Genomic DNA, 144,179 nt, shown 5'->3' with positions numbered 1-144,179 from the left:
AAAATGTCTCAAAAATAAGTCCCTGTTCTAAGTGAAACAGTTCTCTGCTATGGCTTAAAAAGGAAAAAACCTTTCAAGAAAGAAATCAAAACACCTACTTTTTGAGAACAATAATATAACAAATCAGTAGCAGCCTTCTGATGACACCTGGTGGCCACTTCTCACAGGAAGTTTCTTTAAGCACTTAAAGAAAGCATTTCAGGAAGTATTAGAGAAACTTAACTATTCAACCATCTCATATGCTAGCTGCACTACAGGCAGTATGCATGAAATTTCTCCCTTCACGTTCATCTTTTTTGCTCTACTTTTCACTCACTGAATCTCATCTTCACTTTTCTCTTTGTGCCTCTTCTCCTCTCTCAGGAGCACACGTGAAGTAAGTGCAGCTATGGCTCTTCCTATGACTCACACATACCCACAGATGCACACTCTCACTGGTGTGAGGAGGCCACACAAGAACCCATCTCATCCCTGTCTCCTGTACCAACTAATCTCATCCTTCAGCCTTCCTAGACTTACCCAAACTAGTGGTGCAGGCAGTGGGAACTTAGGAACTGTTGTTACCAGGCCCACAGTAATATTAACAGGGGCACACGTGTGCACCATGGCAGGTGTGCACACACACAAATAAAAATGCCTAACATCTTTGCCCTTTCCCTTTGGGGAATTCAAAAAGAATGAACTCCAGAAGTTACTGCGATTCTACAACAGGGATTCTCGCCTCCTAGAAGGAGAAAGCAGGACAGGGAGAACACCTCCAAGTCTACTGTGGGCCGAGCAAGAGCAAGACAAGAACACAGGGAAGTTAGCAGACTACTCATATCCCTCTCCTAATCTACCATTTTCAACTGCACTTTCTACTGAAAATATATGTCTTACCATTGTACTATTACCTAATTTAATAAAGTGCCACCAAGTCCATACATAAAGACACTGCAATATCAGTTGTAGTTACAAAACACCATGCGAATAATCTAAGGGTTACCCAAAGGTGCTGTACTCCACCTTCCCCCACCAGTCTTCTCCCATCAGAAGCATCAATTTGCAACAGAGACCACAAAACAAACTATCTGATCCTACAAAAAAAAAATTACTCTTCCCTAAAAATGTTTACAATTGCAAGGTGAATAAACTCTTCCATGACAAGAGTACATTTAACATCCTTACCTTAAAAAAACCATTTAGATAACACCAGAGGCAATTTTGCCATAAATGGATATGTAAGTGTCTGGTTTATTCACAACAGGACTGGCTCATGAACACTAAAGTCCATTAAACCCATCTCCTCACTGTCCTGAGAACAGGCTGTAACGCATTCCTAAATTATAAGTTTGTAAAGTTGTTTATTTCTCTACCAGGAAAATGCCTGTGGTTGTTTAAAATGAGTATACAAATTATTTGACATTCCCTTCAAAGGGTGGAACTTAATTCCCATCCTCTTGAGTGTGGGCTAGACTTAGTGACCTGCTTACCAAGGACAGGAAATAGTGGAAGTGAGGATGTTCCACTCGGGAGCCCAAGTCCTGAGAGGCACTGTGCTTCCTGCTCACCTTTCCCTAGGACCACTCCACCCATGGGTAGCCAGCACCACGAAGGGAGGGCACTGAGGCAGCCTGTGGGGAAGCATGTGGGGTGGGGAACTGAGGCCTCCTGCCCAGAGCCAGAGAGGAACCAGGGGCTCCTGCCAACCGCCAGGGAGTGAGCAGTCTCAATATCAGATCCTCCAGCCCTGAGTTAAGCCTTTAGATGACAGCAGCCCCTACAAGATCCAGACCGTAGCTCCCACAAGATCCAGACCTGCAGCCAGAACCATGCAAGTAAGCCACTCCCAAATTCCTAACCCACAGAAACTGTAAGATAATAAAGCATGTAGCTTTAAGCCACTACGTTTTGACATAATTTGTTATGTAGCAACAGATAAATAATATAATGCCCTTCTCTCTTCTTTCCACCTTGTCAAGGATATGCCTCAAGTTCACACTTCCTTTATATATACTTCATATGTATTTTCCTTTTCTCTATGTCCCAACCCGTGACAAGAACCTTCTGTACTAGCACGATAATATTAAAGCACACAGGAGGTCAAGAAATGTTAGCTGAAGTACACTGTCTATATGAAATGCATATCAGGGACAGGATTCCTATCAAACTTCTTACATTAGAACTTTAATAAAATGACATATACATTTATATGTCTTCCACTACCAATACCAGTTCTAATACAGCTTACAATGAAAAACGGATATAAGTAAATCAAGGGTTATGAAAGAACTAACAAATAACATGAGGTGGAGCAAGTTTTAAATTGAGATCTGTATGGAATAAAATAAACATCTTAACGTTTCCTGAAAAAATCTGCTCGTTTTGGATGAAAGCATTCAGTCGTATACACCCCTAGAATATTTAGCAAGGGGCTTGCCTGAGACGTAACAGTAGTCATGTGTTCTTTCCCAGTGAGGCTGGGAAATTTTAGCAGCCTGCATTTATAATATCCCCAAACCTGATGAGGAAGCCCATGCAGTAAACACATGTAGAGCCACAGCTCATTGGGACTGAACAAGTAACAACTCTTCGGCCACTTATGCTACATACCTCACTTGCCTTCACCTAGCAGGAGGTCATTCAAGCTTAGGAGATGTAGGGGCCTGTGGTCACAGAATCTGGACCTGAGCAAGTCCCACCTCCAAAGCATCCCACATGCCAGGTCTAGCTTGGTCCCCAAAAAAAGAACCTTCTCCAGCCAGAGTCCAAGGACATCTTGAGGACAAGCAAGCTAGAACTATGTACTCTCAAGCCCAAGAAGTCAGAGTAAAGTAAAATTCTCACTCAAGTCATAATAGAATATTGTTTCTATTCCAGAGGGCACCTATTTTATATTTCAAATATCCAATTCAATTTTGCCTACAAGTTAAAAATTAAAATATTTGCTTAGTGCTTAAATGAGAGCTAAAACAATCACTATAACACCATACCAACAGGGATCAAGCCAAGATGACCAAAAACAAATAAGTAGACCATCATGCCCTTCATTATCAAAGATTCCCGCCTTTCCAACACTATTTATGAAGATGTGTTAATAGCAACATGTAGCAACAAATCATATGACAAAAATAAACTATAAAATTACCTCAGCCATCTTACTTGGCAATTTCTTTTTTTAAAACCTTCTTCCACTTCAAGTACTGTTTTCCAAATACATTAAATTGATAATTTTATGACAACCTTATATCAACCTTCTCTGATATATCTTTTGTAGTCAGAAAGATTAACATGAAAAGTTAAAATTTAATATATATCCTTTCAAAAAGTATTTTTAAAACAAATGCTTTTTTAGTATTTCCTTTAAAAAGGAAGTTCCTATTGCAATAAGAAAAAAGGAAACAAGAGAAAGGACTGAAGACTCTGAGTAAAGTAGAAAATGAAAAAATTCAATGTCATTAAAAGCAGACACCTATGATCGTTTGTATCTTATGCCATTTGAAAAGGTTGTTTTATTATCAGTGTAACTAATCGGAATGAAACCATCTCTTACAACTAAAGACATTATAATGAATTTTCTTTACAGCTACAGAGAAATGGGATTTGCTGTTTCACATCAAATAGAACAGGCTGTATAAATTCTTCTATTTATTGTAAAATATAATTTCATCTATAAAATCAGTCATGAAATATTAAAACTGAAACAACAGAATTTACATCCTTTACTTAATTTAGTTTAAACGGTCTATTCACTAAAAAAAGAGGGAGGAAGGTTATATGTGATAGAGCTCCTCCTTTCTCATTAAGTGTTTCCATTAGACCCTTTATTTTCAAGAATTTATAATGCAGCCATAAAAAAAGCATTCCATGATAAAGTTACTATATGTTCCTTAAATTTTCCTTTCATCTTTTTCAAAAGGCAGGAGAATGAAGCATATAACGTATGAATGCCGAGGCAAGCAAAGAGAAGAATTAGGAGAATAAAATTAAAGAAACACATAATATATTTACACTGAAAACTTCAAACATTAGTGAAAAAGAACAATAAGCTGCAAGTAAGGAGGCCGTGGCTTCCATCCCGATTGTACCAAGAACAAGCTGTAGGACACATGGCAACTCGTCACTTTTCTGAGCCTCAGTTTTCTTGTTTGTAAAGCGAGAAGGAAGGACTAAGATTCCTAAATTCCGTAAGAAAATCCCTCACTGATATAAAGGAGCTGTTGAACACTCAAAGAGTAGAAAAGGTATTCTTAATTATTTATTTGTTTTTAGTTCCAGCAGGAAGAATAGGAAGAAAAAGAGTATTTCCAAAATGTAAATGGGGGGGAAATATAACTTTACAAAAAAGCTAACGACATGTTCCACACTGTTCTTGCTTAGGTGGATTCGTCAGGTCCACTTAGGAGAGATGGAACACAAGGGCTAATCAAAGAACTGCAGGGATAAAAAGACTAAAACTACTAATTTTAGAAGAAATCTGGAAAACACTGTAATTCCAATGTCAATAAGCTAACACGCTATATAAAACTATCAAGCCTCAAGACATCTGTAATATACATTATTAGGTATCGAAGATCTGAGTGTTAAGAAAGTATATTTAAAAAGGAGAAAAACTTCGCTATTAAATTTTAAAAATGGATATAGTTCTACCCAAGTCCATTTATATAATAAGGTTAACAGTATTTTTTCCCTTGAGTGGTGAAATTATAGGTAATTTTTTTCTCCTCTTCCTGGCACTTTTCTATACTTTCCAAAATCTATTACTTGTAGGGAAAGGTGACTGAGTGGGAAACTTAAAAAAAAAAATCTCTATACACTGTTGAAGTAATGGAAAATGACAGCTACTCTCAAGAAAAAAAAGACAAAGTCCTTAAATGAAAATACATTTATGATTTAAGTCCTGGGACTAAACTCAGAATCAAAGTACCACAAATAAAAGGAAAGCCAGAAGGTGACTCATTACTATGACAGTCAGAGATGCTTGGAGTCTAATTTTGGGCAAACGCAGGGACACTAAGTTACCTGTGGCTGACTGAACCTCACATTAAATACTCAATCAAGCATGAGGGAAGGAGGACCAGTAACAATGAGCACACCCCGCATGCAGATCTTGGTCTTTAATTCTGAAAGGAAGGAACCTGAGGTCCTTGAGAAATAGTTGATTCTAGGGCTGGGGCAAGGTAGGTACAAGATGAGGCTGGAGCACCGAATTACATCAGAAAGAATGGAAATGCTAAAAACAAACAAAAAAAAAGAAAAGAAAAAGTCCCAAAGACACAGCAGCCAGCTTAAAGGGGCTTCCACCAGCCAAATCTGGAACAATCTGAACACCAAAATAATTTGTACCATTAAACCATTAAAAGTAGGAGTGAATAAGCTAATTCAATGATTAAATGACAGATTAGACAGACAGAAAGACAGACAGATGGCAAGGAGGGGCAAAGGGATGGCTCTGTTTACAGCAGAATGCTATGCTGAGGGCCAAGTGGGAAATATGGAGAGAGTGTTGGAGATAGAAAATCATATTGGCGATGATTACACTGCCAAGAATCACCAATGGATGCTAAATCTAGGGGGCATATTTTTGATATGGAGCAGAATGTCTGTATGGTATTAAAACATCTCCCCACAAACTGCTTATTAGTAGCAATGGAAGAAAAAACAACTCAGTAATTGTACAGTGGATAAACTGGCAACACCTTGCCTGGGCCTGGGTGATCAAAACCAAAATCCTCGATGAAGGGCTGACAGACGTGGTGTGCCCCCAGGTGACAGACGTGGTGAAACCCTGAGAAGGACACAACATCACCTATGCATTTATTGCAGCTGAGAATGCAACACCTCCAGCTAATCAAGAGCAAACAGCAAACAAACACAAAATGAGGAATGTTTTATTTGAAGAAAGAAAAGAAAAAGGTGGGGAAGACTGCATTCTTCAAAAATGTCAGTGTCATAAAAGACAAAGAAAGGCTATGGAAATGCTTCAGATTTAAGGAGGCTAAAGAGACATGACAACTAAATGCAATACCTGTTCTCAGACTGGATCCTATGCTGGCAGGCAAAAAAAAAAAAAAAAAAAATGCTTTTAATGACATTTTAGGTCAACTGACAAAAAGTACCAATGTAAATTTATAAAACAGTACTACTGTCATGTGAGAGAATATCCCTGTTCTTAGAAGATATAAGCTGAGTGCTCATGGGTAAAGGGTAATGGTGTATTTAACTTACTCTCAAATGGTTCAGGAAAAAATGAAAAGTGGGTATGTGTGCATGGATGTATGTGTACATGTAGACGTGTGCATGGATGTGTGTATGCGTGCGGGTGTGTGTGTGCACACAGACATGCACATGGATGTGTGTGAGTGCATAGACGTGTGCATGGATGTGTGTGTGTGCGTAGACATGCACATGGTGTGTGTGTGTGTAGATATGTGCATGGATGTGTGTGTGTACACGTAGACATGCACATGGATGTGTGTGTACGTGTAGACATGCGCATGGATGTGTGTGTACATGTAGATGTGTGTGTGTGTGCGCAATAGTGTGTGTACATGAGAGAGCAAGAGTGAGAGGAAATGATAAAGCGAATGGGGGAGAATGATAATAGATGAATTAGCATAAAGATTAGACAGATATTCTAGAAAATTTTTCTAGTTTTATTTTCACATTTTTTAATAAGTTTAAAATCATATCCAAATAAAAAGTAAAAAATAAAGGAATGGGGGTGTAGGCGGGTGTTGTGCATATGGCTTACAAAGACCTCTGCAACAACTCTGGAATGGTCAAAAGACTATAAAATTCCTGAAAAATGACAAAGGCTTTCTCAGACCTGACAAAAACCCTTACTCCACAAAATTGTTACTGGTCTTCATGACTTCCAAGAATCCAAAAGGCTTTAACTCCAATGAAGGTCTACTGCAAATTATATCCTCCCTAGCACAGCTGTGTCTCTGACTAAGAAGTTTCAAACTACTCTGCCATTTCAAAATAACTGTTTGGAATCTCTCTGTTAATTCCTGTCATTGTGGTTCCCACACCAGCCTTAAAACAGAGTCTGAGGAGACACCAATGCAAACAGAATGTTGCACACGAAAGGACTGTGAGGGGTTTTTTCCTATTACTGGCAAAGCTGACTAATGTGTGCTGAATTTGATAAAAATTCAATGCTATCAATTAGCCATCTACAAAAGATATACATTCCTCCTGTCCAAAGCAAGAGGATACAAGACAGCACACGGGATTTACCAGCAAAGGCATGAGATGCTAACATGTCATTACAAAAGCACTGTTCCATCTTCTGTACTCCTCGCACCCACACTTCACTAAAGGCTGTCAGTATCCAGTCGAACTCTCAGTACTCAGAGCAGTCCTGCAACCACACACATCTCCAGATTCTTTGCTCACCTCAATGTTTGCTCTATAACCATCATGCTGTTCATTACCGAATGCTATCATTTTTCTGAAACTTTTCTCAATCCTCTTTCCCTTAGTTTTTGCCCAGCAAAACTACATTTCCATTTTCATTTTTCCCTCTGAATTTCCCTTCTGAACTCCCTTTTCCTGCTGTTCACTAAGCCTATGTCTGTTTCTCACATCTCACTCTCAATTAATACAAATGAGACGAGAGCAGATAATGCCAAACTTTAGTCATCACTCTATTTTAACACACTTCTATTTTACTTCACCTGGTACAAATTACTAAAATAAACTCTGAAATTCTACCACCTTTCCTTTATTTACCTTGCCTGCTTTTATTTATCCTGCCTGCTGGTATAGGATGTTAATGAATTCAAAAAAAAAAAACAAATTAGATATGAGTAAAAGTAGTCAAGAGAGGAAACGAGACTAAATATGAGGTAGAGTCTTCCAAAGAAAAACCAAAAGTCCTAAGTTTCAATGTACTCAATGTCTACAATATATAAGACTCTTCTATAAAATTCTGAAACACTTGAAAAAAGAAGCTCCCTTTTTTAAAAAAAAAAAAGAAGAAGAAGCTCCCTTTTCATCTAAAAACACAGATGTTTTAGTACACATTTAAAGTATTAATCTATACCTGAAGAGGCAAACTTATCAAAATGACTGAAGAGGTTAAAACCAAAATTATATGTAAGTCCAATGTTTGGGTACATTACAAAACTTTTAAAGTATGTGAGAGGGAGGAAGGGCTTGAGTATTTTCTCAGCTCTCAAGGACGGCTATGGCATCCCCTCCAGTACAGCTTTTCTGCTAACACTGATAAGGGAGGTCCCCAGCATGGCATCTTCCATATTCTTATGAGACAAAAGAAGATAGTCAGAAGGAAAAGAAGAAGGAGATGCTCATACTACTGAGCCTTAGTCCTCAAATACTCCTCTAGCCCATAACCTAATAGTGCTTTTTGGTCCCTTTCAAGCCTTTTTTCCCTGGGAATTACCATCAAGCTCTTTTCCTACCAACAGCAACAGAGGTTTACAAGATTTTCATTCTAATTTTACTGAATTCCATGTTCACTGGCACTTCTTTAGGCCCAGTACTCACTAACTTTACAGAACCTACATAATCCATTTGCAAATTTTTTTAGATACTGTTTTTGTTGTCCCTCAATAACAAACATCAACCAAACAGAATATTAATCACTACAATAGGCAAAGGCTATACCCAAAGCCGCATTAGACATAGCATGTTTGCTAGCTTCCATGTGACTGCATTTATTTCTATTAAATTTTATGGATTAAGCACTGAAGACATAAAACAAAAAAAAAAGGATTCATCACATGAACAGTATTACTCAAAGTGTGACAGAAACACCACTAACAGCACTTAAAGCTAGGTATCACACATAAGGAGTTTTAAATAAGCATGTGTTCTTCAAATGTGTATTATGAAAAAAATAACACAACAACCAATAACTTCACATATATTAATTCTTATGACAAGGCAAAGTTAAAAAAAATATATATGGTGGTATTATACAGCAAAAACAATGAAAGAGTAGGCAAATGACTACAGTTTGGAAAACTGCATTACACTACACCATATCTTATTCATTTACTAATTTCTAAATCACATAAATTCTAAGAAATCAATAAAAATAAAGAATTCTCAGTTCATTAGTAAACAAGAGTCTTCTGGAAATCAGCCCCTTCCCCATAGCTGGCAACCTTTCACAGGTGGCATCAAAAGTCTTCGTTTGCTTATTATTCATTACTTTATAGCTACACATGAGTATTGGACACCTTCAGATTATGCCTCTAAGAAAATATCACAGTCTAATAAAAGGCCCTAACTCTGTAATATTACTTTTCTACATTCTAAAGAACAGATATCAGAATTTTTATATGGAGGAGGAAAACTGCAGAATACTAATTTTCTACATATTCATAAACTGCCATTCCTTTTAGATTTGGATACAGTGGCTAGAACCAACCTAACAAGACCTTAATGCCCTCACACCATAACTGCTATAATAAATTGACTTAAAAGTGGCTCAAACACAAGATAAGTCTGTATCTCACTGTTGTAAATCTCCAAGGCAGGTGTTCTAGTCAGCAAGCATTCTGCTACAGGCTCAGGGACCCTGGCACCTTGATGCTCTGCCTCGGAGAGTCCTCATTCCCTGCATCTAGCTGACAGAAGAAAGCAAGTATGACAGGGACAGCTGGTTCATTGCTTCTGAAAAGTCTTGACTCAAAAGCAGCATCTACCACTTCCACTTATACCTGCTTAGCAGCAAGGGAACCTGAAAAAATGTAACCTGTTGTGCAACTGTATCTTATGAAAGAGAACTGATCTGGGTAGACAGCTAGCCATATCTCCACACACCAGTCCAAAAAATATGATATTGCTTGTCATTCTGCCATAAATTAAGGTTTTCAGCCTTTACCAGACTTACAAAAACCTTTTTTTCAGAAATGTAACTATCTCTGGAAGAGCACACCTAGAGCTATCAATTCCACATTTGTAAAACAAGAGAATTATAGACAATACCAATCATTTACAAACTTAGCTAATTACCAAAAACATGAATCCCTGATCTTACCCATGGAGAGAATATGATTAAGAAGGTCGGTAGGGGACAAAAACCTGTACTTTATTTTTTTTTTTTTTGGCAGCTGGCTGGTATGGGGATCTGAACCCATAACCTTGGTGTTATAAGACTGCACACTAACCAACTGAGCTAACCGGCCAGCCCAAAAATCTGCCCTATTAAAGGGTTACCTGGTAATTCTCATGAGCAAGATTTGAGAGCCACTGAACTAAAGTCCCTTGTAACTCTTCAAAAAAACTAAAACACACTTAATGTATATTTATCAGACATAGAGGTGTGATGGGCAGGAGGAGAGGGGAAAAAAGGTGGGGGGGGGTTGTGGAAAGAATCAAGAAAAAGAAATGTACTGTATTAAGCAGAGCTATCACACAGGGATTCCGAAAACATTTGCCAACATCGTAATTTGCCATACAAAATTATTCTGAATGCCACTTTTAGCAAACATTGCCCCAATCTACCATCTTGAAATCCTATGGTGTTAGAGTGAAATATAACAAAACACTGCCCATATATAAAACCAGATTTTGTTCCCTGAAGACTCTTATTGAAAACCCCTTGGTCTCATTTTCTGAAAGACTATCATTTCTACTCCCTTTCCTTCAGTGATCTAAATTTTCTAAGCTATTTTTAAAAGTACATTACCACCTTATTTTAAATTATAATCGTTTTTTATAATTATATTTTAAATTAACATGCACTCCTATAACTGGTATTTCTCATTCTAAAATAATTGATCCAATAATTGTATATCAAATTCTGATCCATAATTCACAATCAGAGATCATAAGTGAATTGTACACCTCCAAAGAAGTAGTTTGTTGCTTGTTCTATGTTTAAAAGTTTCCATTATACTTAATAACTGAAAGGCATGCTGGGCTCTAGCTACATTTGATGATTAGACTGGTATTACTCGCACTGTGTTAAACAATGTCTTTTCCCTACTAGGCTTCTTATTACCTTACTTGTTTTTATTTAAAACAACTATTTGGGGTTTTTTTATTGGAAGAAAAAAGCACAGCAGATAAAGGGAAGCAGAAGTATGAGCATCAAATACACTGAAAAGCTCTGAGAATTAAGACTGAGATTACCTCGCAAAATGTAGCTGAAACTAAAAGAGCTAAAGTACCTAAAATCTGTTTTAAGAAGCTCATGTTCTGCATTTGCCCGTAAGGGATCTCCTACAATCACTCCATGTGTCTGCAATGCAGACATCCCTTCCCTGGAAGGACTCTCACCAGCTGTCAACTTCTCAGTAGGGGCTGATTCTGCTAGAAAGTATATTACATAATTACAAATGCTTGACAGTTCTCCTGGTGTAGACAATTCTAGCACTCTGTATATCAAACTAAAATAATAGTGCTATTTTGCTCATAGGACATGTAATTTGACTTCTAGAATCATATTTTTACTTTTCCTATACTCATTCAATTCAATGACTGGGTATAATACCATGATGGCTTAAGATAAGGTTTACAGTGTAAGCAATGTTTATTTAAGAAAAAGTCCCCATAATATGGAATAAATACAATAAAAGAAAACAAAGTTATTAAAGGCTAGAAAAAAATAGGCAAATATTGATTTCTCAAAAGTTCCCTTTTTAGCAGTAAATTGCCTAAGCAAAGAAGTATGATTTCCCAAATCCTATGGCATGACGCTACACTTTCTAACTAACTGGAAAACGCACTCCTTAGAAGTCATTTAGACTCAAAATTCAATCAAAATCAAAACTAAAATCACAATGCAATTAATTACATTTCTGTTTAGGGGCTTGTCATCTGCTAGAATGATAGTCACATACGCTGGTTTAAAAACAAACCTACAAAGATAAAGCGCAGCTTTGAGAAGGAGAGTAAATACACCTTTACCAGTCTTCCTCCATACTCCCATTCCTATCTTGACTTCTGTTTTCTTCTCTCCAGCTCTCTCACAGTTTTGTCTATGCTTGTCTTCTTCCTCTGACCCTGTGTAACACTAAGAGTTACACTGCCTCTGCCCCTAATATCTGTGTGCCAGTGGGCAAGGGCCTCTTCTGTAAAGCAGTGGTGTAATAATGCCTACCCCACAGGGTCACTGCAAGGTGCAAACATCATCTATTCAACAGCTTATAAACTCTGTGTGTGATGTGCTCAAACCAGTGCCTGGCACATAGTAAGCACTCAGTAAGTACTAATGATCATTGTCATCGAAACCAAGCTTCTTTTTGATATCCCCACTCCAGAAAATACTTATAAGAGGATCAGCAGAAGAAAAAGTTCTACCACACTATCCCAAACTTATCTTCACCACCATCAAATCTTTTTCATACAAACTGAACAGTCCCTTATGTAGACAGACTTTGCAAAATAAAAAAAATAAATAAATATTTACTTTTTAAATATTTGGTAAATATAAAAAATAACTTCTAATGAATGTAAGGTATTAGGCATAATATAACAAAACCCTGAGTACAGATTACAGTTTAGGGAAAACAATTACATTATTATCTTTGAATCACTGTGTCCCTCCCTGTCACCATCCCTCTTCTTACACAGCTATCCACTAACGTGAATCTTGTTGTTTGTCATCTGCCTGCTTTTTTTGATTACTTTCTTATCTATATTCCTAACAATATTCAATTTTGGTTTGCATGTTGCTATGGTCTGAACGTGTGTTCCCGCCAAAGCTCACAGGGGAGCTTGATTCGCAATGCAGCAGTGTTGCAAGATGGGGTATTTAAGAGGTGATTAAATCATGAGGATCATGCTTCTTAATGAATTAATCCATTCATGGAGTAAGGGGTTAATGGTTTAATGGGTTATCACGGGTGTGGGACTAGTGGCTTTATGAAAAGAGCAAATGAGCACGTTAACAAGTGCCCTCACCATTCTTGCCATCTGATTGCCTATGTTGCCACAGGACTCGGTAGAGAGTCCTCACCAAGAAGGCCCCCACCAGATGAGTCCCCTGGACCGTGAACTTCCCAGTCTGCAAAACTGTAAGAAATAAACCTCTTTTCTTTACATATTACCAGGTAGTCTGTTCTAAGCAACAGAAAACTGACTAATATACACGATTCTAAACTTTTTTTTTTTTTAAAGAAAATACTACATTAATTCTTTTACAAGTAGCCTTTTTCCCCTTGGTGATGCACGTCACTAACATTCATCTATCTCACTATTGCTGGGTACTTCTCTCTAGGAATATATACAGTGCGTTCATCCACTCTCCTGGGATGGACACTGCTTCCAGACTTTCCTTTTATAAAATGTGACTGTCAGCATCCTTGTGCATATCTCCAGGCACTCATATATAGGAGTTTCCCTTGGGCAGTGTTTTCAAATTTTAGCACCAAATCACCTCGAGGGCTTGATAAATCAGAAATCTGGCCCATCCCCAAAGTTTCTAACCCAGTAGGTCTAGAGGGGGGGCCAAAAATCTGCATTTCATACAAGTTCCAAGTGATGCTGGGAAACAATTTAGAAGCAATGCTCTAAGATAAAGACTAAGTGGAATAATGCGCTGAAGGGAACATACATCTCAGCCTTACTAGATAATTCCAAAGCTCTTGAACCAATTTACACTCCCACCAGTAGTACACAGCATCCTCCCAGAGGATATTGTCAGACTTTTTACATTGCTGCCAACCTAATGTGTATGAAACTCTATACCACTTTGGTCCTAATTTGCATTTCCCTAACTGCTAATGAAGTTGATCATTTTTTGCATTTGGGTTTCCGCTTCTGTGAGGTGCCTATTTGGGCCATTTGTCTGTTTTTCAATTGTTCTTACTGATTTATAGTTGCTTACTTCTCTGGACACTAATCTTTTATCTGTAATATGTACTGAATATATCTATTCTCTCTTGAGACTTGTCTGTTCACTTTCTTGATGATTTTTCTTAATAAACACAAGTTGTCAATATTAATGTTGTCAAAAGTATTGATCTTTTCCTTTATGGTTTGCACCTTCTGTGATCTGTTTAAGAACCTCTTCCCCATACCAGAGTCATAGAGCTATTGTCCTAGATTGCCTTCTAAAAGTTTCATAGTTTTGCCTTTTGTATTTAAGCCTTTAATTGACCTGTAGTTGGTTTCTGTGAGTAATGTGAACTAAAATATATCCCAGCCTTAGGAAGTTTCCTGTTTGATAAGAACTACATATATAACCAACTATAACTTTACAAAAGACACAAAAAGTATCCCAAGTGAAAACTGATAAGGTGTTAACCATTACTTTATTGAGGTTTATTCTGCTCTCTCATTGAAGCAAACAAAAAAATGGAAAATTTTTACATGAAAATTTGGAAGGTTATTAACAAGTTAGTCAGACCCCACCACACTCCAGGAAAAATCCTTAAAAATGTCCCCCCCAAAATATCATTTAAGTCTTCTTCTAAAAAAAAAAAAGAGTTAAGCATTGAAAAAGTTTGGGAAATGGGCATTCTCAAATAGTATGGGTTGGGTAATTACCCCTTCTAGAGGGTAACTTTGCTATACAGATTTAAGAAAAGTCTTCAAATATCCACGTTCTTCGAATCATTCATTACTCTTTACAGACTATATTTTAAGGAAATAACTGGACAAAATATGTTTCAGAATGTTCACCATGGAACTCTTTTCACCAGAGGAAAACTGGAAATAACCTACTGTCCAACAAAAGAGGACAGGTCAAGGATAAAGCTCTTACAGCACATCCACATACTTGAATACTGTGCAGATTACACAGCTCTGTGTTCATGTGGAAAGATGGTCACAATATTCTAGTAATTTACAAAAAAGCAGCTAACAAAATGTTTCTGTAATATTCACTTATTCATCAAATATTTATTGAGTGCTTTGTGTGTGCCAGGTACCAGGCAAATCATGGTAAACAAAGAGAGATCTGTTCCCTGCCTGCAAGGAGCATACAAGTTTTGAGGGAGACAGATAGATTTCTTCCAATTTACTCTGGTTGAGATATTAAAGGCATATGCATTTTGAGAATAGAGACAATTTATATGTAGGTATATGTAATAAATCAATCAATGTCATTGGCATGATCTTCAAAGAGCTCTCTGAACTACCAAATCTATAAGCAACAGGATATTAAAGCAACTATTTTGTGATGAACTGAAGTACATCCATCTTCTACAAAATGCTCTAGGGAGAGTTGTAAGGAATGCAACGCATTACAGAAAGTAGCACACTGGAAGACAGATGTGAGACAGATCCCAGAACCACAGCAAAAGAATTGGGACAAACAGCTCCCACACCTGCCAATTCAAGACTAACTGATATTAATTAACTACAACTCTTGAGCAAATAACTGTTCTTCCAACAGTCTACACCTTTACCTTTCCCTGCTGTTTGATTCTAACAAGTAATAATAAAGCTTTCCAAGACAAGAAATATCTCAAAGTTATAGTCAAACTCAAAAGATTCTGACATATGTTCATTTCTTTTAAAACTTCCGCACCAAAATCAGAAAAGTTATGAGTCATTAATTACAAAGGAAAAATTTTAACCTTAGAATGCAAAAATCTGATAGACAACACCTCAACCAAGAGATTGAAGTTCACATTCACCAGTAACAACACTTATCTTTATCACATACCTCCTGATGCAATGCAAAGAGAAGGGCATGAGTTCACCTCTGGGGTATTCTTGCAAAAATGCTGAACCCTCAATTTAATCATTAAAGAACATCAGACAAATCCAAACTGAAGAACATTCTATAAAACAACTGCCCAGTACTCTTCAAAAGTATCAAGATCAAGAAAGACAAAGAAATCTAAAAGGAACTACCACAGATTGGAAGACACTAAAGAGACATAACTAAATGCAACACGGGATACTGGATTGTACCCTGGACCAGAAAAAGGACATTAGTGGGACAACTGATGAAATTCTAATAAAGTCTTTATTAGGTTAGTTGTATCAAGGCCTGGTTTGAACATTGTATTATAGATACACAAGATGTTAACAAGAGGGGATGCAAGGCAAAAAAGTACATACACAGGAACCCTCTAGACTATTTCTGCAATTTTTTTATAATCTAAAATTATTTCAAAATAAAGTTTTAAAAAGTTATTCCAGTTGAAAGGTAAAAAGTTATGGGGGGATCACTCATTGACTCTAACATAAAAATATGTTACCACCTCCAATAATTGAGCTAAAAAAACCTCAATAATTGTAAGTAAGGATTAAAATGGAATAAATAAGTTGTAATTGTTCAATAAAAGCCTGTAATTAGATACTCTAAAGAACAGTAACTTTCTCTAGGGCACTAAAGCCTATCCAGATAAGTGAACTATCTTATTTTCCCCTTTATTCTTTTCTAATTCATCTCAACTCACGTTTATTTAACATCTACTATGGGCATGTAACTGTGCTAGGGCTCGATGAGATTTTTACATATAATAAGGGAACATTTAAACATACAAAATGACAGATAAAAACACAGAGTAACAAAACTGGAAATAATTTTTCACTCTTGTACACTGTAGCAGTCAATCGGGACACCCTTTTTAGAGCAAATGTTGGTAAGACTGGGGGCCTTCACAGCTCAAGCTTATCCCCTTCAATGGCCAGTTGTTCTGGCAAACAGAATTAGCTCCAAAAATTATGGTTGAAAATGCCACAATGACTCTTTGAGAAATATTCCACATCTACTCCTTTTTTTCTCCATCTAATCACACATGCATTACTTTTCTTGACACAAAATTAAAGAACTTGATTCTCTGAATATCAGGGCAAAGGTTAGGCTGGTGTAAACACATGTAAGTTTACTCACTATCCTCTTACAAGAGACCTGAGAGATCAAAGGTAATGCCAAGGTTAGAAAAAATAAGGTTAGAAAAGTAAGGTCTCAGAACCAGCAGCTTCAACATCACCTGGAACTTGTCAAAAATGCAAATTCCCAAGCCCCACCCCTGATCTGCTGAATTGGAATCTCTGGATGATGCTCAGCAATCTGTTTTCACAAGCCCTCCAGGTGACGCTGAGCCACATTTGAGCCACCATTGGAAGAGCAAAAAGACTGGCCTGTAAATCAAGAGTCCTGACTTCTAATCCTTTTTCTGAGACTCTCAGACTGACTACCCACTTACCTTCTGTGGGGCTTGGCTTCCTTATCAGACAAGGAAGGAGTTGGAAAAGGTAATTGCCACAATCCTTATCCTCTCTAAAAGTTGTAACTCTATAAGGCCATTCATCCCTCTAAGGCCTGAATGTGAAAAGAAAACCACTAGTATTCACCAGATGTTTACTCTCTTTCATCAAAGTGAAATGAGCAAAATTTCTTCTTTTCATCAACTGGTCTCTGAATCATATTTCATATATCTAAAATAATTTCTAATTATTTTAAATAAAATTGTGTTTGCTTTAGCTAAACCCATTAAACTCTAAATTTACAGTTTCTCCTATTTAATTCTATATTAAGTCTATTTTAGAGGAATTCCATATAATAACATATAAAAAAAATTCCCAGAAACCCATCACTCAAATTGTCTCCTCAGGGGTGGTGACCTAATACAGTCAGGTGATAGTTCAGAAGGACTGTGCTGCGTGTCATCACATAAGGAACATGTGTGATTAGATGACAAGTTTTTAACCAGTGGGAAAAACAAAATTTAAAAATGTATAGACCTATCAGCCTTTTGGCTAAGATCAAGTGTAAAAACCTATAGATCTAAATATTTCCCTTACTTCTTAAGAAACTGGTTCTCTACAAGTTTTCTTCATTAATAGTTCTAAAAGCACCTTTCCAGCTCCAATTCAGAATTACCAGCACATGATGCCAGGCCAAAACAACCTTAAACTCATTACAGGCCAAGTTAATTACTGTATTTTTCTCACAAAGTAGACTTCCAAATTTTATTTTTAAAATCACAATCTAGCTATTAAAAACAAAAATGATCTCCCAGGAATTCCTTAAACTCCATTTTATACTTTTCTTCACTCATTAACCTGAAACTCACTGCTCACATACTCTCCCGTATCACTCTTCACCAGTGATCCTTAACAATCTGAAGGGTGGTGGATGCTTTTCTCATGAAACTATGGCATCTCTCCTCACCAAAAATTTATAGAAACATATTATTCTGCATATAATTTCAGGGGGTTCATAGAGCTTAGAAGTCCATGAGTGTCTGATTAAGAACCTGCAGCCTACATTCTCCCCTACACTACACGGACTAGCATCGTCTTTCTTATCATGATAGTTCTAACTTAGCCCTATATACAGACAAGGGTTGGGGTTTATGCTTGGTTAATTACATAACAATCTAGCGTGCTAATATGTGTCCCAGAATAATATCTTATTCAGTATTATAATAATAAAGCTTGTACTTAAAATTTTTTTAAAAATTAGGGTTTCTTTTCATGGAAATTTTACACAGGTATCATATAATTCTCTACTTTCATAACATGTATATAGAATATAACTTAATGTTTTCTTAATGATTCAGTGTAATCAATTGCTGTGCTGGGTAGAAAAACTTTACTGTTACGTATTAGAAAACAAACTCCTTATTACATGTGCTTAATTCGTGGCATGGGCAGTACTGTTATTACTGCTGTCTCATAATGGCTTTAATATAGGAAGGATTGGCTTTGTGCCAGCCTCTTTACTAAGCACTTACCCACATTCTACCAATTACCACTCACACAAACTATGCAAGTTATGTGCATTTCACAGATGAAGCTTCTGAGGTTCAGAGAGGTCAAGAGACTTATCTGAAGTCACATAGCTAGTAGCCACAGAGATCAGATTCTAACTCAGGTTGTTGGATCCAAAGTCCATGCTTCCCAGACCTTATAAGATTAGGAAATGCTTATACTGGAGACCTCCCTCCAAATACTGGGGGCAAAGGAGGTGCTCAAGAATGAGATCATTGCTGGAATGGCTCTTACCCTAGAAGTGGTACTAGGAAGGCAGACCCTAAATATAAAAGAATGTACCCTATTTCTTTCATGGGTAGCCAATGGTGGGTGAAAGGTTAACAAAACCCTTTCCCTTGAGAGATGAAAACTGGACCTTTAGTTAAACTGTCTGGCTCTGTTTTCCCTGGTTACCTAATAAGGGTAAGAATGTCAACTATGTCACTAAACAAAATTGCGTATCACAAGAATGGCCCAAATTGGCAAACTGCATCTGGACTTTGAGGAACTATGCATGAACTATAAATATCCAATGGGGGTGCCATGCTTTGGGCTTCCTCTGTGGTGCAATTACTCTTGTAACTAGTGTGTCTTTCCAAGGACCCTAAAAGTTATGCCTATGAAGTATTCAAAGATACCGGCTCCCTATGGGCGACAAGGCTTCAAAGAGAGGACTGACCCTACACCTACTGATGTGGGTCCCATGTCCCTGCACCAAAACAATCAGCTGGGGATAAATCAGCTTCTGTACAGCTGTGCAGACTGCTGCAAGGACCCCCCTGAGAGAACATCTGTCACTGCGAGGCTGGCAAGCTGTAGCTCCCATTCTATACCCTTCTCAGTAGATTGTGCAAGTGTGGCCTACGACAGTCTTGTGAGTATAAGTTAAGCCTAGGACCCCCGGTTGCATAGCAGACTAGCAAAAGATCTAATGCATATGAGGAAGTGTCTAGGAATAAACAGAATGGCACCCACCACAAGAAAGCAAACCAAGAGCTAACAAGAAGAGCTATGCAGGTACCCATCTAGAAAACTTCACTCCACAGTTCTCTTCTGGAATCCCCTGCATCCCAGGGAGCAAAGTAAGAGATGGTAGAACCAGAACTCTGTGCTTTGCGAAGAGGCAGCCTCTCTTCTCTCTTCATTTCCTCTTCCTTGGTGACCAAGTCAACTTATACGGTTTTAATTCCCATTCATGTACTGATGACCCAAACTTTTATCACTAGCCAACAGCTCCCTAAGCACTAGACCCATAAGTCTATTTGGATGTTTCACACACTCACCAATTTCCCCCACAATCTTACTCCTTCTCCCTTGTTCTTTATGGCACTAAACAGCTTTACAACCTACCAAATCACTCAAGCCAGAAACTCTTAACGTCCTTTAATAGGAAAATGGATAAATAAGCTAATCTATCCATAATACAAAACTACATAGTACTTACAAAGACCTAGATGAAGTTAACATGGGAAGCTCACCAAGGCATCTTGTTGTTAAGTCTGAAATTACTTAACACTGTGAAATGGATTGTGTCCCACAAATATTATATATTAGAAGCTTGATCCCCACTGTGACTGTTAAGAGGGTGAAAAATCCTATTATGGTAATTGATAGGTGGGGCCTTGAGGAGGTGATTAGATTCTGAGGTCCATGCCTACTGAATGGATTAAAAATGGTGGTCATGGGCATGGTTCAGAGGGCTTTAAGAGAGCACATGAGAGGTTGGTCTTTCTTTCTGCTCCTCCATTTTCTGCCATGTGAGACTCCTGCACTGCTGTACAGCCACCACCAAAGAGACCCTTACCAGATGTGTTTCCTGGACTTTGGACTTCCCAGCCTCTGAAACTGTGAGCAATAAATTTCATTTTCTTATAAATCATCCAATTCCAGGTATTCTGTTATAAGCAACAGAAACAATAATACTGTGGGAAAGACACTGGGATCAGAGAGCACTTAGCTTTATCTCCAGTGCTTGAATGTTTAAAAAAAATGCTTAAGAATAAAGAAAGAAATGGATTCACTGTTTCACAGGCATTAATAGTGTCTCACCAACTAGATTAAAGCACCAGGGGACCCAAGCCTACACTATTTCCTCCTCAGGTATACAGGTTTTAAAAGGGACCTTTCAGGTACTGATTGCCTGGCCTGCCTTACTCCTGCTTTACCGTCAGAATTGCTTCATGGAAAGATATAACAATGTTGGTATTTGCTTTGTTTACATCAAAATAATGGATATGTCTAGATGAAGACACAAGAAACTTCACAGTGGCTGTCTCTAGGGCCGGCCTTGTGGTGCACTCAGGAGAGTGCGGCGCTGGTAGCGCCGAGGCCACGGGTTCAGATCCTATATAGGGATGGCTAACGCGCTCACTGGCTGAGCACGGTGCGGATGACACCGAGCCAAGGGTTGCAAACCCCTTACTGGCCAGAGGGGGGAAAAAAAAGATAGTGGCTGTCTCTGAAGAGTGGACCTGGGAGTCTGAGGCACTACTGTACTAATTAAACAAACGTTGGTTTGTTTAACTGTGCACATGCATTTGTTTTTCAATTGCAAACAAATACCTGAAGGGGGAAAAAACTGCCTTCCCCCTCAGAAGTCTCCCTAAACCTTCTTCCAAATCATACCAAATCTCCTTATTATCAGCTTTCATAGCATCCATGTAGCACAGTGAGTGTACAGGACTCACTTCTTGAATAAATGCTAAGACAAGAACGAATGCATGAACTTATCACTGGCACCCACTGCCCTTATATCAAGGTCTGAATGCCTTACCTTGGCCTTCAAGGCCTTCAATATTCAGGCCAAAGGCCACACTTGCCAATGTTCTTCAGGGCTGCCTAGAAGCCTTCCCTCTCCCTCTGCATGCCCTGCCCCACATACCTGGCATCCTCCAGGGCCAGTGCAGGGATCGCTCTTGAGAAGTCTCCACCATCCCTAATTCCTGTCACAGACTGTGCCTATCTTGTCCTGGGCTCCATGATACATGGCAATGTGGGTTTCCCAACAAGACTGTAAGCTCAATGGGAGCAATGTGTTTACCTAATCCTTAACTGTACCCCTGATAACTCACAAAATATATCAGACACGGGAAGAACTTAAAAAAAAAAAAAAGCTTAATTGTGGAATGAATGAATGCCAAAATACTGTGGAAGGTAGTACAGCTTAGTGAACAAAAACATTGGCTCTGAAGACAGATTGCCTTGGTTCAAATCCTGGCTCTAACATTTAGTAGCTGTACAACTTTGTACAAGTTACTTATCCTAAGTTTGAATTTCCCATAAATGAATAAAATGTAGTACATACCTTAAAGGATCTTTGGGGATTAAATAAGATCATGTACAACGGCATCTGGACTATAATTTAGAGTTCAAAAACATTATATTACTGTTATTTCCATTGAATTCTGTTTATTTGTCTTTTACTATTCCTTAGTACTGAGGACTTAGTATTTCGGAAACTTCTAGTTTTCTTGGCTATCCTCAAGAGAACCAATTTTTTAAAGAGAGAACATTTTATCTAGAAACTAATCATGTGAATAAAAGCAATGAAGCTCAAAAGGAAAAATGAAACTTACAGAAAACAGCATTGGAAACTATGTCATCAATCTCCATCTTCTCCCCCAAAAGGCTCTCCTTCCAGAGCTAAAGTTTGCAAGTTCTGGATTTTACTTTATTAAGGAAGGCTGCAATTCCTTTTAATTCCTACACTGCCATCAACTGTTAGCCTCTTGCAGGGCTATTTCTGGGTTATATTCCAGGTGGCTAGAATTGCTAGATAATCAAGTAAGCAGAGAATTATTATAATCAAGATGTACCTACATAATTACCATAAAGAGATGTTCTAGTCACAATAAGAGAATACTGATAAGAATAGAAGACTTTCTACTTCCTACAAAAAACATATACAGGAGATTTGGACTCATCACCAGTGCTACAATAAAGTCAAGACACGTACGTACATACATAGATATATATAAATACACAGATATACATATAAACATACGAGAGCACTTCAAAAAGTTCATGGAAAAATATAATTAAAAGATAGTACCAATCTTCCACAAACCCTTTGAAGACCCCTCAGACGTATGCATATATGTTTGCATATATTGTATACAGAGAGACATAATTTTTATATACACATAATTGTACTTTCCTCCTCTCCAAACTGCTCATACTCACTCTCACTCCCAAAGCCAACACCCTGTAAATTAAATTCCACAAATATTTATTGACTATCTTCCTGGTGCAAGATGCCATGTTAGAGACCTGTGATGCATAAACATGAAAGCCAGTCTTGCTATAACCTAGTGAAGGAGACTGACACACACACACACACACACACACACACACACACACACACACACGAAGGAACTGAGGTTGTGGTGAGATGCTGATGGTCCTCTCGGATTTAACACTCATCTATACAACTGCCTACTCAACATCTCTACTGAAATGAGCCCATACCGAAATCATCTTACCCAAACACCTGCTCATCTTCCATTGCTGCCCATCATAGAGCTGAGCACCATGATCCACCCAGTCACCCAAAGCAGATACCTCAGTGTCCACCTCAACTCCTCCAGCTCACTAACCTCTCTTACCCATTCAGTCCAAGTTAAGTGGTTATGCTGAACACTTTTGCTTTCAGGGCTATCTAGACCCTGAGCTACCTTCTAATTTTGTAGGAATCCTTTATTGTGTATGTCTTTGTGAGTGGTAAACCAGAGAACAGCTACTCCATTTTCCTGTTCCCTGGCAACTAGATTGGCTTGGCCAATCTCATGTTCCCATTCAGAACTTCAAATGCTAGAAAAATGTCACAAAGATGCAGGGGCAGTAGATTATTCGGAGGCAGAAGAAAGTCAACAGTCCAGCAACAAAGGTAGCAGTGTCTCCAGTGGCAATGTCGACAGCAGCAACATTCTAACCAGACTATTTATGTGTTGACCTTGGCGGTGGCTTCACCCACCAGCCTCTTCTGGTTCCTATCTGTTTTTTGAACCCAGTTCTCCAGCCTTCCCATCAATTCTGAAAGCTATCTATAACCTTCCAATAAATTTATTTTCTGCTTAAGTCGGCCAAAGTCCATTTCTGTGGTCGACAACCAAGAATCATGACTGCTACTATGGTACTCTGTGTCGCCACAGAATACTGCACTAATGTTAGATTGTACTATCGAGGCCCATTTACTTATCTGTATTCCCCACCACCCCATTCATCATTTTACTCCAGTGCAATGGCTGGTGCAAAACAAGCATGCAACAAATGTTTCCTGAATGAATTACTTAATTCCACTAATAATCAGAGCTGGAAAGAAAGAAAAAGAAAACTCTCAGGGGAGGACCACATTGTACTCCTAAAAAAATCCAATGTCAGCTGTGGTCAAGGGTGTCACAGTTATCAATTAGAACTACACAGCTTAATTCATTCTCCTATTCATGGATGTACAAACTAGGATTCTGCTTACCACCTGGGATACACACCACCTTCTTAAAAGGGGACGAGAGGGAGAATAATCAAATTAGGAGAGTCTACTTTATTAAGATTAGAGAGTTCTCCTCTAATAAAACAAACCTAATTAGAATGAACGATGGGGAAAAATGTTCTCTCACCCAAGTGAATATCCACTAATCCTTGAGACCTAATTTAAACACTAATTTAAACTTCCTGCAAGAAGCTTTTACCACCCCCTGCCAGGCAGGCAGCCATAACTTCCTCTGTGCTCCTGTATCTCTATGTCAGCACTTAGAAAAATGTATTACATCTATTTTTACATCTATTTCCTCAACCAGATCTCAAAATCCTCTAGAGAAATATGTTACTACGTCCAGCACCTATGTTGGTGTTTGGCATAAAGCAGAAACCAACGTTTTTGAAGTGCAACCGCTTTGCTTTGATTAAAAGGTATCAGTGGAACTCTGTCCTATCTTGCAACTTTTCCGTAAATCTGAAATTACTCCAAAATAAAGTTAAAAGAAAGAGGGGATAAAAGTCACCAGTAGCAACTGTGTTATCACTTATCACACCTGTCTTACATGTCATGCAAGAATATACCAGCTATTTGCCTTGTACTAAGAGGAGTTAATAATTCCACATGTAACAAACTCAAAAAAGAATGAGTAACAAACACTTGACATTTGAACCTCGACACTAATTTTGGTCAAGTAATTTAATCTGAGTCTCAGTTTGAAAAAAGGGAATTACAATTCCTACTCTACAAGGCTGCTGCGCTAAATGAAGTATACAGGGTATGTCAAATGACATATGAGCTCTTCTTATGATGTGCCCACCAATATGTTAGTGCTTGTCCCTTATACAGTGTTCCAATTCGATTAACACCTCACCACAAAACAGGTACATACTGTAACTGGTTCTACCAGGCACAGACTGTAAAATTATAATTCAAATCACCATTAGGATTATAACTGCCTATAAAATAGGAACCCTACATGTGCATCCACAGATGCTAAAATGTCCTATTCCAAAACTCCCAAATGAAACAAATGGGCTACTTAAAACCCAACGCAACCGACAGGGGTCAGCAGCTATTATCACCCACCTCCACCAGACCACTCCAGAAAAAGGACAAGCACACCCAGGGTGTGCCAGAAGGCTGGGAGGAGGTGAGTGTCTATGGACAAAAATCCACTGCTGCAAACAGTGCTGTCAGGCAGCCTAGGGTCTCCCTGCAGGGGGGCAGAGATTGAAATCGTCAGTGGCTAAGACCCTTCACTTCCAGGCGTGGTGTTCGGGACCACCGGCCCTGAGCGGCCGCCCGCCCACGCCAGCGTCACTTAACGGAAGGAGGAGCGAGTGGCCGCGGTAGGGTCAGGGCACCCAGGGCGTGACACGAGTGGGCCCTGGAAGCTACTGCTGGAACTACAAGCTGAAACCTCCTCAGCTGCTGTAGTTGACGGAGTGCTCGTTTCTCACTTGGGAGAGACGGGGGCGAGCCAGAACGCCCAGGATTTCGGTGCAGGGGCACGCGCGGAGCGCGCAGGGGGCTGTTTCTGCGCTGACGGGCGGACGGGGTGGGGGACAGCGAGGCCTCGCTGGGTCCGCGTGAGCTCCAGCCCGCGGGACCGGTCTGCGGGGCGAGCGGGCGAAGGGACGACGCGGGGGCGGGAGCACCGGGGAGGGGGTCGGCGGCGGCGCTTGCGAGCGAGCGAGGAGGGTGTGTGTCCCGGCGTGAGCCTGGGCGGGCGTCTGGAGGGAAAGGAGAGCAGGGAGGGGCGGAGGCGGGGGGAGGAGGGAGGAGAGAGCGCGAAGGGCCCTGACGGGGCTCCGGGCGCCGAGCCGCCCGGCTCCGGGCCTCAAGCCACCGCCCCCAGGCCCCGCGCTGACGCTGGACCGTCCCCGCCTCCAAACCCCCCGCCCCGGCCAAAGAATAACTTACCTGTTTGCCGACGGAATCGCTCCTGCTCGCCCCTCTGACTGACTCCTCCGGCTCACCGTCTTCCCTTTGGGAGGAAAAGGTGGGACTTCCTGCCTCTCCGTTGAGCCACTTCCGGCGGTTCCCAGGACGACTTCGACGTGGAAGGAGCGCCGGATACCACAACCAAACAACCGTATCTTGGAACTTGGTTTAGTAAGATCCAGGTCGAATTCCTTCTTTTCGACCCGCGTGGCTGTAGGCCCCGTGTGCCGTCTTGTTTTTAGCCCATCAGTTCTTGCCGGAAGTCACTCGGAGATGAAACAGGAAGTCCGACCCCTTCCCAAGAGAAGGAAAACGGAAAGCCGCAGGAGTCAATCTAAAGGGGGCGAGACGCGTCGGGCTTGAAGGCCTGAGGCGTCTTGCCGGGAAGGCCGCCTGGGGTTTCCAGAGGCTACCAGCGCGGCCTCCTTCCGGGCTGATTACGCCTTTTTCTTGCTCCCGTCCCACCTCTCCTCCACCCTCTCGCCCGCCCTCCGTAAAGGATCCGAGGGCGACGCCTCAAACACGGAGAAGGCCCGAGCGGGAGCCGTCGAGGCCTGCGCTGGGGAGGGTGGCCCGGGCCCCGAGTTATTCTTGTCGCTTCTTTGGGGCTCTCATGTAAAGGGACGAGATTTTCAACTGTGCGAGGCACGTGTGCTACTCTAGTTTATGAGAAAAATGTCTCGAGTGACTCTGAAATGTTCGGAGGAAGCCACGAGCCGAGTTCTCATACTAACGAGGAGGTTAAGCCGAATGTGGCTTGTTGAACTGTTTGGCAATAAAAACTGAAAAGGCTTTGGGTGTTTGAAACGTTCCTCTATGGGCTTTTTAAGTGCAAGTTAACGCACAGTAGAAGGATTGTCAAGAAGAAAACAAGGCACGTCTGAGAGATGGTCGCACAGCCCCCCACCCCCCGCGCGAGCCCATCCATAGAACCCTTTCTTGTGGAACGCAGTCTGGAAGGGAAAGCCTACGCAGACGAGCAAATACATCACAGCTTGATAAGTGCGCGACAAAGACCTACATACAGATGGGCAGTGATACCGACTTGGGGTCAGACTGAAGAAAGGCCTTGCTAAGGAGTTTTGACTTATTTTCACAGGCGTAGGGCAACACTGTAACGGGCTGTTATATGATCAGATGTATATGCAGAAAGATAACTAAATAAATTGGATTAAAAAATGTCCTGGGCCGGCCCGTGACTGACTCGGGAGAGTGCGGCGCTGGTGGCGCCAAGGCCGCGGGTTCGGATCCTATGTAGGGATGGCCGGTGTGCTCACTGGCTGAGCGTGGTGGAGACCACACCGTGCCGAGGGTTGCAATCCCCTTACCTGTCGGAAAAATAATAATAATGTCCTGAAGATAGGCATATCTCAAGGCCAATTCCAGCACAATTCATTTTAAATCAGGATACATTCTAGCAATAATCCCTTACTTCTTAACACACAGTTTATAGAGATCTTTAATACGTATTATCTGGTTGAAATCTCATTGTAAACCACATGAATTCTAATATCCACAATAGGGAACTGCAGTTTAGAAGAGTCAAGTAACTGTTCCAAGATCAGGCAGCTAGTAAAAGTGGAACTCAGCTTTAAACTCAAGTCAACCTTTTCCACTCTAGTATGCTGACTCAGTTTTGTGATTGTTAATTAAAAGTTCAAGAGAAAGATGTAGAAAACAATTTCCTCAGAATAGGTGACCAGCCTGTCAATGTTATATTTATTCTATTAACTGACATTTATTGGCTACCTGTCATGTAGAAGATAAAACTAGATTCTGTCTTTAAAAAGTTTATTTGAAGTTTACCTAAATTTTATTAGAACTTAATACAATTTTTAATACTTATTTCAACAGTGTTAGTCTTGTATGACAAGGTGTTAAGTTTCTTCACAATAACAATAGCTAGGCAATTCCCCACACAGATTAGACATTCTGTTGGTTTTTGGGTGATATATCTTACTACCTTTCTTACCTTGGGGGTTTAGTTAACATTTTATCTTTTCCTTTAAGTGGGAAAGTTTATTTTTCAGTTCCATTTTGAGTTTTTTGTGTATTTGGAGTTGCTGAGACAGGCTCTTTGCATTGTAATGTGATGTTAAGGAAGTCAATTTGACTTCATTTCCAATTGAGAAGTTCCATTGGTCTAATTAAAGACTGATTTTCTGATTCTAATGATGAAATTCATACCAAGTTCTCGTGTTCTCTCTCTCTCTCTCTCTCTCTCTCTCTCTCTCTCTCTCTCTCTCTCTCTCTCGACTAACTTATGCTTGACATGGACGATACAGACACATGGTGAAGGCAGAGAGCACTGGTGACCAAGAGCCCTGTGTAAAGCCTTGCTCAAAGCCAGCCCTGCTGTGGACTTCCACTTACAGTAGCCAGAAAAAAATTCATTGTTTTAAGTAAGTTTAAGTCAGGTTTTCTTTTTACTTGTACCATGAAGCAACCTAAATGAAACAGAAGTGTTACTTCCTAATCTACCACAGTTGCAGTCTAAGAAAGTTGTAAAGGAAAAACTCGGAGCAAAGATTTTCAAACTTGATAAGTAAAAAATGTATGTACTATCACATTTGAGAAAATAAGGCAGTCAATAGATTTACATCTTTTCTAGTTATATGTGATTTTTTTTCCCCATTGGATTATGAATTCTAAACACTGTTTACAATAGCAGATTGAAAAATTAAAAGGAAAACATACAAAAGAAATTAAAATATATCAACTACTAAATAAATGCCAGGCAGTATTCTACAAACCTTAAATACATTACCTCAAAGAATTCTTTCGGTTTTTTGGTAATGGTGTGTTTTTTTGTTTGTTTGTTTGTTTGTTTTTGTGGCTGGCTGGTACGAGAATCTGAACCCTTGACTGTGGTGTTACAATACCACACTGTAAGTAACTGAGCTAACTGACCAGACCTATCTCAAAGAATTCTTATAAACAAACTAAATACAGATATTATTTCCATTTTATAAATGAGAAAAATGAGGCTCAAAGAAATGATGTCATGTTCTCTGATTCCATCTCTAATGTGTAGCTCTGGTGACTATTTCTCTCTTTCTGACATCTGAAAGTTACTCTCACACACGTGCTGCTCCTGCTGTTCTGGTGCTGTGGCCTGGGTGTAGTCCCAACAGAGGCTCCAGGGAGGAGTGAGATGCTTCACAAATAAGACACTAGAACTTCACCCTCATGTCATCTTTTCCATATCAAGACAATGTTTTAGAACCTACAGAGAATGTCTGGCTAGTTAGCTCAGTTGGTTAGAGTGTGGCCTTATAACACCAAGGTCAAGGATGCAGATCCCTGAACCGGACAGCTGCCAAAAAATAATAAAAAACAGAATGTCTAGGATTCAAGCCACTGAGAAACATTGATGTACATTTGTCTTGTATCATATAGGGCTCTCAGGAGTTATGGTTCTGTTAGCCTGAATATAAAACCTGTTTTAATGAGAACTATAGAAATTGTATGTCTAATTAGCTAACTATATTTCTGGACAAAATTTACAAAAGTTCTTCAGAAAAAAATTCAGAAAGGAGGTATCTAATGGAAAACTAAATTAAATTCTTGTAACTTAAAAACACAGAAAGCGGTATAGCCACTTTATGAACGTGTCAGTTAGGGAAGGCTAAGTTATGTATGCTGTTAGCAAACATCTGAAATCTTAGTGGTTTATAACAACAAATGTTCATCCTTGATTCCCACTATAGGTTCACCACAATGTTGCTGGATGCTACACTCTACATCTCCTGTCTAAGGAACCCAGGCTCACAGAACCCCTGCTGTCTGGACTAGAGGGGGAGAGAAGACAACAAACATGTACTGATTCTTACTAAAGCTTTGGCCCAGAAGTACAATACATCTCATCTGTTCATATTTCATGGGGACAGGCAACCCACATGGCCACAACTGACTTCAAAATGATGGGGAGGTGCCATCCTGGCACGTGTCAGGGGAGAAATGAAAACAGTTGGTGAAGAGCATTAATGACTATCTCTATAGAAAAAAATACCAGGCTGGGAATCAAATAGACATGATTTGTTTCAGTTTCATCCTTTACTGCCGTGTCACCTAAACTTTCTGAGCCTCAGTTTCTTAGTAAAAATGGGAATGATGATGATGATGACAATATCCACTTCAAAGACTTTGAGTGTTAACATGATCACTAATGTAAAAACATTTGAAAACTCTAGAAAGTTATGCAAATTAAAAATATATCTTGTTTGAAAATGATGTTGCAACATGGAATAGTTGAAAACATACCACAAGGCACTTATTATGCCCCAGGAAGAAAAGAGAAAGAAAATTCTTACGATTTTCTCTTGAGAGAGAGAAAATTTCCCAAAAGCCCCCCACAGGCATCCAGAATAGGCTGCTGACATGTCCATCTTGAGCCAGGCACTGGATTGCCTTTAGACCTCGAAAGCCCAACTGGATCTTGGGAAAGTGTCAACATTGCCTATGATACTGAGCTGAGTACTTGGCATGAACGGTGTAAGAATTGGGAAGGAAGGGAGGAAATGGATGCAGGGTAGGAATCCAATAGCTTAATTAAGTTATCTCAACAGAATATGATTGAATTCATCTTTATAAATTTGATTACATAATTTTAATACATCCAATCAATGAGGTAAAAGGAACTGCAGGGACAATATGACATCTGCCATTCTCTGTGGAGATTTAAGATGTAATAGTACCAACCAAGGCTGTGTTGTGACCTCTGCCTTCACTGCCAGGAGGTTCCATCTTCCTGTAACTGGACTTTTCCTCCTAGAGAGGAATAGAGGAGGGACCTCAACCTCAGAACAACGAGGATCCCAACTTGGGACTGCATTATACATACCTCAGCAGCACAAATAAGTTGATTCCTAATGATTCCTCTTTAAGAAATGATTTGTAGAATATTTCTTATCTATTTATAAATGAAGAAAAAAAGTTAACAGAAAATTAAAGTAACATAAATATTGCCATATATTGTCTACTATGTGCTAGGCACTGTGCTAAGTGCTCTGTATATATTGTCATTTTGCTGCCGACAACTCTGTGATAATGATGTTCTCATTCCTACCTGAGAGCTAAGGAAATTAAGGCCCAAGGAGATGACATATTTTGCCCAGTTTATTCAAGTGGTAAGATCTGGAGTCTGGATTTGAAGTAGAATTCATTCAGCATGCTGGTATCTCTACACCAGTGGTTTCCAAGTTGCTGCACATTAGAATCACCTCAGGAACTTTTAAAAATCCCAACACCCAGGTAACGGCAGAAGGAGAGGAACCCATACATCAGTGTTTTTAATGATCCTCAGGTGATTCCAATGTGGAGGAAAGTCTGGAAACCACTGCTCTATGTTATGTTGCCTCTTCAGGCAGGAATTTAAAACAGTCTTTCTCTTCCAATGCCAAGAGCAGTGAATGATATCTTGTAGTGTATTCTCTCATTCCCAAGTAATCCTCTTGTCCTGTCTTAGAGTAACTAATTTTGAATTTTCCTTTACCACTTCTCTCACCCATTTCAAGCTAAAAATCTTGCAGGAGCTCCATTCCAACAGGAAAGATGGGCACTGGACCATCTCAGAACTTTTGAATTTGTGATCAATGATGTGTTTTCCCTAATTAGGAAAAAAATGCAAGAAGAATACTAGGTTTAATTTCCTTCTTACAGTCTAGTCATTCAAAGTCAACTAGAATTTAGAGAGCATTTAATTTCTGACCTCTCTTTTTGCTTTATAACTTCTTATTTTGAAATAATTTTAGACTTACAATAAAATTAAAAGTACAAAAAACTTCAGTGTATCCTGCACCCAGATTCTATAATTGTCCACATTTTTCCATATTTTCATTATGGTTTTATGTATATTTTTTTCTGAGCCATTTGAAATAATTACAAATGTGAAGCCATTTTACCCCTAAGTACATCACTGTACATGTCCAAACAATATAGATATTCTCTTAGCCACAATACAATTATCAAAATCAGGAATTTAACACCAATATAACATGTTTATCTAATAATCAGATCTTACTCATATTTTTGCAATTATTTTTTATCTTGCTCTCCTATATTTTTTATATAAAGAATTTCCAAAAGGGGTTATAGATGAAAGTTATAAATGAAGCATAGAGGAAACAAATAGTAAAATGGGAGGCCTTAATCCGACTATATTAATAATTACATTAAATGTTCATAACTGAACACTCTTCTTTAAAAAGAAGAGATTGCCAGAATGGATTAAAAAGCAAGTCTTAGCCATCTACTGTCTACAAGAGATGTTTGTTAAATACACAATTTTATTTTATTTGGGACAGCTGGCCAGTATGAGGATCCGAAACTGTGACCTTGGTGTTACCAGCACCATGCTCTCCCAAGTGAGCTAACTGGCCAGCCCCCAAGATATTTGTTATGTAAAAAGTTGTCTTTACATGTCTTCATTTGTTTGTGATGAGCAGTCAGAGGTCTTTCAAATTTTTGCTCCCCTTTATATTTTCCTATATGTCATTTGCCATTTTTCTCTGCTTTAAAGAATTTCTCTTTGTTTTTGGTTTTCAGCAGATTATGATGTTACTAGACATGATCTTCTTCATCTTTATCCTGCTAGGATTTTTTGAGCTTTTATAATCTGTTTTCACCAGGAAAATTTGGGGCCATTATTTCTCCAAATATTTTTCTTCCCATTCTCTCTGTTTCTCTTGTTCTCTCATTAAATACGTATTAGACCTTTTGATATTAAACACAGTTCACTAAAACTTTGTCCTTTTATTATTATTTTTTCTCTTTGACCTTCAGATTGAATAAATTCTATTGATCTATCTTCCATATTCCCTGATTCTTTCTTCTGTCACCTCCAACCTTCTGTTAAAACCATCCAGTGATTTTTTTTTTTTTTTTTTTTTGGACAGCTGACCAGTATGGGGATCCAATCCCCTGACCTTGGTATTATAATACCGTGTTCTAACCAAATGCACTAATCCAGTGATTTCTTTATTTCATAATTTTCTAAGTTCTCAAATTTCTATTTGTTTTTTACTAATAATTTTTATTTCTCTAATCAAATTTCCTGTTTCTTTGTGACAGGCATGTTTTCCTTTATATTTTGAGCAACAGTTATGAGAGCTGCCTTGAAACTAGGCTGATTCCAACATCTGGATCATCTTGGAGTTGCTCTTCATTGACTTTCTCTTTTCTTTTGATTATGACTCCCATTTTCCTATTTCTTAAATGTCTGGTAATTTTGTCTCATATCCTAGACATTCAAAAAATACAATGTAGAGATACTTGATCCTGTGATATTCTTCTGAGGAGCTTTGGAGTTCTTTGCTTGCTTGTTTTAACAGGAAGTTGTTTTGACTGTATCCTCTATACTTTGTCTCTTCTGTCATGGGGAGTATCTAAAATCTCATTTAGTTCCTTTAGCCTTAGCTGGAAGGATTGAATCTGCCTCACACATGCATAGTTCAGAGATCACCCAGTGGCTTAGGCAGAGTATCAGAATGTGGAGCTTCTGCTCTGTGGCTCTCTTCTCTCCAGAACTCCTCCCTTACTCTTACCTGCCGAAGTAACCCTGAACTCTGCCTTCTGGTTCTGCAAGTAAGGTTTTAAATAAACTTTAGATGGCCTCCTTCATTTGATTATAATTATTTAAAATTGGAAAGAATGCATTGGTCATTTCTGGTGACTAGTCATTCTTGATGATTACTTTAAAAGTGTCATTTTAAAGTTCTAATTTCCTTTAAATTAACATTTTTTGTCATTACATTCAAATGCCGACTTACAATAACAGTGAGAATGTGCTATGAACGCTTAACCACCCACACTAGAATTTTAAGTCTAAGTTCTTTTTGAATGCTGTTTTGGTGAATTTCAACGTGGGAGGTGAGATGATTCAAAGCTTCATATTTTCTATTATAGTTAAAGGCATAATTTCTCTGACATCTTTCATTGTGAATAAGGAATTACACTGGAATAATGTTTTTAAATAAAATTTGTCCACATAATGACAATTTTTTCTTTTCAATTCTGCCCAAACTAAAATAGCTCAAAAGCATTTATTTACTTATCATAGCTGATGAAATTATAGTCATTACACCTACCATCACTTCTCTTCTACATTATGCTGGAAAAAAAAGAATGTATCATTTTGTTCCTTCAGAAAATTTCCTGTATTCCTGTCTTTGTACTTTGTCAATTGATTGAGCCTTTGGACAGCTGAGCAAAGGACAGAACATACCCAACCCAGCCTCTGCCTCCTAACAGCTTACTTCTAAAAAAGAAAGTTCTTTTCAACATCATTTTTACTATGCAGGATTATCTTTGTTACTTGTTAAGTGCTCTGCAATATAGAATGTAGATGTCACAGAGTTGGTCAGTGGAAGAACAGAAGGAATATGTGCTAGTATTAGGCCTTGGTTTAAGTTTTGCTTCTAGTTATGAAAGGCCGTGGAATTACAGATAGAAAACATAATTATGCTATATCTGTCTATAGGTATATTATCACAGAAATAAGTATTTTACTTTGCCTTACATAATCGAGACCTCAAATCACCGTTTAATTTATTAGCCATTATATGTGCAATTAATATTCAAACTAGAATTAAAAAATAACATTAAAAACAGATAACATTGAATATATTAAAAACTAGACATTTACATTAGCATAGTATTTTATCTTCTAAAATAGTATTTAAAAGTCATTTGGCCTTGCCATATAAACAGGGTTTGTGGATTTGTTTTTAAATGAAAGTAGCTATCAATAGAGGTGAGAAGCCACAGAATAGCATTTGTTTCCTCTTGTGAGCTTCCTAATTCAACTTGTAAGAAATTCATTGAGCTCATATTCTAGGTCAGGCACCAGGCTTAGTGCTTAAAGGGGCAAATTCTCTTTGGCTTAGCTCATCGTCACCCTGCAAGCATAGCAGATCCGTGTTATCCAATATTCTGATGGCTAAAGAGAAATCTTTTTTCCTGAAATCTGCCAATTTTGGAATATTGGCATCCCATTCAAAAGTATTTAGGATATTGTGAAGGCCAAATCAGACAGGGGTAAAGGGGGCTGTGGGGGCCCACAGGCTGCTGGTCTGTGGCCTCTGAACTAAGGCACAGCCCCCTTTAAGAAACAAGTACTGCCTGGGAGGATAACACGTTGAGCAGTTATCAGCCAGACTTGTTTTCTGTGCTTTTTCCCAGTACTAGCTGCTCCCCAGAAGGTTTCAACTAGCCATGATGTGAAACAAAGAGTATAGAGCTAGAAGTCCATGAAGGGCATAGAAGGCCTGGTGGGGGAGACTTCCAAAATTACAGCTGCAGAATCAAAAGGAAGATTTTAGCAATCAATATTGAGCACCTACTGTGTGCAGCACACTGTGCTGGATGCCTGAAGTACAGAGATTCTTTAGACATGGTCTCTGATGTTACAGAGCTCAAAGTTTAGTAGGCGATAGACAGATGCACAAAAATTACAACAGTGCACGGCAGCATGTAGATGGATCATACAAGTATTAAAATCTTCACTCGTTTCATTCCTGAAGATATACAACATATAAGCCTGGAACTCTGGAGACATCACGATGAATAAAACAGACATGGTTCTCTGTCCTCAAGGTTTTTACAACATAGCAGGAGAGTTGTCTGTTTTTAATTGTACAAATATGTACTTAACCATAATGCTAATAAATGCTACAAAGGAACTATGAAGACTACGATAGAACAATAGGGACACCTAACTCACTCAGGGAAAATCAGAAACAGCTTCCCTGAAAAATTACAACAGCAAGATCTAAAAAATAATGTGGAGAGTGGTGGGGCTGGGGCAGAAGAGTAGGCATTAGCCAGACTACGGGGGCAGTAAGGGTGTTCCAAGGGGGAGGAGAGAACCCAGGAAGGCTCTGAGGCAGGCAAGCTCTCAGTTGTTTGAGAAACTGGAAGGATTGGAAGGATAGGGTCATTGGAGCATACCTGGGAAAGGCAGAGTGAAGACAAGAATAAGCAGAGAATGGATTGTGCAGGACCTGTAGACCTTCCTGTGATGTCACACTGCATCTTAAGACCAGATTGCCACTCCAGGTTTTTAAGCAGGAGTGGGAGGGACACACAGCCTGCAGTGTGACACAGAGTGTGGAGAAAGGCTGCCATGTAAGCAAAGAGACTGGATAGGAAGGCGCCTTTGCAAAAACCCAACAAAATGATAGAGGTTTAGGGCTTTGAGAGGTGACAGAGGAAATGGAAAGTAATAGGGCTGGCCGTTAGCTGGTTAGAGCGCAGCCTTATAACACCAATGTCATTCAGATCCCCATACCAGCCAGCTGCCAAAAAAAAAAAAAAAAAATAGAAGTGGTGGCTTTTGAGAAATGGAGTCGACTGGTCTTGATATTGAATTGGATTTGAAAGAGAGAGAAGTGTTGAAGAACACTCAGGGCTCTGTTATCATCTGGCCAGTAGTCCATTTACCAAAGCAGGGAACACCATAGGTGAAACAGGTTTAGGGAATGGATGAAAGTTTCCATTGTGGATGAGTAGCGTTCAGATATGAAATAGGCAGGAGGCTCTCAGAAGAGGGAAACTGACTGGGCAGGGAGTCGTGGGCACTTGGCTAATACAAAGGCCATGGGAGTGAGGAATGTGCCAGAATGAGTGTGCACAGTGAGGAGAGACCCCAAACAAGTCCCCTGTGTGTCCCTGACTCAGTCCCCTCTCCCAAATGCAAGTGCAGAGACACTGTGTCACTGCCCAGGGCTCACGCGAGGTTTCCAAGCCAGTACATTTTATCTTTATATATATGGCATAAAACCAAAAACATTCCCTACCGTCATTATTTTCCATAAGAGCATATACCACACCCGATCAATATTCATAATCCCTAAATCTCATCACGATAATTATATTTTTGTATTAGTCCATTTCTGTTGCTTATAACAAAAATACTTGAAACTGGGTGATTTATAAAGAAAACAAAACTTACTGGTTACTGTTTCTGAGGCTGGGAAGTCCAAAGTCTTTCTAGTGGTGGCAACAGTGACCCAAGGGTCTCACATTGCAAGACAGTGGAAGTAGAGAGAGCAGAGAGAGAGAGAGACAGACTCTCCTCCTCTTTTAAAGTCCTCAGAACCACGCCCCTGGCCACTGTTTTTAATCCATTCACTGTGGCATGGTCCTACAATCCAATCACCTCTTCAAGGCCCCACCTTCCAATTACCATAGTAGGATTTCCCACCCTCTTAACAGTCACAGTGAGGTCCAAGTTTCTAATACATAAAACTTGGGGGACACAATTCAAGCTTCAGGGAGTTTTGGAGGGACATAATTCAATTCACTACATTCCGCCCCTGGCCCCCCCAAACTCAGGTCTTTTTAATATACAAATACTTTCATTTCATCCCCAAAGTCTTAACTTGTTTCAACTCAAAAGTCCAAAGTTTGAAGTCCAATCTGTGAAATTTTAAACAAGTTTTCTACTTCCAAGATACAATGTTGGGACAAGCATAGGGTACATATTCCTATTCAAAAAGGGAGATATAGGGCAAAAGAAAGGGGTAACAGGTCCCAAACAAGTCCAAAACCCAGCAGGACAGGCATTAAACCTCAAAGCTGGCTAATCAGGTACCTTAACTCCACGTTCAATATCCTCTGCACGCTGGTGTGGGGTTTGGGTCCTCATGTCTTTGGGCAGCTCTGCTCCTATGGCTTTCCTGGTCTCAAGCCACACTAGCTCTCCCAGGCTGGCATTCCACTCTGGTAACTTGGGTCCCCATGGTGGTCCCACTCTCACAGCTCCACTAGGCATGGCACTGTTGGGGTTTCTCTGCTGCAACTCTGACCCCACGTTTCCACTTGGTATTGCTTTAGTGAAGGCTGTCTGTGGTGACTCTGCCCCTATGACAGATCTCTTCCTGGACACCCAGACTTTTCCATACATCCTTTGAAATGGGGGTGGAGGCTCCCAAGCCTTCCCAGCTCTGGCAGTGTGCAAGTCTGCAGACCTAATACCACGTGGAGGCCACCAACATTTCTGGCTTATATCTTCCAAAGCTGTGCATCCAGCCACACCTGGGCCCAATCTAGCCATAGCTGGAGCAGCCAAAGAAGCCAAAGCAGCCAAAGCATCTGGGGTGTTGATGTGGGGAGCAGCTTCCTGAGGTGGTCCTGGGCAGCAAGCCCGTGGAGGGCATCTCAGGCCTGTTCCCCAAGACCATTCTGTCTCCCCAGGCATGTGGGCCTGAAATGGAAGAGTTGGCCCCAGAGGCTTCTGCCATCCCTTCAGGACCTTTTCCCCCTTCTCTTGATAATTCCTTTCCTTTGTACTAGTCTTCTCAGCACCATTAGATTTTTCTTCTGAAAATGCTCTCTGCTTCTCAACCACATGGCCAGGCTGCAAATTTTCCAAATCTTTGCGCTCTGCTTCCCTTTTAAATTCTGGCTTTATGTCATGCATTTGCTGCCATAACTCAGTGTAGGCTGTTACAAGTAGCCATGCAGCTTCCTTAATGCTTTGCTGCTTAGAAATTTCTTCCACCAAATACTGTGGTTCACAATTCTCAAGTTCTGACTTCCACAAAGTCCTAGGGCATGGACAGAATGCAGCGACATTTCTTGCCAATTCAGAGCAAGGGTGATCTTTGCCCCAGTTTTCAATAAACTTCTTATTTCTATCAGAAACCTCCTTAGAATGGTCTTTACAGTCCATTTTTCTATCAGCATTCTGCTCGCCACCACATAATCAGTCTCTAACACATTCCAAACTTTCCCTTGTCTTTTTTTCTTCTTCTGAGTCCTCCAAACACCTCCAACATTTGCTTAACACTCAGTTCCAAAGCCACTTCCACATTTTCAAGTATCTGTTATAAGCAACACCCCACTTCCTGGTGCCCATTTTCTGTATTAGTCCATTTCTGTTGCTTATAACTAAAATACCTGCAAATGGGTGATTTATAAAGAAAACATAATTTATTGCTTACAGTTTCTGAGGCTGGGAAGTCCAAAATCTTTCTAGTGGTGGCAACAGTGACCCAGGGGTCTCACATTGCAAGACGGTAGAAGCAGAGAGCAGAGAGAGAGAAAGACTCTCCTCTTCTTTTAAAGCCCTCAGAACCACACCCATGACCACCATTTTTAATCCATTCACTACTGCACGGTCCTACAATCCAATTACCTCTTTAAGTCTCCACCTTTCAATTACCATAATAGGATTTCCCACTTTCCTAACAGTCACAGTGGGTACCAAGTTTCTAATACATAAAACTTGGGGGACACAATTCAAGCTTCAAGGAGTTTGGGGGGACATAATTCAATCTACGTCAAATTTAATCCATTATATCTACTAACTAAATCAGATATATTGTCCTCAATACAATAAAGTCCCCTCCAGATTGATATGTCACAACGTACCCCTGAGTACACTGAGTGATAATTGTTATCCATGTGCATATACTTCACTAAAATTTTTTTGAATTTTAAAAATTTTAAATATTTTAATCTCTCTCCCCCCCCAGCTTTTTTGCCTCCTTTTAACTAGTTAATTGGTCTGACCAAAAACTGGGTAGCATTCTCTTACATTCTGAATGGAAAGAACTTGGAAAACACTTTCCTTCTGGTTTCCACATCACAGCAGGATCCCTGTAGCCACATGGCTTAGAGTTGGATGGAAAACCTGGAGGGCAGAGCTGGGGAGACCCATCCTGACCCTGAGTAACAGAAAAACACTGACATCCCAGGGTTGGAATCTCCCGGGTTCCCCAACCTTAATAACTACTCATCCTCCCCCTTTCCTGGTGGCAGTTGAATAATTAACTGGTCTCAGAGAGATTCAGAGGAATAAAGATCAGTGAATACATCTTATTGTTTAGTGACCTCCTAAAACTAATGTTACATTGCTCAGAAATCGTTACAATATATTTTATAGTAAACTTTTGTTAACTGGCTAATATGAACACCCTTTTTAAAATATAAAATGGCAACCTAAATCTTTTGCACTTTTAGTCCTTGGGAACAATGCCAAATACATCAGGTAGGTTCAAAAGAATCTAAAAACTCCACAACAACCAGCATCATCCAGTGAGCACAAACTATGGTTAATAGCACAGAATATCAAACACCTGCCAATATTCAACAAAGAAGACTTGGAATTCTCTAGCACTGGAGGACACATGGAGTGTGATATCTCCTGCTTTCAGAGTAAATGCTACATGGAATCTTTCATGAGTGCCCCCACTGGGCTGATTCCTCAGTTGGGTCCATCTCTGTGACTAGAGTCAAAGTAAACTGAGTCACTGACTGCACGATCCAGTCATTTTAGATGTGGTACAGAAAGATTTTTAAACTGACGTTTCAAGAACCAAGGGAGAGAAAAGAAAGTGTTGAAGGTGAATGTGCTATGCTTTGTTTTTATTTGGAATCAAGAGAAACATTTTTAATAAACACTTAAATCCTTCTCCATTAATGTGATTTAAATAATGAATTTTTAAAGACTGAATTGATTTGTTTACATACACTGAACTGCAGAAAAATGACATTCCTTTTTTCGTTTACACCATCAAATCCAATCAAGCCAAACAAGATGGTTAACTAAAATGATTAATGAATGCAGCATTAGCTGATGGGTTTAAATTTAGAATGTGTGACTGATGTCAGAGTTGATTAGTTTTGTATCTAAAACTGATGCTATTAAAAGCTTTGAGCAATTTAGATGTAGTCATTGAGTAAAATTCCAACAGGGTGAAAATTCTATCAGGATTGATTCTGTTGTGGTAGATTTGCAAGTGCACAGATGTTGGGGGGTGGGTGCTTACTGACAGGACAGGAAAAAGGGACAGAGGCAGAGAGGCTGATCAGGTGGCATCAGTCACAACAAAGATAAAGAAGCCTGGAATAAAAAAAAACACACAAAAAAAACCCCACTCACTATGCACAGGAATCCCCAATAGCATAAGAGTACGAATATTGATCATGTCGGCTTCAGAACTTTTCAAGAAGTGGGAAAAAATAAATAGGGGGAGACAGGAGTTGAATCCAGCACCATACTTTAGTAACTCCTCTAGAAATGAACCCACAGGGAAATCGTTGTAGTCAGTGGTGGAGACCAACGTTTTTATTAATAAGATGAAAGGAAAGTGAGGTATTAATAAGATGAAAGGAAAGTGAGGTAAAAGCAAAGGTGATGTAAATGCTGACAGTCGTTGCACGGAGAGATTATGTGTCATCGCACTTCGGGAGCTAGAACACAACTGGAGTGATTATGTAATAAAATTGCAGGTCAGGATCTAACTAGGTGAAGCACTGTCCTGCTTGCGCTCCAAGGTTACAATGAATCCAGCCCTGCGGCTGTTGCACAGGACTTGGGGAATCGAGTTGCAAAGGTAGCCCTGACTTTAGGAAGGTGTACAATAGAGGGTGATATACCACATCTCATGTCTATACCTTTAAAATATTTTATCATCGGTCCAAATGTCCCAAGACATTTTAAAAGGAAGGGAAAATGTACTTTACTTGACTCAAATTCGCTGAATATTTAGATTCTGTCCCTGTCCGGGGATGTGGGAGAGGGGGTCTGTCAGTGAGTCAGAGCAGACTGGAAGGTACCTGTAGTTATTAATGCAGCTTAGCCATCTCTAGGAAAAAGGCAGCAAATAGTTTGGATTCCTCTATGTAGTTCCATCTAATGAAAGGAAAAACAAAGAGAAGCTTTGTTACAGTTTTCATTCAAATGAAGGAGAAAAAAGTATTTTACTATTTAGACAGGAAGATTTGATGTTATAAATTCAACCTAAAGTATTTCACATATTTCTGAGATTCCAGTATGAAAGGCACTTAGTAACTTCGACGTGAAAATTGCATTACTATTAAGGAGATGGGAATCGGTCCTGTACTCAAATCCCAAAACAATCTGTTTTCTTTGTTTTCTTATCACTGACATTAAATGGATATCAGAGTCAAACATTTTCTTGTTTCTCACTAGTCTGGGAGGCTTAGGAGATTTGTATAATCTGCCAATAAGCGTACATATCAAACACTCCTAAATATCCTTTATTTTCAACTGAATATTTATGTCCCCCTCCCCCAAATTCACATGTTGCAGCCCTATCCCCCAATGTGACTGTATTTGGAGATTGGGTCTGTGAGGAGATGGCAAAGGTTAAATAAGGTCAGGGGATAGGTCCTAATTTGATAGGACTGGTGCCTTTGTAAAAAAAGGAAGAGACACCAGGGCCCTTTCTCTCTGCCATGTGAGGACACAGGGAGAAGGCAGCTGCCTGAAGCCAGGAAGAGGGCCCTCACCAGGAACAGAATCAACAAACACCTTGATCTTGGATTTCCCAGCCAGAACTGTGAGCGATAAAGGCCTGTTGGTTAAGTCACAGTCTGAAGTACTTTCCATTCTTACATAAATTGAATGGGAGATCACCTATGTGGAGACCCTGGGTTTTTGCAGTGAGGAACTAGCCCCACAGAGGAACCAGCTGACTGTTGATTTTCTCATTCTGACAGTGTTCTCCATCGTCAACAGCTCCTAGGGGAAGCATCAACACACTCTTTTGGAGAGTCTCCTGGAATATACTGGCAACTGGAATGGTTTATCCACCCCAGATCATATCTGGTTCTGTTCCAAACACTGAAACACATGAAAAGAAGGCATTTGAATATAACAAGACTCTCCCCAATAATCTCTTCAAAGGTAGTGCTTGCTTTATCTTTCTCATCTTTCTTTCTTTTTTCTTTTTCTTTTTTACCATTACATTTGGTGCCTCTGGTAAGCTCGCTCCATGGCATCATGCAATTTATATTTTAAAATAGATAATATCATCAAGAAGAAAACTATGGATGCCTTCTTTACAATTTCCTACTTTAGAAAATGTTTTTAGGGGCTGGCCAGTTAGCTCAGTTGGTTAGAGGATGGTGCTGATAACACCAAGGTCCAGGGTTCGATCCCGGTACCAGCCAGCTGCCAATATATATATAAATTATATATACATATATATATATTTGGTAATAAAATTTTTATTTTGAACTAATTTTAGAAAAACCTAGAATTTAGAAAAGTTGTAAAAATAGTACAGAGAGAATTCCCATATATCCTTTACTCTATTTTCCCTAATGTTAAATTCTTATATAACTCTTGTATAATGATCAAGAATAGGAAATTAACATCAGTTCAATAGTATTAACTACACTCCAGAACTCATTCTCCAGTCTTTCCCTTTTTCCATTCCTGGATCCAATCCATAATCTCACACTGCACGTTATTACTGCTTCTCCTGAGACTTTTCTAGTCTGTTTCAGTTTCTCAGTATTTCTTTGTCTGTCATGACTTCGACCCCCTTGAATAGTACTGATCAGCTCTTTTGTAAAATGTCCCTTGATTGGGTTTGTCTGATGTTTTCTCGGATTGGAAGAGGTCATGCATTTTGGCAAAACCCAAACACTGTGCCTACTTTTATGGTTCCTGCATGAATTAAATACTGTAGAAGTGGAACTTTTGAGGGGTTCCTGGTAACACACATGCAGGTAAACAGCTGTACTCGATTATCACCTGAATGTTCAATGTTTCCCCAACTTTCAAGATATCCCACGAAACAGTTTTAATTGCTATCCAGGTTCCAGAGGAGATGTGTTCAAACCTTCTAGCTTAGAGGACAACTTGCCAGTGACGGGGTGGGAGTGGACAATAAAAGAAATGGAGGAGGACATTTCACCTCTTCTTAATTCACAAGCAGGGCGTGAATGTTAATAAGGTGAAGTGTCTTGGTAGAAGAGCTGGATTAGCTCACAAATAGTCTGAAGCGTGTCTGATGCATTCCTGCAAGAGCATTTCAGACTCCTTTATCATTGTTAACCTTGACATTTCAAACATACAACTGTCCTTCCCAACTCCTCTTCCTCTCTTCTTTACTCCAAAATTTTACCTGCAAAATACCTGCTAAAATTGGGGGCACTGGGAATGACGATGTAGAAAAGCATGGCTCTGAGTCTTGGGCTTGTTCTCTAATTTTTCATGTCTGCATCCTTTGTACTGACAGCCCTGGTAATGAGTCATACTTCAAGGAGGTCTAGGCTTCCAGTTCCAGCTCTGACACTATTAGCAGTGTGGCCCCCGGCCTCAGCTGTCATCTAATGTTGTAGATCCATATAAACACACGTCAGTATTTTCCCACCTAGCTTTTGGGGAGACCGAAATGTCCCCCTTCTTCTGGAGGGGCTTCCATTTTGCTGTTGTTGTCAGGGTCCCCCTCCTGTTGCAGAAACCAAAGAGACTAGACCTCCTTTCTCCCTTCCCCCACCAGTGCCCCAGCATGTGCCCACTGCTCTTCCCACCACAAGAACCTGCCCAGGACTTGGAAATGCAGGGTGGACAATAGGCGCCACTGAGAGAGTTGCGAGCAAAGCAACGCTGCCTTCTGGAGAGCAACATGCATCGTGCAAAGATCACTGGCCACACTGTCGGACAGATGGAAGTGGGTTTCTCCTGTGTTTTGTAATTGTACATGGCAAGCTCATCTCCAGGGGCCTTTCTGTGAAAGTCTCCCGCAACCTGACATGGGGCTGTGTCCCGCAGGGCACTCTGGAGTCTGCATCGGCCTGGCAGTCCAGCCCGGGACTGGGAAGAACTGGATCACACACAAAGCGGAGTTAAAGACCCAAACCCGTGTGAGGATGGGTCCATCCGTGGTCAAAAATTCTCAGGGGGCCTGTGTTCATCCAAATCCCAAGCAAAGATGGGCAAGCTTACACTTACCCCCCCACACACACACACGTGTGTACACGGAGTGCCCTGCCTTTGTGTCGTGGGTCTCATGTTCAATTCCCTACTCCATGCTGGGCCGAGGCCGTCCGAGCCCCGGATTCTTTGTGACCCGGAAGAGCAGGTCCCCACAGGCAGCCCAGGATCCACTTGTCCCCTCCACTAGATTTCAGCTTCTCCATTTGTAACCCCAAAGTATTTCCCTTATTTCCATACAAGTTAAGCTGTATTTTTGAGAGGATGTTTTTGTATGTTGGCCGACAGGTCCATGAGTTTTGCCTCAGGAGGGTCTAGAGGTTTTCTAGTTTATCATTTTCCCCAAAATTCAGGTCTCCAGACTTGAATTTGAACCCTGGCTTTGCCACTGATTACCTGGGTTCCCTTCAGCAAATTACTCTGTCTCTTTAAGCCTTAATCTCTTCCTCTGCAAAGTGGACGATTACATGAGGTAGCCCTGTACATAGTGTGTGTTCAGTAACACACCCTTTATAGAAAGGAGGGCCAATATTTGAGTTTTAAAAGTAACTGCTTTATCCACTGTCCCACCAGTGCCACCCTTGGGCCCAGTGTAAACTGGCCAATCAAAATATCTTAAGGTCCCACCTGTTCTGATCGCTCTTTTTGCTGCAAGATACTGAGTATCATTAATATTTGTGATCCACAGGTGTAGTCCTAATGCCATAGAAACAGTCATCTGGTTGGAACTATTTCTTTCAGAGAATACATCTTCAAGATGCCGGGTCACCTAAAAGGTGACATTTTCAATAGTAAGAGAGAATTTCAAGTCACTTGCTAATACAGTCTTTCATCTATAGATTCTAATATAGTCTTTCATGGAGAAATTGATTGAAATCCCAATCTAACAAATTTGAGTGTTGTGATTTACCTTAGTTTTGCCAGAGGGCATGGCACAGAGAGAGATCTTCTTTAGGGCTGGGAGCAGGAAGCCCTGGGGTGCCCCCAGCAGGAGGAGCACTTGCTCTTGCTTGCCTTCTGTCCCTGTACCCTACAACCTCCAGTCCTGTCCTCCAAGCGGTTCTCGCCAGCATCTGACTCAGAGAGGTGTCTGAGTAATGTTGTTCATTGAAAATTATAAAACATAATACAAGCATGAAATTAAGCATTCTTCATTTGAATATCCCACTTTTTGGACTTTCAATACCCTAATTAATATTCTGGGAACAGTAAGCATTTGGGAAATTTCTAAAAAGTGGGAGTAATTCCAGACTAAACTATAAAGGAGACTCATTTCAGCATCCCTCCCTTCCTCTTGCTCTTTTTCAGTCGCTGCTATGAACTCCTCCTGGGGAAAACCCTATACTCAGAAATATTTCTTCTATTAATTCCTTCAACAAACATTTACTGAACATCTGTCATGTGCCAGGGACTGTTCTATGTGCTGCAGATGTAGCCATGAACAAATCAAAGAAGGTCCTGCCTTCGTGGACTTTACACGGTGTAAGAAAGAGGCATAATACGTCCAGAAAAGAGGGAAGGAAGGAGGGAGGAAGGAAAGAGGAGGAGGAAGGAAGAAGAGAGAAAGAGTAGAAAGAGAAAGGGAGGGAGGCAGTGGGCAGGGAAAGCAGGAATGGGAGGGACACTCGTGTGGAATGTAATTAACAAAAGACAATGGAATCGCGTGGCTGAGGGCTGGGATGAGCTATTTCTTTAGCTCACTTATTCAAGACTCTACTTTCTGTTAAACTAACTTGAGGTAAATTGATGATAGTTTGGTAATTTAGACGTATAACTCCTTCCAGACAACATTTTCTTTAAAGTTGGCTGCTTTCAAAGTGCTGATTTCAGACATCATGAAACACCAAATGATCGGGGCCCGAGATTTCCCAGCTCTGTCCAGGCACAGGCAGCCGCCTGCACCATCTGTGTGTGAAACCAATATTGCCTTCATGCCTCCCATCGAATTTTTAAAAATTTTTCACCACTCCAACTCCTGATGGTTATTTGTCTGACTTCTGTAATTGCATGTAACTGAAGAAAGAGATATTTACTGAACGAAATGTTATTGGCTTCTTGACATTCGTTCCAGCCCTTTTGTGTTGGTAACAATGATACTTCACAGTGGTGAAAACTGAACTGCTCACTGAAGTGCAACATGCAGTGCTCAGGAATGGTGCTGCTGGGCAGGTGACAACGAACATGCCTTACCTGTTTTTCCACCATGGACATGTTCATGTGAGGGACTAGACAGATTGAAAACTTTCCCGTCACTCAGCCAGGTATGACAGTTTTAGCTCCAGGTGAATCAAATGTGCCCTTAATCCCATGAATGGAAAGACATGGGTACCTCCACAGGTGCATCAGCCATTCCTCCTAAATGAAAAGTGTCCAAAGAATGTTTAATTAAAACTCATTGCATTGCTTGTATCACCAACTTCTATACACCTGAGACACCATTAGTGACAAATTCATTATCACCTGAGAAATGTCTGAACCATAGTACAAGGTGTGCTTGCGCCTCAGGGCAGGAGCCTTCTCCCTGTGCCCTGCTGCCTTCACCTGCCCAAGCCACTCCCAACTGATGGGTGCCCCTCGTTGCCCGATCTCTGTCGTCTGCAGTTAATAGCAAAGGGGCTCTTGAAGAAATTTGGACTCAATCATAAATTTCTATCCCCCATTGTCACAATGACAACTTGTGTGCTAAATGCATTTTATTTTTCAGGCTTCAAAGAACTTCAAAGAATTCTTCAGCTGTGTGAGCAGTTCTCTTTCTTGCTGTTGCCATCATAGAGCTAGTCCGAGAGAAGAAACATCGTAAAAATACACTCTACCTCTTCTTCCCAGCGTGATTTTTCCCTCTCTTGGCAGCTCCCCCAAGAATCAGCAATAGCTACCACACACCTTAGCAGGCAAGCATTTTAAAAAGGAGGAGGAGGAAAAAGAAAAAAAATCTAAAGTTGCCAGCAATGAATGCTTTTGGCTTATGGGTTTTATTAACTTACAGATTCACCCCTAAAGCTTGTGGTTTTATTTGGGAAAATGGATAATTAAAAGTCTTGGAGCTGGGATAATCTCAGACTCTTCTCAATCTTTGAACAGTTAAGAAAACCAGCTCACTGACTGAAGGCGGGTGTAGGATTTAAGATAACATACTGCTTTGGAAAAGCATGGCTGTGAGATGAGTAACTGCTTACAGTTAGGTGCCAGAAGCCAGTGCTAACTGGACCCTAGAAAAAGGACTGGTTGATCTAGACCATGGAAAAGTGGCTGTGAAAGTCAAAATCTGCACAGGAATCAACACCTGCTTTGTATTCTAAAATGCTCAGATTAACACCAGCCAATAAATTACACATTGGGAAAATATGGTTGATTATCATCATTCCTCTTTCAGATTATCCATCAATTCATGGCCCTACCTTGCTATCAAACAGAAATTTCTCAACCTGGCTGCTATTCCGGTATTCTTCCAGGTCCAGATCAATGGCTTTGTACATTTTTTCTTCCTCTTCTGTAAGAGGAGCCACCTGGTCATAGATTTCAGGAATCAGGATATGACCAGACGAATCTACCAGGCTACCTACAAGACACACATAGAAAACAAAGGCCAGGTAGAAATCACGAGTGTGCTGACATTGTAGCCCTGGAGCTGAGCCATGGGAGGACTCTCCTGGGCTGCAGTGGGTTTCATGACTGTCCCTGGTCCCTGTGGCCAGAGCCACAGGCAGCAAGTACATCCAAGAGGTGATCGTCAGAGGAAAGAGCTGGTCACCAGGTAGACTGCCTGAGTCCAACCCGCCTTAACATCTTCCTCATCAAGAGTAGGGCTGAAAACACATGGATCTGCAATAAATTAAATCAGCATCTTATCTGTATCATGTTCAAGTTCTCAACTATACTTTTTGCATCATAAACAAGGTTCACTTTTTAGTTTTAGCTTATTCCTGAGTTAAAAGGTAATATGTATTCACTATAAAAAATTTAAAATATCTGTATATGTGTGTGTGTATATATACCTGAGAAACTAAAAATTTCCATCATTCCTTTTCAACTTCTTTCTTCCTACACACAAACACACCATAATAATCTAATAAATACTCCTTTTTAATCATAATATCTTTGAGGTCTAGTCTAGGATATACGTTATGACCACAAAATTCTTTATAGTGAATAAGCATATACACCAGTCTGCTCTTTATGAAAGAGTTTTGGGATCAAAAAGAAAAGAAAAAGTTATCAACAAATATCTACAAAAAAAGCAGGTGTTGAGATTTGGCAAACACTGCTCACTATCTGGAGAAAATACTTACCAAAGATAAAATGCAACCAGTAGACTGATATAAATGACACAAAAATATCTCCAGGGCAGCTAACTTAATCCTCAATCCATTTAGGGACTTTTATTCAAGTAAAGCCGCTTTATAAATATATGGTCCATATTCTTACCATGACTATAATTTGACAATGTCAGGCGAATTACTGTGAAGCACTATGTTTTCAAATCTTAAGGTTAATGTCAACAATTACAAAGCACAGAGTTGAAGACTCTAGACCAGCAATGCATTCACCACCTCATTATTTGACACTCCTGTGTTCTGGGCACTGGGTTGATGTTGGGATGTGAAGATAAACCAGACCCACCTTCCAAAAACAAGTGCACTTTCTCCTGCCACAAAGTGGTGACACACATGATGTCACAGGAGCAGATCAACAGGTTGTTTGTCTCTGTGTAAACATGCCACCAAAATCTCCAGTGACAGCAGTAGTGCAATATGTAATGGGATTCCCAGCACTTTGAGAACGACGAGAGGAGGCAAAGCTGCCAGGCTTGAGCATGTCAAGGCAGCAAAATGTGACAGGAGGCATCACTGTCAACGAGCTCCTCCTTCAGCCCCCACTCCTGGTCCCCAGGGCACTTCTCCCAGACTTCCATTCCTTCTATCACCACACCGTGGGTCATTGTGCACGTGAGTCCTGAGTTGCAGGATCCCTCATTTAGCCCAGTGAAATATGAGTATTGTATATTAAATAAAAGATACAAACCCATTAGTCTGAGTCAAGTCTAAAAACAAGTTGGCACTGAATGATTGGGACTGGCTGTCCCAGGTCTGCAGCCCACCCTCTCTCGCCCTCACCAAAATCAAAACAAAATCATACTTCTGCTGACAGTCTTCAATGTAAGGACAGAGCTGCAATGAGGAACAGGAAGACGTGCTCGTGCCCTGGCTGGAGAGCCATGGTGTCAAGCAGTATGTGCGGATGACTGGGGAGGACTGAGCACGAGACCCTGAGGAGCAGCCAGCAGCCAGCGAGGGCACAGCAGGCACAGCCCTCCTGTTCAGAATTTGTATGTAGCTCGGCAAAACATTCGGTGTTTGTGACACACAGATTTGAACAGAGTCTCCAGGATGCTCATGTTTAGATTATAAAGTCGAACGTGACATCTTCCCTGCCATTTCACCTGGTGTTGCTGGACCTTGCCAGTGGTAGGGGTGGGGGCAATCCAGACATCCTTAGCCAGTTAGGCTGTGACTTTAGTGGGACTGGCTTTCTTGGCATCATTTTAAATCATGATGCCGTTTTCCCAGGAGGCAAGGCAGCCTTCCTTACCATTGGCTTGGGAGAAGTACTGGTGGACACACATCTCGATGGGAAAGAAATAGGATTTCCTCATTTTCCTACCCCTTTTAATTCACTCACAGAGAGAGCTTTGGAGCGCTGCTGGGTCACTTCTGCCCACCTGAAGCATATTGCCAGGAACAGAATGGGAAATGTTGCCCGTGCTGTTCAGAAATAATTCTGCCTTACATATTCTGTTTTCCAGATTTCTTTGCCCTAGTTCTTTAACACTGAGGACATTCACCTGAAAACAGGATGCTTGAGAGTTTATCCCCTCCACCCGCTCATTTTCCACTTGAAACCACGATCCTTTGAACGGAGCGTGATGTCATTTCTGCAGCCACCCCAGCTGTCTGTCTGGGGAAATGCATAGGAGGAAGAGGGGGCCGCCTTTGAAAAGTGCCCACAAGAGACATCATCCTTGATCCCAGGATCACCTTGGAATTTTAACATTTTAAATAACACTGGGGAGGGCTGCAGTCCCCTCCACCTGGAAGCAGGCAAGAGAGCATGCTGAAAACACCAATTCTGCGCAGATGGCCCACCACAGCCACTGCCACAGCCATGGCTGCCAAAAGAGTGGCCTGATGCAATGGCAACAGTCACAGCCACCATGCAGGCAGGTCACCAGACATTCAACTACACTGACACAAGGAGAGTCACCAGTGGAGAATGGGAAAAAAAGAGGACATCTCTGTCCTCAAAGCCCACTCCAGAGTAATAGAAGCAACTGCTCTATTAGATAACCAGACATGAATGCAGAGATACCAGAAATACAAAAACTCAAGAAAATATGACACCACCAAAGAATTCAGTAATTCTCAAACACCAGACCCCATAGAGCAGGAACCCTTGAAATGACTGAAAAGGAATTCCAAGCAACAATCTTAAGGTAACTCATGAAATATGAGAAGATTCAGTTAGACAGCATAAAGAAACAAGAAAAAAAATACAGGATATGAAGGAGAAAGTTTACAAAGAGATTAATACCTTAAAAAGGAATGTAGCAGAACCCATAGAACTGAAAGATTCACTCAGTGAAATAAAAAACACAACTGATGTTAAGCTTAAGCAGCAGGCTAGAACAAGCAGACAAAAGAATTTCTGATCTCAAAGATAACGTTTTCAAAATAACCCAGGTGGACAAAAAAAAAAAAAAAAAAAAAAAAAGAAGGAAAATAGAATTTTAAAAAATGAAGAAAATCTATGAGAACTAGCAAACAACCTTATGTGCACAAACATTTGAATCATGGGTGTTCCAGAAGGGAAGGAGAAAGGAAAAGGTATGGAAAACCTATTCAATGAAATAATGGAAAACTTCCAGATATGAGGAGAAACACAGACCTTCAGATCCAGGAGGCTCAAATATCCTCAAACAGAGTCAACCCAAAGAGATCCTCTCCAAGACACATTATAGTCAAACTGGCAAAACTCAAAGACAAAGAGAGAATCTTAAAAGAAGTAAGAGGAAAGCATCAAGTCACCTATAAGGGGGCCCCTATCAGACTAGCAGCAGGCTTCTCAAAAGAAACTCTACAGGCCACAAGAAAATGAGGTGATATATTCAAAATACTAAAAGAGAAAAACTGCCAGCCAAGAATACTATACCCAGCAAGGCTATCTTTCAGAAATGGGGAAAAATAGTGTATTTTTTGGACAAACAAAAGCTGCAGGAGTTCACCACCACATGACTATCCCTCAAAGAAGAAATCCTCAGGGACGTCCTGCACCTGGAATCTGAAAAACGATAAGCACTACCAAGAATACACAAGAAAGAACAAAACCTACTTGTAGAACAAAAATGCACATGAGAAAGAGGAAGAAACTAAATCTTACCACCACAAAAAGCCATAATGACAATGTAATAATGCCCCTACTTTATTTCCAATTTTAGTAATTCTAGTCTTCTCTCTTTTTTCTTGGTCAGTCTAGATAAAAGTTTGCAAATTTTGTTGATCTTTTTAAAGAATCAAATTTGGTTTTGTTGATTTTCTCTATTGTTTTTTAATTCCCTGTTTCATGTATTTCTGTTGTAATTTCTGTTATTTCCTACTTATACTTGCTTTTGGTTTAGTTTGTACTACCTTTTCTATTTTCTTAAGGTAGACATTTACATTACTGATTTGATATTTTTCTTATTTTTAATATAGGTGTTTACAAGTATAAATTTTCCTCTAAGCACTGTAAAAGGATAAAAGCGAAAAAAAGAATTTGAAAGTAATTTAGCCTAATAAATTGACAAATTATCTTTGAATTTCCACCTGTATCTCTAACACTTTTTAATTTTCATTATATGTTTATATTCCTTGTCTGTTTAGTAGAAGCCAATCTAAAATAGATGTATTTATATTGGCAAAAAAAATTAGTTAAAAAAAATTTTAAAATATTATTGGATATTTGGTGCTTATAAAAACACCCTTGGTTCAGTGGTCTTTTCATTTTTATGGCTTTTAGGAAAATGTAGGGTATAGGAAAATGTCTGTAAAAGGAAAACCATGGGAGGTTAGATCTCTACATGCAAACATGAATCTCCCCCTACCCATCTCCTGCCTCCCCAGCACGCTTAGTTGTAAGCCTCTTCAAAGACAGGGAACTTACCTGATTTCACTTTGTGTCCCCCAGTGGAGAATATCACACGTTTTATACAGCTGGCACTCGATAAACATTTATTACCTGTTAGTAATCTTGATGGTCCTCAGGATCATATTGATGAGGACTTTGAAGGACAGAGAGGTTAGGGACTCCTGACTACTATCACCTGCTAGCCTGCAGGGGACAACAGACCCAACCAGCTGTCCCTTAACATTGTGATCTGTGGTAGCCCCAGGTGAGGGAGTGAGGTCAGGATACTGGGAGAGGAGGTGGGGTGGGGAAGTTCTCCACAACAGCCTAGCATGACAGCAAGCAAAATTCCTGCTTGCCATCTGAAAGTGCTGAAGCTGAACCCTAGGTCCTTATGTTTTTGTACAAAGCATATACAAACCACATAAATGGCACAATCCGGAAATCACTTTGTTATGGATTATTTGATCTGTATCAAAAACTGAAGAAAGTAAAACCATGTGTTTCTCATTCCATTTGTTATCCTGATCTGACTTCTTAGCAGAGCAAACTGCATTTGTGGGTCTGGATGGAATTCTATGCTTGGCCAAAGCCTACAGTCTAAAAAGATGTCATGCAGCAACCATGCAGCAGGGAGGGGAGGGGTGGGAATAAAATTGTACTGCTAGAGATGTGATGATGCATTTTCCAGGGAAGAGAAAACTAGTTCTGGTAAAATAGAAAATTAATGCTTTTTTCCTGAAAAACATTAAGTTGCATACTATCTGAATTCTTCAAGAAACCATTTAAACTCTTTAAAAGGAAAGAGCTTGTTGTATTCTGTCTGAAATTGTCAAGCATGGGAAATATCATCAAAGAGTTATATTCTAGGAAACTAGAAGGCCATAGAAGAATAGATAGATAAAGGAATAGATAAATAGATGATAGAAATACAGATAAATTTCATTATTTAATTTGGGACAGTGAGGGAGGAAGAAATTCTACAGCTAAAGATTATGCCAAAAACCTTGAGGAGACCCCCAATAGTTTGGCCACATGGGCTGATTGCACCCTGCTCAGGATGGCCAAAGCCAAGGGGGTGCAAGCTTTTTGGCAACTTATCTGTGCAAAAGGGGCACATTGTAAAATTTGCATAATTGAGCCATATGTGCCCGGTGGGGCAGATCAAGCTACCCTGGTGTCTGAAGCTTATGTAATCTGTGAACCTTTTTTTAAAAAAGATGACCAATTACAAACACAAAATTGCAAGTGTCACTGCCAGTACAGTGATGGGGCTCCCGCAGGTGAGGCCCCTGAGGTTTAAGCTTATTTGGCTCCCCAGGGCATCCACCCTGGGCAGCTCAGGTGAATCAAGCCTGGGAAAACCAGCTCTCAGAGAAAGACAAAGAACTTCCACTTGGCTACCCCAGACAATGCTCAGGAAGTCAAGGGCAATGATTTGATGTTGGGCAAAAGCAGCAAACTCACTGGAGTCTCTCTGCCACTTGGAGTCACAGCAACATTGAAAAATGAAGCCAGTTTCTTTACTCCGGTCTCTGAGCTCGGGATCCTGCCTCTGCTGTTCCCGGAGGCCCCAGGTAGCTGGACTGCAGCCTCTGTCATACTGTGACCAGCACTGACTGTGGGAGCCATGGGGAGGATATGGTGGCACCCTGGAACCTGGGAAATGGGTGGAGAATTTGTGACAGTAGATAACTGTTCTGTTTCCCGTTATCTGGACATTAAGATTAATGCTAAATCCTATGGAATGGGACTTGGCAACACTTAGAAGTATTCAAGTATGATTGTTTACTAAATGATTTGTCATGTAAATAGCAATTAAATGTCATCTTTATTGCCTGAAAAAAAAAAGAAAGAAAGAAAGAAAAAGAAAAAGAAAAATGAAGCCAAGCGGCACTGACATTTGGCTCCATCTCTGGAGTTCTTGATAAGATAAGCACCTCTCAGGCCAGGACAGACCATTAGTTGTGGAAGGACACACTGTGTTCCAGCCACTGTGGTAAGTGACCCACATCCATCATCTTACTGGATCCACAAAACAATTCTTACTAGGTAAATATGTAATCACGCCCCATTTACAAGAGAGAAGACAGAGGACTAATGAACATACGTAACTTGCTACCGTCACGCAGCTAGTCTGTGGCAGTGCAAGGACACATGCTGGTCACTGTCTCTGAACCCACGTGCTGGGAAGCTCGCCCCATGAGCCCAGGGCTTGGCTGCTGCAGGGCTCCAACCGCAGCGTGATGCAGGTTGCTTGGGGGAGTGTGTGAAGTGTCCCACTCACTATGACCCTTGGTTCCTTTCCCGTTCGGTCATCACTTTGTTGATTTATCTTCAGTCAAAAAGTCCTGCCAGGTCTACTGAAGTTGAACTTGTGGTTCAGCTTGCTTGGGAATGCCACCCCTCCCCCACCTCACCCCACGTTCTAGAAGCAGCAGGAAAAGAGTCAGGGATTGTCCCTCCTTCTTTTGAATCCTTTGGGTCTCTACCCTCTTTTCCTTGAGTTTGGCCAGATGTGTCACAATATCCATTAAAAGAAAAGGGGGTGAATCAAAGAAGAATTTCAGTACATGAAAAGAAATAACACGGACTTAATTATAGGCCTAGGGAACATTTATCCAGGGGAGAAAAAGCTGGGAATATAGTCTTTCTTCAACTACCTTCTTATTCAGAGCTGGTTCAGAAACCAGAGGAGGAGAGACACACAGTACACACTCCAATACAACAGTACCCTAGCAAATCATGTGATGCTTACAAAGTGACATGAAATAAAGCATTACCTAGAAGAGCAACCAAATCAGCCATTGGTTCATTAAGGATCCCACCAAAGGTTCCTGAATGAAAATCTTGATCTCTGCATTTCACCTGTAAAATAGTTAAAAGAGAAGAGGCGTACTTACTGCCTTGGTTCCTTAGCAATAGCTCTTTCATAGTGGAAGATAAGTGGTGACTCTCGGGACTCCGGTAGGTGGCCTCCAGACCTGACCTCACTTTTCATATTCCTCAGTCACGTGACACGGAGTCTCTGCCCCTCTGCATTCCTCATTTCCCATTGTCTCCCAAGTCTCCTAAAACTGGCTTCATTCCCCAACAATTCCCTTAACACTATTCCTTCCAAGATCACCAGGCCATCCTTGGCCACGTTACTGATGTTTATACAGTTGTCTTTCTCTTGGTTTCATCTCATACTGTTGATCATGCCTCTTCTCGGACACATGCTTCTTCCTTGGTTGCTGATCAACTTTCTCCTCTTTATTCTTCTCTTGCCTGCAGGACAACTCTATTGAAGTCTCCTCCAATAACTTCTTTTCTTCCTCCCACCTCTACAGCTTAAGCCTTGGCTCATTCTTCCTCTATCCACAAAGCTTCAAGAACTTGAGAACACGATTCATTTGCTACCTCCATATCCTTTAGTGTTCAGCCCTGCGGGTCTGACCTTGTACCTGAACACCAGACCTAAACATTTTGGTTGCTTACAACGTATTCCACTTGGATGTGCTTTCAGTTTCTGAAATTCAGTAGATCTAGAATAGAGCTCAGTATCTCCATCAATTACTTCCTACCAACCTGATTTCTTCTATGTACACTACATCCATTTAGTTACCAATTTCTAATGAGGTGAGTGTTTTTTAAATTTTCTCTTCAGTTCATTCCCTCCTATCTTTCCTGCCCAGCTGGTCCTTCCCTGCTCCAATCCATCTTTAATGTACTGCCAGGTCAATCTTCCTTTTAGTCACTTCAGCTTAAGACTTTTATCTTAGTAGGCAATAATACTAAGAAAAGCTCTCGAGTTTATATAGAGTCTCACTTCTAAAATCTTACGCTGCCTGATCCCACCTTCTGATCACGGCTTCCCCCCTCTCCTGTCTCTATACTGCATTCCCTGTTCTTGGTCCTCATCACAACATCCAGTCCCTCGACCTTCCAAGAATTCCCAACCTATTGTTATCCCATCTTTATTTTCTCCCTTATTCAACCTAAATACCACGGTTCATGGCTCAACCTCCCTGTGGCCAGCATCTTTGTTTGCTTTTCCCTACTCTCTCCATCACACCCGTCTGAAATGACCTCAGCCCTGGGTCAGCCTTACCTGCTTGGGCCTTCTCTGTCCCTGGCTAGTGAGCACAGCTGCAAAAAGTTATCCATCCACACGGACAGGTGACTCTCTACCTTACTACTGCCTGACACTGCTTCATGCTCTAGTTTGTTCTCTACCCCATTCCCCATAGCAACTGCTTCAAGCCATTGCTTCTCGGCAGAGAAACTTACTTCCTATTCAAAAGAAAAAAATAGAGGCCAATAGCAGGGGAGAGATTTCACACCTCTCATCTCTCTACCTCCCTGATGCCCTTGCAGAAGAGCTTAACTCCTTCTCTTGACTCAGGATCTCATCCCTTCCCCCTCCTCAGCTCCTTTGTTCTCATAAATTTTCCCCCATCCCCCCCACCTGGTCTCTCACTGCTCCCCCTAATACTGCCTGCTAAAGGCTCTGGAGTCTCTGCTCCCTCTAGCTATATCCTGTCTTGCTCTTCTTTTCACAGCCATGGTTCTTGAAAGCGGTTTCTACAGGATGGTCGCTGCTTCCTCTCTTCCCTTACACTCTCACATCGTCTAAGTGTCTGTATCTCACTAGGAGTGAGCTCCTTGAGGGCAGACTGTTTTATTCTGTCCTGTACCCCTGGGACTTAGCAACATCATTACTGGCAAATAGAATGCACCTGTTTTTCAAATGCACGTGAAAGCATGTGTGTTTTCATCTTGTCTGGTGAGTCTCTCAAGTGCCCAGGGATTGGATAGGGCATGTAGACTAATTGGGAGAAAACAGATTAAAGCTTCTAAATAACTAATTATTTGCCCAGAGGGACTTTCTGATTCTCAGTTGCATGCGTTAGCATAAGTTGCCTATATTCATAGAAAAAGAGAAAAGGAGAAGGAAACTATGCACCAGCCCTGAACTAAATATCACATGTAGTAATCACAACATTCCTGGGAGGGGACATCATTGTGCCAACTTTCGAGGTGGGTAACTAAGGCTCAGGGATTAAGACACCTGCCCAAGGCTGTACCTGTAGGAGCCAGAATTCAGATGCAGGCCTTGGCGATGTCAGTGCCCCTTCTCTTTCCCCTGCACCACCGCACTTGGGTCTCCTGCCACTGAGACCCCAGGCACACACCGTGGAGCAGGTAATGTTATGACATCCCAGCATCTGATCAGGCAGTTGCCTTATCTCTCCGTGGGCTGCTATTTCTGCCACCAAATTCCACAGCCACAGTTTCTTAACCTTTTGGTTTGTGAGTCCCAGCCCCCTATGAATTCTCTTTCCGTAAAAATGCCCATATAAGCACATCCATTCCATGTTTTGGAGCATTTGTGAACTCCCAAATTGCAAGACTTCTGTGACCCCCCCCCCCCCCCGCCCAGGCTGAATGTCCCAGGTAAGAACTTTCTCTGGGAAGAGCTTCCTCCCTTCCTCTCCAAGCACACAGGATGGATTCCTCACTCCTGCTCATGGCCCCAGAACGCCTCCCTCCATGCTCTTGTCTGAGAAGACCTCCACCATGAAGTAGCTTGTTCCCTCCGGGTTCCGAAAATGAGTGCCAGCTTCCTATGGCTGATCCACAGATTATCTGAAATTACGATGTAGTCCACGCTGGAGAAGGATCGGTCCTTCTCTTTTTTGACAAGTTCCTCTAGGGCAACAAACCAGCTTCTTCCATCCCTTCAATGATGAATTTGATATTCACGGGGAGATCCTGAATTAACAACAGAACAAAAAAATGCACAACTTGCCCATTTACCTTTTAAGATCCAGGATTTGTTTGGTTTTAAAACACATACATTAAGTTAGTATTTACGTTCAATGTATGGATGACTGTTCCCAAAAGCTCTGTTTGCAGCAATGGAGTTTTAACTGAGATTGTGAAGATTCAAGGTGATGCCCAGTGCACACACTCCAGCGCGGCTCATCAGGATAATGTTTGGTAATGAATTTGGGGAAGGAATTCCTAAAGAAAAAGCAACATCTACCCCACAGAGCTTTACTGTGCTGCTGCAGAGCAAGGTGCTTTCCTCGTTCTCCCCAAAAGAAATTTTTCAAGAAAGGTTACTCAATTACAAATCATTTTTCTGTCCTCATAATTCTGAACATGATAAATGAGAACTCGTTCCTTTGAAAGATTGTTAAGCCTCAGGATAATTTTTATTTCAAGTATCTGTTATTTTTCAGCTGTGATTTCAATCTGCCTTTTAACTTATTCAGAGGCTTTGATCTTGAAGCAAAATGAAACTTGAGTTTTTCTCTAGTTAATATTAGGGCACAGAATAGCTCCTTTAAAACTTTTACAACATGCCTCTTCCCCATTTAGCTTTGATCTTTTCGTATCTTTATAATTTATAACTTCATATTTTTGAGAGCCACATTAAGGGGAGAGGTCAAAATCTTTTCCTAGAGCACAGAACATATATGCAAGGGAACTCTCCAAGTAATTACATGATGATAAACGGCACAGCATAAACATGCTGATCAGTTCTAAGGAGGGGGCTCGACTCCCCTCTGATAAACAGAGGATTACGTGTTAGAAAACAAGTCGGAAAGAAAAAGGAAAGAAGTTGAATGCCTAGCTCAGCTGTACACCAAAAGACCTTATTTTCCATTAATAATGATTTACTGTATGTTATCAAATGTCTAGAAGAGAGATCAAATGTTCACATCACAAAGAAATGATTGTTTTGCAATGATGAATATGCTAATTACCCTGATTTGATCACCACACATTGTATACATGTATTAAAATATAACTCTGTACCCATAAAAATGTATAATCAATGTTTCAATAAAAAAATAAACTTTATTCTGAATTGGATTATAAAAGATTTTCTTAAAACATAGCTGAGTAATATTTCATTTTATGAATGCACTGTATGTTCAGAAACGAATGTCCCACATAAAACATTTTGGTTATTTCCAGTGTCTCATCATTTTAACTAATTCTCAATAAAGAGTATCATTACTTTTTAAAAAAAACAGAAAGAAAAGCAGTTGGATAAAGGCGTTTGGGGATAATGATTCATTCAAATGCGTCACTTGTGTTTCTGTGTATCTCAGGAAGTCAACCTAAAGTTCTGAAATCTTAATATTCCTAAGTTCTTTATTAACGTTAAAGTAGCAAACAATTGCTGAGAAGTAGTTGGAAATCCTAAGAGTTTTCTGGCAAATCATGTTTAATAAAATACAAACCAATAGCTGCTACGTGTTGGAGGGCCAGCAGGCAGATCTGCAGGTTGCCGTCCACACTCACCTCTGCACTGTGAAGTGTGCACTTGAACCCCTCACCCCCTCAGTGAGAGCGTGTGTTGTGCTGCTGTGTGGTCCAGCGCTCTGCAGGCAGGACGAGAGAGGGGAGCAGAGAGGATCTAACCCACCGAAGGCCGGGTGCCATGAGAGCACCTCTGCAGACGTCTCTTCATTTAACCTTCTCACACACCCAAGAGGTAGAAATTATCATTCCTAGTTCACAGATGAGGAAAATGAGGCTTAGAGAGATTAACCGACTTGTCCACAGGCACTGAATATTTCTTATGTTTTGTTTTTGAGTAGGTAACTTTGAGAGTTGAAATTTTAAAAATAAAGCAGTGCTGGCCGGCTAGCTCAGTTGGTTAGAGCGTGGTGCTGATGACACCAAGGTTCAGGGTTCCATTCCTGTACCAGCGGCCACCAAAAAAAAAAAAAAAAAAAAAATGAGCAAAACAGATTTTGGCCTTTATACATAGGAACTTTCTTACAAATATTGCTTATTCCTTAGAAAAAAGAAAAATAAAAGAAAAGAGAGGAAGAAAGGAAAGAAGAAAGGAGGGAAGGAAGGAAGGGAGAGAGAGAGAGGGGAAAAAGAAAGAAAGGAAAGAGAGAAAGAGAGAGAGGGAAGGAGAGCGAGAGAAGCCAAGGCCGCATGCAATGTTTGGGGCTTATTTAGTGCAAGCATCATGGATAAGAAGGTGGCTTTGTAGTGGTCAGCAGGACCCAGCCAGAAATAGGTTCTGATTTATTGAGTTTGTCTTTCTCAGCCAAATAATGGAGTTGAGTCCAGAGTAGTTAACTCCTCTCTCATCTGCCTATGTCTCAAGAGAAGATAAACTCCTGAAAGAGAAGGCCCTGGCATCTGATGAACAGCCTCCAAGACAGGCCCCCTAGAAGGACATCTGCTGTGATGGATGGCACTTGGGAGCAGCACTGTCAGTATCTAAGCCTGAAGCCTCAAGCTGGGCAGGGCTGCTCCACCGGCGCGTTTATCCTGTGCAGACGGTGCCCTGAGGTGGCTCTGCCCAGCACAGGTGATACGCAGAAACTTAGGCCTCAAACCTCCTCTGTCTCCAAAGGGGACCACTCCCCAGAGCCTTCTGCCTGGGGCAGAGGGAGGATGGGCACGAGGTTTGTGCTGTGAGTCATGCCATTTTCTTCTTTGTCTGTAAACCCCACAAATGGGCCCTGTTTTCTTCTTCAATTTCCAGTGTTCAAAAGTGCTCAGTGCAATGAAGCCATGTAAGTAAGAGGAGGAAAAGGTTGAAAGGCTGTCTGTTTTTAAGGTTACTCCACGAAATCCTTCTGCACACAGGTTCCAGAGCTGATGACTTGTGAGGATGAGTTTGGAAGCAGCTCTAATTCCCATGCATGTCCCACCACTTGCAAAGCTAGCACATAGCCTCCTTGCGGTTGTAACACTGCAAGGAATAATGTTTCTAGGAGCTGCTTCTGAATATTTCTGTATGATTGCAAAATTGCCGACATCAGACTTCCTATTCCAAACTGTACTTCGAGGAATGTTGAACAATGGACACCCAGTAAGTTGGATCTGAGCAGAAGAGAAACTAGTTCTAGAGCTTTCTAGAATGCTAAGGCTTTCTCACTGTGTCCCAGAAGTCCCAGAGCCATGAAGCAGGTCCAGTGTGAACCAGGGAGTGAGGTGCAAACACCCAAAGCCAGGCCCATGGACATCTGCACTTGCAGCCCCAGGACCTCCCGTAGTGCCTGGCACACAGTATTCCCACAACTTTGAAGTCCAGGGAGCAGACAGCAGGTTGGCTTCCCATGGCAAGGGCCTTGGGAGTCATGGTAGTGACTGTCCTCCCCTCTCACGCAATTTCAAGCCGGAAGCTGCCTCCTTCCTCACAAGTTTCCCTGAACACAGAGCTGGCCCAGCAACAATGGGGGGGTCCTCCCAACACGCAGGTTCCCAGATGTCCTGGGTGGTGGGTGGGAGGGGGCTGGCAGCGAAGGTCCAGGCTGTCCCCACCTCAAGGTTGCTTAGGATCCATGCAGGCCATTTCTGTGTGAAATGAAAATAGGGATTGAGACACGCAGTGTCAGAGAGCTGGCCACCTGGATCGATGTGCTCATTTCCACAGGATGGAATCGGAGGCCAAGAGGTCAGGTCACTTGCCCATGGCCACACAGCTAGGTTCAATCCTCTCTTGGAGTCTGAGCACGTTCATGAGTAGAAGAGAAGAGAGTAGTTTGAGATGAAACCATTTCTTTGAGAACACATTATGAGACAGTTAAAAATGAAAATCTGGATTTACCAATAATGTTCTCTGGTGGCCGGAAAGAGAGGGCCCACCCCATTCAAAGCTGCACTCTGCCCTCCTCCCAGACACCTCTGTGGCTGTCTAATGAGGACTACTGGGCTCTCAGGAAAAGAGATCCAAGGATTCAGACAGAATGTCAAGTAGCAGAGATTTCTGTCTTGATCATTTGCAAAGCACCTGATATATTTTTTAAAGTGACTGAGTGTATTTGTTAACAAAATCACACTTCGTGATAAGAAGGAAGGTAAGACAAAAAAAGATAAGAGTTAAAAACAAGGGCAAGTCCCAGCAGACAGTAACTTAGCCACAGGCTCATCCTGTTTTTTGCTGTTTTGTTTTTGAATGTGGTAACAGCATTGTAGGCTCAATCCATACTGGACGGATGGAGCTGTCACTTGTGAAAGTTCCCCTAAGCTTCCCAAGCCTTACTCTTGTCATCTGTGAAGCAGATGTAGTTATAGTGCACACCTCTGAAGACTTCTGGGGACAGTAAGTGACATGGGGAGTGTTCTCGAGCGCCCACACTCCTCCTGCTCCTGTTCTCTCCCAGACACGACTGGCCCCCTACTTGCTCCAGGGCTCCGAGGGCGCTCACAGCGCTCATCCAAACTAACACAGGGCCTTTGTGTCCATCGTTCCTCGTTCGTAAAGTTTTCCTTTAGAAATGAGAGAAGAATTTTCAGAAGAGCATAGACACCTCTGGCAAGTTGAGTGAGTTAAAAAACCAATGTCTTTTTACGGGTAACAATTTTAGGTGTTTTCTAATATTACAGGCACAGATCTTGCTCTGAAATGACAAAGTACGATTTCTTATGGGCAGATAGTGTGGTCATCAGCTAGTCAGATAAAATAAGCTGATGTGAAATATACAGATCCCATTGACCTTCATGGTAATTAGCTATTTCATTGGCATTCAAGAAAGGACCTGAGGATTTGAGTCAGAACGACACGTGGCAGAGCCTGTCATTGTGATATTTTACAATTAGCAGAATGAAAAAAAGATACATGCATATCTTTATTAAACTTTCTCTTTTCCTTATAAAATATGAACTACATTTGTTATTTTTAAAAAGGAAAATGTGTGACCTAGAAGACTATTTTCGTCACAGCCAAAGATCCCTCATCCAGGGCACAAAGTTTCATAGTTTCTTTCACAAATGAAAGGAAATCAGCCTCACTGACCCAGCAGGTAGACTATGACAGCAGCATTTCTATTCATCCTTAACAATGACAGGTTAAGACCTGGAGCCTAGGGGCAGAGTCACATCTTAAATTCCTAAACCTCGTAAGCAAGCCCTTATCATGCGCCAGCCCGGCCCATCACCACTATTCACCTCCGTCAGCGTGTAAATGTCCGTGAGCCACCTGTCCTCCTGTTTAGCAGGCTGCACGTCCAAGTGGCTGTAGAAGCACACAGCGGGTTTCTTCAGATCGTTCCCCAGTTCAGCTAGTATGACGGGAGGTATGGGAAGGCTCTGACCATCAGGCAACTGCAGAAAGATAATGGATCACATTTTTAAAAAAACACTGTATTGTTCTTCCTGACAATTCAGAGACTTGACATGAGGAATCCTTCCCATTCTACCCCTCGGGCCCTGTAGAGCCCACATCATTTTTCTGAGCATCACTTTCTCCATCTCTAAAATGGGTACCATGAGACACTTTTAATTAAAATACAAAACATAATTAAAAGTAAAGTACTTCCTTTATACACATTGACAATATTATAGTTAGTTGAACGTGTTCTTGCATATGAACTCAGATCTCAACTGGCTTAAATTAGGCCATCAGAGTCCCAGAAAACATGGACCACTCCTAGGTTCATCGATGCTAAAGCAGGTGGCAGGGGACGTTTAAGGTTCAGGTTGCCGTCACAATGTAGCCTGGATTCTCATGAAAGAATGCAGCTCTGTATATGGACCCTTTGATAACAATGCATATGAATTTAGGGGGAAGGACAATTTGGGGGACATTTGAACCATGTGAGCAGGAAGTGAATAGTGGGTTGGGGTCCTTTCTATACCATTGGACCTTCGCTCCACCTGCGTCCAGTCCCAGCCCCAGCCCCACCCCCAGAGTCCTGACATGACTAGAAATCATAAGACAATCTAGACACGAGGTGGAATATTTCTTCATTATTGGGAATCGAGATTACGGGGGTTTTGGTTGAGGATCAGGGTCAGCCCACCACCAGATGGACGCATGGCTGATGTCCACAGGGTGGTGGCTCCTTAGGTCGCAGGGAGACTGCCCGCACCTGCTGAGCGCCCATGTCCACGGTGTCCACGCTGGCCCCCAGGCTCTGGAGCTTGTCTGCAGCCACGTCCATCATTTGGAAGAGCTCCTGTCTGAAGCGAGGTGTGGGTTGAACAGAATCGCTCTCAACGGCCACCCACTCCTTCAGCGTCTGTGAGTAAAAGCAACAAGGCGGTCAGCATGAGGGGCGACCCCACGTCCACTGGGGGTGGGGACAGTGCAAGGACAGGAGATGGCAGGAGATGGCAGGTCGCTGGGTACTCTATAGGGGCTCAAGCCCTGGAGACCATGCTGGTAAACACGGTAAACATCAAAAGCATCCAGCCAATGAGCTAGTGGCTGGTTAGAACCTGGAGGTCAGAGACGCCTGGTTAATACAGACTAGGCAGGACAGGTGGGAGGAAGCTTCTTCCTAATACCCGGCCTGAGCCTTCATTGGGTCCTGCAGGTTTGTGAAGAGGGGCAAGTTCCTGCCCGCTGTTCCTAGTCATTAAGAACTGAGCGGGCTGGCTGGTTAGCTCAGTTGGTTACAGCACAGTCTTATAACACCAAGGTCAAGGGTTTGGTCCACCTGCCAGCCAGCCACAGGAAAAAAAAAAAAAAAAAAAAAAAAACAAGAGCTGGCGGGCTCTCCCCAGCTGGGCAGCCAGGCTTTCTCCAGGACTCTTGGCTTCCCACAAATGCCCCTGGAGGCCTCTGGGTCACTTAGGTCACATGGATTTAACCTCAGCTGTGCTGCAGGGCTCCTCCTGACACCTTTGCACTTAGACTTTGTGGCTGGCCCTCCCTGCACCTCTAGGACCCAGTGGGCAGCCTGACCCAGTGCTAAACTCCTCTGATGTAGGTGGCAGCTGCAGTTCCTGACACTGGTCCTGCCTGATATAGCGTGTGACTCTAGCTAGGTTCCTCAACCTCTCTTAGCCGCAGTTTTCTCATTTGTGCTAGGAGAGCTCTGGTGGAGCTTAACTGAGATAATGTGTGTGTGAGACTTAGCACCCAGCAGACACTCAGTAAATGCTGGCTAATGCTGAATTAATAATAATCATTCACATCCACATGTTGGCACCTGAGTGGCTTATACTGGGATAGGCATCGTTTTAATGAAAACTACACTATTTTGCGTGACTGACCTTAGACTCCCCTCCCTCACTTATTTTGGTTCACTCTCTCTATCCTGGTTACAGCACTGTTACTTTTATTATACAGGAATTTATTTAATCTTAAGTGAATGTTGTGTTTTACGTTTTTAAACTGAACTTCATAGGGTAGTGCTGCTGAGTTCTCCCTAAACCACATGGATGTGGGTACGTTTGAGGAACTTGGGAAGAGGAAACGTTTTGGCCGAAAGGCCCAAATCAGCATTGATCCCCACCACACGCCGTTTCTCAGCCCCTTGTTAATTCCAGCTTGTTCTGGAAATCCCACTCTGAAAATCCGAGAGGCATTTATGTCAAGTTTATATTACAGTAAGAAGAAGGATTACATGATGGTCAAGCTTAGGAACAGTGGTCCGGACACCCGGCTTCGTGCCTTTAGCATGAAACACAAAGGTTTCACATCTACTTGTTCGAAAAATGATATTCCTGAAATTGGTTGATTGATCCAATAAACGTATATTGAACACCTATCACATGCCAGACAGGAGACCTTGAGGAGCTCCCAGGCTGGTGAGCACAAACAATTGCCCTCAGTGTGGGGGCTGTGGTGGTGGCCCAGATGCCCAGGTGGGGGTGAGGGAGCCCAGGAGAGGGGGACGAGACTGCGGGACATAGCAGCTCCTGCTCCTCCCACTCACTCCTCCCTGTCCTCTTCTGCTCCCTCTTTCCCCTTCCTCCTCCACATTCATGCCCATGCCATGTGCAGACAGCGTAGGGTGAGCTAGGAGTAAAGGTGAGCCTTAAACAAACACTGACACTGAACTTTGCAGAGCTCTCCAGCTCTCCAGCTCTGTCTGGACCTCACCTAGAGCCAGGTGGTTTTATTTACAGGTTAATCTGATGGACCAGAGTAAACGTGAGCCCAGCAGAGTCTGCTGGTCATCTCTCAATGGATGTCCCTAGATCAGGTGTGCTGGAATGAGCTGAGAGTGCCCCTTTTACAAGGAGTGGTCAGGAGGGATCTCTTACATAGATCTAGTGAATACTGATTAATGAGGAGTCATAGGCATTTTAAATGCAATTAAGTTGTCAGGCCAAAAATTCTACATCTCCCAGCAAATAATCATTTCACCCAGATACCAAGGGGCATCATCCAAGCTTTTTGTACGTATGGTTTCTCCTACCTGCACAAATTCATTCTGATGGAGATCGATGTATCAGAAGATGCTTTCTATCAGGCTGGGGGGTGGTGAGGACAAGGGGACATCCCCCTTCAAGTAGCAGCAGCCAAGCAAGGAGAGATGAGCCTGTGAAGGGTTGATGGGGAGGAACAATTGAAAATAAACACTGGCTTTTGGACTCTCATCTTTCAAACAGTCGAAGGAAGGCTGTTACCCAACACAGCTGTTTCAATTCAGTTAAGACTAAAATAACAGAAGGTGGTAGAACTAGAAATTTCTTTCTTTTTTTTTTTTTTTGCTTCATCTTTCTCCAAACACTTCATTTTCAATGCTAACACATTTTAATAAGACAGAAACCAAGTTAACAAGCTTGTCCTTAAAGAACATAATTCAGTTTATTCCTAGGTTGTAGTCTTTCTTTCGCTCCTTATGAAGGTAAGTGCACCTTCCAGGTGTGAAGGGTACATTTGGAAGAGAGAAGAGTGAGGTCTCACACACACACACACACACACACACACACACACACACACATAACTTCTATATGGGGTGAACCACTTTATGAGAAAAAATAATTTGTGAGGAAAGCCTAAAATCCTCTGCAGTATTATGGGGCTTCTTTTCACCAGCTCCTGAAGTTAGAATACTTTAAAAAGAAAGCAAGGGGAATATCCATAATTACCTGAAAAGCCCATTAAAAAATCTTCATTTTCTATTTATATATCTGTGTGAAGTCAGATTTTCTTCAACCAGTTCTTCAACCAGAACAGCAAATTTAGTTGTGTTAAGTCAGACATTAAAGATATTTGGAAAGAATAAAACAATGTCATTCTTCTCACTAAGTACTTTTAAATAATGTTTTAGAATAAATTCTTGTTTTTTATAAAATAAGTTATTTATGTCACCGTGTAATGGATTTATTGTCGTTATTTTAAAATAAATGAATAAGTAAAAATTTTCAAAAAAAAAAAAAAAAAAGAAAGCAAGCAAGCAAAATAAACGGATAAATGATGCTGTGATAAATGACATTGGGGGACTGAAAATCAGCCAACTTGGAAGACCCCAGAGTGCAGCTCTGTCTTTCTGGCTCCCTGCCACCTCTCTGGCACTCTCTTCAGCCACTGATGGGTCCATCCCTCCCTCACCTCTGAATGAGGGACCTGCCCAGAACTCTGGTCTCCTCCCTTCTCAGTCACCCTCAGCCCGTGGTGGTGGCAGGCTGGGCATGTGGTCTCCCCTGTCCACGCCTGTGAGATAACTCTCCCACAGCATTATGCCAGGACCCAAGAGAGGTCCTGCATTTCTCAGACCATGGATCTCTGTAGAATGAAGAACTCAGAGCCAAGTGAACGGACCACACTCATGAGCTGGCCATGAATTTCGGGGACTACCTTGGACCCTCCACCAGCCTGGAGCCTGTGGGTGTGGATGCAGGGATGGAATCCACTTTCCTTCTCTCTTTTCCTGACCAAATCCCTCCCCCTGCAAGCATGAACATGCATGACCTTGAGCGAGGGGTGCTGATAAGAAGCAATAGTCATGGTGGTGTCATGGGGAGCTCATGGGCCCAAATGTCAGGAGGGCCCTCGCATCAAGTTCAGCCCTGCCAGATCCCAGCTGTGCTACTTTGAGCAAGTTACTTTGCCTCTCTGAGCCTTAATTTCCTCAACTAACATCAGGGGCTTGGCCTCACTGTTGCCAAGGACCCAATCAATCAGATATTGAAAAGCATGTGGCTTTGAGTGAAGAGGTCACTGGCTGCCAATATAGCAAGCAGCCAGAGTGACCTGAAAGGCAGACAGTGTCATCATGGGAGCAGAGAGGACAGAAATTAGGATGAACGCTGAGGGAGAAGGGGAGCAGGCTTGGGGAGGGGTCAGCAGGATAGCGGCTGACATTCAGGGCAGAAGTGTTTTTTGTTTGTTTTTTTCTGGCTGGCCTACTGGGATCTGAATGCTTAACCTTGGCATTGCAACACCATGCTCTAACCAACTGAACTAACCAGCCAGATCAGGCCAGAAGTTTTTGACTTTGGAAGTTTCCTTTCCCTTTTTTTGAAGTAGGAAAGTATATCAAAACGCTCTAATAAGATAGTTTAAATTTTGAAGTCCAGAATAATTACCCCCATACAGGGCAGTTGCCAAAAAAAAAAAAAAAAAAAAAAACAATTGTGCATTTAGGGTTCAGATCTCTGCACTGGCTAGCCACCAAAAGAGAAAAAGAAAAAGAAATAAACCAGAATAATCATAACTTTTTCAAAGAACACCAGTTTAAAAATCGGCAAAGGATTTAAATAGACATTTCTCCAAAGAAAGTATACAAATAGCCAATAAGCACATGAAAAGATGCTTGACAACATTAGCCATGGGGAAATGCAAACCTTAAGAATAATCATAAACTATCAAGAAGTGTGCTACTGGCTGAAGGATACACAAACACATCAGTCAGACAGAATTGAAAGTTCGGAAATGAACTCTCATATTTACGAAGAACTGATTTCCAGCAAAGGTGCCGAAATAATCCAGTGGGGCAGAAAATAGACTTCTTACCAGATGGCGCCAGGACAACTGCACGTCCACATGCAAAGGATGAAGTTGGACCTGTTCCTCACACCATGTGCAAAAATTAACTCCAAATGTGTCAAAGACCTAAATGCAAGTGTTAAACCCATAGAACTCTTAAAAAAATATAGGCACAAATCTTCCTAACCTTCAATCAGGCAATGGCTTCTTAGCTATAACACCAAAAGCACAGGCAACCAAAGAAAAACAGATAAATTGGACTTCATCAAAAACAAAAATGTTTATGTTTCAAAGGACACAATCAAGAAAGTGAAAAGAAAACCCACAGAATGGGAAAAAAATGCAAATTATATATCCAATAAAGAACTTGTGTCTATTATTTAATGAACTATTACAATTTAATAATAAAAAGACAAATAACCCAATTTAAAAATGGGCAAAGGATTTGAATAGACATTTCTCCAAAGAAAATATAGAAATGACCGATAAGCACATGAAAACATGCTCGACAACATTAACTATGGAGAAATGAAAATCCAATCACAATGAGACACCACTTCATACCCACTGGGATGGCTAGAATCAAAAAGTCATATTTCAAGTGTGGAGAAATTACAACCTTTACACACTGCTGGTGGAAATGTAAAATGGACCAGCTGCTTTGCAAAACAGTCCGGCAATTCCTCAAACGATTAAATATGGAGTTTCCATGTGACCCAGCAGTTCCACTTGTAAGTGTATACACAAGAGAAGTGCAAACATATGTCCATACAGAAACATGGACATGGATGTTTACAGCAGCATTATTCACAGTAGCCAAAAGGCAGAAACAACCCAAATGTCCGTCAACAGACGAACAGATAAAAAAAATGGGGTGTATCCACATGATGAAATATTATTTGACCATACAAAGGGATGAAGTTCTTGGCCATAAAAAGGAATAAAGTACTGACACATGCCACAGCACAGATGAGCCTTGAACACATCTGTCGCATTTATATGGAAGTCCAGAGTAGACAAGTTCATAAAGACAGAAAGTAGATTGATGGTTACCTAGGGGACAATGGGGGGTGACTGCTAATGAGTAGGATGTTCTTTCTGGGTGATGAAAATGTTCTAAAACTGATCGTGGCAACAGTTGTACAACTCTGGATATGCTAAAAAACATTGAATTCCGCACTTTAAATGGGTGAATTGTAAGGTATATGAACTATATCGCAATACAGTCATTATAAAAAATAATAGTATAGCCACTCATTTCACAATACAAATGTATTATTGAGTATGAGAAATGTACTAAGCAGTGTTTAAAATCAAGATAAAAGTGAGCCATGCCTTCCACGAATGGATCAAGAACTTGGTCCAGTAGATGGTGCTGATGAGCTGTTCACGATCCCTCTGTGGCCTCAGTTAGTAAGAGAATGAGGCTGGATCCCCAAGCTCTGTGGGACAGAGCCAAGAGCCAGGGTGGCACACAGGCAGGTGGGAGTGGCTCCTGTGGGCCTCCAGGAACTCAGGGCACCCAGGAAAACTTTAATGTAGGCTCTCTGAGACAACATAGGCTGTTTTTTGTAACCCATTTTTCTAAATAAAAATTCAAACTTTTATTGTTTTTTTATTCAGAAAATTTTCATTAAAAAGAAAGTTTGGTTTTTTTCCCTTTTGCTGCTAGCTGGTGTGGGATCCAAACCCTTGACCTTAGTGTTATTGGCAACATTGTCGGTTTGGTGGTTTTTTTTTTTTTTTTTTTGGTGGCTGGCTGGGACCAGGTAAAGTTATTTGGTGCTCCTCTCCAGTGCAAAATAAAAAGAGAAATGTGAAGAAGCCACCGCAGGAGAAGAAGGAAAGCAGCAGCTGTCAGGAGAGAGAACAGTTCAGATGTCAGTGGGAGCCCATGCCTGGGCGTGGAGGCGCGGCTGGGCCGGGCTCACTCTACAGGGCTGGTCACGGTGGGGCGGTCCTGGCAGCGGGGCTCTGGCACAGCGTGCTGTCACTCCACCTCTCACTGCCTGTGCGTTTCTCCCTCTCCACGGCTGCTGCCGCACTTTTGACCCCAGGCCCAGAGGACTGGCTGTGGGTGCGAATCCTGCCCTTAAGGTCTCTGGATGGGATCTTTGCTTCCCTCCCTCATGCTCCTTTATCTTCTGTCCGTTTCCTTGCGTTGTAGTCATGCTTGATCTTGAACTACTCGTCCAACGAAATCAGGGGATTTAGAGAGTTTACTACTGGCCTCTTGCCTTTGCAGAAAGAAGAAAGAGGAGCTGGGTAGGGCTGGCTGGTTAGCCACGTTGTTAGAGCGTGGTGTCATAACACGGAGGCCTGAGTGTTCAGATCCGCACACTGGCCAGCCGCCAAAAAAAAGAAGAGACGGGGGCTGGAGAAGGGGACGGTGAAAATGGGGGCTTGGGGTTAGGGGCCAGGGCAGGGGTGTCCTGGTCATAGAATGTATTCTTGAGGGAGGGGACAGGTAGCTCTGTGGAGGTTGATCAGCTCTCCCTTGGCCATGGGACACTTATGAGAAATTCTCTTGCTCAGGAGTTCCAAGCGCCCTGTGCTTGGTCTTATCTTTAAAAATTTATCTTTAAGTACTTCAACTTTTAGGAGGATGTCCACACCCTCTGCTGTGCTAACCACTGCCCTCCCGGCCCTTCCTCCCACTGCGTTCTGTCAGTCGCAGGCAGGGCTTCAGCATCCCGCCCTCCCCTGGCTCTAGCCGACAGCTGGAGGGAGCTGCACGGTCTGTGTGCTGAGCCGTCGGAGCCTTGGCTCTGGCCTGGACTGCCTCGACCGACCGAGGACATGCGCCTGTCTCCCACCGAGCAGCAGGGATCCCAGACGAAGGCTGGGGGCGGGGGCTGGGAGCAAACCCTCTGCTGCTGCTGCTGGTTTCACTCTTTGTTCTGACACTGAATAGAATAAAGAATAGAAAGTGAAAGCGTTCTTGCCTCCACCCTGCAGGGCCTGGGCCAGCAGTGGGTCCTTGGGTACGTTAGCCAGACCCTTTTCCATGGGAAGAAACTTTAGTGCCAGGTCAACTTGGACACCAGGAATTTGACTCACCATGTCCTCTAGAGTCCTTGTGTGACTGTTGGAAGAGGATGCTCAGTCCTGTTTCTGCTTTTTTTTTTTTTTCTCTTTTAAAGGATGACCGGTAAGGGGATCTCAGCCCTTGGCTTGGTGTTGTCAGCACCACGCTCAGCCAGTGAGCAAACCGGCCATCCCTATATGGGATCCGAACCCACGGCCTTGGTGTTATCAGCACCGCACTCTACCGAGTGAGCCACGGGCCGGCCCCCTGTTTCTGCTTTGATGAGATTGTGATAACAAGAAATGTTTTATCAGCCTAGATTATCTCACCATGGTAAGGTTGAAAAAACAAGAAGAAACAGGCTTTTCTGGATTCTGCTGATTCCCTGCAGATAGAATAACTCACTCTGGCAGCAAGTCCCCAAGTGAGGAAGGAGGCACCTGGGGCATGGCTTTCTCTGGAGAGCAGCCCGGACAAACTGTGGGATGGAGGAAGCAGTTTCAAAAGCAAAATTCCCCAGAAAGTCCCAAGAACTGTGTTTCTGCACCATCCTCTAGTCAGGTCTGATCAGTGGGTTTGACCCCAAGAAGAGCTTTGGCTGAGGCCAAGTTTAGCTTAGACTCATTCCCAGAACCAAAGGTGATGCCCGCACGCCACGTGCAAATGGCTGGACATACTAACAAAGGACACCCTGTCTGCCAGGATGCTAGCAGAGCCCTTGCCTGAATGTCAGGCAGGGCTGTAAGAAGTTAGAAGTTACCAGAAGCCAGGTTGGGAGAGAAACAGCGCCAGTCATGGGTGGCTCAGGGCAGGTGGCAAGGGCTCTGAAACAGGGACCACAGCAGCCACCATGCAATGACAAGGGTACACACAAGATAATGCATAAGCAGCACCAGCATCCGCAGCCCGCGGCCCACGCAGAGGACTCTATCCTGGATAGGGGACAGCTAGTCCAACAACCAGGAGGCCACCGGAAAGAGAAAGTTTGCATAGGCAGCAAGTGTTGCTAGTGTGACAGCGGCTGAAACTACGTTGGCTCTGACCCTGTGTACACCCTCCAGTCTGGCCAGGGATCAGGACCTCTCCAAACATCAACCAGAGGGACAGCTCAGACTTTTACCCCCTCCAGAGCCTTCTGTCATCTGGAAACACGAGGGGCAGCTTGTAGCAAATGATAAAGAGTGAATGAACTAACGGAGATACTTGGTTTTTCCTCCACAGGAAGGAATCTAATGACAATTAAGTTGATACAGTGAAATATACTATACCGGTGACAGCACTGTCACCAGATAAAGCCAGATTGTGAGCCCCTCCATGGCAAGAGCATGCCTTTGATTCAGTTTTGAGAGGTGAAAGGTGTAAGTCCCAAGCCTTCAATGGGTTTGTGCTGACACTGTAGCCAGAACCCAGGTGAACTGTCCCCCACCAGAGCCACTCACTGCCTTCTTTTTTAATTCTCATTTGAGTGACCTTTGAGTAGAAATGTTAATAGGATAAATACCTGCAGGAGAGATTGAGTGATCTCAGGAAACAGCAGATGACATCAGGTGTTCTGGCAGCAGAACTAGAGAGAGAAGGACGGGGGTGTGGGGTAACGTCAGTGGGAGCTGAGAACCAGGACAGACCGGGATTTAGGACAGAAGGAGGGGGTTGACTAGGAAGAGAATGGAGATTTCTCCAGGAGTCAGAAGAAGACGGCCCAGTGGAGACCTGGTGGGGCCAAATGCAGCTGTCTCCAAAGAACACCTTTCTTTTTTCTAGAAACCTGTAATTACCAAATACTCTAAAGCTTACAGCCAAATTGTTCTGACTTCAAAGCCAGGGGCTTTAGGTGTCCTTGACAGCTGGGAAGCAAGGTTTAAGGGATAAAGGGAAAAATAAATTCCAGGACTCGGCTGCCTTTTGGAACAGTATCCAGGGCTACTTTCTTAGTTGTGAACAAAAGTTCTACAAATGGAAATTCAAAAACAAGGGCACATTCAAGGAAAGGGCAGGGACTTTCCTGTCCCTTTGCATTAGTTTCCCAGGGCTGCTGTAACAAAGTACCCCAAGCTGTGTGGCTTAAACTATAGACATTTATTCTCTCACAGTTCTGGAAGCTAGAAGTCCTAGGTCAAGATGTCGGCAGAGCTACACTCCCTCTGAAGGCTCTAGGGGAGGGTCCTTCCTGGCCTCTTCCCAACTTAGGGCTATGGAAATAAGGGACACAAAGTCCTGGCCCTCATGGAGCTTACATTCACAAGAGTCAGGCAAATAATTATTAAGTAAACAAATAATAGGATATTACACAGTGAAAAGAAAATAAAAATCAAGGTGTGCTGGGTTGAATAATGTCCCTCCAAAAATTTATGTCCACCTGGAACCTCAGAAATGTGACTGTTATTTGGAAATAAGATCTTTGCAGATATGATTAGTTAAAATGAGATCATACTAGAGTAGGGTGGGCAATAAACCCAAAGACTAGTGTCCTAAGAAGAGGAGAGGACACAGAGAAACACAGAGAAGATGGCCATGTGCATATAGAAACAGAGACTGGAGTGATGCAGATGCAAGGTGAGGAATGCCAAGAATTTGTGTCCCTTATTTCCACACGCCTAAGTGCTTAAGCACTCACTGCCTGTCACAGAATAAGACCCCCACCAACATTTCCTGAATAATTAAGTGCACAGCCTTGAAGGATACCATAGTTGTTTTCTCTAATGTTCTGCCTCAACATTGTATAAGAAATGCACAATGTGTTACTAACAAAACTACCCAGCTATAAGCATCAAGAAGGGAAAACCAAAATTTTAATCTGGGCAGAGATTTTTTTCTGCTTGCAGTCTCAAGAGTCTCCCGTCTCCTGGAAAGCCCCAGCTGGCCGGTTGCTCATCACTCTTCCACCTGCCTGGAGTTCCCTGCTGCTCCCTCCACCCACCCAAAGCCTTCCAACCTTCCAGCTCTTCATCTGCAAAGCCTGTGCCGCTGCTGCTGAAGCCTGAGCTGGAGCCCTCTGTGCTCTTGTGCATCCAACCAGCGCTGCCCAGGTCAGAGTGCTGTGGACGGTGCCACGTGGGGCTGTCGATGTCTGCTCGTCTCCTTCTCCGTGATGCCCGATTCCTCTGAATCCGTGATGTTGCTCACTTTCATTGGGATGTGTCTGACTCATACATTTACTTATCTTGTTCAGTCCTCAGAGTTCATTTTCAAACTCAAGACTCATTAGTCTTCTTTTTCGTAATTCTGTAAGGTATCTAGTCATTCTCTGTTCTGATATCACTTCGCTATTTTTTGGTTCTAGAACTCCTTCTACAGTTGGAATTTTTTGATCTACTCTATATCCTCCAGGTCTCTTCGCTTTTCTGTCTTTTTTTCTTTTTCTCCCTCTGCTCTGCTTTCTGCCAAATTCTTCATAAAGTTTTTTCAATTCATTAGTTCTCTCTTTGACTGTGTCCAGTCCAGAATTTACACTATTGGGTGATTTCAATGACTTTTCAGGATGTCTGAGTATTTGTTTTTCACATCCATCTGTTCTTGATTCACGTGCACCTGCCTATGTTTTATAATTTCTTATTCTTTTACATGGATGTTAGTCGTTCACTGGTCTCTGCAAGATTTTAAACATACTTCCTTTGTATCCATTTTAAACATGTTCTCTGTCTGCATTTCATTGGCAGTCAATCCACTTCCCAATAAACTGTGTGGCTATTGTACTTGCTATAACTCTTTCTTATGCCCTTAGAATTGTATCTTGGAGGTGCAACTTGAACCACAGTTGTTTCTCTCTCTATAGTTACGTCTGCCCATGAATGCTGTGGTTGCCTCCACCTGGTGCCTGAAGATGCTCATTCCAGGTCCAGGTCATAAACTGGTGTCTTAGAGTTCCCAAATAGTGTTCAGTGGAGGGATGGGGTATCCCCCCATGCCCTGCTCACCTGCCCCAAGGCTTACCAGTTCCCACCTTGTATGCAGTGGGGCTGTCTCTGGCTGCCCTCTGTGCTCTGTACCTGGGGTATTCTGGAGCCCAGTTTCCCTGCAGGAGTCTTATTCCTTGATATTATGGCTTATTTCAGACCCACAGTCTGTGGAATATACTATAAAGCATATGTACTTCACAGAGCCTGGGTTTCCAAAGCCTTGCAGTTTCAAATATTGACCTTGCTGAGGACTGGACATTTTCCTCAGGCTATAAGTCTCTGGTGTAAGATAAAGATTTGTGGCAAAGCAAGGTTGCTGGCTCAAGGACAGATTAGTTACTGATTGTTATGTAAAGATACTGAGAAATTGCTGTAAGAAGGAATGCTTGCTAAGGTCAAGTTTTGTTAAATCACCTTACTGGAATGTCATCTGGCTTGTTTCACTGAAAGTTACCAGCCTATACTGCTAAACTATAATCCCACCTATGTTCCCTTCCTGTAACTTCCTGGTCTGGAAAATAAATGCAGGAAGAGAGCCCCAATTCGGGGTTAATTTCCCAAGGAAGGGATCACTCTCGCTGGAGGGTTCCAGGGAATTTAACCACTTCGGGGCCTCTCACTGCTCAGAAGAGATGGACTTTGAGTAATCCTTTGTGTCTCCGTCACCCAGGAGAAGAGGGGTGACAAATCCGTGGGGGGGCAAAGCAACACAAAGCAACAACAGTCCAGCAAAGCTGCAGCTTTGGCCCCAGCTCATCACCGAATATTTTTGTTTTGTGTCTGTTCAGTAGGGATATTTAATATGTTTTTGAAAGTATGTCCTTTTGATTAAAATTTTAAAATCTTGTAACTGCTCTGTCTGACATGGATGGGGAGTTTCAAGAGTAAACTCATGTGGCTCTTCATCAGAACTTCTCTACAATGATTTCACTCCCTGGAAGGCAATGCCTCCACAGCCCGGCCCAGTGCCAGGCTCAACACACAGACTCCATTTGAAATGCTGCCAGATATGAACTCTCCCAAATAGGAAGAGAGCAGAATCAGGGAGAAGATCCTTAAGGACAGTTCCCTTAAAGGCTTGTGTTCTCTGATCACTGTGCCTCACAAGGCATAAATGTCTGCATCCTGGATATCCTCAGCCTCCAGGACCAGTACGTGGAATTACTAACGTCTGTGACCCTGACACCATGAGCTCAAACCTGAACCCTGAACTGTCTGCAGGGACAGGGACTTTGGGTGATGGCCCCAGGCAGCGCTCCTGAATGAACCTTTGGCCTGCAGTGCAAGGTGCTAAATTAGGTAACAAGGCTGCCCCTGGCAAACTGCAAAGCTGAAATATACAAACACATTTCTGCTGTGCCCAGTGCCCTGGTGCTGCATCTGGGCAGTGCAGGGGTCCCATCCTCATCTGCAGTCTGTGGGGAGCTCCATCTGTGCCTACGTCCTCTGAATGCTGATCCTCTCCTGCTCAGCATGCACTCCACTCCCTCAGGGGTTTCTGAATCTCACTCCTTCGGGGGTCGAGAGGGGACAGTGCCCCCAGCTTTATGTGTTGCTGGCTGCAGGAAGCTGGGTGTACATCCTTACCTGGGCTGTGCCTGTGCTGTGCCAGGTGCTTCTGTTCCAACCAAAGTGTTTCTGAGGCTGGGGGCGGTGGGGAGGGTTGCAGCTGCTTGAAAGAGCAATTGAGACCCTGGACACCGGGGCACGGTGGGGCTAGCAGAGAGGTGCTTTATGGACAGAAGTCCCTTGTGTCCTCCTGTGTAGGAGTTACCTTCACCTTCCAGGTTGTAACAACCCTCCACCCCAGCTCCCCTCTCCCCTGTGCTTTTGGAGCTGGCAAGTTTCTGTCATGACGATCCACTCACAGGGCTCTCCAGGAACGCTGCTGGGGGCTTCTCGGAACTAGGATTTCACTACCTTGAGCCATAGACTGTGCTCATCTGCTCATGATGCAAGAAAATCAGCATCACTTTATTTGAAGCCAAATCCAGAATTAGATATTTTCAGCATTGTCAGATTACAACACTGGAGAGAATTAGTGACTTCATACATCATAGGAGGGTACTTCAAAAAGATCATGGAAAAATAAAATTAAAAGATAATAAAATCCTTCCATGAGCTTTCAAAGTACCCTCATATAATTTGTTAATTACGGTTTAATTTTTATTTGCAGTAAGGTCCAATTTGCAATACGATCGAACTTATATTTCTATATTTTTATTAGTGTTGTTATTACTAATTATTATAATTACTAGTATTAACAACACATAGGAAGGACAGGCGCTGTGTTGAGCACTTAACAGCAATGATTTTACCAAATTACTTTGACAATCACATGAGGCAGATATGGTAATTATCCCATTTCACAGATGAGTAAACTGAGACTCTAGAGGGGCTAAGAAACTGCCAGGGTCACACAGTGAGGGTGAGTGGGCTCCACACCCACGCTTCTGACCTCAGCTCTACTTTCCCAACTTGCTCTCCAATCCTCACTGAAGTTCCCCAAGATGGAGGGTGTCATTTCCTCTTGCACATAGTCACTTCTGAGAGGTCAGGCTGAGGTAGGGTGCCCATTCCAAGAACTTTAGGTTAGATCAGAAAATCAGGGCAGAGCTCAGGCATTTAAACTGGACGGAAGCTCAGAGGTATAAAATGAAAAAGCAGTACTATGAACCACTTTTATTATTTAGCAAAATATGATACATTGTTCCAAAAAATGAATACTGTTTTTTGGGGGGAGGGGGGTGGCTGGCCAGTACAGAGATCTATCTGAACCCCTGATTTTGGTGTGAATACTTTTTTGATGATAAAAATAACATTTGCCAAGTGTTAAAAATGCAGATGATAATAGAAATAAAAGAAGACAGGACAAATCATTCCCAATTACACAACTTCTTTGCTTATTTGGTTGGAGTGAGAGAACAATTTAAGTTGGTGGTTATATACTATCAAATAAAGCAGAAACTTAAAAACACTAACAGTTACTATTAAACACTTGTGGATTTTTCTACAGGAAAATGACCTGCCTTCTTTTGTAAATAAATGACAAGAAAAAATGAGATAGGGTAACATTCCAGAATAAAAATAAGATTTAAGAGATATACCAAAGAAATGAGAAGCATAGATCCTACTTCGATTCTGATTCAAAACCCAACTGTTAAAAGACATTTTTTATGGACAATACGAGAAATTTGACCTCAGATTATAGGCAGCATATTTGTTGATATAAAGGAATTATTGCTATTTCATAGTGTGTTGATGGTATTGTCACTTCCCATGCTATACTTTATTTATGCGTATGTCATCTCCTTTCATAACATTTCTCTCTTAATAACTGTTGCAGGGATTTGTACACTTGAAAGTTCCTCTGTAACTATTTGTTGAATGAAAGGACAAATAATATCTACCAACAAAGAATCCTCTGGAATGACAGGGAGGTTTTCCAGAAGTTAGGACTCATTACACATTGCTGAGGATGTCCAGGACCCCTTTCACTTGGGCACGTCATCCTTCTGTGTCTGGTGTGGCATGTGGCGCCCTCGAAAATCACCCAATGCGAGACTGAAACTGGCCTCGTGGGAGCTCCACTGATCATTGGCCTCAGGCCTCACCCATGCGAGGAGGGAAGGCTCTGCTCCCCAAGCACACACAATGTTTGCCAGTTTTTACTTTCTCCTCTTCCTCACCTACCCCTACACCCACCCCGTTACCAAGAATCCGGGTAGTGGTGCTGCCCTACATTAGATCTCCAGAACCAGTTCCTATTGCAATTGAAAGTTTGTACCCTGTATTAACATCTCCATATTCCCCCACCCTCCAGCCTCTGGCAAACCTCATCGTATTCTCTGTTTTCTATGAGTTCATCTTTTTTAGATTCCAAACTTAAGTGACATCATATGGTATCTGTATTTCTGTGTCTGGCTTAATTTCACTTAGCACAATATCCTCCAGATTCTCTGGTAGGAAAGGGGGAGGGGGAGAGGGGTTAGGGAGAAATTGGTGAAGGGCTACAAAAAATGTTTACATTGTGTAATGATAAACAAACAAACAAACAAATAAATACAAACAGTTCAGTTAAAAAAAATCCCCCAGATTCATCCATGTTGTTGCAAATGGTAGGATTTCTTTTTTTTTATGGCTAACTAATATTCCATTGTGTATAGATACTACATTTCCTTCACTCATTTATTACTGACAGGCACTTTAGTTGTTTCTGTATCCTTGCTGTTGTGAGTAGTGCTACAGTGAACATGGGAGCGCAAATACCTCTTGGAGATACTGATTTAATTTCCTTTGTATATACACCCAGAAGTGGGATTGCTGGATCGTATGGTAGTTATATTTTCAGTTTTTTGAGGACTCTGCATAGTGTTTCCGTAATGGCAGTACTAATTTACATTCTCACCAACAGTGTGTGAATATTCTCTCTTCTCCACCTCCTTGCCAGCAATTGTTATCTCTTGTCTTTTTTATACTTGCCATCCTCACAGGTGTGAGGTGACATCTCTGTTGGTTTGAGTTGCAGTTCTCTGATGATTAGTGATGTTGAGCTCCTTTTCATGTACTTGTTGGCCATTTGTATGTCTTCTTTGGAAAAATGTATATTCAGATTCTTGCCCATATTTTAATCCAGTTATTATTATCATTATTATTTTTGCTATTGACTTGTATGTGTTTCTTATAGTTTTTCAATATTACCTCTTATCAGTTGTATGGTGTGCAAATGTCTTCTCCTGTTTCATAGGTCACCTCTTCATTTTGAAGACTGCTTTCTTTGCTGAGCAGATTTTTAGTTCAGTGTAGTCCAAATTGTTTATTTTTGGTTTTGTTCCTGGGCTTTTGGTGTCATATGTTTTCTTCTAGGATTTTATAGTTTCAGGTCTTATATTTCAGTCTTTAATCTATTTCGAGTTGATTTTTGTATGAGGTGTGAGATAGGGTCTGATTTTATTCTTCTGCATGTAAACACCTAATTTTTCCAACACCAATTATTGGAGACTGTCCTTTCCCTATTGTTTATTCTTGGCACCTTTGTCAAAAATCAATTGACAATAAATGTGTGGATTTTTTTCTGGTCTCTTTATTCTACTTCATTGGTGTATATGTCTGTTTTTATGCCAGTACCATACTGTTTTGATTGCTATAACTTGCAGTGTATTTTGAAATTAGGGAATGTGATGCCTTCAGCTCTGTTCTTTCTCAAGATTGCTTTGGCTAATTGGGATCTTTTGAGGTACCGTATGAATTTTAGGATTATTTTTTCTATTTCTGTGAAAAATGCCACTGGAATTTTGATAGGAATCACATAAAATCTGTAGATTGCTCTGAGTAGTATGGACATTGTAACAATATTAATTTTTTAAATCCATGAACATGGGATATCTTTCCATTTATTTGTGTCTTCTTCAATTTCTTTCACCAATGTCTTATAATTCTCAGTGTACAGATCTTTCACCTCCTTGGTTAAATTTATCCCTAAGTATTTTATTCTTTTTGGTGCTATTGCAAATAAAATGATTTTTTAAATTTATTTTTTGATAGTTTGTTTTTATTGTATAGGAATACATATGATTTTTGTGTGTGTTGATTTTGTATACTGCAACTTTACTGATTTAGTTTACTAGTTCTAAGGGTTTTAGTCTTTAGGGTTTTCTATATATAAGAGCATGTTGTCTGCAAACAGAGACAATTTCACTTTTTCCTTTCCAGTTTATTTGGATGTCTTTTATTTGTTTAAATATTTTTCTTTTTCTTTCTGTTTTCCTTAATGTCATGATATAATTGGGGTACAATGAAGAACTTAAAGCTTGACCTCCAATTTGGGGAAAGCTGATTGTTGTTCTCCAATCTCCACTCATACAGTTGGAGTGGCCACGTGATTACTTTCTGGAGAGTAGAGTGCAAATGGAAGATACTTGGAATTCTGGCTGTACCCTTAAATGGAAGGAGCCTGTCCATCCCTCCCCCAGCCTCCTGCCCTTCCCACTGGCTGCTCCAGTGCAGAGATTGTGGCCCATGAGATGAGACTGAGGATGAAAGAGGACCAGCCCAGACCCCAAATGATAGGGGAGCTGCCACGCCAGCCCTGGACCTCCTGTGCTGACTCTTACCTGAAGGACAGATGTGGAAACTTCCATCCCGTGGAAGCCTCGGTTACAGTAGCGTAGCCCATCTTCTCACTAGTTAGTACACTGTTGTGGAAGGGTCCTGAGCATTCCTAGCATAACTTTTTATGACCCAGATACCAAAAAGTAACAAAAACAAAATGAACTTGACTTTCCCTAAGTCATGTGGAGAAGTTAAACGTTGCTGCAGGTTAGAAGGCCTCCACTCAGCACATTCTCTTCTAGGTCTACAATGTGGCAAAGTCAGTCCTGTCTCTTTCTAAATCAGACACAGCCATTGTTTTTCTCAGTGGCCAGCTTCCTGCTGTGAAGCAAACACAGTACAGGACGAGCTTTTGATTCCATGCTAAAGGGAAGGGCTTCCCCCGCACAGAACAACTTCTGGAACTGTTGGTGAATGCTGTTCCAGCAGCACCGAACACAGCTTTTCTTTCCTAAGGACAAACAGAGTTGAAATGCAAAGATCCCTGAGAGAGACAGCACAAAGGTTTGAGTCACACATGCATGCATGTAAGGCGATTGACATCAGATTGTCAATCAGATTAGGATAAGCCTCCTTCAGGAGTTGCTCCTTTTTTTTTTTTTTTTTTTTGCAGCCTGTATGGGGATCAGAACCCTTGACCTTGGTGTTGTAGCACCTCACTCCAACCAGGTGAGCCAACCAGCCAGACATTTCCATTCTATTAAGTGCTGGGCATGAGACGCCCCAATACATAGCACCCCTTCTCTCATCTAAGGTCTGTCCTGTGAGTGAAAATAGTCATCAAAGTGGACAAAATATAAGCTTTACAATGAATAAAGCTAATTCTTAAAAGTGTGGATTATATATGTAGACAAGAACTCATTCTACACTGATTCCCAGAATTTGGCAGCCTTGGCTGGACAAAGCAGCGCATGTTCCCTGCAGACAGCTGCCTACAGGGACAGCTCCTGCATCTGCCTGTGCTCTTGGCTGGCCCACAGTGCATGGGGGTCAGCAGCACCTTGATAGCCCCTTTGGGAGGCATCACAGCTGAGTGCCTTCAACAAGACACCTCCCTCTACAAGCTTTCCCTGGTACCCAGAGGGCAGACTTCCAGCAAGTCCTGCCAGGGCGATGTCTCTGCTGGGCACTGGGCCACGGCCACTCCCTCCCCGCCAAGGTCTGGACCTCAGCCCTGGGGGCAGGCCTTTCCTTGGGGGCTCCTTATTATTTGCCCTTCCAACTCTTGGATTCCATACATACATGACTTTAAATCCTATTTCCAATCTTCAGTATGTGGAAATGAAATCCTTTCTGTATTTAGTGTGTGTGAAAAGAAATGCTGAGATAGCACTTCACACCCGCTGGAATGGCACAATCAGAAAGATAAAAAGTGGAGGCAGGATGTGGAGAAATTTGGACCCTCATACCTTGCTGGTGAGAATGTAAAATGGTGCAACCACTTTGCAAAACAGTCTGGCAGTTCTTCAAAGAGCAAAACATGGAGTTACCACATTGCCCAGCAATCCACGCCTAGGCATATACCCAAGAGAAATGAAAACGTATGTCCACACAAAAATGGTATATGAAGTTTACAGCAGCACTATTCATAATAGCCAAAAAGTGGAAACAATCCAAATGCTCACCAACTTATGGATAAACAAAATGTGGTCTATCCAAGAAATGGAATATTACTCAGTCATAAAGAGGAACGAAGTACCGATACATGCTGCAACATGGATGAACAATGAAAACATTGTCCTAAGTGAGAGAAGTCAGACACAAAGGCCATGTATTGTATGATTCCGTGTACATGAAAGTCTGGCACAGGCAAGTACAGAGGTAGGAAGTAGACTAGTGGTTGTTCAGGCCTGAGCAGGATGGTGTGGTTGTGAGGGGCAGGTGATAGCCAACGGGCACAGGGTTTCTTTTTGGGGTGATGAAAATGTTCTAAAACAGATTATGGTGATGGTTGCACAACTCTGTGAATACACAAGCACAAGCTATTGAATTGTACACATCACGTGGGTGGATTGTATGTACACGAATCACATCTCAATAAAGCTGCCAAAAAATAAAATACACCAGGGGAAACAAAAACAAGAAACACTGAGAATGCAGCAGAGAAGGCAAGAGGCCAAGTGCACCCAAGCAACAGCTGGGGCTCGGGCGATAGAGGGGAGGGCTCGGGTCTCCCAGCTGCCACCTGGGCCTCCTCTGCACACACACACCCCACCCCCTGTCCACAATACAGGGACAATTTTTTTACTGATATGAGGTGAAACATCAGGCAAAGAGTTTCAAAGCCTTTTGTAATATGAGTTATATGAATATTAACAGATGATTTGATATGGATTGAATAGTGTCCCCCAAGTTCTATGTATTAGAAGCTTGAACCCCACTGTAACTGGTGAGGGTGGAAATCCTATTATGGTAATTGACAGGTGGGGCTGTGAAGAGGTGATTAGATTCTTAGCACCATGCCTTAACGAATGGATTAATAATGGTGATCAAGGGAGTAGCTCTGAGGGCTTTCAAAGGAGCCAACTGAGAAGGTTAGTCTCTCTCGCTGCTCTGCCATTTTCTGCCATGCATTGCTGTTAAGCCACCACCAAGAAGACCCTCACCAGATGTGCTCCCTGGACTTTGGACTCCCCAGACTCTGGAACTGTAAGCAGTAAATTCCATTTTCTTACAAACCTCCCAGTTCTAGGTATTTTGTTATAAGCAACAGAAACGGACCAATACATAATTCAAGTGCAAATCCTCTGGAAGAACTTTAACTCTCCTAAAGGGGACTGTCAATCATTTTTCAAAAGGAAATCGTACATAGACGTTGGCAGCTCCATACGTGGGTGACATGACAGCAAGTCTCCTCACTGCGAGGCAGCAGGCACTTGCATTCTCATGCTTTCCCATTTTAATACAACTTCTTGCAACTGTTTGGCTAGTAGATAGCAAGAACACATGTGTACGGTTGCATTTCTGGAAATATTCAAATAATTCACTTGTAAATCTCCAGACCACCCTTGGATTCATGAAAAGTTCTGAGTAAAAATATTTTCACAATATAATGTTTAAAGGGCCAAGTGACTGGAGTTTTTAATTTCTCTTGATTTATGAAACACCGTTCTCTGAAGGACCTTCTGAATGAAAATTAGAAGTGGCACTTAGAGAAGCCCTTTTCTGTCATGACGCTAGGCTCGGAGAAGTCAGTGACGGCTCAGGTTCATGGAAGCAGCAGGTTGTCAAATCCATTAAGTCCAGGGTTTTACAAAATGCCACTTCCACTATTTGTTCGTGTCTGCTTTTTACATCAAAACTAGCTAGCAGCACATCCACTTGGCTTCTAACACAAGGCAGTCCAGAGATCCGTGTGTCAACGTCCATCCCACCCAGTGGTGATTTACTCCACAGCAGGCCAGGCTTGGGCCAGGCACTGGGAGGACAGAGCTGAGCACACAGGCTCTTGTGTTCCTGGTACCAACACCTCCAGAGACAGAACCAGTAGCACATGTTTATACATATATGAGAGGGGACTTATGAGGGGAACTGTCTCTCTTGATCATGAAGGCTGAGGAGTCCTATGACAGTCTGTCTGCAAATCAGATGCCAGTAGTGTGGTTCAGTCCAAGTCTGAAGCCTCAGAATCAGGGAAGCTGATGGCATGATTCTCAGTCCAAAGTCCGAGAGCTGTGGGTGCTGCTGCTGTCACTGGTGTAAGTCCTGGAACCCAAAGGCTGAAAAGTCTCAAGTTCTGATGTCCACGAACAGGACAGCAGAGTGTATCCCAGCTCCAGTGGAAACAGAGACATTCGCCTTTTCCTCTGTTTTTGTTCTCTCCAGGTCTCCAGAGGATTAGATGGTACCCACCCATATTGAGAGTGTATTTCTCCCACCCAGTTCACTCAGGGTCCCTGGCCAATCTTCTGGAAACACCCTCATAAACACATCCAAAAATAATGCTTTACCAGGTTTGTAGGTATTCCTTAATCTATCTGATCAAATGACACCTAGAATCAACCATCACAAGTCCACCACTGGTCAACTTGGCATCCACACTCATCTCTGTAAACCATACTGTATTAGTCCATTTTGTGTTGCTATAACAGAATACCTGAGACTGGGTAATTTATAAAGGAAAACAAAATTTATTGCTTACAGTTTCTGAGGCTGGGAGGTCCAAAGTCCATCTGGTGGTGGCAACAGTGACCCAGGGATCTCACATTGCAAGATGGTGGAAACAGAGAGAGGAGAGAGAGACAGAGACTCTCCTCTTCTTTTAGAGCCCTCAGAACCACGCACCTGACCACCATTTTTAATCCATTCTCTACTACACAGTCCTATAATCCAATCACCTCTTCAAGGTTCCACCTTTCAGTTACCATAATAGGATTTCCCACTCTCTTAACAGTCACAGTGGGGCTAAGTTTCTAACACATAAAACTTGGGGACACAAATCAAGCTTCAGGGAGTTTCAGGGGGGACATAATTCAATCCACTACACATAATTAATCTCCAGATGTCACAATAACATAGTAGTTCTGCCTAACATGATGCAACTATCCTGGGTATAACCTACAGCAGAAAGAGCTTTTGTCCCTTTCCCAGAAGAGGAGGTGAAGCCCTTAGGCACTGTTTACTCTTATCCTGATATCCCATGACTGAAATACAAATACTATCATGTAAAGTTAACATTTAAATACTGATATAAAGTCACTAAGTCTCATGTTACATGATAAAGAGGAACAAAAACAAAACTGCTGAGTTTCAGAAGACAAAGGTCAACAACCGCACTGGCCCAGCAGCCACTCACCCTTCTGAGGACACTGCTCTGATGCCCTCTGGGAGACCACTACCTGCAGCACCTCCAGACTCAGTTTCATGGGAGCCCCATCTGACCTGAGCCATGCTGGGTGCTGCATGCCCTGGCATGGGGACTGCTCACAAGGGTTCATGACTAAGCAGAGCCCATGAGACACATGACGCTACTGTTGGGGTTTCTTGGGGACACCTGCAGTTCTTTTTGCAGCATTAGAGGCTGAATAAATGCATTTTTCACTTTCATGATGGAGCAACTGGTCCAGGTAATACGAGTGCCAGGTCCAGCTGTGCCTGAAGCCAGACACCCTCATCTTCCTTTCCTGTTTTTACTTTGAAATGGTACTAGATTTGCAGAAAGTAGGAAAAGCAGTAGCCCCCATACACACTTCCCCTAGCCAACATCTCACATAACCAAAGGGCAACGATCGAAACTAAGGAATTATCATCAGTATGATACCAGCTACAGATTTTATTCGGCTCTCCTCCGTTTTTGGTTTGTCTGATGTTTTTCATGACAGGCATGAGGTTTCCAGACCAGACGTGGGGGAGGGTGGTGCGTCGGGGGTACATGATGCCAATGCATCATTGTCTCCAAGGTTCACTGTGATCGCCTGGTAAGGTGGTGTCTGCCAGCTCTCCGCACTGTAAAGTCGCTGTTTTCCCCTTGTGGGTTAATATCTTAGGGAACATACTTTCACACTATGCAAACATCCTGTTTCTTAAACTTTTGCTTGCCCATTTCAGCGTATACCAGGGACGTTGCCTGCAGCAACTGTGGCGTTCCGATGGTGGTTTGGTTTCCCGTGTCCGTCCACACAGATCAGCAGGCATTCTCCATGGGCCAGCACTGCCCCTTCTCACCCACTTGTTCCATTGCTTACTGATACTGATGCAGACACACCGTATTAGTCTGTTTTGTGTTGCTATAACAGAAATACCTGAGACTGGGTAATTTATAAAAGAAAGAGGTTTATTCGGCTTACAATTCTGGGACAGCTGCATCTGGCACTGGCCTTAGGCTGTTTCTACTCATGGCAGAAAGTAGCAGGCAGCCAGGGGTACAAGCAGATCATATGGCAAGAGGAAGCAAGAGAGAGAGGAGGTGCCAAGGTCTTTTAAACAACCAGCTCTCACGGGAACTAATAGAGCAAGAACTCACTCACTAACCCTCCTCCCTTAGGGAGAGCATTAATCCATTCATGAGGGATCCGCCCCCATGACTCAAACAGCTTCCAACCCTGTCAAATCAGGGATCAGATTTCCACATGAGTTCTGGAGGGACAACACATCCAAACTCCACCACTCACGGATAGTTTTGTGGGTCATAATCCAACACCATTTTCTTGCTCAAATTGCTCCACTTTGGTCTCTCTGAGCTCTCTCCGGCTGGCTCCTGATAGCACCTCCTGACTTCCTGCCACAAGGTCCCCCATCCCTAGGGTCAACTCCTTCTCCAAGGGGCCCTGGCTCCTCTCATCAGAGTTTACTCTGGCCTTTCCAATCAGCGGGGTCAACTGATTCTTTATCTTGTTAAACCAGCTTGATTTTTGGTGGCTTGGCAGTAGGAGTGGGGACAAGCACACTTCTCTGCACACCCGGATAGTGATGAGCGTCACCACCACTCATGTGGACTGGGGGAGGAATGCCCGCCTGCAAAGGCCCAAGTCTTGTTTCCTGAGTCCTGATACCACCCTGCCACTCGCTAGCACGATTGACCAGACGCCACTCACCAAGCACAGGGTGCGTGTGCTCCATGAGAAAGTCAGACAGCAGCAATTCTTTTAGAGGCTTCATTTTTACTGTTTATTTAGCAACACAGACTGAGACAAAATAATCTTTCCAGTTAGGTTAGGTTTGGGGGATTATAATAAAGATGGGAAACGCCAGTGGTTAAGGTCTTAAGAAAAGGACAGCAAGGGTTCAGGGAGGCTCACTTTTCTCATTCCCTTTCTAAATGCCCCAGGGGTGCATCACCTGAGCCAGGGCAGATGGCAGCAGGGCAGTCAGCCCTGCTCACCGCAGTTCGAGGATGAAGAACTTGCTGCAGGAGGGCCGGTGCTTGCGGACCCTGGCTATTTCCTGGAGCTTAAGTTATACTGACTGCCTTGGAGAACCTACCCAGGGGACTCAGCTGTCATTCAGGGTCACTGATAAGCCCCAGGACTACATGTTCCTAATTGCCCGGTGCAGGTAACGCCATCCACGAGACCGCTGGACACACTCGCATCTGTTCTCGGAAGGATGTGTGTAACCTGACAGAGGAGAGAGGGGAGGGGAGCTTCCGCTTTCCTGAGTGAGTCGGAAGAGCAAGGACAGAGTGGGGGCTCCTTCTGGCCAGACGTGGCAGTCCACGGAAAACTGAGCTCCTCAGTTCTTCAGTTGAGACACCTCGTACAGGTAGGCAGCCAGCATCTTGGTTCCCTCTATGTAGTTATGCCTAATGGAGAAGAAAAGACAACTGGTGTCACGCAGCGTCAGGTGTATGGTCACATGCTGTGGGAGCACCCCCCCATCCTGGTTGGTTCTCAAGGGCAGGTTCAGTCTGGCTGCCCACCCCAGGGACCAAAGGGGAATGTGAGGGGCCTCACCTACTGCCCCAACAGCAAATGTCCTACACCTTGATCTTGGGCATCCATCTTGTACCCTTGTCACCAGGTCTGTCCCCCCAGCTCCCTCCTCCACGCAGGGTCTCAGCCTCTGTCTTAGGCCCTGGCTGGTCAACCCCAGTTACCCCCAGATGGGTCCTCCTCAGCAATTCCAAGGGCCAGATTCTTCTCTCTGAACTGTCTGTGGGTCCCCCGCCTGCCTGGGTTCCTCCTTTTGCTGCTAACTCAGAGAAAGTCGAGGCTACCTTTCACTCCTGATAGTTAAAAGAGTCCCCATCATGTCTGCCTAGGTCAGGAATATGTACAAGTAGCATAAGCAGTGAGCAAGGACAGTAATTTTTCAAAAAGGGGAAGTAGAGAGAGTTTTATGAGCAGTATATGAAGCACAGAGATAAACACAGAGCACGGGGTTTACTGTTACAAACTGTCCCCTGCCCAAGGCGTTTACTGTTACAAACTGTCCCCTGCCCAAAGCCTTGTCCCTGCCTCCATAAGAGGCCTCTCTTGGCAGTGGCGCACGAGGGGGAAGAGGTGGCGGGGGAGGGGAGGGAAAGCCACTGCAGGAGCTGCCACCACGAGGAGCCACCACCCTGGCTGTAGCATCTCACCTGTTGAGCTTCTCGTTCTGGGAGTGAGCGCCGTCATCCGCTGACCCCACGGGCAAGAGCATGACGTTCTTACCCGTGGCCTCCTGAAAGGTCAAGGTCACAGGGATACTGCCGCCCTCCCTGGTCAAGTCTGGTTCAACACCAAAAACTGCGGGAAGTGACATAAAAGAAATAGCGAGTGTGGGGCACGAGGCTGGGGAACCACCATGCAGACACTGCTCAGTGACACTCTTGAGCCCTGACTCTGTGCAAGGCCCTGGCTCTCCAGGCTGGCAGGTCCTCCCATTCCCCATTGGCTCTCCTCAGAGTGCCACTGATGTGGCCACAAGCCCACAAGACATAGCAGGGCCTCACTGATGTGGCCATGTGCCTGTATGACACAGCAGAGCCTTGCTGATACAGCCGTGCACCCGCACGATACAACCGAGTCCTACTACATGTGCTAAGGGTCTGGGCATGTGTTCCCACAGAGTGCCTAACCTGTTTTCAGGGCTCTTCTCCCAGCCACATAATGTGGGTGGTTGAAGTCGGATACCCAGGGCTTCCCACCATGGCCCATGTACACCTTGAACTTGTTGGGGCTGTGTAGATCAGCAAACTTGTTAGTCAAGTAGCTTGTAACCTAAACCACAAACAGAGGAAACACAGAGTGTTTTATTAGCTCGGCATTTGCTCCGACACCAGTGACCTACGAGGGGGTCTACAACAGGTCTACAATAAGTCTATAATGGGTCTCATTTTCTGCTGTTGAATATTGATCTAATCTGCATAACTAGGATAAAAGAAAAGGGAGCTTTATCAAGAAATAAAATATAGTTACTTGAAGGTAAAAGGTAATGTTTTAATTTCAAGCAATTTGCCCTTCACATAGATGTTCCAAATGGTGATAATATTTAAATTAAGTTTAGAAACAATGTTCCCTGACTTGCTTTATGTTATGGACAGAATGTGTGTGTCCCCCCAAAATTCATGTGTTGAAGCCCTAAACTCCAGTATGACTGTATCTGGGGACAGGGCCTTTAGGGAAGTAATTCAGGTTAAATGAGGTCAAGAGGGGTGGGGCTGACTGGAGAGGATTCGTGTCCTTATAAGAAGGAATGCCAGAGAGATCACATGCTTTCTCTGCCACGTGAGGACACAGTGAGAAGGCAGACGTCTGCAGGCCGGGAAGAGCCCTCAACAGATGTCACATTTGCTGGCATCTTATCTTGAACTTTTCCAAAAAACTTCTCAGCCTCCAAAACTAAGAAATAAATTTCTATCATGTAAGTCACTCAGTCTGTACTATTTTGTTATGGTGGCCTGAGCAGACTAAGACACTTATAAAAACGATCACAGCTAAAATTCCTCTAGACCCAAGATGGGGCTGAGGAAATCCCCTCGTGACAGCACCTCAGTTCTCAGCGTGGAGAGCAACCTTGGTCCCCATTCCCAATAGGCAGGACTCTGATTCCATCCCTTCATGGGGACAAGCAGTGGCTGCTGGGCTGGGCTGACCTGTGGAACCAGGATCCTCCCCTCCGTGTGTCACCACGGTGAGAGATGGTCCCCTGGACTCTCAGTAGAACATATTTGACCCCAAATCAGCATCTGACCTGAAGCCTTGGGGTGAGGTCAGAGGTCAGCTTTTGGCATGCCTGGGTAGAAACAAAGGTCACTCACACGTCGTGCTGTTCACATGGCCTTCTTCTGGTAAGTTTCTGAACTGCTTGTCACAACAGTTAGGGAGATGGCAAGTGCAAAGGAGTGGGGATGTGCAGGGTCTAGGGGCTGCCCTAGGGAAAGCCTTCTGCCATTCTTATCCCACCGCACCCCGTGCCCCACATGCCTGCTCGCTGACCACTTCCGGAGTCATGTCCGGCACGAGCCTGATGGAGAACTTGCCCACCACTTTCCTAGGAATCACGGTCTTGGCCCCCGACCCAGAGAAGGCGCCTTCAATGCCATGGAGGGAGAGGGACGGGTACCGCCATCGGTGCATCAGGATGTCTTTCTGCGGGAAAATGACAGAGGGGTTTGGGGACACATCAGGCTTCCAGTGCCAGCCCTGCCTGCTTGCTGAGAAGATGCTAACACTGTCTGGGAAAGCAGCTGTCCAGAGACGTGCCTGGCTGGGTCATGATGACTGCAGGAAGGAGGTGAAGACACAGGGGACCCCTGCCCAGGCAGCGCTGGTTAGAGCCCGCCCCAGATGCGGTCTGGAGCTGCTGTAACACCCCACAAAGGAGGCTCCTGTGCAGGTCCCAGGAGCCTCAAGCATGGCGCCTCCCATGACAGCCTGGACAGTCACCAACAAAATGAAGACAGCCATGGGGCTGATCAGCAAGGGCCCAGAGAACACAGGGGAGGTTGTGGTCCCACAGACATCAGAGCTTCCAAAGGGCCAGAGACACCAGGAGAAAGAAGAGATGCAACACAGGCCATCTGAGGACCCCTCCCTAGGTCCATGAGCACAGAACATGGGGCTCATTTCTATCGGAACAGGAAAGCCAGGCTGAGCCCTGCACCCTGGCCATGGCACAGTGGCCATGGACAGACACCATCCTCAGTCAAGGGGATGGCAGGAAGCAGCCTGTTTCCCAGGCGTAAAATCTATACTATGACCTTTCTACATGCCCCACTGTGTCCCAGCAGCGGCAGAAGACTAGACAGGAGGATCTATGCAGCCATGATGGGGGCTTCTGGAAGGTTCCTCAGTGACTTAGCTACTGAACCATGTGGACTTCTCCTTGTGAACCAAGTAGCTCAGCGATATCTGGGAGGAATATACAAGGCCCTAAGACAACTTACAGAGTGAGGTGCCCGAAACAGCAGGAGGAAATGGAAGCTTGTCCAGAACCCAGCTCTCCCGGGCTCGTGTCTCCCATAACTGCCGGTGGAGACCTTCTCTTCCGACTCCAGAAGATCCCCAGGAGGTCCCATAGATCCTCCGATATGTGGTGAGGCTTAGGCGTCCCCCAACACCTCCTCTGTCCCCAGGACACTGTCAAGGCTCTGGCACCTGCAACAGTCTAACTGGTCTCCCCACGTGCACTGCCTTAGCTCCAATGCCACCCACACCATAGTCATCACCACAGCGACAGGTGATCGGCTCAAAACCTGCCACAGTTTGCCATCTGCTAGGATGACATTTGAGCTCCTGACAAGTCACAGGTCTTCGTGTCGGGCACCTCAATCTCGGTCCCAGGGCTGCCCAGCGTACCCCTTAGCCCTTGCCTTCTGTCCCAAAACAGCCGGACACGTCTGTGCTCCTGCCAATTGCTCCCGCCAGCTTCGCCCCTGCTGGCTGATGCTCGGCTCTTGTAGGACAGCCTGGTGGGGCCGCCTTCTCGCAGTCCTGACAAGTGTGCCTTTGTGCGTGACCACAGTGCTGTGTGCCCACAGCATGGCCTGACATGTCCTTCCCTAGTTCTCTGCGCGCTTGTCTCTGGGAAGGAGGAAACTCAAGGGTCAAGGCCAGCCTTATTTCTCTTCTATCCCTGGACCAAGACAGTGCAGGGCCTGCTGCTGGATTCAATTAATGTGGGCTGAAAAGAAAGTGCTGAACTTACATCATACCTGATAATCCAAGAACTAACCTAATTAAGAGAAATGTCACGACACAACTATCACCTAACGGTTAAGCAAACATCCTGTGCAAATGGTTTCCACCTTAGCACTTGGCTGTTAGGTCCGGCTTAACCTGACTTGGGTCCTGTGGTGAAGAGATGACCTTACAGTTGTAGGTAGGGCAAAAGCCACGTCACGGCAGATGGCCATGTTTCCTCTGCACATTTCCTCCAGTTCTCACGTAGTCAAAAGTAGACTTTGACATTTCAGAAAACCTAACAACTCCCAACCTGGTGTGTGCTGCTTTCTAAATGTCTGCAACATCGGATGACCTGTGTGCACACGACAGTCCAGCTTCCTCCCGCGAGGGTCCCCTGAGCCAGCACCTTACAGCTGTGCAGGAGGGTCTTTGCCCCCACGTCCTTGGCAAACTCCTCCAGGTCAAAGTCGATGCAGTCATAGAGCTGGTGCTCCTCGTCGGTCAGGGGGGCCACGGCCTCATTGATGCCGGGGATGAGGATTTTGCCCTTCTTGTCTACCAGGGAGCCTGAGGAAGCCGGCAGAAGATGAAAACGCTCAGCAGGGGCAGTGCAAAGGCAAGCAGATCTCTCCTGCACCGACACCAGGAAGCCAGGCACAGGAGAGATGCACAGCCTGCCCCACCCAGCCATGGGACTGCAAGACAGGGGCCACATGGCAGGACTCTAGTAGGGCCACTCTCAGGCATGTATTCTCTCTCAGGTGCCCTCTACATGCCCTATGCTCAGCAAGTCACGTCACAACCACAGCAGCCCCAGGAGGAGAGCGGGACCACTGTTTTCATATTTGAGATGAAGAGACGGAGGAACAGGCTGAGCAAGTAAGCTGTCCTCGATCACAGACCAGGATACAGCCATGCAGGCTGGTTCCAGGACCCACCACACCATCCAACGTTTCTTTTTAATGCACATCCCACCAGAAACAATGGCTCTCAAGCTGAGAAGGAAAACTGTGAGTGCGACAGACTAGCCGACCCCAGAAACTATGCAGACATCACACAAGACAGCGCCGCCCATGAGGAAAGCAGAATGTAGTCATGTGGGAGGCGGTGCTGCGTCCAGCATCACACCAGGAAGATGCCAGCAGCAGGAAGATGTGGTTCCTGCTCTCCAAGAGCTACCAGCAGGGGAGCTAGCTGTGGCCAATTGTGATGTCAAACAGACCAAAGCAAGTGTCCTCTGACAGACGTAAAATACGGCAGTATCCAGGGGAAGGCGTGTTGCATGACTATAGGGAACGAGTTGCACAGGACTGGGGTTGTCCAAGTTGGGTGGTGGAGGCCGGGCAGGGTTTCAGCAAGTAGTGGGTGACAAGGCACGGGAGGGTCCCAGGCAGAGCGGGAGGAGGGTGGGTCACAATGAAGCTTGGGCCTTGGGCCTTCTACAGGAAAGGCAGGCGGATTGCGGAATGATTAGAAACAGATGCAGGCTGGTTCCTGAAGAACACTGAAACGTGCCCAGTGCTGACAATGGGAGCCTGAAGGAATGCCCAGTTAGCTTTCCCCAATCACAAGGTCCTGAGCACGCGCCAGCACCTGCTTACCCATCAGCGCGATGAGGTCAGTCATAGCCTCGTGCACCGAGCCCCCGTACACTCCGGAATGCAGGTCTTTGTCGCTGCACTCCACCTGGACGGATAGAAACAAGGGCCACTTTATTTGGCTGCTCGGTGGGAGCTTATTTCTATCATGTGACAGTAAACTGAACAAAGTACATTTATAAGATCTGACAATTACCCAAATCTAAATTTCCTCCATCAGGGAGCAAAGCAAGGTGTATCTCAAATTTAAAAACCTAGGCAGGAACAAAAAATACACTTGGATCTACTACAGGTATACTGGGAGTGCTAGCCACAGGTACTCGGATATGCTAGCCACAGGTACACTGGGAATGACAGCCACAGGTACAGGGGGTATGCCAGGCACAGGTACACAGGGAATGCCAGCCACAGGTACACGGGGAATGACAGCCAAAGGTACCCTGGGAATGCCAGCCACAGGTACACTGGGAATGCCAGCCACAGGTACACGGGGAATGCTAGCCACAGGTACACTGGGAATGCTAACCACAGGTACACTGGATGGGCTAGCATACCCAGGTACAGTGACAGGACTTGGTGCCTGAGGATATGGGTTCAGATCCCACACACCACTGACTAGTTGTGTAACCAGGGTGAGGCAGCTAACTGCTGTGTGCCTTGTCTCCTTATCTGTAAATGTCTCACTCACAGCACTGGGTTACCCTGTTGGGTCACTTGGAACATAGCACAGTGCCCTGCCCAGAGCGAGCACTCAGCAGCACAGCCGGGATGATTCTAGCACTGTTCGGGTTATAAAAGACTTCTACAGACAGGACCTAACTTAATCATCATGTCCCCCTGTGGGTCGCCCTACAACAACTTATTTGGTAGATGAGCAGCAGCCAGTGAGTGGCAGAGTCCGGCCTGGGCCCGGCCCTCCCTGCTCTGTCCTGCCCTGTCTTCTCTCTACTAGCCGAGTGGCTCAGCTCCTCAAGATAACTCTGTCATGGGATAAGGGCGCAGGTGCTCAAGTAGAAACAGCTTAACTTTGAAAAGGAAGTGTTTCTAAAATGCTCTATGTCTCTGGCTTCTTAAGTGGACTAGCACTGAGTCTCTTCTCAACTGCTCCAGCTAGATGTTGCCACGAAGTTGGCTTCTGACCATCAGAAGGACCACTGTCCATGCCTGGGGTATGACAATGGGTTAAGGAACTGAGAACCAGGGCACTGAGCACCTCTGTGCTCCTTCACGTGCAGCCACTTCTTGGTACTGGCCTAACCCGGGGTATGGAAGTACAAGGAGACTCAGGGGTCAGTGAAATATGAAGTGAAGCCCGCAGAACTCAGCACTGTACCTCGATGAAAAAGTAGCAGATGCCCCTGAGACCGTACGTTATGCAAGGCTTCTTCTTGCCCAGCCAGTAGTTATCTGAGATGCACACGTAATCCACATCTTTAAAGAACGTGTCTTTCTGGGCAAAAATCAGCTCGTCCAGGCCTTCGGAACCAGACTCCTCCATGCCTTCCAGGCAGAACCTGACATTGACAGGAACCTCCTGTGGGAGGGATGCAGTGTGAGAAGGCATGCGGCTTTCCTTTCCTGTCCTTCTAGAAACAACAGACAGGAAGAAAGCCACCGGTGCTCTGAAATCACAGATCTGAAACACTTGCCCTCCAGACCAACCGCTCGTGCCTCCTGTGGACACCCTGTTGTGACCCTGCTCCCCAGCACTGACTGTCGCCAGCCACGGCTCCAGGCCCAGGCCGCTCTGACTAATCCAGTTTTGAAAGATGAGGCTCCTTGCCGTAGTTATGCCCTAAGAGGTAATGTGTCTTCCCTGAAAAGCTCAATGGTAATTTTAATACATCACCAAGTATCTGGGTCTTGTAATGCAGTTTTCCAGGTGCTCTCCCAATGCTGTGGGATGAGGCAAGTGGCCCCCATGCACACATGAGAAAATGGGCTTGCACACAAGGGCCAGGTGACTTACTGATGGCCACACAGGCTAAGGACCAGAAGGACTCACCCAAATGCGGACTCAAGTCTACTGAGTCCTGGTTCAAAACCACCCCCAGACAGCACCGCTCTCCAACACACCTCCTCCTCTGCCCTCCTCCTCTCATGCCGCTCCTGGGGAATCTTTCACAGGACCTCCATGCCAGAGCAGGTGCAAGAAAGTGGGGCCGCTATAAGAGCCATGCCCTGTCTGCAGCCTCCCAGCCCAGAGGATGAGGGAGGGTGAGACCTCCCTGGAGGGGGCGAGGCGTCCCCAGCATGCAAGTCAGCTGCAGGCTGGACCAAGCAGTTCTGGGAGTCACTCTCCTCCTGTGTAAAATAACCCCGGGACCAGGGGGTCCGAGACCCTTCTCAAATCTACACTCCATGCTTTGACAAAAATGCTTATCTTGTTCTTATTTTATCATGATCCAAGATGAAAGCAAGATGCAAAAACGGTCTATATGGCATGGTCACAATTAAGTTAGAAAGAATTGAAAAGCCTAGTAAGTAATAAAATACTAACAGTCTTTGAGGGTTGGGACTCTAGGCAATTTTTCTCTCCTTTTCTGTATTTCCCCAACTTGGAACAATGAGCAGATATTTCATAGTTAAGGAAATACATTTAAAAAAAAAAAACTTAGAGGCCAGGTGGTGGCTCACTCGGGAGAGTGTCATGCTGATAACACCAAGGCCACGGGTTCGGATTCCTATATAGGGATGGCTGGTTAGCTCACTTGGACAGCATGGTGCTGACAGTACCAAGTCAGGGGTTGGGATCCCCTTATTGGTCATCTTTAAAAAATAAATAAATAAATAAACCTTATTTTTTGAAAGATATAAACCACACAGAGAGAGGAAGGGACTTGTCCAGCATCACAGGCCCAGGTCACACCCTGGCTAGTGGCTGCACACGCAGGTTCAGTCCTTGACTGGACATTCATATCTCATGTGTTGGCAATGTTGTGAACTTTGAGCCTCTGTAAAACAATTAAGCTGTAGTCTATCCTCTTAAGTCTGAGTCACTTGTGCTCATAAAGTTTGGGGGGAGCGTGCTTTCTGCTATCCAGTGACCTTCAAAGGCTGCCACGTGAACAGAAAGCACATCTGGGCACCACTCGGGGTGAATCGGGCAGAGTGTGGTGTGGGGGCATACCTGATCTGTTTTCTGATAAGCTTCCAGGGCGTTCATCCAGCCGGCCACTGGCCCCTTATCATCAGTGGAACCTCTCCCATAGAGCTTGCCTGGAACAGCAATCAGCAGATCCATAAATTTTGATACACAGCAAGATAGAAAGCACAGACCTCAAGAGAGCATCTGCTAAAGGCTCAGCACAACAGTCCTGAGTGAGGCTTTCTCCTCGAATCAGAACCTTGTTTTCATTCTAGTGGGAGCCCCGAGTCTCCATCCAACACTATTGCTAGAATTTACCAGAGAATTCAACATAATCAAAGAGGCAAGTCACACAGGTGCGTCTAAGTGACCCCTTCCCTTTTTCACAGTGGCCATAGTGGCCAGCCAGCCAGGGAAGGGACTTCCAGTTCAACTCCAGGAAACCACTCCTGGTTGCTTAGCTTATTAGAACCTGTTTACCGTACAGGGGTGCGGAGCCTGGTCGTACTCAGGAACTGCAACCCACGCCTGCTTCTAGGATGAAAGCAGATGTCTAGGCCAGGAAGCTGACAATGGGAAGGATGACAGGGACAACAACCCCTGCTCCCCGCTCTGACCTGTGACCCATGGTTGGCCTCTGGGAAACAGGGAGGGGAAGGAGCGACTTGGAACAGCCCAGGAGGAATGGAGCTCGCCAAGCCCAGGCTTGGCCACTCTCGCATCCAGCCTTGGTCCTGCCACCCCTCACACTTACATGGTGTTAAAAGTCTGGCAGTTTCCATACAACCCACCCCAAATTAGTACGAGGCTTAAAGCCACCGTAACCTTGGGAATTTCCTTGTATAAACTAAACTCAATTTTTCACAAAAGCTGAAGATCAAATATAAGCTCTTCTAAAAAAAACCCTTGTTCTGAGACAAGCACTGAATAACTATGGTGGCCAGCGCTGAGGTGTCCCAGAGGCGTACAATAAGCACAGTGAACATGATGTGTTCCCTGCACCCCAGGCTTCCTGCCCAGGAGGTGGCGGCAGCATGCACTTCATGTCTGCAGTAAGCCTGTCCGTGGAATGAGGAGCTACTGCAGGTTCATTGATAGTCAGGAGTCTGCTGTGGGTGGGTGTCTGTCTGTCAGGGGAGATCAGGGAGGGGCTGAGAGGGTTCTCAGAGGGAGGCCTCACAGAGGACTAGGCGGTATCAGGTCCAGAGGTGGCATGCTGAGGTCACTCAGGAGCAGTAGGAAGAGGAGAGGAGGAGCGGAGGCCTGGAGAGGGCAGCGGGACCCAACAGTTGTGCAGGAGATGGGGGCCTCAGCATGGAAAGAGCAGTGGCCCGAGAAGGGCCTGACAGGGACGGGGAGGCGAGGACAAGCTCCTGGTTTCTGGCGTAGTGGTGGGGAGGTGGTGCCACTTATTGAGATGGCGAGAGAGGAGCAAGGACAAAGAATTCTCTTCCAGAAAGATCAAGTTTAAGTGGCGAGGGAACAACCCAGTAGACACGGGGGCCTGCCACTCAGGAGGAGCCCAGGTGCACATGGAAGATTGATTCCACAGTAACTATAGTTACACTGAGATGGTGATGATGGTGCAGAACTAAATTTCATAGAAGATGCTGCTTTAAGCAACACCATTTTTCACTTTTGCATGGGGATGAGCACAATCGACACTGAGCCAGGGAGATGTGAATGCAAACTCAGCAGACTGCATAGTCAGGGGGCTTTCCTGAAAAGGGAGCCTGGAACTTAGGAGCCTTGGAAGGCAAGGGCTGGCGCAAATGAAGGGCGTCTTTTTTTGGCTAAAGACTGTCATGTACAGAGAAGTGAAAATTCAGAAATGAAGCAGAAGACCTTTATGTCGAAAGGGAATGGGAAGGAAAGAGCCCAGCCTGCGGCGGGTCTGTCACAAAATATCAACAGTGGCTCATTGGGCAGACAGGTTGAGGAAAGACGCTGCCTTCCTAATATCCCAGAGGGAAGCTATCAGTCAGAGCGAGGTGCTAGATCACAGGGTTTTGAGGACTACTCTGCCTCAATTCAGAACATGTATTCTGAGAAAAAGTGTCTAGCAGACCCCAGGCCACCAAGGACAAGAAGGCTTTCTCAAGTTTTTTTGTCGGAGGCACATGTGAGAAACTTCCAAAACCCAATTTCTAGACGACGTTAAAAACCACCTGCATGGGAAAGAGAAAAACCGCGGCTGTGGGGATTTTGCAGGGCAGACTGCAGACACACTGGCCCGCGGTAGCGGCCGTCCTCTCACCATCGCGCTCCACCAGCGTAAAGGGCTCGCTGTCCCAGCCGTCCTCCAGCGCCGCGGGCTGCACGTCCAGGTGCCCGTAGATGCACACCGTCTTCTTCTGCGGGTCCGAGCCCAGCTTGCCCAGCAAGATGGGAGGAAGTGGGATCTCCGAGCCGTCGGGGAGCTAGAAGAGAGAGGAAGCTGAGGAGGACAGCCTTTGTTCAAGAAACTCGGTATCTGTAGCAGATATTAAAATACTTTGAGCTTCCTTATCTGCTCTCATCAGTCAACCGCTACTGTAGAGTTTAATATCATTTTATTCAACGGAGTCATTAATTAAAAAGAACTTACTTTCCTGTAATCCAGAGCCTGAATTATGTTCAACTGTGGGTGGTTTAGTGAATTTTTAAAGGCCGATTTTTCTCTTTTGTATAACAAAACATTATGTAGGCTGAGTTTGGAATGTAACTTAATTCATTATTTTCTGAAATGATGGTTAAAAACAATTACAAACTTAAATCAGAAGTTATAGTTTTCAAATTCTGTATGTAGATGACAATTATGCACAGAAAGGGCCATAAACCGAGACATAAGGAAATATCATTCACAAGATGCCATACTAAATAAAGTAGTGATTGCTCGTATTCCTTCTGAGCTTTGTCCCTAAGGCCTTTTCAGTCTCACAATCCTATGGGAAGTGGGTGGCACATTAGTCACGTATTCTCTCTGAACCTGGAACAGAAATGGCAACTGTAAGAAGGTGAAGCAGTCTCGGGTCTTTCCCAACTTTCGTTATCAGGTCAGTGGTCCTTTACTCTAAACCACTGCCCGCTCAGGCTGTGCAAAAGCCCTGCAGCACACGTGATGCCTCCACCCGGTCCTACCTGCTAACAGAGACCCACGACACCACAAGGTGTCACAGGGAATGGCAGGGGAGGGTGAAAGCACACGGACCTTTGTTCCAGCTGCAGGACGAAGGGACCGTTCATACAGAGCACCACACATGATTAGTCTAGTCACTAGACAATGCTGCTTATGAAAATATGTGTTAATAAACACAACATACAAACTAAAGTAATAATGAAGCTCAACTAACAGTTTACAATTAAGAGGTAAAACGAGCAGCAACTGAAAATGATAACAGATCAGGATCTGGCGATGGGATGAGAAAGTATCCCTGTCCCAAACTCAGGGCCCCTGAGCTCTGAGTGAGAAAGTGCATCAGGGAGCCTGGCAGGTGGCCCAAGTTCCTGCAGGACACGGGTCTGTTTTCTCAGTAAACTCTACTGATAAATACCCAACTTAAGTAACTCTTATAACCCAACAACTGCTAGTGTGCAGTGTGTGGACCCCACGTCCCTCGCCAGCCGAACCACACTGTGTGGGGTCTGGGCTTGTGCATCGTTCTCATGAGTATGGCCTGGGGCCCCCAGAGGCAAAGAGTCACTCCTGAGGCTCTCGGTCCTGGTCACACAGGACACACGGCCTCTGTGGTCACAGCCACCCTCAGCTGGCCTAGGCAGGAAAGTGACTTTTAATGACAATAGATTTTCTCTAAATTTCTATGCAACAGAGCTTCTCTGAAATACTTGAGCATTATCTAAGAAACTGTCCAGGCTAACAGGGAAATCTGTTCTGAATTCACTAGGACCAGAAACTCCCTCTTTCTTCCACGAGCCTGAAAATCCCGTAGCTTCTGCATTTACTGTGGTAACACCGGACTCCACCTCCACACCTGCCTCAAGCCCTCATTGATCACTGAAAAACTGGAACAGTTGCCACATGAACGTACGGGAGAAGACAAAAGATCTCTGTAGAACTTTTCTACCAGTGATGAAATCTTCTGATTCTTTGGTAAAAATAGATGTTACATAATTCAAAATAATAGCCATTTCAGTTTTTTATGGAAGGCCCTTTCTTAAGAACTGCACTGTAAGGTCAGTGATAATAGGAATAAAACTATTATAATAAAGCAACTAGTAAAAATTATTTACCCTACCTGGAGTTTTTAATATGTTAGTAAAAAAGGGTGGGGGAGCAAGTCAAGTAGGCTCCTAAAAGAAAACAATATGAAGAAACTTGGTTTATTCTCCCAAGAGTAGGGGAAAGAAATTGGGAAGCCATATCTTAAGACAACTATTAAATTTTTTGTCATAAGAAAACCTGAAGCGAACGATACCGGCTTGGGAGTCAGGAGGCCTGGATTTTAGCCTTGGCTTTGCCATGAACCCACTGTGGGCCCCCAGAGGACACATCGTCCACCTGTGCCTCCAGCTTCTTCCACGGGTGAAATGAGTGCCCTGAACTGAATGTCCTCACCCCAAATTCCAGCACTGTAATTTCAACTCGACAACTAAATCATCAGTCAAAGGAACTGAGATAAACCCAAATTTGTCACACTCTGCAATATAAAAGAATATTACAAACATTGAAAATATATGGCATGAAGCGTGCAACTAACATGGGGCTCAAATCATCTGAAACTAAAATAGTTTAATAATGTCCCATGAAGTGAGATTGTTCATTTAAAGTAGGAAGAAAACAAACCATTCTCATCTGTCAGAATCCTGCATTGAAGTGTCACTGAGCCCCAGCCCCCATGCAAAGTATCTCTTATGAAAACGTGCCTGTTATTGCTATTTGTGGTTGAGCAAGAAAAACAGTGCCTTCCACCAGCTGTGATGCTGGGGACGTGGTGCTGTGCAGTGCAGGTACCTTTGTTACTTTTAAATCAGTGTGGATAAAGGGTAACTTCCTGGTCTGGAAGCTCACTAACTTGTGGGAGGGGAATCTCAGCTCTTCTCTAAGCATGACTGTTCCAGTAACTCATTCTTGAGTAACCGTCAACAGTTCTCCTTTTGGGAGGAAAATGTTGAGTATCACAAAACTTTTGTCCCAACCCAACTGAAGCAATCATACAGAACTTATGATCCAAATCAGACCTTTTTATGTTTGTTTAAAAAAAATATGAGCAGGATATTTGAAGCGAAGATCCCCTAAGTTCCTGGGGAGTCCTATCAGCTGCTCCACGGGGTTCTGCACCACTGAGAATCCTGGACTCGCACCTTCTGTTTCCCGATGTCCACCAGTTCCACAGAGCCGCCCAGCTGCCTGATGTCTGCGGCGGCGACTTCCATCATCCTCTTGATTTCACCTCTCTTCTCCGGCCACGCAGACACGCTCTGGATGGCCACCCATTTTGCAAGTTTCTGTTTGTGAATGACAAGCAAAAGGGGATTCTGAAAAGGCTCTCCTTAAGGGAGGAAGGGTATTCACAACTAGGCCATGTTTCAGGCCCACAAAGTTGACTTACTGCCTGTGACTGCTCATTTTGAACATGTTGACTAGATGTAGAACAGACCCGTCACACCTGCTCTCTGTTTAAGATTTAAGAAACCGTTTGTAGTGACCATGTACCAAGAACTAGAGCATAACAGAAAAATGCCAGAACATGCATTTTTAACCCTTCAGGATGCAGTGACTACGAAATGTACAAAGTTCCATAAACAAATTTATATCTGAAAAGATACAGAAAATACCCAGTGTTGTCACAGTACAAATTAGCTTACTTATTATGCAGACAATGGCCAAGTTTTCTAAAGTATAATTCTTAGACTCACAATTCTAAAGATTTCATCTGAAATGTTTCTGCCAAGAATAAAGCGTGGTTCTTTAAGTTAACATCAAGAGGCAGATTAATAAATAACATTACCGAATCACTTAGAACATACTAAAAGCAAACCAGTTCTTTAATCTGTAACTATCACAAGAAATGGTAGGTGGAGATTAAGCAAAAATCTTGGATTAGCTTGATTATCCCTAAAAACACATATTGGCGCATTCTGTTAAAAGCCAGAAATGTAACTCACACTGTAATGGGAAGGTTAGGAACAGATCTCTAGGCAACATTTTTAATACTTGATTTTGTTAGGGTGCAGAAAACTGTTCCCTAAAATATTGCACTTTGTCATGCCGAGCACTTTAAAAATGAAAAGACCTCAGAAATAAGGCTCAGCATCATGGTCCCTCTAACCAAGTCTTGTTCCCCTCACCCCAAGCGCAGGGAGAAACTTCCTCTGGAATTTCCTTATCTGACTAAGAAAGCTTTCCAAAAGAAATGCAGTTGTCTTAAGAGCCCCTGCTAGGAATCTCCTCAGATAACGAGGACAGAACAACCCCTGGATGGCCCCACACCTGGACAGACCTAAACACTGTCCCCACACAGAAGTGTCTGCTTCCCCCACCTTCCCTCTCTTCTCTGAAAATTGGTACGTAAGCTTCTGTATTCCACTGGAAAACTGGGAAGTTACTCTCTTGTGATTCCCCTGTGCATTGCCCCTCCCCAGACCCTTAAAATAATAAAATTTATGCTTTTTCTTCATATTAATCTGTTCTTTTCAGTTGATTTTACAGAAAACTTTCAAGGGGTTGAAGGGGACGTCTTCCCTTCGCCCTTACAATTTAAACGGCATAATTCATATTAGCTTCTTGGAAGTTTCTGAGCCCCCTAGGATTAAACCAAATGTTAACGTTTATTGGAATGAACTATTCCCTTACCTTAATGTAGCGATCCTGATTTTCATCAATATACTTAAACAGGGTAGTGAGGGTCGACATTTTCAAGCAGACTGCAGTCCTTGACGATTCCTGGAAGGAGGAGCAATGGGTCACTCCTGCCAGGGCCTGGAGGCGCCTGTTCAGAACTGTGGGGTGCGGCTCCGTCCTCCCAGGCAGCATTGCAACACCCTGACACAGGACTGAACTCCCCAGGAAGTGACTGCGCTTCACAGACACAAGATTTTGGAACTAGTCAGAGCTTAGACTGATCTTCCCTTCTCTTCTCAGAAGGAAAATCTACACAAAATTGTGCATCAAATGGCAGGTACCTGAAGGAAGGGTCTGAGTTACAGACAATCTGATAAAAACTAGAAGTAGGTACAGCCGGGCAACACTGATTTACGGGCACTTAAAGCACGAGGACAACTTCCCACTTTCTATTTACCACGAAGAAAGCGGTCACTTCAAGGATCCCAGCAAAAATGCCACACCCTGTCTTTACCACCACAAACCAACAACACAGTCAAAGGGCCCAAGGAAAGCTGGGTTAACTCCATTTGAGTTGATGACAGTCCAGAAACAGCCAAAGGACAGCACGCTAAACCTTCACAAGAACTTAAGATGAAGAAATTTCCACTGACCACACAGCCTCCTGGGCACATTTTCTAACATCCAGTTTCTCACGCGTGGGACCCAACAACTTCTGCTCCATCTTACAAACACAGGCACAAACAAATCATTTGACTGTTTTTAAAAATTGGAATGAATACGCAATAAAAATGATTCTGGTATTGGGACTCTCAAAATTGGTTCTCTCCCCTTTTCTTCAACCCAAGATTCAGATTCCTTCGAGAGGCAAGACTCAAACTTCAGCAGCAGTGCAGAGGAGCGCAGTCGCACTGAGCAAATTCAGTACCGCTGCAACATGATACCAAGTGTTTCAGAACCACAGCTGTGGAGCGACAAGATCCTGCTAAGCTACATAGTTCCAAAGGGGATGCGGATAAACGCCTGAGCATCCACATACTTAAAGAGCATTTTTTTCTTGGTATAGGATCCCAAAGCGATTTTTAAACAGAGGGGTGACTTTACCCACTGTGACGCAGAGCATGGCAGCTCTTCAGCAGACCGAGGAAGTGACGAAATCTCAGGCACTGCACATAGCTGGGTAGGAGTTCAGTCCACTTAGTTCCCAGTGCCGACCTCCTCCTCGTCAAACACCAGCAACAGAGCATGAAATATTTCCACATGTCCTAGCCAACTCAGATGTGTCAGCTGAGGTACTCATCTGAGAGAGCTTCGAGTAATAAGATAAAGTCCACAAATGCTGGAGACACATTTTATGAGTGTTAATTAATAAGTCAAATTTTCATCCATTTGTTAACAGAAATGTACACAGGGAAGGTACCTGTTTACATCAAAAGAAACCCTATTTAACAGGACAACATGTTTACACTGGGAGCTTTTCATTTGGGTTCTTGGACATTAAATACCATAAATTCCAAGCTCACTGTGGTACAATCTCTTTAATATTATGTTCTTTGTAGCCAAATTAACCAATGGCCTAATAGCTAAAGTCACTCAGAGATATCATTATCTAAGATGCACCTTTCATCAAAGGAGAGTAAACAGAGAGCAGATTATTCAGCTATCCATGCAAAGCCACCAGGCCTGGGCTAAAAAGCAACTCCTCCTATTAACTATTAATCCAGTCAAAGCAGGTTAGGCAGGCTTCCATTTTCTCCCTCCCACTCACAGTTCCGGATCATTCCAGTTTCACCTCTCCCAGTACCAAAGCCAAATGCAATCACTTTTATAAGCCCTGGTGGACCCCGTTTATTAGGGTAAAAGCAATATGATGGATTGAACAAAAGCAAATACTATCCTTTAAAATAAACGACAGCCTCACTCTCCTCTTGAAATCTAAAGTTCATGGGGAGGAACAATTTAAATAGTAAGACTAGCGAGAGGGGAAGGAGAAATTATACGTGCGCACCTGGATCAATGCAGCAGTACATACAGATGATTCTTTCAGTTCTGAATATTTCAATCCTTGTCCCTCCTTAGTTCAAGGTAAGTAAATAAACACCTGAATCATGGCTTCAATCTATGTAAAAACCACTAAAACAGGGGGAGGGATCTCCAATCCAGAACTTCATCCTACACATATTATGAAACTATCTTTCACCACTCCTCTCTGCAAACATTAGGGACAACAAAGATATCAGTGACAAGGTCCCATTACAGGTTCTCTGCCTCATTACACTGAGTCTGCACTAGGAATCTGACCCTGGCAGTGAGGGGCGGACTGGCCCTGGGTCTCTAAGACATTATTAGTGCAGCGGACCAAACGTCGTCTCCATTTTACAGATGAGAAAACTGAGGCTGATGGAATGGGTGGCCTGCCCCACACCAGCCAGATGGTAGGGAATTATCTCCCTCAGATGCTCCTTCCTTCCTACAGGCAACCTCCCAGCCTTTCATGCTGGTGGAGCTGGGGATGATACTGACCAGGGCACTCTGAACCTAGGGCGTGTCTGTCTGTCCAGCAACCCCGACCCGCAGCCTCTGCAAGAGGGATCTGTTGCAGGCGGGCTGGATTCTCAGCAGGCCTAACGGGGAGGGCACGCGGGCCCTCCAGACCCCCACCAGAAGAGCCGCGCAGGCCTCAACTGCGAGCTTATCGTGACGGACAGGGACGCTCCGCTCGTCGCGCCACTGCCTCTGCCCAGCGCCAGGGCCCCCGGGGGCTTCCCATCGGGGGCTTCCCATCAGGGCCTCCGACGCCGGCCGCGCTCGGGAACCGCCGGCCTCCATTGTTTCCGCCTGGCTGTAGCAGGGCGCCCGAGCTTCCACACGAACGAGGCGCGACCCGGGGCCCTCTCCGCCCGGTCCGCTACCCCGCTCGGGTCGCCCCTCCGGAGAGGTAGGAACCACCCGGGAAGACCCGGCCAGGACGGCTTACCCGTGGCGGGGTCTGCGCCGGTTCCGCACCACGTGTGGCCGGCCACGCCCCCCGCCGCGAGCCCCTCCCCCGCCGCGAACCCCCCCCCCCCGCCGCGAGCCCCCCCCCCGCCGTCGTCCGTTCCACCATTCCCCGGCCTCGCCCGGAGGGATGACGTAACCCTTCCCGCCCCCCTCGCTCCGCCCCCCAGCCCCCAGCCTCGTCCAGAAGGTTCACATGGTTCCGCCCCACCCCACCGTCTCCCCGCCCCTTTCCGACGTGGGGCGGGGCGAAGGGCGGGGCGAAGGGCGGGGCGTTGGGGCTGGTATTCCCGAGGAGGCGGAGGGCCTGGGCGGGCCTCGGAGCTCGTGGTCGGGGCGTGGCCGCGCGCTTTGCTTCCACGCTCGCCTCCTGGCGGGCCGGGGCCGGCGTCTCAACCGATGGGTCGCCTTTATTGCAGCTCCGAAGTCCGCGGTTGGAGCCCACACGTCACCCGGCATTGCCTGGTTCCCATTCCCCCCTGTTCCAGCAGACCCGGGATGGGGAGCGGACGTTCTGCGCCTACGCACGTTCCAGCTTGACTAACTTTGGCACTTGACTTGCAAAGCATTCGCCAGCGTCATTACCAGGAGTGAAAATATTTTAGTATTTGAGTCCCATGATCCTAGGAATTAACGAAGAAAGTAGGCCCAGCATGTGTCGAGCGTCTGGTTCTTACTTTTTTGGTCCTTAACAATCCTTGGAGGTAACTATTATCCCAGCGGTCTGCGAACTTTTTCGTTAGAGTGTTCCCAAAAGAATTTGGCAAAACTTGTACCCCTCCCACGTTCTTCAATGATTGCTCTGGGATTTCTTTTTTAATAACAAGCTCAATTTAGTCATGCTTCGCTTAAGGAGGGGCTACAAATGCGTTCTTAGCGATTTCTTTGTGCAAAGGTCATACCTACACAAACACAGCCTGCTACACACCTGGGCTATATTGCACAGCCCGTGGCTCCTAGGCTGCAAACCTGTGCAGCATGTTACTGTACTGAATATTGTAACACAATAGTAAGTATCTAAACATAGAATCTAAACGTAGAAAAGATACAGTAAAAATAGGGTACTATTCTCTTGTGGGACCACGATCATACATGTGGTCTGTTATTGACTGAAACATTGTTACACAGTGCATGGTGTAATTGCAAGGAATGTAATCCCACCTATGAAAATATTTTAAAATTATTTCTCCCCTTAAATTTCACATGGTTTGTCTTCTCTTTGAATTTCTATTTCTATCCCACATCTCTCAAAGAATTTTGTCAAATGTAACATTGTTATACTTAATAGTCTTTTGTAGATGACTATAATATTTTTCTAACAATATTGTATGTATAAAGATTTAAATTAGCATTTACTTCCTATAACCAAAAATCTGTAATTGTTAGAAGTTTTTCTTCTGCGTTAAATTCTCATTACAATTATTAGTAGTACATGAATGATAAAAAACACCTAAATATATTATACATTTTGGTAAAGAATTTTTAGATATTCAAAGTAAAAATTTATTGGAAATACATACTCTAATCATATCTATTGGGCTTTAAAAAAATTAGTTCAGGTATCCGTAAATGAGATTATCGTAGGAATGAGACAGGGTTCAGTGAAAAATACAGCAAAAAGAAGTGATTTAGAGTAGAATCCATAACACATGCCTGGCATTGAGCAAGTGCCTTGCAAGTGTTAACTAGTCATCCTTGTACAGGGGCAGGTCTCCTCTGAACCTCCACGGGCCGCATGTTCCGGGCCTGTCAGTTCTGAGAGAGAGCCCCTGTGGAACTGGAGCAGCTGGAATTTGATGCCCTCAAGTATCTCAGTCTGAAGACCACCGCCTCACACAGCTATGAGGTAAATGAGCTAATAATACTTGAAGCCAAGTGTGCAGAGCTCTGAATCTCCAGCAGGTGGCCTTGCACGTCCATTTCTTCTTGGTTGAAGGGCGCATTGCGGGTTGCTCAGTAGCACAAATCTCGATTTTAGCTTAAGGAGCTAGGTAAATATGTTTTCTTCTTTGCTGGATTTGTGGAGAACGGGAACATTATAAGAGAAAACATGGAAAGAGGTATGTGGACGGGTGACCAGAGGTTGGGTACTTTGGAGAGAGAAATGACATGACCTTATTCTGAGAATTTAGGGAACCCAAGAATTGTAAAAGTTACTACTGATTACAGATCCACTCATGCAACATTAGATCATGCTTCCAATTGCTGAAATTTTTAGTTCTCAGCAAGAGACAGAGTTTAGTCTCCAAAAGCCTAGTTAATTCTGTTTAACCAAATTTAACTAAACACACAGACAATGGGAGCACCCATCCCTCTGGAAAATTTTCCTGGGAACAAAAGCCACTTTGTAGAGCATAATTATTCTCCAGAAACCCATATGTGGAGAAACAGTTGGTACTATTTTAGAGAATCACTGCCAAGGAGGGTGGCGTAAAGAAGCAAGCAGAGTGTAACGAAGGGACAACTACAAATGGATTCCACATCTCATTAGCCTTAAGCAAATGGTAAATTCTAGTCCACCCATAGTTGGTCTCTAGGAGTCTGTCTGGCTCCGTGTTCGTTCCAGTGGTGTCAGCCAATCTAGTTCTCCAGCTCCAAGTGCTCATATTTCCTCTGACCTGTAGAACCTCACTGTATGTCCCCAGGCCCTACAAACATCAGTGTGTCCAAAGCCGAATTCATGACTTTCTTCCACTCCCATTATTCCTGTGGTAGGCAGAATTCTAAGATTCCTGCCCACCCTTTGAGCATAGGTGGGCCTGACCTAATCAGGCGAGCTCTTTGGAAGAGGGTCTAGAGTCTGGAAATGAGAGAACGTAGATCTGCAGCTGCAGCAGACATTCTCCTGTTGGTCTTGAGGAGTAAATGCCATGTGCAGAAATGGGGCCCGAGGCCTCAGTCATGTGAATTCTGCCAAGAAACTGAATGAACTAAGAAGCAGATTCTTCTCCAGTGAAGCCTCCAGATGAGAACACAGCCCAACCCACACCATCACTGCAGCCTCATGAAACATTGAACAGAGGGCCCAGCTAAGCCAGGCCCAGATTCCTCATCCACAGGAACTGGGAGACAAGAAGTGTGTGTTGTTTTTAGCTGCCATGTGGTGGTAATGTGTTATACATCAATAGATAAATAATACAAACCCACATCAGGGCTCCATCTAAGCTTCAACCATCCGATGACTTAGAGACCTGTTGGATTTTGCTTCCGAGGTTGTCTCCATTAGGTCCTTCTCTCTGTCCTTGCAGCCACTGCTCAGGTTTGGGTTTCTGTCTTTGCCTACCTGGACCTCTACTCTTCACCAGCTGCCAGAGGCCCCAAGATGAAGTAAAACTTCCTCACACGGCACCCAAGGCCCTCTCTGTCTAGCTTACCCACTTCCATCCTCATCTTCAGAAAACCTCCCTCTTCTCTCTACAAGCAGAGCCAGAGGAGCCTTCCAGGAGCAGGAAAATAAGTGTTTTCTTAGTGGATTTTTCTTATCCTATACGAGTATATTTGGATATATTTGATGCACAAATGGGATTTTTAACTTAATATCAGGAATTATTGAGTAACTAAGGTAATCATCAATTTTAATTTACTTCACATTCATATCTTTTCTTATCAAAATACCACTCATGTAGAAAACTTGCTAAAATTCTGATGATAGATATGTCTCACCTTGAATATACTGAATCTGGAATTTTCGAAATTTAGAAATTCAGACATTTGAAATTTCTGTCCTGTAGCTTCCAGTATAGGTCTCAGGCCAAGGAAACTTGTAATTTAAGGTGTTATGTCATTTAGGTGATCAGGAAAGTAGATAGTTACCCCCTGTACATCGTATATTGATACATACATAATTTAAGCCCACATGTATTTTTTGTTTTGTTTGTTTTAACATGTCTTTAGTTGTATAACAAATTTAATTTCTGAGCTGATTAACCTGGATAGCTGGAACTTTTATGTCTTGTGTAGCAATTGTAATATGCAGGCAACCAAAATCTTAAAGGTGTAGAGGGTTAGAAATAGTGACTCTCATTTGATTTTTAGAATAGGGTTTTTAGGTAATGCATGTGTGAGGCAATGCATGTCTCCGGTCAGGGGGCCACAGGTAGCAAAAGCCCACAGGTAGCATGGCAACAGCCTATCTCATCAACTCTAATCAATCCTTAGGTATGGGATTGTATGCTTTAATGATTTTAGAGCTAACAGGTGGTTGTCATACTGATCCTGTTTAGAGATTTTAAGGAATTGCTGTAGGAAAAATGTGAAAAAATGTTTGCTAAGGGCAAGCTGTTGGTGGAAACTTTCCAGACAATTATACTTAGATTTAATCATAAAAATGTAACTATTACTTAAATCATTTAAGGAGAGATTATATTTTAGATAACAATCACAGTTCGACCAACTTAGCTTTTCAAAAATTATACTTTGGAATGTCACATTGTTAATTTTACTGATGTTACTAGTTTCCATTGTTTAAGCTATACTTAGCCATAGATAACTTTTGTCCACTGCCCACGTCTTTGTGTCCTTTTGAAATAATCGAATCAACTGATTTTTCTTGTGAAACTTCCTTGTCTTTACAATAAAAAACAGAAGCTAACTTTGAATTGGGGCTGTACCCAGTTTTCTCCTTCTAACAGAGGAGTTGCTGAGGTGCAGTTCCTTCAGACTTCTCATCACATTCATGCTGCTTTGAGTAATCCTTTTTTTCATCTCCATTACACAGAGAGAAGTGTAACAAAAGGCATAATAATAACTGCCATAGCTGCATGTCTTATACATAATATAGAGAAGTTTTTCCACATTCATGTCTGTCATCAGAAGGAATGCCAGCAACTATCACTGCACACACAATAAATATACCACTGTAACAGAGACAATGCAAAAAAGAGAAAACAAGAAAAGAAAACTTTAATTTTATTAATAACACGGAAGAATATTTCCTCTTTTAAAATGCATCATGCATTATCTTAATATGTTTCTTTTTAGTATTTAAGTTTCAGAGAAAGATATGTCATTTATTCCTTTTTAAAAGTACAGAATATTTAATGGCTTGGAAGGAAGTGTATTTGCGTGTGTGTGTGTTTTCTGATTTTTTTTTTTTAACAAGCTGTTAGAATTAGCTACCAGGCCAATAAATTTTAGTCCCTACTATTCCCCCAGAACCAACTTTCTTAGTAAATTATATTGCCTTGTGCTATGGACTAAATGTTTGTTTCCCCCCCAAATTTATATGTTAAACCCCTAATCCCCTATCCAATGGTATTTGGAGGTGGGGCCTTAATTAGGTTTAGATGGGGTCATGAAGGTGAAGCCCACATGACAGTATCAGTATCCTTATAATAAGAAAAGAGACCAGAGCTCTCGCGGTCTCTGCCGTGTGAGGACACAATGAGAAGATAGCCATCTGTAAACCAGGAAACTGACCCTCACCTGTTGACACCTTGATCCTGAACTTCTCAAACTCCAGAACTGTGAGAAATAAATTTCTATTGTTCAAGACACCCAGTCTGTGGTATTTTGTTATAGCACTTTGAGCTAAGACACCTCCGTTTAGGAGGGTACTTCAAAAAGTTTGTGGAAAAATAGAATTAAAAGGTAATATGAATCTTCCCACAACTTTCTGAAGCATGGTCGTATAATTTCAGCGTCTTAATTTTCTGAGTATTTAATTTTTATATTAAGCTTTAAATATCAAATGATGACTGGAAATTGTAGTCATCCAGTCTAAGATCAAGCACTCAAGGAATGTCCTCTGAACACATAATAATTAGGTTTGGGTTTTGATTTGGTCAAATTCCAAGTAAGAATTTGAAGACTATATAGTTGGGTTCTTATATATTCTCCAAGGACATACAGATGATTCTAGTAGGAGCCAACATTTGCGAGAGGGTAAATGTCACAGACATCTGGCTGTCCTTGTGATTCCTCTAGATTTTCTCCAAGTCCTGTCCTCCAACAGTTCTGTTGCTTCAAGCATATACACATGTCTCTGCTTTTTATAAGAAAACCCTCAAACCTTCACATGATCCTCCTGTGCTTTTCGATTTTTACCCTATGTATCTAATTTTATTCATATCTAAGTTTTCCTAAGGGTGGTCCCTACCTGTCTGTCCCATCTAAGTTCTCCTAAGAGTGGTCCCTACCTGCCTGTCCCAGTTCTTCGGATCTTCGGATCTGATCCTTCATGCTCTGATCTGGTGTCCATCTCGCCATCACTGCACTGAAAAGACTTCTCTCGGGTGATGTAAATATTCTGGATTTCTCAGGTCTAAGTCCCTCTTCTGGGGTGTGCCTCTCCCCGCACTAGCTGTAACTGAGATGTCCTGTGTCCCCCCACCCTCAGGATTGTCCCCGCTGCATCCCCTGCTGCAGCCTGGCATTCCCTCTGGACTTGCTGGCTCTGGTGTTCCCTCTTTCTCCTAACTTTCTCTGCACATATTTGGATGTTCTCTTTGCCATCCTGGGAACTATCTCAGGCCCTCTTCTGCCCTGACATATCACCTTGTCATTTGTGTTCTGCACTCACAGGGTGATGGCAGTGACGACACAGGAGACATTGCTATGTGTGCCATCTCCCAGGCTTTCCCTGAGAAGTGAAGCACAAGTCTTTGGTACTCTTGGATCTCCTAAGTCAAGGGAGGCCTATTGCATCCAGCACCCCATTGCTTACGATGGGAATTAGAGGGCCCTGGAGGCAAAGGCTGAGCCTGAGCTTTTCAGTTCTCTCTGTGTTTGAGCTGTGGTCGCACCATCCCCAGCCACAGAGGAGTGTGTGTTCTGGTTTGACTAAAAGCAGCAGGATAGACATAGGGGCTGTGGGGACCAAGTAACCCGGCTTCATATTTCACGTCTCATCCTGCCGTAGTCTCCCCCTGTAAGTTGTCTCCCTGCCTAGAGCATTTATGAGCCAAGAAAGTGTGAATTTCATCTCTGCCCAGAATCTGTTTCGCTAGAATGATGGCTCCTACACGTGAGGCGGTGCAGCACTCTGTGGGTAACAGCTTTTGTACTTAATAGGTAACTTTGGGTTTTCTCATTTCCAACCCAGGAAGACAAGTTAAAAATAAGCTTGAAAGTAGGTTGGGAAAGGTAGGGCAGCTTCTTCACTGAGTGCACTCTTCCATCGTTCTCTCGGTTGATCTTTTTTTTTTTTTAAATTTTATTTTACTTCTCAATATACATTGTAGTTGATTTTCATGCCCCTTTACCCATTCTTCTCCAACCCCTCCCCTCCCCTCCACATCATGTCTGTTCACTTGACTTAAAAAGTTCAAGGAATTTCTGTGGTTGTTGTGTCTTCTTCTTCCCCATCTTTTATTTGTTTATGTGTTTATTTATTTATTAATTTTTAGCTCCCACAAATAAGTGAGAACAAATGGCATTTTTCTTTCTGTGCCTGACTTGTTTCACTTAATATAATTTTCTCTAAGTCCATCCATGTTGCTGCGAATGGCAGTATTTCACTCTTTTATAGCAGAGTAGTATTCCATTGTGTAGATATACCACAGTTTCCTTATCCACTCATCTGATGATGGACATTTGGGCTGGTTCCAACTCTTGGCTATTGTTAATAGAGCTGCAATAAACATTGGAGTACAGGTATCCCTTCAGTTAATCTTTAATCTGGTCCCCTTTTCCCCCTACCCCAGTGCTTTATTGTGTTGTACATTCATTCCTTCAGGGTAAGGACTGTGCCTTATATGTCCTTGGAACCACCCTGTGTTAGACTTGCATGCTACTAAGAACAGAGAACCATGAGGGTTGCTAAGGCTCACAGGGCCATATTAGAGAAGAGCTTCTCACAGAGAGATGGGCTGCCACTCACTGCCACTGGACCACTGGACCACTGGCCTCTGCTCTGATGACCTAGAGGCCACCGAGGAGCCCAGGCCACTCAGGCCTTTGCTCCCTGCTCTCCATGACTCTGTTTCTACTTTGTCCTCAGATACTTAAGGGTCATTTTCTACATCTGGGGTTGAAATTTCTCAAAAGAGAGCATATGATTGGTTTAGCAAGCCACCGTTAGGCATAAAATTCTCCTGCTGGGCAGAATGCTTGCTGCAGACTCTCTCGAGGCCACTGAGGCCACCTGCCCACATGCTGATCACTGCCTTTGGGTCAGGTACCCCACCTGGTCCAATCCCTATGCCAAGGAGGCAAAGCCCCATGGCACATAGCATGGTGATCTGCGCTTGAGGAACCCCACGGAACTGGGTGTGGGCAGTTCTGGTCCTTCTCCTGGGACAGGGACTGCTTTTGGCACAGCCCAGCATGCTGGGCATGTAGCAGGAAAGGTCCCTACCCCTTCTCTCTCCACAGTTTTGGGGTCAGGGTGGGACTCCATCCCTGCATTTGTAGAAACAGAGCTGCTTTTATCCTTGAGATAAAGGCTGCTGCTGGACTCAGTACATGCTTCTTGATTTAGTGGTTTCCAGAGTGAGATTTTCATTCAAGAATCTGGAGGTGCCACCACAGACAGAGAAGTTCAAGGAGTGGTTAGGAGAGATGGAGACAAGAGTATAGAATTAAGCCCTTAAAGTCCTTTAAACTGCTGCTCAGAAGAAAATTCCAATTGTTCCCATGACTAATAAGACCACAAACAACAGCGGCAGTGGCAGCTAAAAACCTAGTCTTACTTTTTCTATGAGCACTTTCTGCTTTCTGTTTTAGAACAATTATATGATACCTTAACTCTAAGCATGATTTTAAAAAGCCGACTTCAGGGCCGGCCCGTGGCTCACTCGGGAGAGTGCGGTGCTGATAACACCAAGGCCCCGGGTTCAGATCCCATATACGGATGGCCGGTTCGCTCACTGGCTGAGCGTGGTGCTGACAACACCAAGTCAAGGGTTAAGATCCCCTTACCGGTCATCTTTAAAAAAAAATAAAAATAAAAAGTCGACTTCATGACTTTATGAAATCTGCTGCAATTTTCTCTAATTCAATAAAATCCACCTTGACGATGCCAAAGATTTTCAAGTTCAAAGGGCTTGAAAGAGCTTCGAGATGTAAGGCACTGCCATTTCCACCAATGTTTATAGGCTTTTTACAAAGGTCAATAAAAACATTGTGGAATTAGAGCAACTATCAGTGTGGTTATGGTTGACATTAGTTGCTGTGGTTCTGGCGTTTGGTCTTATGTTGTTGTGTCTCAGCTTCCTGCACGGTATGTTCTCTGTTTCACTGCAGGTATTTTTAGCCATATAGTTTTTACTCGAGATAGAGTTTGGCTGCCGTGTCTGAATGGGAGCCTTGTTATCAGTTTTATGCTGGATTTTTCTTTTTAACATTTGGCTTTTTAGAGATATGTTATTACTGATGTATGAGAATGGCACATAGATTTTCATAATATGACACTTGTGGAAAGAATGTCCTAAAAGTGATGGTTGTGTCAGGTCAGCACGAAGCTCTACCTAAGAACATTGAATTTTGACCTCAAGTACCAAACTGGCCTCGTGCGTGCCTGGCTCAGTAAGAATCTGAAGAGTGAATGAACCAGTGCACAGGTGCATAAAGCTATTTTTTCTTTGGTTCTTTCTCTCCCTGCCTCGGACCCTCCTCCCAAACAGGTTTATAGCTGTAATGACTTGGAAGAAAAGTTAAAATGCTCTCCCTTCCCCCATTCTTCTTGCACTGGCAAGCAAAATTATATATAAGTTGTATATATAATATATATTATATATGCACACATGTGTATATATACACATATATGCATGTATGTATATATTTATATAGGCTGAAAAGAATTGAGACTCAAGGTTACAGTTACTCATAATCTGAGGCTGGACCTCTGAATAAATGCATAACATTCTACTTTTGTAGGTCATAAAAGCCCACAGGCAATCTAATTGCATCCAAGGCATAAAAAAACTACAATCCCTGCTCCTGGCAAAATTTCAATACAAACCAAAATTGCTATCTTACGTGTGGTCCTTGAACAAAAAGAAAAACAACCCATCCCCAGTTCTTTGACAGGTTTTGGGATGCTATGAACATTTACCAGCTAGAGGTGTGACAGCTGTTTAAATGCCTCCAAATGGTTTTATGTTTTCAGGTATCCTTGAATTAAATCTTTAGATTTTGTCTGAAACTTAATTGTAGTAGCTTCCCTTCCGGTGTCCTGCATTAATTAAATCTAGGGAAAATGCAGAAACACTCTTTAAAAAAATATTGTTTCCGAAACTTGTGGTGCTTAATAGTTCACAAAACACATTTTATTCTTTACTTCATCTGATGCTCAGAGCCAACACTGAGGCGATATTTTTTTCCTCTGTCCTCTGCTGTCTTTCTATTTACTTTTATTCAGCCTGCACCGTGTGCCAAGCTGAGGGTGGGGTGTGAGTGGCCAAGAGGAGGGATGTCTTCTGTGTACAGTTGTGAAAACGTCACCTTGAGTCTTACAAAACCCCAAAAGAAGAACACCTGAACTCATGAATTTTTGTCTTTTTTCAAAAAAAAAAAAAAAAAGTATGACTCTAACAAATGAGAAAGTTAACTTTGGCATAATTTCCAAAATGTAGTTTATTTCTCATTTCTAAGCACAGCTTCACAAATTCTTCATTCTTTGTATTTAAAAGAGAGAAACATTAACTTCTTGTTTAAGAAAGCGAAATAGTGGCAATTTATTTCTGGTTATAGGAGATGTCAGAAGATGACAGGAAAGTGGAAGCCGTGCTGTGGCCCACCACACGGACGGGAGGTGCAGAGGACTCTCAGAGATGTGCCTCAGCCACGGCCAGCTGCCCACGTGCCATGCGCCGGTGTTCTGAGAATCCTGGCCCTGCTGACTTCATGCCCCCAGCAGGAAGGTCTGAGGTAAGAGGTGAGGGGACTGGTGGTCAAGTTTACCTACTGTGCTCTGTTTACACATGTATCTTTTATTAAAACAACAACCTGAATAAAAATGGTTTATTTTTCGTCTTTGTCATCTGCATCTATTGTACTGTGCTGATGTGTTTGAATTTCCGCGTTGTTGTAGGAATTTCAAACTAATTTTGGAACTTCACAGCTAATAATGCTCATCGGGATTTGTCACCTTTTATAAGGTGACAAACTGTCAGGACTCCCCTATGTGCTTGGGGTGAGTTTTCCAGAATTATATCATCTCTCGATGTTGCAAGAATGCCATTATTTATTTCTCATGCATATTTTAAAAATCCAGATATCTGAGGATTACATTTTCTAATTAATCAAGAAAAAATTTTGTTTTGTGTTGAATCCCGCTTCTGCTCACTCTCCACCCATCTTGCATCGGTTACGTAGAAAGGAACCAAATGCTGAGTTTAATTATAAACATATAACACTTGTTGCAGCTTACTTCAGAAGTAAAGGAAATAAAGCATAATAGAAATATGTCTGCTTACCAAAAGTGATACTTATTAGCCAATAACTTACAGTAGATTTCTGCCGAAACAATTCCTACATGTTGTATTCAGTCTGTGATTTTTTACATCTTCACTTATTTCTAAAGCAGGGCAGCTGATTCTTATGCCAGTAAAGACAGTTCAGAAATGAAGGTTTCAATATTCCTTTTTTTTGATAGGCTGACTCTCCAGTTACCTTTCATTTTCTTATTTGAGAATCGAAGAGTATATTTAGGGGTCTTAAAAAATTCATCCTTTGTATACCTTTTATTGGCAGTTTGAAGCTATTTCCCGGCTTGTTTTTCACGTGAGAGGAAAAAAACAACCCTACACTATCCTATTTCAGCTTTAAAACCCTTGATAAGCAAAGGGAAATTGAAACCATCTACTGTTCCTGCTAATATCCGAGGGTCTGTGTGCTTTAGGTGATAGCAATCTACCCAATGCCAGACAGAGAAGAAATCCAGGAGGAAGGCCCAGCACACAGTTCAAGTTCTGTGCATTGTGTATTTGCCACATGGAATCTGCCGGTGTAGACTGAAGGTTTTAGTCTCTTCTTTGGGCATAGCAAAATAACCAAATGCACAGAGGAGTGTTCAGCTGTGTGACTGAGTTTTCTGTTTGCACTGTCACTGCCCCAAGTAAGGTTTTCAAAATGACAGTTGGCTCAGAGCATCATTTACAGTTAGACTAAGTGAAATCGATATATTACCTCTCCGGAACCCACATGTTTTAGGTCTTAGTCTTAATCGGGAAACAAAGGCCATGTTAAAAATCTCAGGCATTAACATGCAAGTTGAAGTATTTTTCTCCCTCAGTATCTTATAGGCAGCCACACACTTGAGACCTGTTTTTTCAAAGTGCTATATTTTAGTTTCCTAGAGCTGCTGTAACAAATTACCACAGGCTGCATGGCTTACAAACAACACTAGTGTATCGTCTCACAGTTCTGGAGGCCAGAAGTCTGAAGCCAAGGTCCCAGCAGGGCCACACTCCCTCTGCAGGCTCTAGCAGAGAATCCACACCTCTTCCAGCTTCTGGTGGCCCCCGGCAATCCTTGGCCTTCCGTGGCTTGTGGCTGCAGCACTCCAGTCCCTGCCTCCATCTGCACATGGCCCTCTTCTCTGTGTGTGTCACTTTGTGTCCTCTTCTCATAAGAACACCAGTCATCAGATTTAGGGCTGCCCTAACTCAGCACAAACGCATCTTACCCCATTCTGAGATTCCAGGTGGGCACAGGTTTGGGGTATGCTCCCCATCCCGGTGCAACGTGTATTTCATAATCGCCTACGAGCTGCATAGTGTTAAAAAGTACGCTCCATGCTCCTGCCCTCAAGGAAGCCACTTTTGACAGAATCCTCTAATGGCTCCAATCCTCCAGTGTGTCTCACTCGACCGAGCTAGTCAAACAAAAAGACACCCGATAAACAGTAGGGCAGGGGGCGTCTACTGGTACCTCTAAAAGAAAGAAGATAAATAAGAAGAGAAAGAAAAATGGGGGAAAAAAGTGGGGAGGAGGGGGAAAGGAGTACAGTGTGGGGACCAGAAGTTGTAGCAGGAGAGGACATCGCACGCCCTTGCTGCTGAGTGGCTCGCGGGACCCAGCAGCGTCCCTGGCAATAGTGGGTAATGAATGGTCTGCCCACCCTTGGTGTCATGGCAAGCTGCTTTAAGCAATACCTTTGAAGCACAGAAGTATGGGTGACATGATGCCAGGATTGAGTTTTCCAGTAAGTTCATCAAATGGAATTGTGGTATAGGTACATTAGCCCAGCAGGGCACGTGGCCAACAGCTGTCACTCCCCCACGTGTGCCGGGAGCAGGACTCAGGACTCCTGGGAAGACACCTGTGCCCAGACAACGCCGAATACAAAGCCTCCCTAGTGACCTAGGCCATGGGCGTCCTCCTCAGAGGGCGCAAGGGCACGATACCAGCCATCCACCGACGAGAAAGCTTAATACTGATGCTTAGTTGATGGTTGACTAGCACCATACAGAACCCAACCTGTGGTAGGACATTTAGGCCTGATCAGAGAATTTATTCACCAGGAAATTAATGAAATTTAACGTTCTGGGCTTCTGTCCCAAAGGCCCCTTCTAAATATGCATTCATTTTGTGTCTAATTTTTAATTCATAGTTTTGTGTTTCTTAAGGAGATCCCCTAAACTGTAAAACCTTCAGATGCCACACACCTGGATCCAGCCCTGGTTTAATTACAAATGGGAGAGTTGCTCAGAACTGCCAGGCCAGACAGCCAAAGGGCCCACCAGCCCTGGGTCCCAGCTGCTGCCTCGATCATCATCTGGGCTTTCTCCTGGAGACTTCTGCCATGTCCTTCTGATTTAAGTTGTGCTATTTTAAAAGACTGATTTAGCTTTCTACTGTTCTTAATTTGACAGAAAACAAAATTTAAGAAAGCATCTGTATCAGCAGTGACACTATTACTTTTAGCTTGGGCTCTTGATTATATTTGAGAACTATCTCAGGCCATGGAGAGTCCCTTGGGAAGCTTAAAAAATTACAGCTGTCTCCCTGTAGCCCCAGAAGCTCTAGGTGACTGGTCTGGGGTCCAGCCAGAGCATCAGGATTCTCAAAGTCCCCCAGTTGTCTCCGAGGTCTCGTAGGTTGAAGACCACTGGTAGGAATCCAAGTCTGCTTTCCCGACTGTGGTGGGTGTTAGGAGGGGGTGTCCGGGAAGAAGCTGGGGTGGGGGTGGGGGTTGTGTCCACTGAGGTGATAGGTCGGGGGACATCGAGCCCACTGCAAGGAGAGCAGCTGGGGGCTGGGCAGGGGAGGTTTCTTCTCCATCACACCTCCTTCAGGATCTGTTTGTGAGATCTGTAGAAGTTTTTCCTTCTTTTGGAAGTGCAGGTCCAGTAAGGATCTGGTGTTGGGATGGGCAGGAGCAGGTGGGGCATGCAGGGAAGGAAGGGCTGAGGCTGCAGGACGGGACCGAGTGCCCATGGCTAGTGGAGCACAGACCAGACCCAGGCGGACTTGCTTCACCTCAGGGGCCTGCTCTGCAGACACAGTGTGTCCCAAGCTGGGGCAGGAGGCCACTGTCCTACCTGCACTCAAGTCCAGCAGACCCTGGCGCCCAGGACTGTGAGCATTGGGAGCACCTGACACCAGCCCAGTGGGGAAGTTGGTGTCCTCAGGTGCCAGAGCCAAAGGGAGGCCCAGGATACATATGAGGCCCCATGTCAGCCCACTGGAGACACAGAAATAACAGGGGGACCCATGAAGCGGGCAAATTCATAGCATCAAACAGACTGGGGAGCTGTGTTTCAATAACGTGCGCATCAAGAGGAACCATGTCCTTACTCTGTAGTCGTGGTCTGGTAAGACCTAGCACACAAGAGCGACTGCTAAGGTCTGAATGTCCCCCTCCCCCAATTCATATGGTGAAGCCTGAATCCCCATGTGACGTTGTTTGGATGTGGGACCTTTGGGAGGTGATAGGGTCATGAGGGCAGAGCTCGCATGGATGGGATTAGTGCCCTTATAATGGGGTGAAGAGACCAGGGCCCGCTCTCTGCCACGTGAGGATATGATGAGAAGGCAGCCGTCTGTAAACCGGGAAGAGAGCCTCGCCGGAACCCAGCCCTGCTGGCACCTGATCTCGGAATTCCAGCCTCCAGAACTGTGAGAAATACATGGCTCTTGTTTTGGTCACCCAGCCTGTGGTATAGCAGCCTGAACTAAGACAGAAATATTAATATAAACTTCTCTTTCTGTTCGGTGGATTAAAGGACTCTCTCAGTACAACTGAAGATGAGTTCCCAATTAAAGATTTATTGAAAAGATGGAGTTCAGTTGTTAAATGCCACTGGGAACCCTGAACAAAGTTTTATACTCCTTTAAATGTTTGTTTACTATTGAGTGAGCACAAGCAGGATAAACTAAGAGCTGAATTCAGAGAGGTCATCTGGTCGTGGATTACTGCACAGGTTTTCAAACTGCGAACAGTTGGTGCCACTCACAATTCATGTCACTATGTCCACTGAGATTCTAAAAGGAAACACAAAGGCATTGGAACTCGGTTTTGTGAACCTGAGGAACTCATCCTTAAATAAGCCCATGATGGAATTTCAGCCTAACGTTGAAAGCATTCCTATTTTCCCTCTGAGTGTGCTGAGAATTATAGAAGACAGCTGAAAACCCATTTGCATTTTGCACCTGTATTTACAGAACATCATAACTGTACATTATGTTCTCTAAATGCCTAGAGTACCTGAAGAATATTCCTTTCTTCAGGCAAGTAAAAGATGTGTAATAGAATGTTTGTTTCCTGTGGCTCCTGTAACCAATTAGCACAAACTTAGTGACTTGAAACAACAGAAGTTCACTCTCTTAGAGGTCTGGAGGCCGGAAGCCAAATCAAGGTGTTGGCAGGGCTGGTTCCCTCTGGAGGCTTCAGGGGAGATCTCTTCCTTTGCTTCTTCTGGCTTCTGAAGGCCGCTGGACTCCTTTGCCCCAGCCCTTCCTCCACCTTCAAAGTCCAACCTCTGGCTCCATCTTCACCTTTCCTTCTCCTGACTTTGACCCTAATGCCTCCCTTTTATGAGGAATCTTGTGATTATATTGGGCTCAGCCAGATAATCCAGTGTCGTCTCTGCATTTCTTCACTTAATCACATCTGCAAAGACACCTTTGCTAGATGAGGTAACATATCTCCAGGTCTGGAGATTAGGACATGGGCATCTTTGGGGGGCAGGAGTCATTATTCAGTTCCCACAGTGTGTGAGGTATTAGTGGAAAAGTCTCCTGGGAAATGAGCAAATTCAGATCAAAGGCCCATCCTGCAGTGCCCTACCACGATGTGGGGGTCTCTTGTTCCTGCACAGCTGGCTTCTGCTGGACATGGGCTTCTTTTTGCTTTGCTCACATTGATGGAAAATGTTTGGTCTTTCTTTCCCATTCCCTCTTCCTTTACTATTTTTGTTAATAACTGTCTTGTTTTATGCGTGATGGGATATTATGTGTGACTCTTCCTGTAGTCTCGGTGTTTTGACAGAAAGCTCTAGAAGGAGAATGGAGAATAGGTCAAAGCATTCTGACATCCTGGTGTGAGGGGCTAGACCAGCAAGCGAGACTTGCAGAGGAGGTGCCCAAAGTCGGTCTACCAGGGTCAGTCTCACCTCTCTCCACCCCAGACTGTGAGCCAAAGTAAGACTCTGTAGAGAGGCTGTCTTCATCTACTCAGGCTGCTATGACAAAATACCATAGACTGGGTGGATATAAACAACAGAAATTCATTGCTGACAATCCTGGAGGATGGGAAGTCCAAGGTCAAGGTGTTGACAGATTCTGTGTCTGATAAGGGCTTGCTCTCTGGTTCACAGATGATGCCTTCTAGCTGTGACCTTACACGGTGGAAGGGGTGGACAAGCTCCTGCAGGCCTCTCTTACAAGGGCACTAGTCCCATTCATGAAGGCTCTGCACTCATGACCTAATAATCTCCTATTACTACCACATTTAGGATTGGGTTTCAACATGTGAATTTGGGGGAGACAACCATTCAGACCATAGTAGAGGTTGAAGAGGCAGTGGATGAAGATTCTTTGGAGTAGGCTTTTGCTGGCATGCTGGATATTTGCTCTTCTTTCCACACTGGGGAGGAGAGGAGGTGCTTAGAAAAGCTGGAGCCACTTGACAATCTCGGCATTTGTCTACTGACATGAGCCTGATTTATGCTGGAAGAGCCTGTGACTGAGTGACTACGGCTGCTGGCTGCCCTGGGAAAACAGAGAGGATGTGACGGGGGTGGGAATGGTCTGTGTTTCCAGAGTTTCCCAAGGGCTAGATGTGGATCTTGAGAAAGGGAATCAGACTGGATGATCTTGAGAGAGATCTACCCGATTTATTCACTTCAGGCTGCCATAACAAAATATCACAGACTAGGGGTCTTAAACAACAGAAATTTATTTCTCACAGTTCTGGAGGCTTGAAGTTGAAAATCAAGTTGCCAGTGGTTTGGGTCTTGGTGAGGGCTCTCTTCTTGGCTTGCAGATGGCCGTCCTTTTGATGTGTCCTCACATGGCAGAGAGAGAGAGAGAGAGAGAGAGAGAGAGAGAGAGAAACTCTAGTGTCTCTTGCATTTCTCATAAGGACACTAACCCATCATGTGGTCCCCACACTCATGACCTCATCTAATCCTAATTTCCTGCCAAAGACCCCACCACCAAATGCCATCGTGTTCAGTGTTAGGGCTTCAACATATGAATCTGGGGAGTGAGACACAAACATTCAGACAGTCACACTTCCCAAGAGAACCACCCGGAGTGGGCAGGGCAGAAGATGAAAGTGTGAGCAGCCAGAGGAGGCACCAGGCAGTCGAGGAAACTGTAGGTAAGAGAACCTCAGCCCCGGGAATGTCATCTCTCAAGAGCTCACAAAGCATCCCTTGAGAAAAGAAATCAGCATTTAAACTGCCACATCTCAAGGGCCTCAACATCAGATTACATCCATCCTCTTCAAGTCAGACCTTTCCTGCCCAAGTCCGTCATATACAAGTGCAAGTCACTCCCTGGAGTTCCGCAGGGCACGACCTGCATCTTCATACAGGCGGCACTATTTCTCATCCCTCTTCTATTCCCTACTCCACTACTGTGTGTGCCTGAAACACCAGCCATCACGTGGAGGAGGGGAGTCCAGTCCCTGCTGAAATGCAGGCTTAGCATGGGCTTCCAGCTCTTTTCCCATCAATCAACCCTGAACCAAAGAGAGAAACATGGAATCAAAGAAACAACAGACAAACAAACGGGGAGCCCCTGGGGACATTAAAGGCTGTTTCAGCTGGTGTGAGAGAGGGGTGGGGTGGGAGGGTGGCTGGGGTGGCTATGGGAGGAGAAGCTCATTAACGGCAAAGCAATTTTAATTCTGCTCTTGCTTCCCCCAGTCAGTGCATTGGGATAGTCACTGCCCAAGACCAATGATGAAGGTGTCCAGGGAGTGAAATCGAGGCAGCACCAAAGCTGTGCTGAGTGAGGAGTCAATTACTCATTCATTTACTCAGCAAATATTTACCAAGGGCCCCCAACCAGAGCACTGAAAATATGGCAGCACTCATGAAGTTATGTTCTGGAGAAGAAACGGTATTAAATAACATCAGTGAGATATGTAGCTTTTTAGATAAGGTTGAGTTCTAGAGAGAAAAGACTGAACAGGGAAGGAGGATGAAGGTGACTTCTGGGTGATGACCAGGAGGAAGTGAGGGAGTGAGCCACTGGGATGCCTGTGGAAGAGCAACGAGGGAGGGGACAGCGAGTGTACCTGGTGGGGCCAAAGAATGGCATATCGGACAGTGGTGATTCCATGGAGAGAATGGGAGAGAGTCCAGAGACAGGGCCAGAGAAGCAACTGAGAGTAGACCACGTGGCATATGGCAAGGATTTTAGCTTCACTGTGTGTGAGATAGAAAGCCATGAGAGGGCTTCGAGCAGAGGAATATCTATTTTTGAGAATGAACTGCAGGAGAACAGGGTACAGGTGGGTGAATAGCTAGGCTATTGCAGGTAGAGATATGGATGGACTTCGGGGTGGCTGTGGGATGGTGAGAAATGACTGAATCCTGAATGCATGCTGACTAGAGCCAACAGGATTTGATGATAGACTGGGTTTGGGTGGGTAAGAGAAAGATAGAAGTCAAGGAAGATGCCAAGGATTTTAGCTTGAGCAATGAGAAAAGAAAGTTTTTGTTAACTGAGTTGGGGAGAAATGCAGAGACAACTAGTTAGGGAATATCAAGACCTCAGTTTTGTTTTGTTTTCTTTTGTTTCTTGTTTCCTTCTTTCTTTCTTTCTTTTTTTTTTATTTTGTAGCTGTCTGGTGGTATGGAGATCTGAACCACTTACCTTGGTGTTACTAGCATCACACTCTACTAAGTTAGTTAACCAGCCAGCCCAAGAGATCATTCTGGACAGATAAGATTTGCTATTTAGTTATCCTGTTGGGAGATAGATAAAAACAAGTCAGGAGTTCAGGTTGCAGATTAGAGCTGGAGACACAAATTTGGTGAGTCATCAATTAGCACAAAGAAGGCATTTAAAGCCATGAGAATGGATGAAATCACAAGGGAGTGAGTGTAAGCAGAAAAAGGATGTCCAGGTACTGAGGCCTGGAGCACTGCAACATTTAGACATCAAGGAGTTGAGAATAACCAGCGACTGGGAAGAAGCAGATAGGAAGGAGGAAAATTGAGTTGGATTGTGTTCCTGAAGACAAAGAAGAAACAGCATTCAGGAGGAGAGAGTGTTCTATGTGGTCAAGTGCTGGTGTCCAGTCAAATAAAATGTAGACCAAGAAACTACCATTGAACATAGCAGTGTGGAGGTAATTGACTTTGACAGGTGTAGCATTGGTGGGGCAGTAGCATTGGACTGGGTTCAAGAGACAACATTGACAGATTACAGATGACTCTTTTGAGGATTTTTGCTGTACATGGAAGGAGAGAATTAGGCAGAAGATAAAGGCAGAGAACTTTTGCTGTTGTTTTGTTTATTAAAGAAGGGCCAAATAAGCTTGTTTGTATTTGGATGGGATTGATCCAATAAAGAGGAGAAACTGATAATGCAGTAGAGAGGGAGTAAATTGATGGAACAGAGGAACATTTCTGGAATAGCAGAGTAAGGCCCTCCAAAAACCCACTCCTCCATAAACACAATGAGAACATTGGCAAAAAAAAAAAAAAAAAAAGAAGAAGAAGAAGAAAAAAAGTCAAAATCAGCTTTCTCAGAACTCTGAAATTTAACCAAAGGCTTACAACAATCCTAGAAGCATTTATTTGAGAAAAAACATGAATATCAGTGTGAATAGTGAGCTTTGTGGCATTTTGAGTTGACCTATTCCTATACCTCTTTCCCCAGCTCTGCAGTAACTTTCAAAGTAGCTCAGCCTGGCAGCCACTGGAGGGGGCAAAACAGGATTGGAGCTACACAAAAAGTCCCATCACCAGAGAACTGTCACTATTTGACCTCTCTGAAAGCTCCCTGGAAGAGCATCATTTCATCCTATTTGATTCAACTTGTCTTTGTTTGACCTGACTCAGAGATCATACTGTGTGAACAACCTTATCTCTAGAGCATTTATCAAAAACCATCAAGAACAATTGTTTAACATCGCATCTACCTGGGGCAGTGATAACAATTGGGAGTAACAAGAGACTGAACAAAATACTTAAAAGAAAAAGCAAGTTGAATAAGATGACCAATAAAACTTTGAAAAGCTCCAACATATTTCTGGGAATTGAGAAGGCCCCACACATTTGTGAGGCTGTGTTCATGTTCAGGGAAGACCCAAGAAAGCTCTAGTCTCACATGTTTGGCTGATCTGAGGATCTGCACAAGTGGCAAGTGAAGGCTGAGACAGAGCTGTAAGCTGCCTGCTGGAAGATGTGCCCCAACAGTGGTAACACGTGATTAGGAGTATAGATTTCATAGAAGTATTCCAAGGAATCCATTAAACAAATAAATAGCAGCAACAACAAACAAACAGACAGACAAAACAACAAACCTTGGGAAGAGAACAGGAATCTGATTTTCAGTTTTGCCACATTATGTTATTTTAAATGTCAAGCTTTCAACAACAAAAAATGCAAATCATGTAAGGAAACAGAAAAGTATGGCTCATACACACAGAGAAAAAAAGCAATCAATAGAAATTTCTGAGGAAGCCCAGATGTTAAACTTAGCAGACAAATACTTTAAATCTGCTAAAAATATGTTCAAAGAAGTTAAGAAAACCACGTCTAAATAATTAAAGGAAAGTGTGAAACTAATATCTTATCAAATAAAGAATATCAATAAAGAGGTCAAAATTAGAAAAAATAACCAAATATAAATTCTGGAGTTGAATAGTATAATAAATGAAATTAAAATTTTACTAGAAAGGATCAGCAGTGGATTTGAACTAGAAGGATAAAAAATCAGTGAATTTGAATATGGGTTACTCAGATTATCCAGTCTAAGGAACAGAGGAAAAAAAGGAATTAAGAAAAATGAAAAGATCCTCTAAGATCTGTAGGACACCATTGAGCACACTAACACATATATAATGGTAACACCACAAGGAGAGGAGGGAAAGGGCAGAAACAATGTTAAAGAAATAATAGCTGAATACTTTCCAAATTTGATGAAAATACTAATCTACACATCTAAGAAGCTCAACAAACTCCAAACTGGATAAACTCAAAGAGACTTGTGACTAGATGCATCATAGTCAAATTATTGAAAGACAAAGAGAGGATCTTGAAAGCAGCAGGAGAGAAGAAACTTGTCACATATAAGTCATCCTTTCAATAAGACTAACAGCAGACTTCTTTCCAGAAACCATGGAGATCAGAAGACAGTGGGATGACATATTTAAAATTCTGAAAGAAAAACAGTGTAAAGAATTCTATATCTGGCATAACTATCCTTTAAAAATAAAGAAAAAAAAACAAGACATTACCAAATAAACAATATAGGAGCTTATGGCTGGTAGACCTGCCAGGCAAGAAATGCTAAAGAGAGTTCTCCAGGCTGAAATGAAAGGACACTAGACAGTAACTCAGTGATAAAGATAGCTACATATGTAAATATAAAAGCCAGTAGCATTTGTGTTTTTGCTTTGCAACTCCTCTTTTGTCCTATATAACTTAAAAGACAGATTTATAAAACAATAATTATAAAACTATGTTGATGGACTTATAATGTATAAAGATATAATTTGTGTGATGACAATAGCACAAAGGGGGGAGAGGAGGATGAGCTATAATAGAACAAAGGATTTTATATACAATTGAAATTAAGTTGATATTGATGCAAACTTGATTGTCTTAAGTTGTTGTCATTCTCAAGGCATCCACTAAGAAAACTTAAAAATGCACACACGTACATACCCACACACAGATGTGTGTGGAGGATGGGGGGGGGAATAGCACAGAAATTAAAATGATATACTTAGAAATATCTATCTAACACAAAAGAAGAAGACAGTAATAAAGAAACAGAGAAACATAAAATCCTCAATACACATAGAAAACAAGTGGTAAAATGGCAGATGTAAACTCTACCTTAACAGTAATTACATTAAATGTAAATGAACTAACCACTTCAATGAAAGACAGAGATTGGCATAATGGGTAAATAAACATGATCTAACTATGTGCTGTCTACAAGAGATACACTTTAGATTCAAAGACATAAAGAGGTGGAAAGTAAAAGGAAAGAAAAATATATACCATGCAAACAGTACCAAAAAGAGACATTGAGTGGTTATACTAATATGAGACAAAAAAGGCCTTATGACTAAATTGTTACTAGAGACAAAGAATGACATGATATAATATTAAGAGAGTAAATCATCAGAAAGACATAACAACTATAAACATATATGTACCTATCAACAGAACCCCAAAACACATGAAGCAAAAACTGACAGAATCAAAGGGAGCAACGGTCAATTCCATGGTAATAGTTGGAGACTTCAATATTCCATTTTCAGTAATGAATAGAACAACTAGAAAGAAGATCAACAAGGAAATAGAAGACACAAATGAGATCTAACAGATATATCTAGAACAGTTCTTTCAACAACAGCTGTATGCACATTTTTCTCAAGTACATTCTTCAGGATATACCATATTTTGTGCCATAAAACAAGCCTCAACACATTTAAAAGGACTGAAATTATACAAAGTATATTCTTTGACAATAATAAAATGAAATTAGAAATCCATAAATGAAGGAAATTTGGGAAATTAACAAATATGTGGAAATTAAACAACACACTCTTTTATAATCAATGCACAAGAGGAATTAGAAAATACTTTGAGATGAGCAAACTCACATCCCAAACTTATGGATACAACTAAAGTAGGGGATAGGAAGGGAAGGGTGAGCATAAAAGGGTAGCATGAGGGGGTTTTTGCGTGACAGAACTATTCTGTATCCTAATTGTGGTGGTGCTTATGCAAATCTATACAAGTGTTATATAATTCATAGACCAGTGCAAAAACTCACACAAAAGTCAATTCTATGTACGTTAATTTAAAAACAAAACCATGGAAGCTGTTATCAGTTAGAATTTATACAATTATTGTCTTTCACTTCAAATGACTGGTACTGCAAGACCCTCATTATAGAACTCCTTAAAGTTCCCAGTACCAGTTGTACATTTTCTTTAGGCATACAAATAAAATATCTAATTTAATTACAGAAAAAAAAGAAGTAAAAAGACATGTATCCCTACTACCACTTGTAAACAACATTATACCAGAGGTCCAAAAACAATTAAAGACATAAAGATTGGAAAGAAGGATATAACACATCATTATTTGTAAGTAGGGGAGGAGGGAAAATAAGAAGTAGAAAGGAAATTATCACATCCCCCTTCCTCAGTGCAGATGTTCTGGTCTGAGGCTCACTGAGCCAAGAAAGAAGATAATTTGTGAATGAACTCTGGAGGTCTAATGTTAAACAGGATTGGACACTTCACTACCTAAAAAAGAAGCTATTGTGTAGCACTGAAAGTGACTAAGCCATAAGAATTGCCAAAAGTGTCAGGAGCCAAGAGCACTGAAAACACTAGATATTGTGAAAAGAAAAAGCTTTCTGATTCCACCAAAACAAGACAAGCTAATTCAGCCTGCTGCTGAGACGCTCACCTCTGTTGTTTCAAAAGCACCACAGAGCCATGGGAGGCCAGCACCTGCTCTGCGACCTCCCTGCCCGGGCCCCTCATCACATTGACATGTCCACTCATGCCAGAGGAGCAGGAAATGCAGGCAACTTCCCAATGCAAAGTAAGTAAAACCAATTCCTTCCCTGCTCTCTTGAAAATTTCAGCCCAAGGCAACATTGATGTGAAGGGGCATGTAAGACTTACAGAGAACCAAACAAGTCTTTCCCATTAAAACTGGACTCTGTTAAAGGAAAAGGGTAAGTGCATTTGGCAGAGGGAGTGAGTGAACAAAGGAAAAATGACGCAATACGATGAAAATAACTTGGCAGTGAGGTTGGAAAGGGAGACATAGGGTGAGCTGGAGGAAGGTGTGTAGTGAGGGAGTTAAATGGAGAGGGTGTTGAGTTAATTGGTCTGCAAAGATGAAGGGAAATTTTACGGTTTTTTTTTTTTTTTTTTTGGCTAGAGTACCTGGTTACTTGCATTGGCTGGCATTTGTTGTATGAGATTTCTTTCTGAGTAATCCTGTTCCTTGGCAAGCATGCGAAGCATAGTTTTGTGGCTTTTTTAAAAAAACACATGGCTACTATGTGCTAGTTGCAACCAGAACAGCCATCATCTACCCTTTGTGGTGAATCAGTTTTCTGATTTCACAGAGGTAACCATACTTGATCAAAGGCTCTCTTTCATTACTGCTTGATATTTCCCTTTGTTAAAAACCATGTTTTCTAGCAGGGAGCCAAACATGTATCTGTACGCCCATGTTCATAGCAGCATATTCAGAATAACCAAAAGGTGGAAGTAATCTAAATGTCCATTACAGAGAAATGGATGAGAAAAATGTGATGTATATATGCAAGGGAATAGTATTCAGCTTTAAAAAGGAAGGAAATTCTGAAACATGCTACAGTGTGGATGAACCTTGAAAACACTACGCTTTGAAGCTCCAGTGGCGCAATCGGTTAGCGCGCGGTACTTATATGAAAACACTACGCTTAGTGAAATAAAAGCCATCACGAAAGGACAAATACTGTATGATTCCACTTATATGAGGCCCCTAGAGAAGTCAAATTCAGTAATTCAAATTCAGAAGGTAGAGAGGTGGTTGCCAGGGGCTGGGGGGAGGGGGAGAAGGATGGGGGCTAGCGTTTAATGGGGACAGAGTTTCAGTCTGAGCAGATGGAAAAGTTCTGGAGATGAACGGTGGTGACGGCTGCACAGCAACGTGAATGTTCTTAATGCTAGTGCACACTTAAAAATGATTAAAAAACCATGTATATTTTACCACAATAAAAAAATCTTGTCTTATAATGGGGAAATATATGTCTTTCAGGCACTTGTTTTATCATTAAAAATTGATATAAACAATGAAAAATCTATAATATCATTAATCTATTTATGAGCCACTTTCATAGTGTATTCTTCATTGACTAATCCTTTGCTCATTGTTTCAGTGGCAAGGTTTTCCAGAACATTTACTAAAGTGCATATTGATTTAGGAAGTCACCTTGTGGCTGCATTTCGTGCTCTTATAAAGGACTATTTCATTAGGTAGAAATCATAACTAGTGGTAGGAAATGAACAGAAGGCCTGAATAGAAATAAAGAAGTTTCTTGTGTGCATGTTATGTCTGTATCAGAAGTCTCCCTGGAAACACTATAGAACCTACATAATTGTAAGTTCTTTCACCAACTTCTTCTGAAGCTATTTTCATTTCCCTTTATCATCTTTTGGGCTGTTGTCTTTCACAAGTTTACTATATGTAGGGTAAAGCCTTCTTCTGGAGGACTTTCTGCTAATCCCGAATCTCAAGGTTGGTGCATGAGAAGAGCAGGCAGGACCCACTTCCCACTGACACCTGAGGACCCTCCAGTGGGAGAACCAGATCTGTGACACACACACACAGGTAAGTGCTGTGAGGAGGTGTTTAGAATGTTCTGGGGAAGAGAAGAGAGCGGAGGCAGATGGTATTGGAGGTGGGTCTTAAGGAAAACAGGGGCCACAGGAAAGAGGGAGGGCCAGCGGTTCCACAATGATGGACACCGAGATACAGAGGGAGGCCATGTGACTGGGGGTGTGGCATGGAATTGGCACTGGCTGGGAGCAGTTCAGATGGCAATCAAAGGACACTGGCTTCCTTTTCCAAGAAAACAACTCACAGCTTGACAGAGGCAGGACTAGAGGAGACCAGCCTGGTGGCTGTGGCCCAGGTCTACAGAGATTGCACCAGAACTGACAAATGGCAGTCTTTGGAGAGAGAAGGGACGTTGTCATGGTGGCCTGGAGAGGACTTGCTAACTGGAGGTGAGGCCTGAGAAGACCAGTGAAGACCCTTTGTGGCCCAAAGCACTGAATGATGGTGGTGGTTCCCTATAACTAAGTCAACATATAGATAATTCTCAACCATAAATCAAGTGCAAGGAAGTCTAGCAAATTTAGCTTTCCCATCACGATTATTTTATTGCTTTTCATGAAATGTCCAAATTTGTGTTATTTTAAGTACTTTCAACAAATATTTTGAGTTTTTGTGCTATCTTTGTGCCTTAACGATGTGCTTACAATGCCCTCTGAAAATCCACTCAATGTCATATGTCATCAGGGAATTGCAAATTAAAACAGCAAAGAGATACCAACACACACCTATTAAAATGGCCCATATGCAAAACACTGATAGCGCCAAATGACGGTGAGAACATGGAGCAACAGGAACTCTCATTCATTGCTGGTGGGAATGCAAAATGGTACAGCCACTTTGGAAGACAGCTTTGCCATGTCCTACAAAACTAAACATATGCTTATCATACAATCTAGCAATTGCATTCCTGGGTATTAACGCAAATGAGCTGCAAACTTATGTCCACACAAAAACTTGCACATGGATGTTTATAGAAGCTTTATTCATAATTGCCAAAACTTGGAAGCAACCAAGAGTCTTTCAGTAGGTAAATGGATAAATAAACTAAGATATATCCAGACAAAGAAATATCATTCAGCGCTAAAAAGAAATAAGCTATCAGACCATGAAAAGACATGGAGGAACCTTAAATGCATATTACTAAGTGAAAGAAGCCAATCTGAAAAGGCAACATAAAGCAAGATTGTAATAAAAAGATGAGTGGTTGCCAAGGAATAGAGGGAAAGATGGGATGAATAGGTAGAGCACAGAGGCTTTTCGGGACAGTGAAACTACTCTGTATCTGTAGATTCTGCATCTACAACGGTGAATTTACATCACTATATATCTGTTAAAACCTACAGAATGTCCAGAACCAAGAGTTTAACTCTAATGTAAACTATGAATCAGGTAATGATGTGCCAGTGCAGGTTCATCAATTGTCACAAATGGACTGCTCTGGTGGGGATGTTGATAGTGGGGGAGGCTGTGCATGTGAGGGGCAGGGAGTAGATGGGAAATCTGTAGTTTCTCTCAATTTTGCTATGAATCTAAAACTGCTCTAAAAAAGAATAAAGTCTATTTTTAAAAATCCAGTGTTGAGTGTGAGTAGGGGGTAGGACCAAGGATCACCCAGGATTTCTGGATGTGGATATACTATATAGATTATGATGTCACTGGAGGATTTAAGGACTCTCAGAGAACCATGAGCAGAGCAGAGCAGGGCAAGGATGTCTGAGGGTAGAAAGACCATGAGACCCTTTCTGAGGGATGGGGGCCAGGCGGCATGAACTCTTTGCAATAATGCAATCTTTTTACTAACACAGCCATGCCCTCTTTCAATAGCACTTGGACAGCCAAGATTAATGTGGGTTGGGGGGTGTTGATGATATGGCCTTGTGGCTTCTCATATGCCAACATTTGATAACCACTCAATCCCTTGGTAAGGAGAGTCTAATTCCACAACTATGAGTACTTTCAAGATGTTTATTTGGCAAAGCAGCTGCAGCTAAAGCACTTAGGCTTTTCCCATTTTAACATCCTAGGGGTGAGTGCCTTCTCATTTCACCTGCTGGTGAAAGAAAGGGACCAACTTCAGTGGTCCCAGTTCCATGTCAGGAGAGCAGATAGGGCTGCAGACTCTTCCAGGCACGCTTTATGATGGAACACTTCTTTCTGCAAAGAGTAGCATGTCATTTGCCAAAAGGGAAATAAATTCTGGGATGCCACTTTTTCCTAAGGACCCTTTTATAAGAGTTTCAAAGCCAAATAGCATAATACATTTTTCTCTATGCAGTGCTTTTGCAAGAGTAGCATGGGCTTGATACAAATCTTTCGCATGCATGTGCATGAAGACAGTGCCGGGTATGTGAAGGGCGAGGGTGGGATGGATTATTGTTGGTGTGACCCCTCCCGTCTCTCCACTCACACTGGAAGAAAACCCCAACAAGCAGCTGTGTCTTGAGTTGAAATGGAAATACAAGAAGGGAGGCCACAAAAAGGTTAGAAATTTCCTAATGTTTAGTCCCAAATAACGCAGTACAACTGTGGGTGGTTAGGATACCCCAGGGGCTTATAAATCGAGCCGAGCCCTATAAGGAACACAGTGGTCCATTTTGTGCAAAGGTTTCTGGCTAACCTCAACAAAGGCATCAGCAAAGCAGAACAGCAGAGACTTCGGTGAGTGGTTCTAGGTGCATTTCATTTAAAACTGTGTGGAAATAACGTTCTTCTATTCACAGGCTTTGATCAATATTGCGGGTGTTCTGAGACCAAAGAACAACACTGTGCTTGTGTGTGTGTTCCAGGGGCTGGGTTCCCTGTGTGCCCACAGATGGGATGGGTTGCTCCGCTTTCTTGGGCTTCAGTTGCCCTGATAACCCCATGACAAACCTATGGTCTCCTCACCTTTCTTGCAAGCTTTTGCCACTATGTCAAGCCAGGCAGTGCCACAAGGTAGAGAGAACCTGGACTAAAACTCCTAAACTGTGGTTCTATCATAAAAGGACCAAGCTGCAGGAAATGAAAGGAAGGTTACATAAATTGCAGAGCCACTTCTGACCATTGAAAATAAAAAATGATGACTGTTCATAGGGAAATACATTTTAAAACAACTATTAAATACCATTGTACACCCACTAGAACAGTCGAAATCCTATAATGAGCACTGATGAGGATATGGAGAAACCTGAACCCTGGGACATTGCTGTTGGGAATGCAAAATCATGCGAACGCTTGGAAAACAGTTTGGCAGTTTCATAAAAAGTTAAATATAAATTTACCAAAAGACTCAGCAATTCCATTCCTAGGAATTCAAGTGAAATATAAATATATGTTTACATAAAGACATTTACGTAAGTTTTGATAGCAGTACCATGTATAAAAGCCAAAAAGTGGAAACAGTCCACATGTCCATCAACCAATGAATGGGTGCTCAATGTGCCATATCCAGACAATGGAACACTACTGTCATACAAAAGAAATGAAGGACTGATGCATGTTACAACACGTATGAACCTCAAAAACAGTAAATTAAGTGAAAGCAGCAAGGTGCAAAAGAGGCCTGTTATATGATTCTATTTGTATGAAATGTTCAGGAAAAAAATGACTCTATGGAGACAGGTTAGTGGTTGCTGCGGCTGGGAGTGGGAACAGAAAGTGAATGCCCAGTGGACAGGAGGGATCTTTCTGGGATGATGGCGATGTTCCAAAACTAGACAGTGGTCATGGTCTCACAACTCTGTAAATTTACTAAAAATCATTGAATCGTATACCTAAAACTGAGGAAATGTATGTAAATGATAAGTACACTGAAAACCTGAGGTGTGGAGGATCTACAATCAAGGAGATCCACCTGCCTTTAGAAAGAGGCATGTCCTGAGTTCCTGGACTGATGGCTGAGAGACTTCCTCTGGCTCCTGGAAGAGGACAAGGAAAAAAGCCATCAGTAGGAAGAAAAATCATAGTCGTGCACCACTTAATGACATTTCAGTCAGTGATGGACCACATGAACGACTGTGGTTCCATCAGATTATAACGAAGTTGAAAAATTCCTATGGCCTCGTGACATTGTAACCATAATAACATCATAGCGCAATGACTTTATTCTTTTAGAAATTTGGTAGCCTAAGTGCACAGTGTTTATGAAGTCTCCAGCAGTGCACAGTAGTGTCCTCGGCCCTCACGCTCACTCACCACCCGCTCACTGATGCACCCGGAGCAACCAGTCCTGCAAGCTCCATTCATAGTGAGTGCCCTATACAGGTGCAACATTTTTGATCTTTTATACCATAGTTTTATTGTACCTTCTCTATATTTAGATATGTTTAGAATACAAATATCATTGTGTTACGATTGCCTATAGTATTCTGTACAAAACATGCTTACAGGTTTGTAGCCTAGGAGTCATAGGCTGTACCATATAGCTCAAGTGTGTAGTAGGCTATACCATCTAGGTCTGCGTAAGTGCAGTCTATGATGTTCACACAATGATGAAATCGCCTAAGGACACATTTCTTAGACCATGTCCCCATCGTTAGTGAACGCATGAGTATAAGCCTGAGGCTTGGCCCCCTCCTGCTTCACTATGATGGCTCTCACCCAAATCCTTTTGGGAGTCTTTGTGTACGTTTGGAACAAGACCTAACTAGTGGTCCAGGGACCAGCATACATTTGGTATAACAGCAGCAGCGGCAGCAGCAGATCTGTCTCTAGCAGGACCCCTTGGGGGCATGAGCAGCAAAGGGAATGGGGGAGGGGGCCACAGCATACTCTTCTGCATACAACTGCATGGTATAGAGCATCTGTTCATGGTGGTCTCCCTCACCAAGGAGGGCTGGGGTCCTGAATCATTCATCTTTACATCTTTAACACCAAAATAGTGGCGCTCGGTAGTGCTTACAGAATGAACAAATGTATGAACTCCTTGCAAATAAAGCATTATTACAGAAAAAAAGGCTTAGCATCCCAGTAGACAAAGCAATAGTGCTTTCAAAGTGGCTCAGGGTGGACACGGCCCGCATCTCTCCCACATTAAGTTCACCCCAGCAGCTCTAGAGACAAGAAGCTGTAGGTGCCGGGAGTCTGATGTCTGAGTCTCTTCCAGTAATTCTTCTCTTTAAATAATAGTGCTTTACTATTACATAAATAATTCATGCTTGTCAGAAACAAAATGAGAAAGCTGACATAAGCAAAGAGAATACAATAAAGATCCCCCCACAGTCCCTCCATCTGGAGACAACACTATAAACATCTTCATGTCTGTTTTCAGAACCTTTTGTATACATAAACAAATACATGGTATGCTTTAAAAAAAAAATCCCAGCTAAGATGGAATCACATGGAACACAATGTTTTGGCAACTGCTTTTGTAGTCAGTGATATCATGAACATCTGCACTGGTCAACACTCTTTCCATTGTTAAGTGACAGAAACCCAGCCCAAACTGGCTTAAGCCACAAAGAAATTTATCAGCTGGGTAACTGAAAAGTCAGGAGCTCGAAGCATGTTCTCAGGAATCCTGCTCTCCACTCCTTCCCTCCTTCTTACGGGTTGGCCTTACTCTCCAGCAGATTCTCCCCTCATGGTGGCTTCTGCAACCACATCCTCAGAGCCAAGCAATTTAAGCCCAAATAAGGCTTCTCTTCCCCAATGGTTCAGCAAAAGGCTGAGAATCCAGCAGCCTCTGGCAGCTTCCGTGGCTTTGATTGACCTCAGGCTGCCTGGACCCTCCCCAGTGGCTGGGGAATGGGAGGCTGTCATCAGCAGGCGTTATCACAAGCCCACCCTGGGAGGGCACTACAGGTGAGGACAAACCACAGGGACTGAGCAGGAGAGGGTGTGACATGTCAATTTCTAAGGGAACTGGGAGTGTGCCAGGAGAAGGGGAAGGGGTGCAGGACAAGGAGAGAGAGCAGACTTCTGTAATATCTTTCCTACCAACATATATGTCAAGTCACAACTTTTGATGCCAGTATCATTTTTCCACTGATGGATGACTAAAGTTTATTTAACCAGTCCCTATTGCGCACATTTAGGTTACTTCCAACATAATTGCTATTATAAACTGTGTTATAAGGAACACTCTGATATTAAATCTTTGCCCATATCCCACAAGAATTCCTACTTATACTAAATTAGTGCAAAAAAGTTATTGAGCCTTATAAACTAGATGGTTTTAGGTTTCTAGGCAAAACTGAAAATGACTGAGCCTTTTGGTCCATCCTAAGCTTCTTTCCCCTCTTGCCACTGCTTTCCCTCCTCCCCTTCAGCTCTTGTAACTCTGTCCCTGGTTGAAAAGGACTCCCAGGAAGACCTGCAGCTGGGGTTCCCACCGGGCTTGGCCCAGGCTATGAAATACCTTCTCCTTCCTCTCCAAACAAAATTCCCATTTTAAAAATAGGGCTGATCTCACTTAAGAGGAAAGCAAGGTAAGTGTCTGGATCAAGAATAATGCAGATGATGTAGTCACCCTTTCTAAAGTGTGGAATGTGTTTGAGGAGAGGTGGTTCGACTGGCCTCTCTGTTCTGCAGGTGTACCCTTCCTCTATTGCCCAGGTGACCAGAAACTGACTCCCCTTCTGAAAGGGGCATCTTCTGTCCTACCATTCGCCACTGCGCACATATGGTTGGTAGCCACTGCTGGGATGGGGCAAAAGAGGTTGCAGCAATGAGTTAAGCAATGAGCATGAGTTAAAATCTTGTTCTGATTATAACTCTTGCAAACAATTGGCAAAGCTGGTAAATGCTGGAAACTTTCTTGGCCTGGGGCTGGATATCTCAACAAATGGTCATGACATGTATAGAACATTTTACATGCTCACTCCTAGAGTGGGCAATTTAATATTGATGTAGGGATTAGAGTATCAAACCAAGAAGCAGGTGATCCCTGTCGTTCCTTCTAACTGATCGTATAAAAAAGGCCACTGCCCTTTTCTATAAAGCATTAGATAGCAACATTCACTCAATCTACCTCGCCGGGTTGCTGGCAGAATTATATAAGCTAATGTATGTGAACATGTAAAGTACAACACAATCATAAAGTACAGTTATTGTCAAAGTCCTTTTAGGAAGAAAAACATTTTATGAGCTCATGGAAATGCAGTAGCCTGAAACCCTATTAGTGTAGCATAGTCAGAACCAGAAAACTACAGAATTTTACTTTTTCTTCCAGTAATGGCCTGTAAGCAAAATATTCATATTCTGCTCTCAGTGACAAGTTCAACTGTCAATAGATGAATTCAGAACCCAAAGGATATGTTCAAACGTATTCCTAACCCTGTGATGTGTCTGGATTGCTCAACTTAGCCTCAAGAAATCAGAAAGAAATATTTATGTGTTAAAAGCACTTTCTCAAGAAAAATTCCACAGGGTGCTCAGAGTTTTATGATCTTTCAGAGGAAATGCCAGTATCCATGTTCCACTCCTCTATTCAGCAGACATTTAAGGACCTACTTTGTATGAGGTACTGTATTAGGTATTGTGGTTACAGAATAGAATAAGATACGGTCCTACCCTCAATAATCCTCTAGTCTAATGGAAGAAATAAATGAATAAACAGAGTATAAGTGCTGTGTACAGATGCTTAATTAAAACACACTGACCCTAATTATGGGCTGTGTTCATGGTGGGTGCCTGAGACTCAGGCACGGGCATGGGTGCTGGACTGTAGACCTGGGGTTCCGTGGGGTGCCTTTCATCTGCTTACAGGACTTTTGCCTCATGTGGTTAGACAAAGCCACATTCACATTTCCTTCAAGGCAGAGGAGAACTGCATCGTCTCCTTTTCTGCATGAATAAAGTTTGATATTGTGATTGGGAGGACCACTGTTCTCAGTCATTTCTAATATTATGACTTCAGTTCTCATAGTTTGGGTAAGAGAGTAGGGGAAAACTGTTCTTGGATTTCACACAATTTTTTTAAGTAGTCAAAGCCTATTCAAATTAATTTGATGTGAAGCTGACACTGGGCCAAGTGACCTCCCCGGCTCTGTACCCTTAACCCCGACTTAGTCCCTTCCCCACCCTTGGGCTCCTGGGAGATGAGACCAAACACATTTTGTCTTGTTCTTTAAGCCAAAGTTTCAAATATTGCTGCTAATGTAATTATTTATTTGTTTATTTTTTTACGGGTCTAGGGGGATATCTTTAGTACTAAGTTACAGCTTGCCTGTAAGTCATCTTCATGTGAATCAATGAAAAAAAAAGCCCCCTTCAGACAGGAATCAGAAAATGTGTCCCTTCTGGTTAGATGGGTCCCCCAGGAAAAAGGGCTCGGTGAACTGAGCAGTAAAAGCGAACAACAGCATGGCGGCCCTGCAGAGGTCCTTTAGTCTGAGGATTTATTTTGGCCTTAGAGAGTACCATAACTTCTGTATTAAAAGAATGCTAAATGTTAAAAGCATCTCTTTATTGTGGACGATAATTTTCTTTTCTTCTGTATACTTTTCTTTATAAAATGCCAAAAGAAGTATGCTTACTAATGTATTTTTAAGGCTCACGAAAATAAAACTTAACTTGCTGATCCTAACGTTGGTGGTTTTGATTTCAAGTTCTGCTTTCCCCCTGTGGTTTTTATTCCTAGGTTTTAAAGAATAAGTGGTCACTTCGTCCTCTCATTCTCCCCCCGTTCCTGCCTCCCCCCAACACTCACCCCCCATAAAATTTTGGGGTGAGGGAAGCAACTTCACACCATAAAGTTGAGATTTTAAAGCAGTGTCTCAGGACGCTTTCTGTGCTCTGCAATTATTTTGAAATGAGAGACCACAAAGTTTTGAAAATATCCACACATGGTGCTTGTGGTTTGGTGTGTTCTGGGGATGGAGGGAGGTGGGGAGAAACGTCACCCGGAGGAATCACAACAGGCATCCCCGTTATTGATGTTATTGATTGGGTGATACCAAATCACAAGGGTCTGTCGCATTCAGGGAATATTTGTGGTGTACCCAAAGTGCTCCTTAGGGCTGAGCATTTGTTAACCTGATGTTTGCTAATTCCTGGAGACTTCTACCACTGAGCCAGCCATAAAACGAAGTTGAACCAGCGAGTTGCAGAACGGTCCAGGTGAAGAAGCCAGTGTCTGAGGGATCATTACAGAATGCTCTATCAGGGCGACAGTATCCTGCATCAGGAGCAGTTCAGGCACAGGGCAGGCAGGAGGGCGATTCAGGATGGGGCCGGCACTCCACAGGCGCCTGGAAAACTTTTGTGGAGTGAACTCTGAGCCACTAGTGCGGCACCTTTCAGGGCCCTTCGGCTGTGACAGTTGCCCTGGGGCGCGCGTCGCACCACCCACCACAGACTCCCTCTTTACTGGAGAGCTCTGGGTGGCGCGGGGAAGGCTGGCAAGAGCCAGGGCGGCTCGGCTGGGTCGGCCCAGGCGCCCACCTGCTCCGTGTGACGACTGGGATTTGAACGTGGAGGCGTGCTCCCCAGATGACATCACAAATACGTAAATACGGATTTAGCCACATTTTGTGAACGCTTTCTCCTCGCCGGAGGGTAAGCGGAAATGTTTAAACACTGCGGCCCTGTTTAGCCCGAGAAGGACGCCCATGAGTCTCGGCAGCCTGGGACACCGCGGGTTGATTCCGGGGATGCCCGTGGGAAGGGGCGGGCCGGGGTCGCCCGGACGTCCCCTGACTGCCCCCGACCCCCGCTGTACGCACGCTCCGCATCTCACTC

The 144,179-nt window shown here is 43.2% G+C and overlaps 3 protein-coding genes across 5 annotated transcripts in view; all 3 read right to left on the bottom strand.

The window, feature by feature from the left end:
* The window catches only part of ZNF407 (zinc finger protein 407), a 445,122-nt gene extending 419,042 nt beyond the window's left edge, over positions 1-26,080 (bottom strand). The window contains exon 1 of the mRNA XM_063077217.1: positions 26,024-26,080. The gene's annotated coding sequence lies outside the window, so the exon portion shown is untranslated. The remainder of the gene's footprint in view (positions 1-26,023) is intronic.
* Positions 26,081-41,617: 15,537 nt separating this feature from the next.
* CNDP1 (carnosine dipeptidase 1) lies at positions 41,618-75,573 on the bottom strand. The gene is given in 16 exon segments (XM_063076696.1): positions 41,618-41,687; positions 42,494-42,638; positions 45,369-45,510; positions 46,932-47,096; positions 48,140-48,300; positions 55,685-55,769; positions 58,457-58,480; positions 58,483-58,607; positions 58,610-58,658; positions 63,053-63,111; positions 63,114-63,140; positions 63,812-63,974; positions 64,742-64,891; positions 67,022-67,112; positions 67,114-67,144; positions 75,498-75,573. Coding segments are annotated over 16 exon segments (1,563 nt in total).
* Positions 75,574-89,168: 13,595 nt separating this feature from the next.
* Positions 89,169-108,608, bottom strand: CNDP2 (carnosine dipeptidase 2). Of its 3 annotated transcripts, none has more exons than XM_063076894.1 (12): positions 108,563-108,608; positions 105,598-105,687; positions 104,106-104,249; positions 101,062-101,224; positions 98,847-98,935; positions 97,050-97,250; positions 95,720-95,804; positions 94,525-94,685; positions 92,418-92,582; positions 91,070-91,211; positions 90,590-90,737; positions 89,169-89,812 (listed from the first exon to the last, which is right to left on the bottom strand). In XM_063076894.1, exons 2-12 carry the CDS (start codon positions 105,655-105,657, stop codon positions 89,743-89,745), a joined length of 1,428 nt encoding a protein of 475 aa, XP_062932964.1. In that variant the 5' UTR covers positions 105,658-105,687; positions 108,563-108,608; the 3' UTR covers positions 89,169-89,742. The 3 variants fall into 3 exon arrangements, with proteins under 3 accessions (XP_062932964.1, XP_062932963.1, XP_062932965.1); XM_063076893.1 differs by lacking the exon at positions 108,563-108,608 and adding an exon at positions 108,247-108,464; XM_063076895.1 differs by lacking the exon at positions 105,598-105,687 and having other exon boundaries at positions 108,563-108,581.
* Between the last annotated feature and the right edge of the window lie 35,571 nt (positions 108,609-144,179).

The sequence above is a fragment of the Cynocephalus volans genome, chromosome 13, assembly GCF_027409185.1.
Source record: "Cynocephalus volans isolate mCynVol1 chromosome 13, mCynVol1.pri, whole genome shotgun sequence".
NCBI lineage: Eukaryota > Metazoa > Chordata > Mammalia > Dermoptera > Cynocephalidae > Cynocephalus > Cynocephalus volans.
The sequence above is the reverse complement of the archived record's forward strand: the minus strand, read 5'-3'. Positions and strand labels throughout refer to the sequence as shown.

Coding starts and splice junctions, on each gene's coding strand:
- CNDP2 (XM_063076893.1), bottom strand. CDS start 108,414: ATGGAGGCCGGCGGTTCCCGAGCGCGGCCGGCGTCGGAGGCCCTGATG. Junction 104,250..105,597: donor ATCAGGATCGCTACATTAAG/GTAAGGGAATAG, acceptor ATTCACAAACAG/AAACTTGCAAAATGGGTGGC. Junction 92,583..94,524: donor CCCTCCTGCACAGCTGTAAG/GTGCTGGCTCAG, acceptor ATTTTCCCGCAG/AAAGACATCCTGATGCACCG.